Source organism: Dromiciops gliroides, chromosome 6, assembly GCF_019393635.1.
Source record: "Dromiciops gliroides isolate mDroGli1 chromosome 6, mDroGli1.pri, whole genome shotgun sequence".
In the NCBI taxonomy this organism is placed as follows: Eukaryota; Metazoa; Chordata; class Mammalia; order Microbiotheria; family Microbiotheriidae; genus Dromiciops; species Dromiciops gliroides.
The window spans coordinates 2,667,090-2,806,536 of record NC_057866.1 but is presented as its reverse complement, the minus strand read 5'-3'; the positions used below and the strand labels follow the sequence as shown (position 1 = coordinate 2,806,536).

Below are 139,447 nucleotides of genomic sequence, written 5' to 3'. Positions count from 1 at the left end.
CGTGCTTTCTATCACCAGGATCACCGTAAGGCCTTGGCCCGGCAAGAGAAGCCTCCTCCTGTCGGGACTCTGTGGAGCCTCTCGCTATCTGAACCACATCTCAGTCTCCCCGTCTCTAAAATGGGTAAGACCATGGGGTCGGGCCTAACATCCTAGCAGCCAAACTTCCCAAGGCGCTGAACTTGGAATGAAGATGTTGGAAAGGAAGCCTCCCTCCCTCCCTCATCTGTCCAACAAGAAGCCCAGCCTGAGCTCCCACAATGCAGGCAGAACCCAGCATGTGCAGGACCCTGTGCCAAGCACCGGGGTTGGGGGAGGGTGGGGAAGGGACACAGTAGAAAAACAAAGGGCCGCCGTGATGGGGGGTGGGGGGGGAGGAGGGTGACACCAGAAAGGCGGAGTCCCCTCAGCCCAGCCCCCTTCTGATGTTCCACCAATTCCAACTTCCCCATTTACCCCTCCAAGGTCATGCAGCCACCCTGCCCCCACCCCATGGAGGGGCGGGGGCAGAGAGAACAGCTCAGCTTCCCCCACACACATACATCCCCATTGCCAGAAACCCCAGCCTCCCAGAATGCTCTGGATTCTTTGGAGCGCAACCCCAAAGCCAGGCGACCTTTAACGTGAAAAAGTCCAAATCTCAAAGCTAGGCAAGACCTCAGAGGGACCTGGGGCCATTCATGAAAGTCTCCCGCCTCCAACATTCCTAATCAAAGGGCATCTAGCCTTGGCGCTGCTCTCCCCTCCCCCTCCCCCTTCCTCCCCACTGCCCTATGTTCTTCCTAAAAGCTGGTGTCCAGAACTGAACCAACCTAGGGATGGGGAACAGCCAAGGCAGAGGAGAGCAGGGCTATCAACAAGCAGGTTTCAAGGACTTACTGTGTGCCAGGGCTATGGCCTGGAATGAGCCCCAAGTCACTGGGTGATTCATACCAGAAGCAGCCCCAGGTGAGCCTGAGCCACCTCAGCTGGGCTGTCCCCAGCTGGGCTGGCCCAGGCTAGGCTGGCCAGAGGAAGCCCCAGTGGGCCCTCACCACCATCCTGATGGGGCGGCCTCAAGGTCACTACAAGGAGGACCGGTAAGATGTTAGGCCATGTGGCCTGGGGAGGCTCAAATTAACAGCCCAGCCACTCCCACATCCACTGGGGAGGGTATGCAAAGCTGTGCTACAGACTTGGGGGGGGATGGGTCGATCTGAGAGCCAACTATGGACCCTTTAAGGGGCCTAAGGAGAACAAAATCAGGGCCCTTGGAAATGTCCCAAGGAGTCCTGTTGCTCTCAGCTTTTCTTCTTTATCTGCTTTGGGAATTGCCTCTACCTGAGGGCATCAAAGGGCTTGGTTAAAGGACTGTTTGGGCCCTTGTCCCAGACAAAGGAAAGCAACCTTGACGGCTGGGCTGGGCTGAGCCTGCTGCCTGCCCACAGGGAGCTCCCAGTGAAACCAGAAAGAACGAGCTATGTGTGAGCTACGTACAGAACGAAGGTCAGCCCAGGGCCAAAAGCTCCCCGGCTCTTACCTCCCACCCCAGTGAGCACCAGGCCCCGTCGCACAGTTAGTTCATGTCTGAGTTTGCAGGCCGCTAACGCTTTATGGTGTGCCCTGCTCTTCCCATCTCCATCTCGGTTGGAATCCAAGCATGAGACGTTCCGTTCTATCTTTTCAATTCCATCTCTTTAGAGTTGACCCAACGTCCTCCTGGCCTGTCCAGATTGTTTTAGCTCCAGATTCTAGCTTAAGATTCTACCCCAGATCTGTATCATCAGCAAATCGGAGGAACCTGCCCCTCCTGCCTAGACTCGAGTCACTGGTCAAAACCATTGGCCTCCATGTTGACCGCCCAGATCCCAGGGACCTTTGTCGTTGTCTGAGCTGACAGCAAACAACCAATGACTACAGTAGGAGTCGGCACAGCCCCGGGCTCACATTTCTCCACATTGTCCTTCAGCATGACATGAAAGATTTTACAAAAAGCTAGAGACCCCCTCAACACCGCCCTCATCTCCCACCAAGAGGACCATCCTGAGCAGCCGTTGTGGCCTGGGCTTGATGAAGTCTGGCAGGCTCTCTGAGTCACTACTTCCCTTTCTGTGGGTTTGTGAGCCATCCCCTTAATGGGGTCAGGAATCCAAAGGAAGCTCACTGGCCTCTGCTGTGAAATTCTGTTCTCTTCCCAACATGTGCCTTTCTCCGGGCCCGTGGAGCTTCACTGTCTTTCTCTATAGTCTCCCCAAGTTCTCTCGCCCGGCTCAGGTGATGCCACTGGCCGGCTCTGCTATAGCTCACGCAGACCTGACGCCCTGGACTCCTCCGGGGCAGTATCAGAGGTGCCCTCCTATTATCACCGTGCCCAGAGAACCTGCCAAGGCCCACAAGGCCCACATTCATACCCACTGACCTGGCACTTATGGGCCCCAGAGGAAGCAAACATTGGCTTTCTGATAGCCAAGGCCTGGCCCTGAGCCCTGGGCCTGGGCCTTTGCCCAAATCTGATATTGGAGAGGGGGGAAGGGGGGAGAGTGACTGGTGAAGGTCACTGAGGCCTGAGGGTCTCCCAGAGACGGCCTGAGGCAGGCCCAAGCTGGCTGGTGGAGCCATGTTTGTTGTTTCTACATTGGACTCGTTTCAAGAAATCCTTGACTCTCCATAGGCTCTGCCATTGGGCTGGGAGTGTTTGCAAAAGTTTAAGGAGTGGGGGGGGGGTTGGGGAAAAAGAGGGGGAGTAGAGGCAGAGAAACTGGAGAGGGGAAGGGGAGAGAGAACGAAAGGCAGAGGGAAGCTAAAAAGAAGGGACTAGGAGATCTCTGGAGTCCCTTCAGGCCAGAAGTCCTCTGTGTCACAAACTGAGGCATGAGGCTCACTGGACTGAGAGTTCCCTGGGGCAGGGCCCTCTCTGGCCTCCTTTTGGACCCCTGGCACTTAGCACAAGCCCGCACACAACAGGTGCCCAATAAATGCTTGGAAGTTCATAGACACGTGAGCCATTATTCAGATGGCCTGTGGACCACTACACTGCCAGGCCGGCGACCCTAGGCTCCCCAAGGATGACCATGTCACCCATGGAGCTGGCTCAGGTCCTAGCAGCTGAGGCTCAGACATGTTCAGCTCTCCCCCAGCCCCACTTCATACCAGCCCTGGGGGATGCAATTCGAAGCCACAGAACTCTCCAGGGAGGACCTGGGGGAGGGGGAGGAGTTATCTTGGGCTGCGATCTGTGAGGCTGGAGAGAGGACCCGGCCCAGTAATATTTGAGATACTCGACATGTCACACCTCCTCATCCCGCTCTTGGCTTCCAAAACTCATCTCCCCAAGAGTAAGATTTCCTACTTATCCCCATCACCTGTAATCGCTGGCACAGTGACAGGTAGCAGACAGTGCTGGCTGTCTACCTGTGACATCTGCTGGCCACATGACCTCAGGTAAGTCCCGTCACTTCAGCAGCATGCCAGGGCTACCGTCCAGCTGCTAACTTAAGTGGAGGACATCTGCTCATTGGACGCGCTCTCCACCTTCCCTATAGCCTAATGCTCTTGGATCCTGACTGTCCCACAGGGTGTGAGCCAGCCCTCCTATCTAGACATCAAATGCCAGAGATGATCCTGACACCTATGAAGTCACTGACAAAAGAGGGCATGGCAGGTGCCATTGCAGATCCCTGGGGCCCCCCACTAGAGACCTCCTTTTCACTGGCATGGCACCACTAAGGAAGGCCTCACTGCTCTGAGCTCTGGTTCTGCACAAAGCCCGCACAGGACTTCATCTCCAGAGATGGGAGATACACCTGTGTACACTCAGCTGGCCCGGCGTCAGCCCCTGGAGGAGGGGCACATGCTGGCACATCCCCCGCCAGCTCCACATGCAGTGCCCACTTTGGGGGAACCTTGACAGCATTCCCCACCTGCCCCCTGGGGCAAGCCCCAGGGGAAGGTGGGGTGCTATCCCAGGTGTCCTGGGGCTAGGACCAGGCTTGCTGAAGGCTGGGCCAAGTTCCTGAGTGAGGGGAGCCTGCCCCCCTTGGGCTGCTTTGGGGCCCAGGCAGGCAGGTGCTTAATGACCACAGCCCCAGGGCATTTCAGAGAGGCACAGCCTTGAAAGGCAAGACAAATAAAGCACTTGGGAGGCGTCCTGGCCATTGTGGGCACTCTGATTGATGGTGACAGCTCTGTCCCACCCAGCCAGGCAGAGCAGCTGAAGCCCTGGGAAGGAAGAGAGGCAGCCGGAAGGGGGAGGGAGCCTTGGCTGGCACTCATTTCTAGGTACCCGAGGAACATGCCCACCTTCCCTTCACTCACACGTACCTCCACGTATCCATCTAGAAAATGGGGACAACAGCATCTACCTGAACAGACTGATGATCCCGCAGGTGCCGGGTGCCCACTGCCTGCAAAGCCCCCCAGCAGGTGCTAATGGGGAAAATAGGCTTGGGTCCCTGGTCAGAGAGCGAGGGAGGAAGGGAGGGGTGGGGGGAGAGAGAGAGAAACTCAAGGGAGGAGTCCCAGCCCAGGCAAGCCAGAGGCATGTAGCATGCTGGGAACTGGGCATGTCAGTCATTGCTTCTCCTCTCCCTTCTGTGCTGCCTCGTTGAAACCTGCCTATGACCGAAGGTAGAGGCCCCAGAAATCCGATGCTCTCTTTTTCCAGAGAAGGGAGCTGAGGCCCAGAGCCTGGGCCCACAGGCAGTAAGAGCCAGAACCGAAGTTAGCCCAGGGCCTCAGGCCTTTGGAGCTGCACTGCCTGCCCCGCCTCCACCTCTGCCACACCTTTCTTCAGTCTTAAAGAAAAGAAAAAGAGCTGACTCCCAATAGCTTTCCATCCTTGATGCTGGGACAGATTAATATACTTGGCCAGGGTCACACACCTGCTTCAGGGTTAGTTACAGGGTTCAGACCCAGTCTTTGCCACCCTCCACTGTCCCCACATGGTCTCTCTATTGCCCAATCTTTTCCCACAAGGACCCACAAAGTCTGGCAGTCTCCAAAGGCCCAGGAAGCCATGAAACAGCACCCAAGACCCTGCCCCCCCCCCCAGCTCAGGCCCCAGGGCCCAGGAGAAAAGGAGAAAGCCCCGTGATATTAAACAAACATTGGCTCCTTTGGCCAAGATGATAAGAACCAGGAGCGCTGAAGGGCTCAGTGACTTTGATTCCCAGAAGGAACTGGTGGGGACTGATAAGCTCAGCAGGGGTGTCAGCTTTGAGACCCGTGTTTGTCTACGGTCCAGGCTGTTGACAGGTTACGAATGTGGAAGATTGACGCAGAACCTTACACCGCCCCCAGCCAAGGACACGTGGAGACACCCACTACTTGGCAGATTTCCCCTAGATCCCACAGGTGAGCTGGGGTGCTGGAGAACCTGTTAAAGGATCCTCTGGATTATGGGGGGCCAGCGGTGGGAACTGTTGTTCTTCCCATTTGAAAGCTGAGGAAACTGAGTCCCAGTGACTTGCTTGAGGTCAAACGGTTAAAATTAGGACCTAGGACTCCAACATCCCAGCCCAGCATCCCCACCCTCTCCAGAAAGAGGTCACTGTTTTGTAACTATGGGTAGCCCACACATCTGTTTGCATCTCATCCCCTTCTACAATCAAGTCAGTCAGTCTGCAAGCATTTATTAAGCTACCTTTGTGTGTCTTGCACCATGCTAGGCACAGGGGATTCAAAGAAAGGCAAATGGAGCTCACAGTCTCTTGGGGGAGTCAGTCTCAGATAACCAGGTCCACTGGCTGCTACAGGAGTGACCTGTTTTGATGCCTCCTTCCCCATCTTCACTGGCAGCTCTCTGAGGGAAGGCCCCCAGGTGTGAGTGGGGGGAGACTGTGGGGTCTGAATAAATCCTCACTGGCTGACTCTGGGGAGCTGGCCTCGGCAGGAGGCCAGCAAAGGGGGCTACACAGACCCAAGATAAAGAGCATTTGCTGCCTCGATACAGAGTGAAGAGATATTTTGTTATCTTGCCCCTGCTACTGTTGCACTCAGGGGCTGCTGGGAACAAAGCGCCCTCTGGGCTGCCTGCTGGTAAAAACCTTCAGGTTAGTGCCCAGAAAGGTTAGGCTGCCCCCTTTCCAGGTCACTGCCCACAATCCTCCTCCGGAGGGGCACACCCTCCAGAACATCCCACAGCCAGGACATGGATTCCCACACACACGCACACACACACCCCACACACACGAGCACCAACAGAACTGGAATCACAATCCAAAGGCAGGCTCCAATGTTGGCTGGCTGGGTGACATCAGGCAAAGCCCTCCCTGGCCTTCCTGCACACACACCCCACTTTCCTCCTCTCTAATATGAGGGTCTGACTAAAGTGGTCACTGAGGTTCCCCCTACCTTGAAGTCCTATCACCTCCCAGGGTGACTTGGGACTACTGAGATGGACACACACGGCACGATGGGAGAAGGCATTCAGATCACTCCTCTGTCCCCATCATACTTATCCTTCATTCATTCCGTGTTTACTTTTTACATAATAATAAGCGTATTTATTGAAAGTTCTGAGTTCCAATTTCTATCCCTCCCTCCCCTCCTCCCTCCCTGAGGTGGTAAGCAATTGGACAGAGGTTATATATGTGCAATTATGTAGAACATTACCATATTAGTTATTTTATACAAGAAAACTCAAATAAAAGAAAAAATTCTTCATTCATTCCAAGGCACCCCCCCTCTAAGATGCTCAGGAGCCGGGTCCTTTTCTGGAGTTAGGAAGACCTGAGTTTAAATCCAGCCTCAGACATTTCCTAGGCTGTGTGACCCTAGCAAGTCACTTTACCTGTCCCTGTCTCAGTTTCCTCATCTGTAAAATGGGGGTAATAATAGTACCTATCTCTCAGGGATTGGGGGAGGATCACATCAGATAAGAATTTTAAAGTACTTTGTAATCCATAAAGTATGACACAAATGCAACCATCGTCATCATTGTTATTATACAAGACAGCTACTGACTGGGAGCCTGCCTGACAAGAGCTGTTGCCTCCCAGCAGAACATTAGAAATGACGATAACTAACCCACTGGAGAGAGCAGGAGAGGCTGCTCTACATACACCCTGCACCCCACGGTCCCTATGCCACAGGGTTATGACCTCAGGGGAGGGAGCAGCTTGAGGGGCTGAAGAACATTCATTCATTCATTCATTCATTCATTCATTCATTCATTCATTCACTCACTCATTCACTCATTCATCCATTCACTCACTAACTTTTTCATTCATCCATTCACTCATTCACTCATTCATTCATTCATTCTTTCATTCATTCATGATACCAGGGGCTGTGCAGAACATTCCAAAGCAATGAAGGACCCTGAACAACAATCAGAATTGGACCCACCCGGTCAGGCAGCTCCCTAATTAGAAAGGCTTAGCTCGCAGTCTGGCACACTGTGGGTGCTACATAATGACTTATAGTCTTCCCTCCTCACCAATGGGTGAGAATTCCTGCAGGTACACTGTCAGAACGAGGCCACTTCTCTGGCCTCAGAGGCGACAAGGCAGCATTCAGTCTTCCTCTGACACAGACTGACAAGGTGACCTTGGACCAATCATTTCACCTCTCAATGCCCTAGTGTTTCCCTGAAGCCAGAGAGTAGGTGCATGGGCAGAGGGAGAGGTTTTGCCTGGAGTGCCATTCTGTCGGGGGCGGGGGGGGGGGCGGCAAGGCCATGCTTTACCCTGGTACTGCCCCTTAGCACAAAAGCCTGTCTCCTTGCTGGCAGGCCTCTAGCCCATGATGACACTGTACTTGTGAACCATGAGGTACCCCAACATTGGCTGGGAAGGTTGAGAAATCAGTGTCACAGGCATAAGGCAGAGGAGACACCAAGAGAGCGATTCTTCTGAAAGAGACCTGGGGGTTAGACAGGCTCAATATGCCACATTCATGTGAAGGGAGCAGAGTTTCTGAGGCTAATGGAGAGTGACCCTGGAAGTAAAGGGCTCCTCAGTCCTAGGCAGACCCCAAATCTGGAGAGCTCTGCTCACTTGTGGGGCCACATTTCAGGATGGACCGGAGATCCTGGAGAGAGCCCAGAGGGGGGCAAGTCAGAGCCTGAGGCAATTGTGGGGGGCAGCCGGGAGGAGAGGGACAACCACAGCAGAGCTGTCCCTCAGGGCAGAGATCTGACTTCTTCTTGGCCCCAGAGGGCAAATTGGCAGCAATGCTGGCGACCAAGGGGGCAGCAAAGAGACAATTCAACAGGGCAGGGGCCCTTCCCTACCCAGAGAGATGTCCCAGGGCAGCCTGGGTCACTTTGGGAGGAGTGGGCCCTCCTGGGCCCAGGGGTTCAGGGAGAAGTTAGAGGGCCATGGCCCGGGATGACACAGGGGATTCCATCACAACCTCAGAGGCCTTTCTGGATCCAGGGTTCAGTAAAATGTGGGATAGAAAAAGGAGGCATCAGCTGAGCTTCCAGAGATAGCAGGCAGGCAGCCCAACATGGAAGGCCTAGAAACAGACAAGCAAGTGAGCGGGCAGGCCAGATCCTTTGGCCAGAGAGGATTCCAGGAGGGCACAGGGGAGAGCTGTGCCCATGATGGAGGTGGGGAAGGAGAATGCCCCCCACTGAGGACATCCTGGATACACTGAGGCAGAAGAAAACAGAATGATGGAGGAGGAAGGAATGAGCGTTCAAGGGCAGCCAGAACCTTCTCCCCAGCCACTCTCTGAGGCATCATTACCTGTCTTACAGGTGGGGAAAATGAGGCCCCAGGAGGGTAAGTGGAGGCCCAGGAAGCACTCCCAGCTCCAAGGCCAGCGCTCTTCCCAGGGTGTCACTCAGTCTTGAAGAGAGGGTGGCATGAAGGAGGCCTCTTCAGTGGGCCTCAGAGGATGGGAGAATGCTGTCAGGCAGAGGACAGAGTGGGGAGAAGTTCTCCTAAGAGTGAACCTGCCAGGCAGGCCCAGCCCACATCCCAGGATCCCTTGGGGCAGTCGGTGGGGAAGGGAAAGGGGCAGAATAAGGGGTCACGTTGGAGAGAGTAGAAGAGATCTGACAGAGCCTTGAATGCCAAGCTCCCTAGTCTGTATTCTTTTATCAGTAGGTAGTGGGGAAGGGTGGGAGGATAGAAGCATTTTGTAAGTGAATTAGGTCCCTAGGGCTCAAGAGATAAGGGAAGGGAGTTTGCTGGGGGGAAGGAGAGAGGAGAGGAGAGAGAGAGAGAGAGAGAGGGAGGGAGGGCAGGCAGGCCAAACTCAGGGGAGGACGGGTGCTAGCTGAAGGGGATAAAGCAGAAATGAGGAAAGAGAGCATCTTTGAGCTAGGTTTGGTCAAGCCCGGACCACCCCCAGGAAGTGGGGCTCAAACATCACCAAGGAGGAGAACACCTAGATTAACAGGAAGGGGCGGCCACTGCACGGACCTATCCATCTGTCTGTACAGCCTGAGCCTTCTGGCACCATGCCCACCTGGCATCTCACTACCTACCTGGCATCTCGCTGCACTCAGATGATGCAGCCACAGACTCATGCTGCCTGGCCAGATGGGATGCCCGCGGCCCACACTCCTAGCCCATCAGCCCACTACAGCTTTAGGTAGAAGTACTTGTTGCCCCCTCACATACTCCACCCCATGCATAGCACTCCCTGCCTCCTGAGCCCACTCCCTAGACACTTCATGTGTGGCTGTATCAGGTTCTTCAAGGGCAGGGCCTACCTGGGGTCCCTGGATGGATGAGGACCTTAATAGACACAGGGACCCCACTGCTGGGGGGCTCGGAGCTCATCCAGCACAAATCCCTCATTTTGTAGTGGAAGAAACTGAGGAAACACAGAGTTTCAAAGGGACTGACCCATAGGGACATGGTTAGAAAGGAACAGAATCAAGATTTGAACTCAGGGCCTCTAGTAAAAAGCAGAACAAGTCTTCCTGACTCCAAGTCCAGCCATCCACTATGGCACAAGTTGGCGATGAAAGACAAGCAGCAAAGCCCCAAAGCAGGTAGGAGATCGCGGCATCTCGGGTGCCCAATGAGGGGTCTTTTTTTTCTTTTTTTCAAAATTTATTTAGTATGTTATTTTCCCCAATTGCATGCAAAAACCATTTGTAACATATATTTGTAAAACTTTGAGTTCCGAATCCTCTTCCTTCCTCCCCCCTCACCAACAAGACAAGCAATTCGATATAGGTTATACACGTGTGGTCACACAAAGCATTTACATGTTAGTTGTGAAAGGAAATGGACCAAAAACCTCAAGAAAAATAAAGAAAATAAAAAAGAGTAGGTGTGCACCAGTCTGCACTCAAAACCCACCGGTTCTTTGTCAGGAGATGGAGAGTGTTTTTCATCCTAAGTCTTTCAGAGTTTTCCTGGATCATTGGAGTGCTGAGAATAGCCAAGTCATTCACAGTGATCACCTTACAACATTGCTGTTACTTTGTACATAGTACATTTCACTTTGCATCCGTTCATGTAAGCCTTTCCAGGTTTTTCTGAGAGCATCCTGCTCATCATTTGCAGCACAATAGTATTCCATTACAATCATACACCACAACGTTCAGCCATTCCCCAATTGATGGGAATTTCCAGTTCCTTGTCACCAGAAAAGAACTGCTATCAATATTTTTGTATGTATAGATCCTTTCCCTTTTAGTTTTTTATCTCTTTGGGATATAGACTTGGTAGTGGTATTGCTGGGTCAAAGGGGATGCATGGTTTTATAGCCCTTTCTGCATAGTTCCAAATTGCTCTACAGCAAAGCTTCTTAAAGTGTGGGTCACAACCCCATAAGGGGTCATGTAACTGAATGTGAGGGTCAAGAAAAATTCGCAACAGTAAAAGGTTATGTATACCTATTTTATATACCTACAGACCCAGAGCTGAGTAAAAATTTCTTGTGTGAATAAAGGTTGAGAACACAAAAGTTTAAGAAGCCCTGCTCTGCAGAACGGTTGAATCAGCTTACAACTCCACCAACAGTGCATCTATGTCCAATGACTGGTCTTTTTAAAGGCAGCCAATGAACTGAGTGGTGTCCAGCTGCACCCAGCCCATGGGCAGGAAAAGCAGAAACCAGGGCACTTTCTCCATCCCCTCCAGTGGCAGTGGGTATGGGGGGGATGAGGAGGTTGCACCCGGAGGCTGACCTGTCAGCTGCTCACCCACTGAGCAGGAGGGCAGAGAAGCTAAACTCCAGGAGAGTCCAGTCCAGCCCAGCCCATGGAGATGCATGGTTGGGGCTCTGTTGGAGCCCCCTTCCCTTTCTGCTGAGTGGTTCCCAAGGTTTTCAAGGAAAAAACAAGCCCTAGTCCAGTCATTAAGTGTCCTGTGAAATTGGTCAAGCCCCTTCCTCTCTTTGGGCCTTAGGAAACCAGATGACCCCTAAGGTCTCACCCAATGCTACATCCTGGGTCTTAACACATCTATGATGAAAGATGAAGAAAGGCAGCATGCATAAAATGCCCTGAAAAGTGGGAGGGTCTTTCAGGGATGTCAGGAAGGAGGAGACTTCAGCTTTGTGAGCCTCTCCTCCCTGTCACTATGCCTCAGTTTCCCCCTCTGTAAATCTAGCAGCGCCTGCCCTACCTCTCTCTGGTGCCTGCTGTAAGCGCCAAAAGAAGCAGCTGTCAAAGTTCTGAGTACAACTGTCTTGGAAGGTGGATCCAAGATGGTGGAGAAGCAAGAAGAAGCACTGCCTCCCTCCTCCCCTTCCCTCCTCCACAAAAATGGAGAAAATGCACCTGACCGAGCCCTGCCAGGGACACCTAAGACAAAACCACAGTGAGCCCATTTCCAGGCCAGGTCAGCAAAGGGAGACCAACAGAGGGGGCTGTGGACACTGGGGCTGGCCAGACACAGCAGCACAGGGAAGCGCTGGGCACCAGGGCCAGAAGAGGTCTTCTATCCAGCAGAGTGGCCTAAAGGCACAGTGTGAGGATAAAGGCCAACTGTGGCTCTGTCACTCACTACCTCATTCTAGGTCACAGATTCAGGGCCAACTAAGGATGGGACCTGTACCAGGGGAGGGATTCCAGGACAACAGGAGGTGCTGAGCCCTTGTCTGGTTACCAATCAAGGAACAAACTTAGAAGGGAGCAGCCATTGATTGGTCCTGACTCTAGAAACAGAGCAGGGTCTCAGTTCTAGTTTCTAGCCCGGTCTAAAGACTACAGAGAAATGACCAGGGCAGGAATCCCAGACCAAAGGGAAGTCCACATTTCTATCTCTCTAAACCCACAGAGCTTCTCTGTTAGTTTCCTCAACCATAAAATGAGTTAGTAACAGCACTTCCTTTGCAGAGTTGCTGTGAGGATCAAATGAGAGAAATTTATAGAGTAATTAACATAGTCACTGACACATAGTAGGTACCATATGAATGCTTCTTTTTTTTACCATTCCCCTCCAAAAGTGCTCAGAGCCTGACTGAACATAAATTTTGACATCAGGAATTAGGTTGGAAGAATAAGCAAACAAAACAAAAGAACATCACCATTAAAAGCTCTTAGGGTGGGGCAGTTAGGTGGCGCAGTGGATAGAGCACCGGCCCTGGATTCAGGAGGACCCGAGTTCAAATCCAGCCTCAGACACTTAACACTTACTAACTGTGTGACCCTGGGCAAGTCACTTAACCCCAATTGCCTCACCAAAAAAAAAAAAAAAAAAAGCTCTTAGGGTGCCAGGGATGCTCAAGGCAAAACCCAGAAGAAGAGAGTGGATCCAAAACATCTACAAGCAAAGCCTCAGAGAAAAACACAGCTTGGGAACAAACTTAACTAGAATTCCTGGGAGAAATGAACCAAGAGTTTATAAAAAGAGTTTAAAATGTTTTTGTAGGGGCAGCTAAAGTGGCGCAGTGGATTAAGCGCCAGCCCTGGATTCAGGAGGACCTGAGTTCAAATCTGGCCTCAGACACTTGACACTTACTAGCTGTGTGACCCTGGGCAAGTCACTTAACCCTCATTTCCCTGTTTTTGTAAATGAACCGAGACCTATGGAAGAAAGGATTATAAAAGGAATTATCAGCTTGGTATAAGATATACAGAACTCCTGATTGAAAGAAAAAAACAAACAGACACTGCAAGCAAGCATAAAGAAAGAATTTATCTACTGAAGAGCCACAGGGAAGATCACACATGATTTAACAGTCACCACTATAAAGGTGCAGAGAGCTTGGAATGCAATTTCCAGAAGGCAAAAAATATGGGCTTGTGACCAAGAATAACTCACCTAGACAAACTGAACATAATTCTATAGGGGAAAATATACCTTTAATGAAATAGCAAAACACATTCATGTCTCTTTTTGCAATGGCAAAGAATTGAAGACTGAAGTTAAAGTGATGACACGTTACCCACCTCGTCACAGAGAGGAGATGGATTCAGGGCTCAGAATGAGGCACAATGCTTTGGACATGGCCAGTGTGGAAATTTGTTTTGCTTAACTCTACATATTTGTAACAGGGGGGTTGTTTTTGTTTCTCTCTCAAGGGGGTGAGGAGTTGGGAGGGAGAAAAGCTGGGGTTTGGGCTGTTGTTTATTTTTTTAAATAAAATTGTATTTTTTAAAAAGGGCTCTGTTCTCTGGTGCCCATCCATGCCAGCGTCAGTGCTGTCACCAGAGACATTGACATCCTTGGCTGAGGCTGCTGCTCCTCTGCCGGTGGGGACCATGTGAGAGTGAAGTCACTTGATCCTGTGCACGGTGGGCCCCTCCCTCAGGAATGTGGCTGGATAAGGCTATCTGAGAAGGCATGGATGACATACCAGTGCCAGGCTGACCAGGGGTGTAGCAGAAAGAATCCGAGGTGGTCTCAAGACCGGCATCCAGGGACTGGTTCTGCCATGTGTCATTTGAAATACTGGTGGGAGCCTGTCTCTATCCTAAGTTACTGGGCAACTTAGCTGGGGTTTCTAAGCTATTGCTACTTATAAATTAGAGGCTCTTGCACCAGTGTGGGCAGTAACCATTTATTATTAATTTGGCCGCATGTATACCCAGCATAGGGTCCCAGGGAGGGGGAGGGGCTGGAGAGAGCCAGCCCCAGGGTAAGAGAAGCAGTAAGTGAGTCTCAGGGGTGGGGAGGCAAGAGAGAGCGACCCCCCCCCCCCCCGCAAGAGATTGTTATCTTCTCAGGCAGAGGCGGGTCACCGCACATTGATCCGAGCCAAGTGGTTATTGCCATCCAGTCCCATTGATCGACATGACTGGGGTAGCCAAGGGGAGTTACCTTCCTCTAGGAAGTCAGTGAAGTCCATCTGCACTCCCTTTGTTAAGCCACAGGCTCTTCCCAGGCTAGGGAGGGGGAGAGCGGCTTCGGGACTTGTCCCAGATATCCATTCTGAATAATGATTTTCTCCCAGCCGCTGGCTCTCCTGGGACTTTGGGCAAGGCCTTCCCCTCCCTGGGTCTCCATCAATTATGGACAAAGGACTAATCGTGGTCAAGGTCCCTCCCAGGCCCAATGTTCTCTGCTCTCAGGCGCCTCCTGGCCCGGACATTCCCTGTCCTGTTCTCCCCTTGACAAGCTTCTAGTCTGGCAGGCCCAGAGAGAAGACTCACTCTAACACATGATAGATAGAAGAGAAAAGGCGGGATAAGCCCACTGGAGGATGGGTGTGGGAGGGGCTGCCCAGGCTGCTGGGAAAGGGGGGCAGGGAAGGCTTCCCAAAGGACACCTCTGAGCTGGCCCTTGGAGGCCACAGGCAGAGGAGTTTATGGGAGAGGGCCAGTGCCCATGACTGGGCCCTCGCTGGAGTCTCAGAGGACCCCACAGGGCAGGCCCAATTGACCCAGTGTAGCTACCCTCTCTCCTGGGGCATTGCCGAGTGCCTCATCAGCAGGTCAGGGGCCTTCTGATGGGTCCTGAGGCAGGACACTCTCACTTGGAAACCTCCAACTCACAGAATATCTGGGGGTGAGGGAAAGATGGGATCCAAATACCAAAAGGTGATTTACTCACTTCTTAGAATAGTGCCTTCAGTGGGCACCCACAGGAGCAGAAAATAGGTAGAAGGCATGAATTCTGGGCAGGCCTCAGCCCCAGATTGATCTCGGGGCTATTCCTTCATAGGCCAGGCCTGGAGTTGGTCACCAGGGGGGAAGGAGGCAGGAGGGTGACCAGCAGTCAACAAAGGGGCCTAGGACAGGGCCAGAGTAGGGGCTCATACCCCACAAAGCCCCCACATCACAGGCTTCGGAGCAGGATCACAGGGAATGAGGCCACACAGGACTCTGCAAACATCATTGTCGTTAGCACCTGGCGTGATCCCCAAAACTGCCCCCAAATTGATCGATCCACTTGCCATGGGCCAAGCACCGAGAACACAAAGATGCAGCGGCCCCACATCTCGAGGGACTTGCACTGTGTCATTAGGGGGCAGCCGGCCCCTCTTTAATCAATACAAAATTACCCAAGGGGGTTTGTGTGCTATCAGCCATGCAGCTGAAGAGGCCAGGAACAGCCTTGTGTGCCAGGTGGTTCTGAGCTGACCTTGAAAGGAAATGAGAGGTTACAAGAGGAAGGGAGGGGGTATTCCAGGCAAAGGCACAGAGACAGGAGCCAGGGCATGGGCTGGGAGAGCCAGCAAGCAGCACAGTGAAGCATGGAGTGTGTGAAGGGGACGAGTTACAGTAATGTTGGAAATAGAGGTGGGAGGCAGGTTGTGAAGGGCTTTCAAGGCCTGAATCTGTATTTAGGGAAACTTAGGGGCAATAGGGAGCCACTACGGTTTATGGAGCAAGAGGGTGACACAATCAGAACTGTTCTTTAGGAGACATCTCTGCTAACAGAGACATTCGTCATTCTTCAAGGCCCAGCGTAGGTCACATCACCTCCACGTCTGGCCCGATTCCAGCCACTCTGATCAGACCTCTTCCTTTTTGCTGTATATTAGAACTAGATGGACAGATACAGACATGGATATGTCTGTGTACACACACACACACACACACACACACACACACACATGTTGTCATTGTTTAATTGTCTTCAATCACGTCCAATTCTTTGTGACCCCATTCGGGGATTTTTTGGCAAAGATCCTGGAGCAGTTTGCCATTTCCTTCTCCATTTTATTTTACAGATAAGGAAACTGAGGTACAAGTTAGGTGACTTGCCCAAGGTCACACAGCTAGCATCAGATTTGAACTCTGGAAGATGAGTCTTCCTAACTCTAAGCTAGCGTGCTACCCACTGCGCTACCTAGCTGCCGCGTGTGTGCATGTGTGTGAATGTGTGTGTGCGTTCATGTGCATGTATATGTCTTGGCCTAGGGAGATGATCTAGATGCCTTTGAGATCCATTCCAGTTCCATGAAGGCAGGCATTTTTATACCCCCACTATGGAACAAGAGGTCTAGCACATGGCAGAGGCTACATAAACATTTATTGAAATGAATATAGATAACAATTCTACTACTGGAAAGCACTTTCTATGATCACCATAATTAATTATATTAAAAAACAAAAAGATTATCCCAAAGGGATCACAAAAAAGGGAAAAGGACCTACATGTACAAAAATATTTCTTGTGCTTTTTTTGTGGTGGCAAAGAATTGGAAATTGAGGGAGATGCCCATCAACTGGGGAATGGTTGAACAAGTTGTAGTATATGAATGTAATGGAATACTATTGTGGTGTAAGAAATGATGTGCAGGCAAATTTCAGAGAAACCTGGAAAGACTTAAGTGGACTGATGCTGAGTGAAGTGAGCAGAACCAGGAGAACATTGTACACAGGAACAGCAACATGGTGTGATGATCAACTGTGATAGACTTGGCTTTTCTCAGCAGTGCAATGATCCAAGACAATTCCCAAAGACTCATGAAGGAAAATATTTTCCACATACAGAAAAAGAACCATGAACTCTGAATGCAGATTGAAGCAGACTATTTTCACTTTTGTCATTGTAAGGTTTTTGTTTGTTTCTTCTTTCTTGTGCTTTTTCCCTTTTGTTCTGATTCATCTCTCACAACATGACTAATGTGGAAATATGTTTAACATGATAGAAATGTCTAACGTATATCAGATTGCTAATCTTCGGGAGTGGGGAGGTAAGGGAAGGAGGGAGAAAAATTTGGAAATGAATGTTGAAAACTATCTTTATGTGTAATTAGAAAAAATACTATTTGAAAAAAGATCTCAAACCCCATGATCCTCTAAATAGATGTAGAAAAGACTTTGACAAAGTATAATACTTATTCATGCTAAAACAACCCTACAAAGCACATAGAAGCATAGAGGCTCCTTTTTAATTTGTGGAGGGAACCTTTTTAATATCATAAGAAGTATGTATCTAAAACCCCAAAGCAAGCATTATATGCAATGGGAATACACCAGAAACTTTTAAAGTCAGTACACTCACTCTCCTCAGCCTTTATTGATATAGTTCTGGAAAAGCTAGCAAAGAGATGCTAGTAAGAGAAGAGAAAAAAAATTAAAGGCATAAAAGTAGGTAAAGAGGAGATAAAACCATTCCTATGTGTTAATTATATGATAAAATTCTTAGTAAACCCTAAAGAATAAGCAAAAATGCTAATTGAAACAATTAATAGCTTTGGCACAGTCGCAGACTACAAAATAAGCCCTCAAATATCAGTAGCATTTTTATATAATGGTAACAAGATCTAAGGAGCAATAGTAGGAAGGGAAATCCCATTCTGAATAACTACAAAATGCATTAAAAAGTACCTGGGGGGCAGCTAGGTGGCGCAGTGGATAAAGCACCAGCCCTGGATTTAGGAGGACCTGAGTTCAAACCTGGCCTCAGACACTTGACACTTACTAGCTGTGTGACCCTGGGCAAGTCACTTAACCCTCATTGCTCCACCAAAAATAAAAATAAAGTACCTGGGAGTCAGCCTACCAAAGTACACAAAATACTTGCCAAGATTCAATTACAAAGGGCTCCTTAAAAAAGTAAATTAACGCTAGAGAAATGGTGCTCATGGCTGGACTGTGCTAATATGACCAAAGTGACAAGACTAACAAAGTTAATTTACGCTTTTAACGCGACAGCAATCAAATTATCAAAGGTACGTTCATAGAACAACTTTCATGTGGAAGAACATTTCACAGATGAGGATGCTGAAGTAGAGCATTGGGGGTGGGGGTGGGGGGAAGGGTCAGAAGTCCAGGCCACAAGCCCTAGTTCTGACACTCAGCAGGCTGCTGTAGCTGTGGCATGGAGAGGCCTGGATCTGATTCCTCCTATGACACGGACATGCTCAGCCTCAGTTTTCTCATCTGTAAAAGAGCATAATGACAGCATGCGCTGCCTAGGGTTCTTTAGAGGAAAGAAAGCACAAAGCAGAGGAGAGACCTCAGACTGCGGATTACACACTCTCTCCGCAACATCACACGGCCTCTCGTTATAACTCAAACAGGAAACCCGGGAGCCAAGGATCTCCAGTTATAATGAGCAAGAGCCAAGGGGTTCATGAGCCACAGGAGAAATCTGGTTTTTCAGGACCAGGGGCAGAGCCCAAAGCCTGCCCAGATTACAGATGGCAGCAGACGGATCACCCCCTTAGTTACAATCAACAGAACAGACAGGAAGCGGGGAAGGAGATGTCCTCCGTTCTCACCAACCAGGGACCATCTGGGGGGATGGTGGGTCATAGAAGGACATTTGAAAGGTCACAGGTTGTCCCTTTTGAAATTTGGGATGGACAGAGAGTGGCCCACCATGACTCACAAAGTGGGTAGACACCAACTCCCTTGGAATTCACGTGTAGTCCCAAAATGTGCCTTGGCCAAGCGTGTCAGCCCTGACCTGCCTCTGCTGTGAGACATCTCATGCACGGATGAATGGGTGCATGCATGAACCTTGGCACACTAGACACAAAAGCAGGGGTGGTGCCCAGCGCTGCAGCAGAGACAGCTCACGTCCCATCTAAGAGCTTTGAAGCTGGCTCAGGAGCCCGGGGGGAACTGAAACTGGGAAGGAATTTTCTGGGCAGCCCAAAGTACCGTAGATGTGTCCTTAAAATAACTATGGCCAACTGTCTCTGGGAGCAGGCAGGCCTGGCTTCAAGGACTGGGCATCTGGGGCTCAGGATTCACAAGGAGTCAGGAGCTGCCAGGGAAGGGCTAGTTCTGTCTCCTCAGAGAAGGGAACTGAGACTCCCCAAGCACCTATCATGCAAGTGTTTGGGTTCGCTGGGTACCACACTCTCTTTAGTCTTACTCAGGCCCAAGACCTGGACAGAATGTCAGAGATGGAGAGACAAAGTCCAGTCCAGGCTGAGGAAGCGACCCCAGGAACGTCTCCTTTACCCATTTGCTCAGCACGCCAGGGAGCTCCCACTGTTTCCCCTGACTTTGGGGGCTCCCCGACCATGAGATCTGAAGGACTGTTATCACCTCACTATGATAGGGTGAGCTCTGGTCCTGGGGGGCAGGGCGCCATCCAAACAACCACAGATCTGTAAGAAGCTCTGGTCTTGTCATTCTGGACTAACCACCTACCTGTGCTGCCTCAGTTTCTCCATCTGCAAAATGAACTGGCTGTGTCTGATTAGTGCGCTCAGGTCACCCAGCAGCGCAAACTTCCTCTACTTGGAGCCAGTGAGCCAACAGACAAGCACCTCATGCAAAGCCAGTTGCTTAAATAATGCCCGGCCTTCTTTCCCTGCATCTTATCAGCTCCCTAAAACCAGCTCCTGTGGCAGGTTGCTCACTTCTGTCTGGGGCAAATCACATTTCCTACATAAGTTTCATGGTTCCCCATGGCCAAAGAATCCATCATGGCGGGTCTCCTAGTGACGAGTCTCCTGCCTTGCCTAGGGTGGCTGGCAGGGGCAGGGGAGGGGGGGAAGGGGGTGGCGCACTCAAAGCCCCTCAGAGCTCCCACTGCACTGATTTCACCTCCTAGAGGCGGGGGATGCCCCCACTGGCGTCAGGCACGACTCCCTTCTGTTCCCGCCACATGCCACCCTTTAACTACCCCAACTGCACCACCCAGCTGGGCACACTCAGAAAAAGGAACTTCTCAGCTTTTGCATTGGCTTGAACTAAACGTCCAGGGAGAGAGGAACCTCAGCGAAAATGAAACCAGAGTAGCTGTGCCCGCCAAAGCCAAATCCAGACTGCTTGGGGATAGACAGTCACCACTCCCCCCAACCGCCCACAGAAACCCAGGGCAGATTCTCCAGGACGAGACAAGCATCCATCACTGCCCGCCACCATCCAGCTCGCAACAGGCACATGGGAAGGGGCGTTTGAGCCAGTCCCGATTGGCAGGGCCTAGAGCACAGAGCTGGCCTTGGGGCTATGAAGGCTGGTGGGGGGAGAGGGGGAGAGGGGGAGGGAGGGAAGGGGAGAGAGAAGAGAGAGGGGGAAAGGGAGGGAGGGAGGGAGTGGGGAAAGAACAGAGAGTTTATCTATGTCTTTAAACTGTGGCTTCAGTCCTCCAGACTGTGTCCGTTGAGAACAGAGTCCAGGGGAACTCATGCCTCCCCATTCTGGGAAGCTCCCCCTCCCCCCTACTCCTATAGTGCCCCAAGATCCCATCAGCTAACGTGACTGACATCCCACAGCTGACTCATGGAGTTTCTGGTCTACTCAGACCCCAGACCTTCAGAACACCTTTGCCGATTCACACCTTCCTCATCTTACACTTGTAGAGTTGATTTTTTTGTGCCCAAGTGCCAACAGATTCAGTCTAGTGCTCTGGCCAGCCTGTCAAGACCCTTTGGGAGCCTGACTCTGACATGACATCCACGACCGACCGTGTTAGCCACCCCAGCTCCACCCCTCAGCTTGACTTCATCTGCAGACAACGCACATCATCTCAAAATCTGGAGCAGCATAAAGCTGAGCACAGAGCCCTGTGGTCTTTCGGTGGAGACCTCCCGCCATGCTGACACTGAACCATTAACACGCACTCCCTCAGGCTGAGTCACTGTGGTTAGATTATCTTCCCCAGAAGAATAGTGATGAAGACTTTCTTCTCCACAGTGGCTAAAGCCTGGGTCAATTATCTCCTTATCTCCACATCTCCGGGTGAGTGATCCTGCCTGCAAAGGAACAGTGTCCAGGGCTGGCGCCTCATTGTCCAAGTGGTCACTGACCATCCCTCTGATGCTCCACCCTGGGGTTCTCCCAGGAATCTCAGCCAAGATCACTGGCCTCAGCACGTGCCACAGTCAGGTTCATCCTTCCTTTGAAGCCCCTGAGGGCGTCTGCTCACATCCTCAACTTCTCAGGGGAACAACTCTCAGTCAGTCATTTTTGCTGGGCCATCTCTGTGATTAAGGCCGTTTTAGAGAGCTGGCCTTGGGGCCATGACAGATTGGGGGGAGGGGGGCCCGGCACGTGGCAGACAGTGAGTAAGTGACTTCCCCAGGGTCATACAGCCAATAAGTATGAGGTCACACTTGAACTCAGGTCTCCTTGACTCTAGGCCCAGCTCTCTAACCAGTGAGCCATCAAGTGGATGGATCTATTAAAGGAGAGACAGGGACCAGAGGCCACCTTCCCCACTTTGTTGAGCCCCAGAGCTACCAGGGCCCATGCAGAGAGAGAAGAGCCTGCCGTCATGGAGCACCACAAGCCCCAGTCCTGCCCAGCCTCCTGGTGCCTCACCACTGGCTCCCCTCCCGGGAGGCTCCGCCAAAGCAAGAGAGCTGAGGCCAGCCCCAGGAGAGGAGCAAAACAAGCCCACAGTCAGTCATTTGTCTTCCAAGCATGTTTGTGTTGACAATAAACTCTGGGAGGGCCAAGAGCCAGGCCAAGGAAGGGGGTAGGGCAGGCTTGAGAGCCCAGTCAATGATTAATCCGACCTCCCTCACCCCCCCCCTTGCTGTATCCCCCCCCAGCCCCCAAGGAGGCGCTGGGGTCATTACGGCTACCTTCAACACACCTGAGCCAGGAAGGGCAGACTCAGGACTGGGAAGGGGGGGCACATACAGGGGCTGGGGGAAAGGCGGGGAGGGGAAGCCCCCTCTGCAGAATGCTGCCCTCACTGCTGTCCTCATGGCTCTGCCGGGAAAGGAGCCCCCTTCTCCCTTCCTTAGGGGCAGCTCTGTGGGTCCCAGGGCCAGCATCTGTCTGGCTGAAGGACTCTCACAGCCACAGGCTAGGGAAGAGACATCTTCCAATCTACAAGGAAGGAAGAATGTGACTCATTACTCTGCCCATTTTACATAGAGGGAAACTAAGGCAGAACACAGGAAAGGTGGGATAAACAGTAGCACCTGAACATTTCAGGGACTGGGAAGCAGGTTGTTCTCTTATTAGCAGGGAAAATTCAGACAGATTCCTGGGTGCCTCTGGCTTGATGCCCCACCCTCTGCTCTGGCCTGTCTGCTAACCTGGGGAGCCACTCAAAGGAGCCCCGGATAGCGGGGGCAGGTGCAGGATCCCATCCTCACTGGGCTGCTGGCTCCTCAGGTGCCTTCTCCCTTCTGGGCCTCAGAGGAGGGGGTAGACTAGGTCAGTCAGTCAATAAGCATTTATTAAACACCCACTGTGTACCAGGTACTGTTCTAAGCACCGGGGATACAAAGAGAGGCAAAACGCCAGCCCTGCCCTCAAGAAGCTTACAATCTAAAGACGACAACAGGCAAACAAATATGTATAAGCAAGTTCTAGACAGGATAGAGAGGAGACAAGGACTAGAGGGAAGGCCCTGGAATTCCGGGGCTGGGGAAATGGGGAAGGCTCCCTGTAGGAGGGGGAATTGTGGCTGGCACTTGAAGGAAGCTGGGGTAGTCAGTAGTGGGAGGGGAGGAGGGAGAAAGGCCAGAGAGAAGGGTGAGAGCCGAGAGCCGAGAGAGGGACAGCCAAGAGGCCCTGGCCTGGGAGGGAGGAGCTGGCTGTAAGAGGCCCGAAGAGGTCAGGAAGGAACTCCAATCCTAGGCGATAGGGAGCCACTGGGGTTTAAGGAGGAGGGCAGGACATGGTTAGACCTGTTTCCCTCTTCCTTCCTACATTGTCTCTCCAAGATCCTGTGTAATTCTGACACTCCAGGATCCCGTCTTTGGTGAGGGACAGAACCTAGATGGCAGAAATGCACATGGGCATGAGCGCACGCGCGCGCACACACACACACACACACACACACACACACACACACACACACACACACACACACACACACACACACACCCTTCCCCGACTCCTTCAGGACATCACCAGGGACCTACAGACCTGAACAGCAAAAACTCCTCAGGGCCCCAGTCCCTGCTGCTAACTGGTGACCTTGAGCAAGTCTTCTCACTCTGCTTCCTTGACTGCAGAAGGACAGTGCCCAGAGACCCCTTTCCGGGGTTTTCTATGGCCTGTGAAACCTGGGGGGAGACGGGGCCTGCTTGGGTGGTCGATATGCCCAAGGCCCCGGCCCAAGAAAACAAGGGATTGTCCTCAGGAAGAGCCTCTGATCTCTCTGGGGGCTGCTGGAGGGACCTGGCACTTCAGGGGACAGGATATCCTCCCTGGGAATGTTTGGGTTAACTCCATAGCCTCATCCGATGCCACTGACAAAATGTTTATGGAAGGCCGGCTGGGGGCCTTGGCGCAGTGTGAGGGCACCCGGGGGCCAGCAGGGGAGGGGGGTCATCAGGAAAGGGTCAGGGCCGGACATCAAGCTGTCCCTGCTGCCCCACTCTGGCCAAGACTGCCCTGTGGCCAGCGATCCTTCCTCAGCTCAACTTCGCTCCAGGCTGACCCTGTGCCCGTCCCTCAGAGGGATGCAGCCCAGTGGCCTCCTGCCACCCGGCTGCCAGGCACCCAGACCAGGAGGGCTGCCCGCCCCCAGAGCCTCCCTAGCCTTTCTCAGCTCAAAGCTAAGGACATCTGAAGGACTAGGCCTACATGGCCTTTGAAGGGGCCTTCTGGAGACAGGCTCGCACCCCAAAGGGGTGACTGTGAGTGGGAGGGGCGCCAGCCATGTTCTGAGCATGTGCACCGAGCTCTGTGGTCACCTTCCTGTTCTGCCTACGTGAAGGGCCAGAGCCTGGGGGACACAAGGACTGTCTCCTCACTGCCAAATCCTTCCCTGCCTCAGTGCTCAGCCTCCCTCTTTGGAGGACGACTTGGCCAAAGCTCAGAAGGACCTTCCAATACCCTTATTTGACAGATGGGGAAAGGAGACCCAAGGGCAGACACTGGCCTAAGGTCTCACAGCCGCAGGCCTTGAATTCCAGCCCCTGTGGAAGAATCCAGGCTGGGCTCTTCCTGCCTCCCGGGAGCCCAGGCTCACCTCCCCCAGCAGCCCAAGGCAGCCCCCAGGGTTGCTGCCCTCACCACCCTCAGGCCAGAAATGCTCCTGGTAAGAGATTTCCCAGAGCAAAAACAATTGAAATCAGGAAGAAGCGCACATGTAAAGCCTGCTTCCTGTGGGCGGGCAGAGGAGGCCCTGACCCAGCAGGCTTGCCAGAGCGCCCAACCTCTGCACCCGCTCAGTCTGGGCCCAGGCCTCCCAGCACCAGCAAGGGTAGACCCTGGAGCCCAGCTCACCCTCCCCTGGGGCCCTCACAGTCATGTGCACCAAAGAAGAAACTGAGGTTCAAAGAAGCTCCTCCCTCCAAGGCCCCACCTGGCCCCTAGTCCAGTTGTCCTCCCAGTGAGCATTTATGCATTGCCTACAGTATACCCAGCTCTGGACTAGGAATCCTCTCCTGGGGAGGGAGGGGGCATTTCTGCAGGAAGTATCCAGGCAGCCCAGGGCCTGCTGGCTGTGACTGGCCAAAGCTGCTCAGCCCAGGGGCTTCTGGGTAAACTTTGCAATGCTCCGGCCCCTCAGTGGACACTCCTGCCATAGGGAGTTGGGAGCAATTGGAGCCAGTGCCTGCATCCGACAGTCAGCTCCCAACCGCACTAACCAAGAACGGGTCTGTCCCCTCAGTGCACGGTAGACAAGCCGGAGACCCAGAGGCAGTCCTCAGGTGTTGGGGGTGGGCTGGGGAAAGGCCTTGCCCAGGAGCCCACAACTAACGGTCTTCAGCCAAGGAATGTGTGCCTACCTAGAGTCCTGTGGGCCAGGCACAGTCCTGGACACGGAGTGGGGATGCAGGGAGAAGGTATTTGCCTTCTAAAGGAGGGGGTGGTACCAGGTAGGCCAAGCCAGGGTCATGTGGGCCCCTGCACTTCTCACCTGCTGCTGGCCAGGTTGCTCTGCCCCCGCCTCCTCCCCAAGCATCCCCTAACTCTGTGCAGACCCTGGAGGCCACATGACAAAAAGAAAGAGCCTGGAGTGAGAGAGAGGAGTGGGGTTCCCACCCCTGCTGGCTCTGGCTCCCTGGGCTATCTTCTAACCTGTCTGGACTCGATGGGGTCTCCCCAAGCTATGGGCAACACACTCAAGTCCTTTAATATTCCATGACTACAGAGGAAAGACCCGGAGGCCGGCCTGGGCAGAGGTGAGGGGTGGTGGGGACCAGACCAAGCTGGGTCACGCAACAGCAAGTCCCTCTCCTCTCAGCCTCAGTGTTCCTCTCTAAAATGGAGAGATTTGACTCTAAACATTCAGCCCCCTGAAATCACCTCCTCCTTGAGCTAAAACAGGGCAGGAGGGAGAGTGGTGAGGCCTCAGCTGTGGTCAGTGGTGGGGGACACCACACTCCTTCTCTCCATATGCACGTGCTGCTCTCTTAGAGGCAGGGGCTTCTGGCAACGTGGCCCGAAGCTCACCCTGTCCAGGAAGTCCCAGGAGGAGCCCTGGGGCAAGGCTCGGCATCCTGGTCCTGCCATTGACTCACTGACAGAGTGACCTTGGGTGAGTCCCTTGCCCTTTCTGGGCAGTGATATCCTAAACTGTAAAGTAAGCTGCTTGGTCTTTGATCTGGGGACCCCACTAGAGGGCAGGAACCCCAAGGAGACCAAAGGCAGGGGGGAAAGGACCATTCACATGGAAATATCCATCCTAGAACTTCTGAGTACAGCAGCAAAATCCACTGGGAAAGGGCTGTCCACAGCATGGAAGAGAAAGTCACAGGAATCACTTACAGGTCAAGGAAAGGAGGAAAAGACAAGGCAGAACTAAGGTAGAGAAGCCAGCTACTACAATAATGTAAAGAAAAACAACATGGCAGGAGTCAGCATTCCGATGAATGGAGTCACCAATCCCCAAAGCCCAAAGGTCAAGTATACTGCTTTCTACCCCATAGGGAAGTGGTGGACTAGGGACTCGGAATGGTGCATCCACTGTCAGATAAGGGAAATGCATCCATTTAATGAACTGTCCTTGCTCCAGCTGGTTCTAGACACTGGAGGATTATTGAGAAGCAATAATGATGCAAACAGACACAATCAATAAACTATTTTAAAATACAAGAAGATGCAGGGGGAGGCTACCATTCCCAGGTCTATTCAAGCTCCGACACCAACTCAGGAGACATACCAAACAAGGGGCAGAGAGCCCAGAACATCCTTCCCTGCTCACGTCCTCCTAAGGAAAGCACCCCCGCAGAGCCCTAGACACATCTATCTTTTGGGGTCAGGAAGCTGAGGCTAAGGGACTGTCCCCTGAAAACCCTAAGCACCTGGGCAGGTGGCTTACACAAGGCTCGAGTTCCCCACCTGGGAAATAGAGCAGCTCCTAACTCCCAGCCTCTGGCTTCCTTGGCTCTCATCCACTCAGCTCCCGCAGTCCCCACAGCACAACCCCAGCCTCTGCCTGACTCAGGCATCGTGGGCCCAGCCCCTCCCCCCACCAAGGAGCATTCCCTCACCTTCTCTCACTGGAATTTTTGCTTCCTGCACCAGCACAGTCTGCTTTGCAGCACACTTGGATGTGGCCTCGATTTCAGGGCCCACCTTTCCTATCCCTCGGACTATAAGCCTCCTGAGAGCAGGGACTGTGCTTTATTATACTGCTTTGTGTCCTTAGCCATAGACCGCCCCCCCCCAATAAAGGACTGTAAGCCCCCTTCAGGAAGGGCATCTAGTCTCTTTTACTTCTCAGAATGGGATTATCATGTTGACCTTGGAGTCTGGAGGGTATGAGTTCAAATCTGCCTTTGACACCTGGCTGGATGGCTCTGGGCAGCCCCTCAAACTTTCTGGGCCTCAGTTTTCTCATCTCTCCAATGAGAATAAGAGCATCTGTCTCTCAGCGTTCTTTGTGACATTCCACCCAATGCTTTGCTAGCCTAGAGGAGGCAGCCACACTGTCCACGAGTCTCTCTTGTGGGGTCTTCGTCCGGGTCACTCCCACTAGCCCTGGGTGTCCCTGCAGGATCTGTCCTGGACCCTCCCCCTTTGCTGGGTCCCATCTCACGTGGCTGGGCTCATCGGGTCTCGGGAAATCGAGGATTCCCGACTCCCAGACCAAAGACCACAGACTGTGTCTCTCTCTCCCTGTTTCCTCATCACCCACTGCCCCTGGGACATCTCCATCTCAGAATCGACATGATCTCCTCTCCGCAAATTTCCCCATCCATCCTCCCAGTCAGCCACACTCACAGCCTCAGTGTCATTGCTGACTCTTCTCTCTCACCCCCCCATCCACTCGGCTCACAAATCTTGCAGACTCCTGCTCCCCAGTATCTCTCACGTCCATCCCCTTCTGTCCACTCACAGGGCTACCTCATGCCCTCTCACCTGGACTGTAGCAACCAACGGCCTTCCAATGAGTGGCCTTCCCTTCAGGCAGCCCCTCCCCTCTCAAACACAACTATCAATGGGATAATCCCAAAGCACAGACCTGGCCACGTCTGTGAAGGGCCTCCAAAACCCCCAGTGGCTCCCTGTTTCCTCTAAAATCAATATAAAATGCTCTTTTTGGCATTCAAAGCCGTTTACAACCTGGCCCCTTCCTACCTTCCCAGTCTTCTGACATCCTGACCCCTTCCCCACACCTGACAAGACAGACTGGCCCTTTACTGGCCCTGGGATGTCCCCATAACTGTAGTGGGCTCCCTCCTGGCTCTGCCTCCCAGAATCCCCGGCTTCCTTTGAGCTGCCGCCTAAGCCCCTCCTCCTGCTAGGGCCATTGCTTCTCCAGTGACCCTCCATCTCCCCCAGGCTCCAGTGTCTCCCCAATGGAGGATAAGCTCTCTGGTGTTAGGAGAGCCTGGGAGACAGCAGGTGCTTCAGAAGTGCTTATGGATTGATGCTGATCATGCCCTCTCCTGCCTCTATCCCCCTGGAGCTGCTCAGTCCACCTCCCATGTGCCTGGGCCAGGGCTTTGTACCCAGTTGGAACTTAGTAAACATCTGCTGAATGGAAACACCTGAAGAACGATTATGCAAGTGCAGTGTACACTCACTCAGGCGTGGGCTTCTCTCCCGCCCACCCCCTTCTCTCCTCCCCCTCCCTCTCTCCTCTCTCCTCCCCCCAGCTTTTCTTCTCTCTCTCTCTCTCTCTCTCTCTCTCTCTCTCTCTCTCTCTCTCTCTCTCTCTCTCTCTCTCTCTCTCACACACACACACACACACACACACACACACTGTGAAAGGGACCCCTCTGGGAACATGGAATAACTTCTCATTGTATCCCATCTCACACCCAGCACCCTGGGACACCCAGGGTAAGGGGCAATGCTGGAAGCCTCCTAGCCACATGTGCCCCAGAGCAGGGCTCTTCCCTTCTCTGGGCATCAGTTTCCTCTTCTGGAAAATGTGAAGGTTGGCTTAGATGGGGGTTAAGGGCCCTTCTAAACCTTGTGACCAAGGACCTTAATTTTGTGTCAATCCATGCTTTGGTGTCATGGGCCCAGCTCAAGCCAGGGCCCTGCACTGCCTCTGAGGAGCCCCATAGGCGAAGTCAGCACTGGGCCCTCCCTAGACCTGTATTTGAACTGGAAGCTGGTGTTCCTGGGGCCCTCACTCATGCACAGAGAGCTAGGAGAGCCCAAGACACTGTCCACCCCCTGAGAGGGCCAGGAGGAAGAGGGGGGAGGAGAGAGAAGAAAGGAAGGAGGAGGAAGCTTCCGGGTCAGTGTTATCTCCATTTTACAGATTAAGAAACTGAGGCTGAGAAGATAGGTGGTTTGCCCAGGTTCACACTGCTAGCAAGTATCTGGTGAGAGATTTCGACCCCTGACTTGTTGATTCTAAGTCCTGCATCCTGGTCGCTCCACCTCTTCCCAAAGTGGCCAAACCCAACCTGACGCCAGGTCATGTCACCCCATCCAAATTACCGCATCATGGCTGTCCAGTGCCTTGACTGGAAACATGATTCCTTTCTCATCAGAAACCATTCTATCCCCAGCTTTCTTTTCTTAGGGACCCCCCCCCAAGAGCCACTGGGAATAATCTCCCAGAGAATGGACCTTGGGCAATTCCAATGGGAACTTTCTTTTCTCCCTGGTGAGCAGGAGTCTCTGGGTTTGGGGCTTTTCACCTACGTTTAGACTATCCCCACAGTCCCAAAAAACACACAGAGAAAGAGAAAAAACAATTGCTCAGGCTAGCAAAGGGCCAGTGTGGTCACCACCACCACCAGGAGAAATGGATAGATGCATGGATGGGTAGACAGATGGATAGGTGGATGGATGGGTAGAAGGATGGACAGATGGACGGACGGACAGATGGATGGATGGATGGATGGATGGATGGATGGATGGATGGATGGATGGATGGATGGATGGATGGATGGATGGATGGATGGATGGATGGATGGATGGATGGATGGATAGATGACTGGATGGATGGATAGATGGGTAGATGGATGGATGGATGAGTGGGTGGGTGGAGAATTGGCAGCTCATTCCTTGCACTTTCAAATGAAACGAGGTCCAGTTCCCTCCCTCCCTTCCTTAGTCAAGACCAAGGCTGCTTTTTTGTGATGTTTCTAGGAGGCTGAATGAAATGGAGAAAAGCCCAAGACCCCAAATAGGGTTAGGAGACAGCACCAGTCCCATCAGAACCCTTCGTCTTGTTCAGTCCCTCCCCCCACCCCTTCAAGAACCACTATGCCCTAGCCGTTTGTAAAGGCACCATGCGCAGACTGGCTCCTGGGAAGCAGGCACCAGCACAACAGAGAGAGCCCACCGGGCTGGGACTCCCACAGCACGGGAGAAGGGGCGGCTTGAGCGCCCTCCACCAGGAGGTTGGTAGTCTAGTGGCCTGGGGCAGGTGTTGAGCCCTCAAGAGCTGGGCACCCTTGCCCCCTAGGTGGGGGGAGAGGTGCTGTTGGCCAAAGACAGCCACGAAGGGCCCGTAACCCAGCTCCCAGAGTCCCACGCTGCCCAGCAGCCCTCCCCATCCCGCCCAACAGCGGCCCCTTGGCAGGAGAGCAGGGACGGCCCCGGGTCTACTTCGGGGCGCAGAGAGAGGGGACGATGCAGACACTTACACCGTGAAGTGGTAGAGGAAGCATTTCCAGCCCGTGGGTCTCTCGAGGAAGTTGTAGACGCGGCCCTGGACGTGGGTGCGGGTGAGCAGCGGGCGCCGCACGCTGTAGATGGACATGCGTGGGTCCAGGCTCACAGTGGGCGGCGGCGATGGGGACGGCGACGGCGACGGTGGGGCCGGAGTCCCCCGGGCCCCCGGCGCCGTGGCAGCGGGAGGCCCGGGCCCCGGCGCGGGGATGGGCGCATAGAGCGCTCCCGCCACCGGGTTCACCTCGGCCAGCTCCGAAGGGAAGGAAGCCTTGGGGCTGGCCCGACGACCCCAGCCCCAGCGCCGCCGCTCCGCCTGCGGGGGGGACCCGGCCGAGGACGCCATGGGACGGGCTAGGAGCGAAGGGCGGCAGCAGCCAGCCGCGGGACACTGGACGGCGGCGGCCCGGAGGAGACGGGACGCGGCTGGACGGGCCTGGAGGGAGGAAGGAAGGAGGGCGGCGCTCCCCGCTCCCGCTTTGAGCGCTGCTGCGGCCGCCGCTGCCCTGGAGACTGGGCTCCTACTCCCGAGGGGAGGCACCGACCGAGCCGGGGAGGCGGGAGCTGCCCGTGCCCGCCGCCCGGGGCGGAGCTCGGCCTGCCTCCCCCGCCCCTCCTCCCTGGAGAGCCGACGGCCGCTACACCCCCGGGCTCCCTGCCCCGCCCCTCCCCGTGCCCGGAGTGGGGGACCGGAGCTGTAGTCCGAGGGCGCCCCCTGGAACGCTGGGGTCCGGCCCCCGCGCCCCGCGAGTACCCTTAATTCCCGTCCTCAGCCCCTTCTCCCTCCCCGCACCCTGCGCGCACGTACGCACACAGACGGCCACACCTGCCTCGTGGGACCCTGGTCTCCTTGCCCTCACCTATCTACGATCCCCACTGAGAGCCCCTCCGAGGGGCCTCGAGAAGCCTGGCCCCCGAGCTGCTGACAGGTCACGGCAGCAGGTGCGAAGCATCTACAGGGACCCGGAGACAAACCAAGGGAGCCCGCCTCTCTCTCCAGCCTGGAAGCTGTCGGGACCCTTGCGGGGCAGAGCCTTCCCCAGCAGGAGACAGCCCCGGACTGTGTCTCTTCCCATTCGCCACCCCCAGTTTCCTGGGTTGCAGCCGCAGCCGCTCCTCAAGCCCTCCCAGCCCGGGTCCCTTTCCCTCCGGAACTCGGACTCTGTTCCCACTTTACAAATGAGGAAACTGGGACCCCGGGAGAAGCGATTTGCCCACAATCACACAGGTAGTAAGTATCCAAGGTGGGATTTGAACCCAAGTCCTCTCCCTCCAAAATCAGTGCCCTGAAAGGGACTTTTCACACCCCTCTTTTATTCAGTAGATGGGGAGGCAATGGAGCCTCAGAGCAGGGATTTACCACGTGTTCTCTCCTGGATCCCCATAAGTGGCTAGAGGACCCCTTGAGGCAGGTGAGCCGCTCTGCTCCGCCCTCCCCTCCTCTTGGCTCCCTTCTGCCCACAGACTCCCAAGGTCCCCTGAGGAGGGCCTGCCTTCCCACTCAGGTTTGAAGGAGGCCTTCTTGGGCTCCGAAGTTCTCTGGTGGCACCTGTCCTGGGGTGCACTTGTCCCAATGGACTACCTCTGGGGGCTTAGTACTAGGTTAACTTCCTGAGCAGGCCTCCTGCGGTCCCCCCCAAATGACAAGCCCCCCTTCCCCTGTAAGGTAGGGGCTCAGACCCCTCTTTGTGCCCTTGGCCCTCTGGCACAGTGAGTTGGCGCCACAAATATTTGTGGGGGAGGGAAGTTTCCAGAGTTGCTCTTCTCTGAGACCTTGGCATTTTGCCATTCACATGCCTGGCTTCAGACTCGGGAGGTGCCTGAGCATGGAGCTGTAGGAGCTGGGGGTAAGAGCGCCTTTGGAGAGTGGGTGGACCTCACCAAAGCCCTGGACTTACATGGGAAAGGTGGACCCTGAGGGAGTGGGGGTGGCCTGCCTCCACACGAGCCCGGAATCCACAGAAGAAAAGGCTCTCTGTGGGTCGTGGACTCATATGTGGAGGCAGAACTTACATTAAGCTAAATGCCCTTGTTTTACAGAGGGGGAAACCGAGGTTCAGGGAAATCAAATGACTTGCCCAAAGTCACTAAGGACATAAGTATCCCAGGTGGGATTTGAACCCAGGTCCTATAAAAAATTGTGGGGAGGGGGCAACTTTGAACCTATTTATCTTTCAAAAAATATTGGATACAAGAGAAGGCTTGTTGTGTAGGAGTATGGGAAGAGATACATTCAGAAATAGATGAGATATACACAAAGGCATCAATCAGAATAAGAGAAAGACGTTTCAAAAGAACAAACAGAATCCCTCCCTTCACTCCAAGTTCAGCCTGGGTCCCACCTTCCTCTGATTCCTCAGTCCAACGTGTGGGTCAGTCAGCCCAACCAGGGGAGGGCTGTGGGGAAAGAGCATAAGGTCGGTTTTGGACATGTTGAGTTGATCAAGATGACCAAGAGGCAGTTGGAGATGGAGGATGGGTCAGGAAGGAGGCTAGATAAGTCCATTTGAGAGTGGTCATGGGAGCGGAGAAGATTGCCCAGTGACAGGGAGGAGAGAAGAGGGCCCTGGACAAAGGTGTGGGGGCACCTGTGGTTAGAGAGCACGATCCCAAGGAGAGGTTGGAATCATGGCAGCTGGAGGCTTAGAATCACTGGGATAGGGCAGCCATTGTTATCTTTGCATCCCTCTTTCCCAGGGATGACCAGGAGGAGGTTTGTGGATCTTTGAGGAAATGTGGGTACTTTACCTTCTGGACATCAGTTTCCACCTTTGTAAAGTGAAGACAATACCACCACCACCCCCTAATGAAGATGTGTTCTAGGAAACAAATAGAACATCTTGGAACCCAGGAACAGCAGGAGGGTTCAGTGGGCTGACCAGATCAGAAGCTACCCTTCCCCTGAAAGGGCCAAAGTTGTTCTTCCTGGAAGGACCCTCACCTGAAGGATAGGCACATGGGCAAAGAGCTCTCCAAGGTCCCTCCCAGCTATGACATTCTGCATTCTAGGTTCTAGGACCCCTTTCTGTTTAATCTGTGACTCATCACCTGAGTCAAGTGTGACTTTTACCTACAAACTGCAAACTCTTAAGTCCTATCCCCAAGCTGAGAAGTTTCCCAGCTCCCTTGGGCCTTGGCCTGAGGCTAGGGAGGGTGCAGATCCCAGAGATGTTCAGCAACTTGCCTGGGAAGCGGGTGATCGGAAAGGAAGCTTGATTAATGAGAAGGCTTGGAACAAGGAGTAACCCCCCAGGTGGCCTTTCCTTCTTAGCTCCGCTCACAGGCTGGCAGCTGTGCTTGGGACTCCCTCTGGAGGGACAGACCCTTCATGCTCAGGAGTCTCAGGTCAAAGGGTGCCCTCTGAGAGCCTGGCCTGTTAAGACTTGACTTGTAACTCTCTCTGCCCTAGCCTGCATCGGCCTGGTTCCATCATCCTCCAGGTGCTCACTCACCCGGTGCTCAAGGACTGAATGAGGGGAATGCCTGAGCTGCACAGGAGTGCCCAGAAGGCCTGAAGAATTCTGACTCTGCTGGTGGAACAGATTGAGTGGGCAAGAGTCTCACCCACAGTCATACTAGGAAGGAAGGGTCAGACCAAATCCTGATGGGGAAATCTAAGACAAAGTCATAGGGAGCCACTTGTCCAGAGCAGACTGGCACTGGGGGACAGAGGTCCTTGGGCACGAGGGGCCAGGTCTGGCCAAAAGCAATCACAGAGAACCCAGAAGCACAAGGAGAAGCTATGCAAGAGGCAGCCCCAGACCCATTCTGAGACCCTGAGCTGGGAAGAGGTGCCAGCTGGAAGCTTGTCACACTCAGCTTTCCAGGTCTCAGGTCTAGGAGGAGACCTGAACCCAGAGGCATCACTCTACTCTAGGCTAGGGAGATGTGCTAGGCCCTAGGAAGTGGACTGAGAGACAAGCCAGAGTGTGGACCTGACTCTAGGGCAAGAGGGGAAGTCTCAGTGCCAGCTTGTAGCCCAATCTACAAAGGAATAGCCAGGGCAGGAATCCCGGGCCAAAGGGAATCTTCCATTATCACTGAACCAGCAGAGCTCCCCGGCTGGCCCAGAGGAGCTGAGCCCAGCAGCAGCTACTGGTGCTTAGACCCCAACCCAGGCCTTGGACTTGAAGAGCTTGGACTAGGGGGTAACAATCAGTGTAATAAACAAGCCTGGATCACACCACTCCAGGAGCACTGAAAGCTCACAGGTTCCCAACTTGTCCCTGAGATCCCAGAGTAACAACACTCAGTACCCCAACAGAGCAATAACAGGATCAGCCCAGACGTTCCCTCCAGCGACGCCACAGAGCCATGCCCTAACATAAAATCCAGACATCAGGAAGTAGGCTGGAAGAATGAGCAAACAAAAAAGAACCCCACCATAAAAACCTATCATGGTGACAAAGGCACTCGAGACACAAACTTAGAAGAAGAGAATAATTCCAAAACATCTACAAGCAAAGCCTCAGAGGAAAACCCTGTTTGGGCACAAATTCAGCTAGAAGTCCTGAAAGAGGTGAGGCACAAGTTTTAAAAGCACAGAAAACATTTTTATAAGTGAAATGAGAAGGCTGAAGGAAAATATTGAAAAAGAAATGAGAGTACAGGAGAAAGAATTGGATAGAGAATTGAGATTTTGGCACCAGAAATACAAAACTTTGCCCAAACAACAAACTCCCTAAAAATATTATGAAACACATAGAAGGCATTGATTCCACAAGGCAATAAGAAATGTTAAAACAGAGTCCAAAGACTAAAAAAATTTGAAGAAAATGTAAAGTATCTCATAGCAAAAACAGTTGACCTTGAAAACGGTTCTAGGAGAGATCATTTAAGAATCACTAGATTACCTAAAAGTCATGACACATGCACAAAAAGATCCTGGATGCAATATTTCAAGAAATCATAAAAGAAAATTGCCCAGATCTCTTAGAACCAGGTGGCAAAGTGGAAATAGAAAGAATCTACTGGTCATTTTCTGAAAGAAAATTCCTTTCAGGAATAGCATGGCCAAAATCCAGAGCTTCTATTCCAAATGAAAAGGTGTTGCAAGCAGCCAGAAAGAATGAATTCAAGGACTGAACAGCCATAATCAGGACCCTCATGATTTAGCAGCCACCACTATAATAGAGCAGAGAGCTTGGAATATAACATTCCAGAAGGAAAGAACATTGGTATACCACCAAGAATAATAACTTACCCAGTAAAACTGGTATAATCCTGCAGGGAGGAAAAAATTGATCTTTAATGATATAAAGGACTTCCAAACATTCCTGATGAAAAGACCAGAGCCAAGGAGAAACTTTGAACTTCAAACACAGATGTAAAAAGGAACATAAAAAGGTAAACATGAATGAATATTGATAAAGACTAAATAATGATCAACTAAACTACTTCATTCTAATTTTAGGAGGTGATCCGAGTCCCCTCTGAACCCGATTATCATCAAGTGTCATAGAGAGAGTTGAAATAGAGAAGGCCTGGGAGTGGTTCTATTATGTTTTGATGATCTTAAGGAAAAGAATGGGGAAAAAGGAGAAAGGTAATAAGGTGGGCAGAGAAGGGAAGAAGAAGGGAAAAGAAGATTAGGAAAAATTATCTCACATAATTAAGCTGCACAAGTAGACATCTATAGAAACAAGGAAGAGGGGATGAGGGGAGGGGCTGAAATTTGAACCTCCCTCTCATCTGAACTGGTCAAAGGAAGAACAAATATATACATATACACACACACCATGGGGTGCAGAAATACATTTAAAAAATAGTAATAATAAATAGCACTAATTAATGTGCCAGGCACTGTGCTAAGTGCTTCACAAATATAATTTCATTTGATCTTCACAACAGCCCTGGGAGGTAGGTGCTATTAATTATACCCATTTTACAGATGAGGAAACTGGAAAAGAGAGGTTAAGGGACATGCCTAGGGTCACTCAACTACTAAGTGCCTGAGGACATATATGAACTCAGGTCTTCCTGAGCCTAGGCCCAGGACTCTATCCACTGTGCCATCGCCATGTCCTGCTTGGTGTCAGTCTCCATGTTAGGCACTGGAACTACAAAAGCAAAATTCAAAACAGGCTCTTCCCTCAGAAAACTTCCATTCTCCAGGTGAGCAGCAAGGAAAAGAAGAAATTTCAAGTTGAAAAATCAGCACCTCCCCTCCCTTCTCCTGCCCTTGGCTTTGAACCCCTATGGTCACACCCAGAACTGAGAACAAGGCCCATTCTGGGCCAGATTGGTGCTAACATCCAGGGATCTAGTGTACCCAGCACAGGGAGAGAGTCACACACACACACATACACAACACACACACAACACACACATACACACATACACAACACACACATACATAACACACACAACACACATACACACACAACATACACACAACACACACAACACATACACACACAACACATACACACACAACACACATACACACAACACACACAACACACACATACACGCACCACATACACGCACACACAACACACATACACACACACACACACACACAGTGCCGGGGCCTGCTCGAACCTGTTCCAGAGAGACAATTGTTAAGTTTTAGGGTTAGAATTTACACCTCAGAAATGGAGAAATGCTACAGAGCCTGGCTTGATTTTTGTTTTGTTGACTGCCTAGACGTAAGGATGTGATGCAGACTAATTTAAAAGTAAGCCCTATATACATTCTTTCAGAGGCTAGTTTTTAAACATTTATTTACCAGCATACTCTCTGATTTAGTGCTTTCACAGCACATGCCCATTTATTGTGATTATGGGAGACAAATCAATCCACAAATATTTATTAAGTACCTACTATGTACCAAGCACTGAACTAGGCTCTAAGGATACAAATTCAAAGACTGAAACATCCTAGGGGACTGCTTCCCCCTGGTCCAAAGACTAGACACGGAGCATGCTCAAACCTCAGTGCTGGTAGAGACCTTAGGACATAGAATACAGAATGTCAGAGCTGGGAAGGACCTTAGAACGTAGAACATGGAATGTTAGAGCTGGGAAGGACCTTAGAACAAAGAACAAGGAATGTCAGAGCTGGGAAGGACCTTAGAACAAAGAATATGGCAAGTCAAAGCTAGAAGGGAACTCAGAAATCTTCTAACCCAGCCCCCCCCCCATTTTACAGAGGAGAAAACTGGGGCCTAGAAGAAGGCAGAGATTCATCCAGCTTTCCATAGCCCTCATGGAAGCGAGGAGCCAGAGGTCTGTGTTCCTCATCCGAGGTTTTGAAGAGGCCTCAAATAAGGGCTTTGGGAGACAGAGGAGCAGGCAAGGCTGAGCTGTTGGAAGAGAACTGAAGCCTGGCTGCAGATGGCGAGGGGACTAGACACCAGACTGCAGAGCATCGCTTGAACACAGTGGGAGAAAGGAAAGGGGTGGGGGGGTGATGTTCGGGGTGGGCATGGGAGCGTCTTCAATATCTGCAGGACCAGCCTGTGTAGATGAGACATTGGCCCTGTCCTGTTTGGCCCCGGAGGGCAGGGCGAGGACCACAAAGGGACAGGATGAAAAGAAGAAACATCACTTGGTCCATGTTAGGGTTAGGCAAACTTTCCCGACCAGGAGCGGGGGAAGGGCTGCGGGGGGGCAGGAGGGGTGGGGGTGGGGGTGGGGGGCAGGGCTCCCCTCCTCAGAGGGCTTTTGGCAGAGACTGAAGGACCTCTTGTCAGGACTGCTATTAGGGGGAGGCAGAGGGGAGACCAGGTGCCCCTGAGGTCCCTAACAACTCTGAGGATGCTTCAATTCTACTCTGCTCCTGGGGCACCCCCCAGTGGCCAAGCCATAGTGGTGCCGGGCAGGGCAGGAGTTCCCCTGGGAAGGCCCAAGCTTCACCCTCTGGCCTGGGATGGAGGCAGTCTGCACTGTTGTCACCTTTCCTGAGAAAAGGGAGGCCGAGAGGAGAAGAGAAGGGCCTGTAGGGTGGCATGAGTCACTTCCTTTATCTGAATCCCAATTTCCTCACTCATAAGATAGAAACAATAACTCTTTCATGCTCTAACTCACCAAGTTATCAAAAGAACTGCCTTTTGTCACCCTCAGAATATTAAGTAAGTGTAAGAGAGCAGGGAGAATGTAGCCCTGCCCCGAGCATGATGCCTTCTGAATTCAGAAGGAGCCGAGGCAGCCAGGTGGCGCAGTGGATAAAGCACCAGCTCTGGATTCAGGATGACCTGAGTTCAAATCTGGCCCCAGACACTTGACACTTACTAGCTGTGTGACCCTGGGCAAGTCACTTAACCCTCATTGCCCCACAAAAACAAAAACAAAACAAAACCTAATTCAGAAGGAGCCACCAGAGCCTTCAAGCTAGATCAAGCTGGGCATGAACTCCTCCCCTTCTAAGAAAAAGTCCCACAGATCACCCAGCACCAAAGAGAACATTGCTCATGTTTGTGAATTCTCACAAGACTGAAAGGGGCAGTGGGGCTTCCTGGACCCCTGGAGTGTCCATTCTGGATGTGGGAATGACATTGGCAAAGATCCAGCCCTCACCTCCAGTCTTACATCACCAGCTAACTTAAGGATTTCACAAATCGGATGAACCAGAAGCATCTCAAACTCAACATGTCCAAAATTGAGCTCATCACCTCCCCCTGCTCACCAAAAAAACAGAAACAAAACCAAAAAACTCATCTCTCAACCTCTTACCTTCCCTCTTCTCCTGGTCCCCCTGGCTCACAACCTAGGATTCATCCTGGATTCCTTATTCTTCCCCCACCACATCCAATATGGTACTGAACCCTATCCATTTCACCTCTGCAGCATCTCTCAGCTATGTGCCCTTCTCTCCTCTGACCCTGCCCCCAGGTGCATGCCCTCATCTCCTCCCACCTGGACTACTGCAATGTCCTGCTGGGGAGTCTTCCTGACTCAGGTCTCTCCCCACTCCAATCCATCCTCCATTCAGCCACCAAAGCACAGGTCTGACTACCCCATTCCCCTCTGTAATCAGTTCCAGTGGCTCCCTTCCTATCCATGTCCTCTCACCTCACATTCTGCAGCTGAGCTACCCTGGCCTCCTCACTGTTCCTTGTACAAGATGCTCTGTCTCCTGACAATCTCCCTTTGCACTGGCTGTGCCCTATGCCTGGCATGCTCTTCCTCCTTGTCTCTGCTTCCTTGGCTTTCTCCAAGACTCAGTTCAAATCCTACCTGCTGCAGGAATTTTCTTTGATTCCCCCCACCCTTTACGTCGGCACCCTCCCTCTGACTATACTTTCTACTTACCCTGTCTATAACGCGTTTGCACACTTGGTTGATCTAGCAGTAAATGTTGTTTAAGCAGTTGCTATGTGATAAGCACTAAGGGTACAGAAAGAGCCAAGAGCTCTGCCCTCAGGGAGCTTACAAGCTAAAGGGGGAGGACCTGGTTGTTTTCTCTCCCACTAGACTGTGAGCTCTTCCAGGATAAGGCTTTTACATTTGTTTGTATCCCCTGGGGTTTTCTTGGCAGAGATCCTGGAGCGGGTGGCCATTTCCTTCTCCAGCTCATTTTACAGATGAGGAAACTGAGGCAAAGAGGGTGAAGTGACTTGCCCAAGGTCACACAACTAATAAGAGTTTGAGGCCAGATTGGAGCTCCAGACTCAGTGCTCTATCCACTGCACCACCTAGCTGCCCCCTTCTTTACTACCAAGAGGTGTAGCTATCATTCTTCCACCAATGTTATGCTTAGTAACCTCACTGTCCTCGGAGTGACCTCTCCTCTATTTATTTTGTACTGCGCTAAGAGACTGCTAGCTCCTCGAGTACCAGGATTGTTTCATGTTGTCTTTATAGCCCCAGCACATCCTGGGCACACAGGAGGTACTTAAGCTATGTCCTTGTTGACTGACTGACTGACTGACTGACTGTGCTCTTTTTGGGTTTGGGTTTTTTGTTTTGCTTTGTTTTGTTTTTTTGTTTTTGGTGGGGCAATGAGGGTTAAGTGACTTGCCCAGGGTCACACAGCTAGTAAGTGTCAAGTGTCTGGGGCCAGATTTGAACTCAGGTCATCCTGAATCCAGGGCCAGTGCTCTATCCACTACTCCACCTAGCTGCTCATGCCTGTGTTCTTTTTTTTTTTTTTAGTGAGGCAATTGGGGTTAAGTGACTTGCCCAGGGTCACACAGCTAGTAAGTGTTAAGTGTCTGGGGCCAGATTTGAACTCAGGTACTCCTGACTCCAGGGCTGGTGCTCTATCCACTGCGCCACCAAGCTGCTCCTTGCCTGTGTTCTTTTAAGGGCATAGCTGGGGGAGATTACAGGCTCTGGGCCTAGCAGGCTTCCTGAGGTGGCGGTTGGGGGTCTCCCTGTGGCAGGGGATAGCCCATCACAGGGTGGGTAGACAACATGAATTTGTTGTCACAAACCATTCTGGATGGCTTCCTCCTGAGGCGGAGGGGCAGAGGACCTCAAACGACAGTATCCCAGAGTCTCAAAGAATGGATGTCTGGAGGCTGGACCTGAGGGTGGTCAGGAGCCACTGGTGCCCCTCACAGGGCACGGGCCCGAGTGTGATTTGTATAGGATTTGTTTACTGCCCCTGCCCCCTCCTGGAAGGCAGGCCCAGGTGGCGTGGGGGGAGAGTCCCTCCTCCTTTCTTTTGATCATTTCAATAGAGAGGCTGGCCTGTTTGGACTCGGCGCTCTCCACAAAGAGACCGAGCCCCTGAATCGGCTTTTTCTGCTGGGAACAGCCTGGGGTACTGAGCTGCCTTGCCCTCCTACATCATGTCAGCCTCCAGAGATGTCAAACAGGTAAGGGCAACCCTGGCCTTGTCCAGAGCCCCTCAGCCCAGGCGAGGCCAAGGCAGGCTGTGCCAAGATGAGCCCTGGGGCCTCTGGTCAGGGAGCCAGGAGCAAAGGGAGTTGATGCCATTCTGTGTTTTGCTGGACAGAGGGTTAGGGATGGCATCAAGATGAGAGAAAAGAAGTGGGGAGCACGCTCCTGGCCCTGGTCAGAAGCTCATGACTGACCATGACTTGGCTGCATGCCCTGTGTGTCCCCGCTTAGGCCTCAGTTGTGAGGATAAAATCCCCTGCCTTTCCCTACCTCACAGGTGCCAGTGGAAAGGCAGGAAAAAATGCGCTGCTTCATGGAAGAGGATGGGCACATTCTTTTTGACTTTTCCCTTGCTCAGTTCTGGGCTGGGCTGGGCTGGCCAGGGAAAATTCCCTTGAATGCAGGTCATTGCAGGGGAACCTCTGAGTTTGTTCTGAGGCCCAATAGCGCTTACAGGCCATTGGACCGGAAAATATTGGAGACAGGAGGAGGGCGCATGGGCCGTGTTGTGGGCAGGGGCACCTCTGAGCATGGCGCGGGGCCTCGTGGTGGGCAGGGCCGACACAGTGTGGGGGCAGTGAGAGAGCTGAGGCTCTCTAGTCAGAAACTGCCACGGGGTTCTACCCTCCTCAGAAAATAGAGGCAGGACTGGAAGGGGCCCTAGGGACCGCCCAGTCCAAAGTCCTCTTTTTATGGAGGAGGAGACAAAGGACTTGACCAAACGCACACAGCCAGTGACTAGAAGAGCCAGGGCCTTGGCCCCCTCCAAGCCCAGGAGTCTTTCCTCTTCTTCTCAAGTCCCAGGGGCAGCCACAGGGCCCAGTGGCTTCCCTAAGCCCTCCCTCCCCTATAGCTCCCGTAAGGTCATTTCTGGGCCAGACCTACACCTGTCCCTCTCAGAGGCAGAGAAGTCTATGGAATTCAGCAAATGCTTCTGGAGAGGAGACTCCCTGAGCTGCTGTCTCAAGCTTTCCCAGAATGTGCTTAGGACATCCTCTGTCCAGCCTTGCTCTGTATGTGTGTGCTAGAGCCATTCTCCTTGGACACATCTCCCCTGCCTGCTCCCACCTCCCACTGTGAGCTCTGGGGAGGGTGGTGGCTGGGACGCTGGCATTCCTGAGGTTTGGTTTGGAGGCCTCCTGCACCTGCAGCATGCAAAGGGAGCCTTCCTTTGCATATGGCTCCCTTGGAGCTGCTGCCCAGGGTATTTGCATAGCTTTCCCAGCCAGGGCACAAGCACAGGCCCCACCCTGTGGGCATTGGTGCCCCAGGCCTCTCCTTCCACCAACACCCTGCCCCAGCCACCTTCTCAGGGAAGGAGGGCTTCTGGTGCCCGCTGGAAAGAGATCAAAGGACCACAAGACAAAAGCCAGAAATCCAGGAGAGAAAGAAGGGTTCTGATCAAAGGTGGCCCCAAAGGGAGGGGCAGCAGGTCCCAATGAGGGAGGGGGAGGTCAGAGGATCGGGTTCATGAAGGCCAGCTCTTCTGCTCACAAGCTTTGGGACCATGGGCAAGTCCCTTTGAGTTTGGGGATAAGAAGGACCCTCACTGGGGAGCAAGGGCAGATGTTCTTGTTCCCAAACCCAGTGGAACTCTCCCTCACTCCCCACTACCAGGAGTTGTGAGGAAAGCGCTTAGGCAACCATATCGTGCCACAGAACTGAAAGTGATTGTCCACCAGTGAAGGAGAATAGGGTCAGATGGTTCCTTCCCCTCCAAATCCTATGATTTCATGGTGCTGAGATCATCCAACTCAACTCTCTGATTGTATAGATGAGGCAGCAAGGCGCAGAGAAGGCTGGAGATTTGGCCAAGGTCACACAGCAATGTGCACCCCTTCCCTAGTGCAACTGGACAGAGGAAGGAAGGAAGGGAGGGAGGGAGGGAGGAAGGAAGAAAGGAAGGAAGGAAGGGAGGGAGGGAGGGAGGGAGGAAGGAAGGAAGGAAGGAAGGAAGGAAGGAAGGAAGGAAGGAAGGAAGGAAGGAAGGAAGGAAGGAAGGAAGGAAGGGAGGGAGGGAGGGAGGGAGGAAAGAAGGAAGGAAGGAAGGGAGGGAGGAAGGAAGGGAGGGAGGAAGGAAGGGAGGAAGGAAGGAAGGGAGGAAGGAAGGGAGGAAGGAAGGAAGGGAGGAAGGAAGCAAGCAAGGAAGGAAGCGAGGAAGGAAGGGAGGGAGGGAGGGAGGAAGGAAGAGAGGAAGGAAGGAAGGGAGGGAGGAAGGGAGGGAGGAAGGGAGGGAGGGAGGGAAGGAGGAAGGAAGGGAGGGAGGAAGGAAGGAAGGAAGGAAGGAAGCAAGCAAGCAAGCAAGGAAGGAAGCAAGGAAGGAAGTGAGGGAGGGAGGAAGGAAGGGAGGGAGGAAGGGAGGGAGGAAGGAAGGAAGGGAGGGAGGAAGGGAGGGAGGGAGGGAGGAAGGGAGGGAGGGAAGGAGGAAGGAAGGAAGGGAGGGAGGAAGGGAGGGAGGGAGGGAGGAAGGGAGGAAAGAAGGAAGGGATGAAGGAAGGAAGGAAGGAAGGAAGGAAGGAAGGAAGGAAGGAAGGAAGGAAGGAAGGAAGGAAGGAAGGGGAGGGAGGGAGGAAGGAAGGGAGGAAGGAAGGAAGGGAGGGAGGAAGGGAGGGAGGGAGGGAGGGAGGAAGGGAGGGAGGGAGGGAGGGAGGGAGGAAGGGAGGGAGGAAGGGAGGGAGGGAGGAAAGAAGGAAGGAAGGAAGGAAGGAAGGAAGGAAGGAAGGAAGGAAGGAAGGAAGGAAGCAAGCAAGCAAGCAAGCAAGGAAGGAAGCAAGGAAGGAAGGGAGGGAGGGAGGAAGGAAGGGAGGGAGGAAGGGAGGGAGGGAAGGAGGAAGGGAGGGAGGAAGGGAGGGAGGGAGGGAGGAAGGGAGGGAGGGAAGGAGGAAGGGAGGAAGGGAGGGAGGGAGGAAGGGAGGAAAGAAGGAAGGAAGGGAGGGAGGAAGGAAGGAAGGAAGGAAGGAAGGAAGGAAGGAAGGAAGGAAGGAAGGAAGGAAGGAAGGAAGGAAGGGAGGGAGGGAGGGAGGAAGGAAGGAAGGAAGGGAGGGAGGGAGGAAGGAAGGGAGGAAGGAAGGAAGGGAGGAAGGAAGCAAGGAAGGAAGCGAGGAAGGAAGGGAGGGAGGGAGGGAGGGAGGAAGGGAGGGAGGGAGGAAGGGAGGGAGGAAGGGAGGGAGGGAGGAAGGAAGGGAGGGAGGAAGGGAGGGAGGGAGGGAGGGAGGGAGGGAAGGAGGGAGGAAAGAAGGAAGGAAGGAAGGAAGGAAGGAAGGAAGGAAGGAAGGAAGGAAGGAAGGAAGGAAGGAAGGAAGGAAGCAAGCAAGGAAGGAAGCAAGGAAGGAAGGGAGGGAGGGAGGAAGGAAGGGAGGGAGGAAGGGAGGGAGGGAGGAAGGAAGGGAGGGAGGAAGGGAGGGAGGGAGGGAGGGAGGGAGGGAGGGAGGAAGGAAGGAAGGGATGAAGGAAGGAAGGAAGGAAGGAAGGAAGGAAGGAAGGAAGGAAGGAAGGAAGGAAGGAAGGAAGGAAGGAAGGAAGGAAGGAAGCAGGGAAGGAAGGAAGGAAGGGAAAGAAATACTGGCATTAGGAGAGAGCTGTGGGGTCTGAGATCCAGAGAAAGCCAAGATGCTGGGACCTTGGGCAAAGGCCTCCATCTGGGACCCCTTCCCATTGGGAGGAGGCTCAGGAAAGAAAGGTAAGAGGGGGATCAAGGCCACAGTGGAGATGAAGAGAGGTCACTGTAAGGCAATACAGTGAATGGGGTCCACCTTTCTCCTTCAGGAAGCCTTCTCTGAGTGCCCAAGCTCTAGGGAGCCCCACTGTGCTCTGAGTTCCTTTGGAACCATTGTCTCTACCACCAACGAGTTCAGAAGACACAAGACCATCAGGGAGACCACGAGAAGAGAGCTCGTTTTCTTTCTTTGTCTCTGTCTTATCTGCTGCCAGATTCTCCGTTTTTGTGGGCAGGGTTAAGCAGGATGGACCGGCCAGGGTAATGTCATGGCCCTTGCTCCTCCAGGCCTTCAACAAAGGCACACACCTCTTTCTTCATTCTTCTCTTTTCCTCTCCCTCCATCTTTGTCTTGAAAAGATTTTCAGTTCCTCCAGCCTGCATCTGTCCTCTTCCTGCTTGTCTTCCCGCTTCCCCCTCTTTTCCTTCTCCCTCTTTGCTCCTTTCCTGCCTCAGCTTTGTCCTTACCAGGGACCCCCAGAAGCCTTCATAAGGGCTCCTGTGTCTGTGGCTATCCTTGAGTTACAAAGTGTTATCCTCACAACAAACCTGGGACAGAGGAAATAGCATTTTTGCAGGGCAATGAGGGTTAAGTGACATGCCCAGGGTCACACAGCTAGTAAGTGTCAAGTGTCCGAGGCTAGATTTGAACTCAGGTCCTCCTGAATCCAGGGCCAGTGCTTTATCCACTGCGCCACCTAGCTGCCCCGAGGAAATAGCATTTTGCAGATGACACTGAGGCTTAGTCTCTGTCCAAGGTCATTAATTTCTCCACTGGCTGAAGCTGGAACTTGATCTCAGATCCCCTGACTCTCTGAGTTCAGAGCTCTGTCCAACCCACCACTCTTTTCCTGTGGTAAGGGGCAGGTGGCACATCCCAGCCCATTCTAGCTTTGACACCTTAACTAGGTGAGAACTATCTCAATCAGTCAATCACAGCCCTTTGGCCAACTGCTAGAGAGCCTGTGAATCTAAAGAATGTTGTACAAAAATTCTGTATGGCAGAGGAAGCTTGAGCCACACCTTAGGGACTGTATAAATTATCCAGCTGAGACATTGGAGCAAGCATGGCTTTCCAGCCCATCCCTAAAGCAGCAGAGTTGTGGCACTGAGTTGTGGCAGAGAAGGGAGTGATGGAGGACAACGATATGCTTTCTAGTCAACTTTGGGCAAAAGCTGGGCTAAGGAAAACCCCAAAGAACCGCCAGCTCTCGCTCCAACTTCCCCTCGCAGTACCCAGCTATCCACAGACACTCTAATATCCTACACTGTTTCTCCCCAAACATTTATAGTAAACAGAATTGTGCCTCAGCTATAAAGAGGTCCCGGATTAACTAGAGGTAGATAAAAATGTACAGTTAGCTAGGGATCCCATCCCTAACTGGAGACGCAGAGCAGTAGTGGATGAACTCATAACTTTTCATCTAAAAGTAACTGAAGGGGCAGCTAGGTGGCGCAGTGGATAGAGCGCCTGCCCTGGATTCAGGAGGACCTGAGTTCAAATCCGGCCTCAGACACTTAATACTTACTACCTGTGTGCCCTTGGGAAAGTCACTTAACCCTCATTGCCCAACCCCCCCGCCCAAAATAACCCCAAAACAAATAAAAGTAACTGAAGAAGAAAGAGCCACATGGATCTTAGGAGCCCTCCAGGGGATGTTTGAGCTAATTATTGGACTTGGGTCACCATCTCCGAGTATCTTCCCTCATATCATCTCTATGAAACAGCACAGAGAGAATGCTGTTGTCCATACTCTAGATGGTGAAAGCAAGGATCAAAGATAGCCCCTGACCATGTTTACACAGAGCAGGTTCTTGTATGTGTGTATATATTGATAGATGGATGGATGGATGGATGGATGGATGGATGCATGGATAGATGCATGGATGCATGGATGGATGCATGGATGGGTAGGTGGGCAGTTGGGTGGGTAGATGGATGGTTGGGTAGGTGGATGGATGATGGAATGGGTGGGTGGGTGGGTGGATTTCAGCACCAGGAGAGCTAGTTAGGGAAAACTGGTCATCTGTCACTTTTCAGAAGCTCAAATAAAAGCAAGATGGGGCTCTGGTCCCGGGTGTCAGAGTTGGGAGGGGCCTCAGAGACCTCTGGTTTACTCCATCCCTACCTGACCAAGCATCATGCCTACAACATCCTTGTAGATTGGTTGTTGTCATCCAAGACCTGCCTGAAGACTTCCCAAGAGGGCGTGCCTTCTATCCCCCTGCCCCCTGCCCTGTCACCTCCTCCCAATCAGTCATTTCTTTCCCCTCCCCTTTAGACTATAAGCTTCTTGAGGGCAGGCACTATGTTTTGATAATTGTATCACCAGGGGCAGCTAGGGGGCGCAGTGGATAAAGCACCAGCCCTGGATTCAGGAGGACCTGAGTTCAAATGTGGCCTCAGACACTTGACACTTACTAGCTGTGTGACCCTGGGCAAGTCACTTAACCCTCATTGTCCCGCAAAACAACGACAAAAACAATAATTGTATCGCCACCACTCAGCACAGTGCCTGCTACAGAGGAGGTGCTTTAAAAACGTGGATGGGAATGGATTGGATCCCCTCCCATATCCTGTTTAGACAGAGCTAATTGTTAGGAAGTTTTTCTCACATCAAATGAGAATTTGCCTCTTTGCAATGAGCCATCTGTCCTTGTTCTGCCCACTTGGGCCATACAGAATTAATTTAACCAGTCCCTCTTCAGCTTTTCAAACACTTGAAGACACCCTCATGTCCTGCCTGAGACCTTTCCTCCAGCCTAAGCATCTTACTTCTGTCACATATTCCCATATGATACAGATTCTAGGCCCCTCACCACTCCTAGTCGCCCCTCTCTGAACATTCCCCAGCTTATCCATGGCCCTCCTAAACTGTGGCATCCAGAACTGACCACGATCCTCCCGGCCGGTCTGATGCGGTCCTTCTACTAACTTAAATCTAACAAAACCATCAAAGTCCATTCCCAGCACTGCCACCTCCTCCAGGAAGCCCTCCCTGACCACCTCAGGCCACACCAAACTCTTGGGTCCTTGAGTGTCCAATCTTAGGGTTTGCACACACACTCTGAATAAAATGCTGTTGGGACGGGACAGCTAGGTGGTGCAGTGGATAAAGCACCGGCCCTGGATTCAGGAGTACCCGGGTTCAAATCCGGCCTCAGACACTTGACACTTACTAGCTGTGTGACCCTGGGCAAGTCACTTAACCCCCATTGCCCCGCCAAAAAAAAAAATGCTGTTGGGACACCAAGGAGGCTGCCCCAGAAAGGGATCCTTTGGTGGCCCCCAGAGAATGGGCTCCTCTGGGTGTGGCCCAAAGGTGAGGAGGGGATCCTCCTATTTTAAAAAAGTAGCTTTGCTAAGCCCATTTGGTTCTAGTTACTAAAGTACACAAGTGGTATCTTCTAAATTTTGGTGCCCTGGGACAAAGATCTGTTGGCCCCACCCTAGTCCTAGAGAAATAACTTCTATCGTTTCTTTGAGGTTTATACTTTGATGTGTATACTTTGTATCTGCTCACATGCACCTGTCTCTCCCTGCCCCACCCCCACCCCGCCCTCAACCAAGGATGATTCCTATTTGTTGTCTCCCTAGAGCCTAGCCCAATGCCTGGCACACAGTAGAAGCACACTGAATGCTAGATGATTTATTGGTAGGGGAGATGATGAATGCCTGTAGGGATTTCTAAGGCCCCTTCTAGCTCAGACATCCCCCACTCTGTCTTTGTGCCCCCATTGTTCTGTTCTGCCCTGACAGACATAATCAGGGCTTGGCGGATGGGACTGAATGGCGTGCTCAGTGAGCCTCCCTATCTGGAGCAGGCCTCAGTCCTCTCCGGCAGGGTGCCCATAGACCCCTGACTGACTGACCTCTGAGCCCACCATGAAATTGCCACTTTTACCAGTTACAGCAGAGAAACACAGAGCTTTCTCTTCATGCTCAAGGGTGAATTTGGTCCGCTTTGGTTCTCTTGCCAGAGACAGGGGTGGAGGCTGGGTGCATCTGGGCCTTCGGTCCTCTGGGGGGAGCAAGGAGCCCCTCAGGTGTTCTTGGCCAAGACCCTTCTTGTTCTTTCCAGAGCCTGGGCCTGAAAAATGTCCGATGGAAAAGAGTCAGCACCAAAGACAAGCTGGATGTGTCCGCTCCAAGGTAAGCACTGTTGCTTTTCAGGGAGGGATGGGAGGGGGTCACTTATTGGGCCTACCACAGGCCTAAGTGACACAGGAGACTGAACTCAGGCCTGGAAGCTGGGAGGCTGTACCGACCCCTAGCACTGGGCTCTAAAGGAAGGGTGAGGCCCCGGGAGCGACTCTCCTCCGGGTCCCTCTGCCCCTGCCCCCTCCCCTTTCCTCCCTTCTCAGTGGTCCATCCCCACAGAGAAAGAGAGCCAGCTGGTGTCATCCGGGGGCCCTGCCCCACATACCTCCCAACAGTCTGTGCTGGTAGCAAGAAGGAGGCTGGAGGCTGGAGAGACTGGCATTACCACCAGGGAGAGATCAGCTTTATCGGGTCTGGGAAGAAACATGCAAAGGTACAGAACTGGGATCTGGCCCAAAGCCCAGGGAGCCACTATGTTGGCTCCTTGGTAGAACCTTTCCCTGTATCAAGGGTGGCAAACATTCTTAGTGAAGGAACTCCTTAGTACAGGTTCTTGGGAGCAGGGTTTTGATCACTCACTCACTCACTCACTCACTCACTCATTCATTCATTCTATACATCTTGGCTGAGAGGGCTCTCTCTCTCTCTCTCTCCCTGCTCCCATGGGTGCTGGAGCCCCTGGGAATAGACATCCAGGACAATACTATCTAAGAGGATCAGAGATTCCCAGGTCCAGCAAGGGTACCCCAGAGGTTAACTAGTCTAGCCCACCACAGTACTCCCAGTGCCAGAGGCCCAGACCAATCTGGTCTCAGACTCAACATCCATGTGTGGAAAGTTCTATAAGTGCCCAAAGAGTTTGGAGGACACCTTTGGACTAAACCAGTCCCAGAAGGCTTCTCGGAGGAGGTGTCAGCTGGGCCCAGAAGAATTTTAAAAGCCAGCGAGAAGAGTAGGAAGATCACTGGGGCTGGGAGGAATAGGGTGAGCGAAACAGAATTCGGGGAAAAGACAGAAACCCCATGGAAAGTGAGGCAGAGGGGGAAGCTAGGTTATGCAGTGGGTAAAGCACCAGCCCTGGATTCAGGAAGATCTGAGTTTAAATCCAGCCTCAGACACTTGACATTTAGTAGCTGTGTGACCCTGGGCAAGTCACTTAACCCTCATTGCCCCACCAAAAAGAAAGAAAGAAAGAAAGAAAGAAAGAAAGAAAGAAAGAAAGAAAGAAAGAAAGGAAGGAAGGAAGGAAGGAAGGAAGGAAGGAAGGAAGGAAGGAAGGAAGGAAGGAAGGAAGGAAGGAAGGAAGGAGGAAGGAAGGAAGGAAGGAAGGAAGGAAGGAAGGAAGGAAGGAAGGAAGGAAGGAAGGAAGGAAGGAAGGAAGGAAGGAAGGAAGGAAGGAAGGAAGGAAGGAAGGAAGGAAGGAAAGAAAGAAAGAAGAAAGAGAGAAAGAAAGTGAGGCAAAACTAATGAGTGAATGGGGCACAAGAGGTTCCTGGAAGCCCTGCCCAATCTAATGAAGCTTGGTCTGCTACTTGCAGACCCAACTGAGTGAGGCACTAATGGGGATTTTGGGAGCCCTACTGGTAGGTGAGCATTGGACAGGAGGGGCCTTGTGGGTGCTCCTGGTAAAGCTGCTAGAGTCACCCCCCAACAGAAATAGAGGGGGCACCCCCCCCAGCTGCAGACCTGCCTCAGGGCTCCACTCTCCTCCAGACTTCACCCTTTCTTTGCACTCAATTGTGCTTTTAAAAATGAAAAGAATAAAAAGGGATGTGGTGGCATCTGGGGACAAGACCTCAGGAGCTGTGAGGAAGGAGAAGCACCTGGGCACTACCCTTTACAAATGCCAGACTAGAACAGGGACCCAGAACACAAGGCTCTGGGTCAGACAGCCCTAGCAAAGGAGTTCCCTGGATGCTGAAAAGCAGAGCTGGGCAGGGCCGGGCCGGGCTGGGCAGAGCTGGGCCGGGCAGAGCTGAGCTGGGCAGAGCTGGGCTGGGCCGGGCTGGGCTGGGCAGAGCTGGGCTGGGCAGAGTTGGGCAGGGCCGGGCCAGGCTTGGCAGAGCTGGACAAATCCCAGAGCCTCAGGCTTTGTCTAAGGAAGAACTCCCCTGACAGTGGGAGCTGTCCCAGTGTGGAAAGGATTGCCTCAGGAAAGAGAGCCCCCCACCAGAGGGCTTGAAGCAGAGATCATCTAGCCCCTTGGCAGACATGCTGTAGGGGACTCTTGTCTGGGTGTGGTTGGCTTAGCTGCCACTGAGGTCTGCTCTGAGGCCTCCATTGACTGCTCCTCCTCCACCCTTACCCCACCCCCAAACCTCTTCATGCCATTACTCTTTTATTCAAGTATTTTCTAGCAGAGCCCACCTTATCGGCTGGTTTCCAGCTTCCCCCTCCCCTACCTGCTTACACACACACACACACACACACACACACACACACACACACACACACACACACACACACACACCTTCTAAGGCCCCTAATCTCTGCTTTTCACAAAGAACAGTGCACAGACACACAGATACACACATATGCACACACAAACACACACCTAGCTTATGACCTTCCTAAGAACAAGGTCATGTCTGCCCTCCCCCATTTCCCCCAGCCTGGGCATGCCCTGAGGACAGGGCCAGCCCCCGCACTCAGCCACCAGCCCTGGATTTTCGCTAGCAAGAACAATCACAGAATTAACTGAAGGTTCTGAAATGCTTCCTGAGCATCTTGCACTTCTATGGGCCAATCCCTGGGTCTCTTTTGCCCTCTGCAGTTCCTAAGAGTGCCCAGCATGCTGCCCCCCAGCATCCTCTTCGAGTTCATGGTCAGCGAGTGGCACCTGCCCACGCCCAACCTCGTCATCTCGCTGGTGAGCGAGGAGCAGAACTTTCCCATGAAGCCGTGGCTCCGGGACATCTTGCGGAAGGGGCTGGTGAAGGCCATGCAGAGCACAGGTCAGTCTTCCTTGCCTGGGACTGGCCTTCACTGGGAGACGTGTCCTTGGCGTTCGCTCTCATGACCCATGTGCACACTGTGCCTACACGCACACATGTGTGCGTACACAATACACTACACACATGCACACACACTCGAGTGCACACACACACACATGCAGGGTCCTTATGGGCTGATCCCAGACCACACTTCCCAGACGTCCCCACTCCTGCCCTTGGGGATTTGGGGGAGGGAGGAGGCAGAGAGGATTTCCTCTGGCCGGAGACAGGCCTTGGGGATGGAACTTCCTGCCGAGATCCCTTCTTAGGCATGACCATTGAGATTCCCTCGGGTTGGCCAGGAACTTCCCCCTCCCCCAAAGGGCTCACTTGTAGGGACAAATGAAGACAATTTGCCCCTTCTTTAGTGGCCATGGCCTCTGGTGCATTCTAACAGACTGGGCTCCTGCTAACAAAGATGAGGAAAACACCTACTATGTGCCACGCAATCATTACCATTATTATCTCATGCAATACTCACAACCCCGCTGGGAGGTCAGTGTTATTATTACCCCCATTTTACAGATGGGAGAATTGAAGCCAAGACAGGTGATAGGACTTGTCCAGAGTCACTCGAGGCCCACTGCAATAGCTGCCGTGTCACATCAAAACAGAGGTAATAGTACGGTGGACAGAGAGCTGGGCTTGGAGTCAGGAAGACCCAAATTCAAATCTTGCCTCAAATGCCTAACTGTGTGACCCTGGACAAGTCACTTAACCTCTGTCTACCTCAGTTTCCTCAGCTACAAAATGAGGCTAATAATAGTACCCACCTTGCAGTGTTGTCCTGGGGGCCAAAAGAGATGATGTTTATAAAGCCCATAGTAGGCACTGAGTAATTGCATATTTCTACCCCCTGTGTAGCATCTGAGGCACTGTCTCTGGGGCCTTCTCAGTCTCTGCCTCCTCTGAGGAGGGACTACCACAGAGGGAGACAATGGCCAAGTGCTAGGAGCAGTGGGCCCCCCACCTTCCTCCCTTCCTTCCTTCCTCCCTTCTTTCTTTCTTTCTTTCTTCCTCCCTTCTTTTCTTTCTTTCTTTCCTTCCTTCCTTCTTTCCTTCCTTCCTTCTTTTCTTTCTTTCTTTCCTTCCTTCCTTCTTTTCTTTCTTTCTTTCTTTCCTTCCTTCCTTCCTTCCTTCCTTCCTTCCTTCCTTCCTTCCTTCTTTTCTTTCTTTCTTGCTTCCTTGCTTCCTTCCTTCTTTTCTTTCTTTCTTTCTTTCTTTCTTTCTTTCTTTCTTTCTTTCTTTCTTTCTTTCTTTCTTTCTTTCTTTCTTTCTTTCCTTCCTTCCTTCTTTTCTTTCTTTCCTTCTTTCTTTCCTTCTTGCTTCCTTGATTCCTTCCTTCTTTTCTTTCTTTCTTTCTTTTTTGCGGGGCAATGAGGGTTAAGTCATTTGCCCAGGGTCACACAATTAGTAAGTGTCAAGTATCTGAGGCCAGATTTGAACTTAGGTCCTCCTGAATCCAGGACTGGTGCTTTATCCACTGTGCCACCTAGCTGCCCCCAGTCCCCTGCCTTTCACTGGCACTTGCAGGTGCAGGGGGGCAGCAGCCTGCCCAAGAGCAGGGCTGGGACAAGGAAAAGCACTTTCCTAACAGCAAACCTGAGAGCAAGGTCAACATGGAAAGCTCCCCAAGATTGGAGCCACAGGAAGTGGGTTCAAATCCTGACTCTGGCCCTTCTGGCCCCTCCAAGCATGGCTACTGTGAGGGCTGTGGTCCTGCCTCCCCCTCGCCAGTGCTGCTCAGCCCCCCCACTCCTCCACCCTACCCCGGGCTCCCCAGGGCCCACATCATCTCCATCCCCAAGCAGTCTTCCCAGGCCACCTCGCCCAGGCTGTACTCCTAGGATTTTTGCTCCTGTCTCTCCTGCCAGCTTTGTGGCTTCCAAAGCACTATGCTGGCAAGTCTGATGAGTGGAAGAGGGAGGGCAGAGGGCAAGACCGCTCCCCAGAGCTAGAGCTGGAAGGGTCCTCAGGGCATCTAATCCAACTCAGCCTGGATGGAGAATCCCTTGTCCAAGATAAGAAAGCAAACAGGGCAACGTGTGGTTTGAGTAGCTGATCCAGAATTCTCTCCCTCATCCTTTGGTGCCAAGGTCAGCCCTCCAAGCCACCAGTCTCTTCACTGCCTCATGCTCCTTTTTGTACGACCTCGGTTGGGTTTCTCCCCACCTCTCGTCTTGGCCTCAGTTTCCTCCTCTGTAAAATGAGGTGCCCCTTGCAGCTCCAGACTTCTGATCTTGTGCCTTGAGCAGAGTCTGAGTCCGCCACTGCGGAAAGCAGGGCAGACCCATTTCACTCTCCCTGGGCTCTCCTCTGGCAGGAGCATGGATATTCACTGGTGCCCTGCGGGTGGGCCTGGCCAGACATGTCGGGCAGGCAGTTCGAGACCATTCCCTGGCCAGCACATCCACCAAAGTAAGGGTGATCACCATTGGGATCGCATCACTGCCCAGGGTCCTGCACAAGGAGGTTTTGGACAGCTCTCAGGTATGTGGATCTAAGGCCTGAGAGGCTGGGGAGCAGTGGCCTGCCCAGGAGCAGGACTGGGACAAAGAAAAACAGGCACGGGTTGCTTCTTCACACGTAGAGCTGCCTCAGATGCAATGGAATGGGCTACCTTGGGAAGTAGTAAGCTCCCCATCGGCAGAAGGATTCAGGGAGGAGCTGCACAATCCTGGTCAGAAGGGCAGGAGACTGGATTACTGGACCCCTAAGGTTCCTTCCAGCTCCAGAGATTCAATGCCTCCCATGCCTCTCCTATGCTAAGCCATGGAGGGGAGCACTCTGGAAGTGAGGGGAGGATCGAGGGAAAGTCTCACAGAAGGGTGGTTACAGCCCCCAGGAATACCTGCCACAGCTGCCAGGCATTTGGATACAAAGACGGAGACAACTTAGTCCTTGCCCCTGAGAAAGCTCACAATCTACTCAGGGAAAACAGTGTGTACAGCAGAAATAAAAATAGGTGCAGAGTAAACACAAAGTGATTTCTGAAAGGGAGGAAGGCACAGACAAAACCATCAGGAAAGACTTCCTGGAGGAGGCGGTATTGGAGCTGAGCCTTGAGGGCTGCCTTGAGCCAGAGGTGAGGAGGGACGACTGCATTGCAGACAAGGAGGAGAGCCTGGGCCAACCGTGAAGCTGGGAGATGGATTTTCCTATTGAGGAGCAGAGAAAAGTCCAGTCGAGCTAGCCCAAAGAACTCCTGAAGGAGAGGAATGAGCTCTGGACCTGGAATTATAACCTGGAAGCAACCTGTAAAGAGCTTCAAGTGCCAGACAGGAAGTGGCATTCAATTCTATCCATAATAGGGAGCCCCCAGAGCTCATAGAACGTAGTCAGACCTGTGCTTTAGGGCAGTCACTTTGGTGTCTGTGAATTAGAAAAGGGAGAGATATGGAGGCAGCTAGGTGGAGCTGCAGTGGATAGAGCACGGGCCCTGGAGTCAGGAGGACCTGAGTTCAAATCTGGCCTCAGACACTTAACACTTACTAGCTGTGTGACCCGGGGTAAGTCACTTAACCCCAACTGCCTCATAAAACAAAACAAAACAAAACCAGAAAAGGTAGAGACTTGAGGCAGAGAGACCAACTAGGAGGCCTGAGCTAGGGCGCTCACCTGGTGAGTAGAAAGAAGGGGAGGTACCAGAGAGATGCTGGGGAATAGAACTGGCAAGACTCAGCAGCTGATTCTATGTAGGAAGGGGGAGTGCGACTGAGTTTCAGCATGATGACTAGGTTACAAACTTGGGTGACTGGAAGGATGTTGGTAGCTTCACCCAAAATAGGAAGATAGGCAGAAGGAAGGGTTTGAGGGGGGGAAAGGTGCACCTTGGCATACACTGATGTCTCATGCCAGGACACAAGTCCTGTAAAATGAACAGTTAGACCAGTGCATCTCTCAGGTCCTGTCTAGCATTGTGAAGCCCTACAAGACATTTTATAAGTCTTTGAAGGGACCAACAGGCTTCTATGTGGTACATTAGAGAGTAGTGAACCTGAGAGTCTAGAGACCTGTGTCCCGGATCTGCCGTTCATTTGCCATGTGGCCTTGTTTTGGGCTTCGTCATCCCGATCTGGATCCAGTCACTTTCTTCTCCTCTGGGACTCCACCAGCCTCCTGCCCTGAGAATCCTGGCAGCTGCTCAGTTCCTGTAATTAGTCTTAAGAAGGCGAGCTTCCTCTAGGAGAAAAGTGGGGCTCTCTGAAGGGCCTTGAGCCTCTGGACACGAGGCTTTGGCCTTGGTCTGGCCTCCCAGGGCAAGCATGGGCTAGCTTGGAGGAGCAGGGAGAGGAGGGACGTCCCCATCTGGATGTGGGGGAAAGGCTATAGCATCCTTTCCTTCCCTGGGTGGGGCCCAAGGGCCCCTCCAGCCCCTGTGCTGTGTTCTTCTCAGCCCATGGCCAGCTCAGGGGTTCTATGGATTGTCCCGGGTGTTGGGAGACACATCCAGCAGGTGGCAGTGCTCTCCAGAAAAAAACCTGGCCAGGGCCCAAGCCCTTAGCTGGGCATCTCAGAAAGGGTGTGGCCAGTAGAGAGGGGGAGGGACGGCTGCTGAGCAGAGCCCTGGGGAGGAGGCCCCGCCAGCACCCCCTGTGTGTCCTCATCTCTAGGTGCCCTCCCCCGACCTTGGGCAGGGCTGATCCCAGTGCTCCCTCCACCCCACCCCCATCTCTCTTGGACAAGAACTGACCCTCTCTGGGCCTCAGTCTCCCCATCTGTACAATCAGAGGGTTCCCTCCGGCTCTATGAGACCATGACTCTGTCTCTCCTGAGCCCCCCCTTGGCTAGCCTGTGCTCAGTCACAGGGTAGGAATAGGGGGCTCACTGAGTGCAAGGATTCAAATCGCTTCAGCTGGAGGGAGCCGAGAGCTTTTGGGGACCAGTCAAGAGCATGCCCACTAGCTCAGAGTCCCGTCCCCCAGGGCCGATGCCGCCTTCTCCCCAGGACAGTGCCCGCAGTGAACTTTCCATCCAATGCCCCAGGCAGAGAACCATCCCCCAGAGCTGAGAGGAGAGGGAGGGGAGTCTGGGAGGTCGGGGAGGGTGCCTCCCCAAGATGTCTTCTGTTTCCTGAGTCTAGAACGAGAACCCAATCCTCTATAAGTCAGATGACTGCGGCCAAGGTGCCCTCTACTCCCTGGACAGCAACCACTCCCACTTCATCCTGGTGGACCCGCTGCTGGACAGAGCCCCAGCCCCTGGGCATGGCGACCCGAGCATCAGGCTCAGGCTCCTGCTGGAGAAGCACATCTCTGAGCAGCGGACGGGCTATGGTGGTGAGTGAGCTCCCCCTGCTCCCCAGGAGCCAAGCCCGGGCTCTCTCCTGACCCCCCTTCCAGGCAATGGCCGCCTTGGGTAGAAAGAGAAGCCTCTCAGATGCTGGCTTCCTGGGGATGGCTGGGCTTCCTAGTCTAAGCCCCGAGGGCCTGCATGGGAGGACAAAGCTCCCCGCTGGCGCTGGCGTTCAGAGCCTTTCAGAAGGTTGGGACATCAGTGTAGATGACAGTGACTTGATGTGGTGGAGAGAGGGCTAGACACGGGCTTAGGGGGTCTGCCTCCTCCACTCCCGGGCTTCATGACCCGAGCAAATTATGTCTCATTCGCTGGAACTTGAAGGGCTGGGGTGATGTCCCCTCCCTCTCCAGCCTGTGAGCTTAGGGGGATTTCTGTTGGGACCTAGGTGCCAGCAGATGCCCTGAGGCCCTTCCCCAGCCCAGGTGAGAATTATTCACGGGTTCTGTCATGGAGAGCCACTTGTGGCCTTTCTGCTAAGTCCAGTGAACTGTGGTAATTCTTTAAGGAAAAGAGGCAGCTTGATCCCGGGACTTACTAAAGGACCTGGGCCATATTGGGTCCTCTCTCTGGGCCTCTCAGGCAGGGCCCAATCCTGTGAAAAAAAATGAGCTGGACCAGGAGAGGCAGCAGGGACATCGAGTGCTCTTCCCTTCTCCTGCTAAAATGAAGGGATGGCCTGGCTGGCTTCTGCGGGCCTTCGGAAGCTGCCCTGCATCCCCAGTGCCACTGGACTGTGTATACTTTCTAAAAGGTGCCAACGGGGCAGCTAGGTGGCACAGTAGATAAAGCACCAGCCCTGGATTCAAGAGGATCTGAATTCAAATCCGACTCAGACACTTGATACTTACTAACTGTGTGACCCTGGGCAAGTCACTTAACCCTCATTGCCCTTAAAAAAAACAAGTACTGTGGAATTCAAGCAGGATTTAGAGAAATCAGCACCAGGCTCTCCTCCTGAGCTGCCCACCCCCTGACTCCTGTATCAATCATTACTGTACCCAGTCTCTGCTTGATTCCCCAGTGGCAGGGCGGGGGGGTGCTGCTCTTCCTCATGAAATGGCCTTATTTGTAATCACAATCCTTCAAGTGGGGAGCCCGGGGCTTTGGGCCAGCTCGACATCAAAAGCTCCTCCCTCCATTTTTCTAAGATGTTTTGGCTGTGGCTCTTCTCTGCCTTAAGCTTGAGTGCATGGTGTGATCTTCTTGCTGGACTGGTCATTAACTGAAGGGATGAGTTCATTGTGTCTTCTGACCATCTTTATTTAAAACATTAGCTGAGAGAGATGGAAAGGAGCGGAGAGAGAGGAGGGGGGAGGGAGAGGGAGATGGAGGGGGGAGACAGAGACAGAGACAGAGACAGAGAGAGACACACACACAGAGAGAAACAGAGACAGAGACAGACTGAGACAGAGAGAGTGACAGAGAGAGAGACAGAAACAGAGACAGACTGATACAGAGAGAGAGTCCATCCTTGAGCATACAGAAAACTCCCTCAGTTCCCAACTTCACAAGTGGCCTCTGATGTCCCAGCCTTAGCCTTAGCAGCGCTGGCTCCCTCCGAGGCTCTCTGGAAACAAGCCTCCTTGAACAGCAGATGATTTCTGGGGCCCAAGCTTACCTCCAGGGGTTTCAGGACAGAGTCCCTCACCCCAACCCTGGACCCAAGACTTACTGTCCTCTCCCTTTCCAGGTAAAGGTAGCATTGAGATCCCCGTACTTTGTTTACTGGTCAATGGGGGCCCTGGAACCCTTGAGGTAAGAAGTGGATCCCCCGGACCGTAAGACTTCCCCTTGCTGGGCATGGCCCAGGGGCTCTCTAAAGGTCCCTCTACTCCCCTCCTCCCCGCCATTCATTTTCCGTCCCCACCACCTCTCCTGACCTTCCCCTGACGTGAGTGGAGGGCGCTCAGAGCCCTCTAAGGCTCTCTGGCCAAGGTTGGAGGGGGGAGGGGGCTCTTCAGCCATTTCACTCTTAGCTTTATTTAGCACCTTTCTCCCCAGCCTCCCCCCCCCCCCGCCCCGCCCCAGCTGACTAGGTCCTTTGGTCTGGGTGGGGTAGCGGATTTTCCAGGCAGTGGAGAACTCTGCCCCTTGGCTGATCCTGGCGGGATCTGGCGGCATGGCAGACATCATCGCTGCCCTGATGAACCAGCCCCACCTCATCGTGCCCCAAGTGATGGAGAAACATTTTAAGGAAAAATTCCCCACTGAGAACTTCTCCTGGGAGGACGTTCTCCACTGGACAGAGCTGGTAGGTTGGCAGCTTCCCTCCGTGGAGAGCGGCGGGGGCACGAGGGAGGAGGCCTCGGGATGAGTCCTCAGCCTGCCTGGCGAGAGGCTGCCAATCTAAGTGTGATCACAGGAACCCTGACACGTGGGGGCGTAGGTGACTCACAGACCTAGTGAGGAGGCAGTGAGGGCATGGTCATCCCCATTTCCCAGACCAGAGGCCCAAGCCTGTGGCCACATGTGGACAGGATGTGAATTCCCCCAAGCCCGGGGCTGACAGGTCCCTCCTCCGACTTAGCCTAGCCCCGAACCCTAACACAAGGTCTTCTATTTCTGAGGCTTCCTCCTCCGGGCCTCAGTTCCCCCATTTGTGCAATAAGGGAGCTGGACGAGGCCGACTCTAGGGTCCCCTGCAGCACCAAAAAAGTCAGAGGAGGATCCCTCAGAGGGCCCCCATTATTCAGATAAGGAAACTGAGGCTGAGAAGCCAAGGGGTTTGGCTGATGTCACACAGACAGATCCTATCAATGTAGTGAGAAATGAGTACAAAGCCTTTGTATCGGCACAACCCTATTTATGTGACCCTCCCCCACACTCTAGAGCCCCAATTCTCTGACCCTCCCCCACACTCCAGAACCCTGGTTATGTTCTCCTCCCCCACACTCTAGAGCCCCAGTTCTGTTCCCCTCTCCCACCCACCTACCCTCCCCCACACTCCAGAACCCTGGTTATGTTCTCCTCCCCCACACTCTAGAACCCCAGTTCTGTTCCCCTCTCCCACCCACCTACATGTGCTATGCCGTGTGATTGTCACCCCCAGCTAATCCCAATCATGTCCCTGGTCTCTCCTTTCCAAGACCTCATAGGCCTATAGTCAGAAAATTCTTCCTCGGGTCCCTCCCACTGTGGTGCAAGGGGATGTTTTTCTTGCTTTGGTCCCTTTAGTGGAGAGAATTGTCAGTCCTTAGGCTCTCTAAGGGTCTGTGCTCAGAGACATGAACTGCTGGCCCACCCCCACCCCCATGGGCACTGAGGTTCTCGAGCCAGATTCTGGCCGCCCCTCCCCCCAGCAGCCCATTCACTCAGCCTCCTGAGGGATGCTGCCCGCGTGGCCCCCCTCCTGGCACCCCATCTGCAGCAGGGGCCAAGCCCAGGGCCTGCCCCACCCCTGCCTCTGCCCCGGACAGCTCCAGGCGATCACTGCCCAGCAGCACCTCCTCACCATCCATGACTTCGAGCAGGAAGGTTCTGAGGAGCTGGACACAGTCATCTTGAAGGCACTAGTGAAGGGTAAGAACGGAGCTGGCCTGGGGAAGGCGGGAGGGCAGCCTCGCTTGTGCCAGGTAACCCCGGCCTGGTGTTTGGGGGAGCACAGTGCATCCTACTGAGAGCCAGGCGGCCGGTCGGACACATCCCCTTTAGGGCCACTCTTTCTTTTCAGTGACCTTGGGATCAGTTTCCCAGGGAGCCCGACCGGCTGCTTGTTAGGGCCAAGAAAAGGACAAAAATGACTGAAGGGAATGCCTGTGGGAACCCTCGGGAGGCCCTGAGCTTGTGTACCCCGACTTCCCAGTCTGTAAGGCTGCAGGTTTCAGAGTGCACCCTTCCCCTCCTCCTCAGGCCTCTTAAAAAGGAGGGGCTGAGCCCCGGCCCCTGCCCACCGCCCGCCCCCCCCCCTCCAGTTTGAAAGCCTACGGTCTTGTGTTCCAGACAATCTGGGTCTAGAATGCTTGGTTTCAAGAGTGTGGAATAGTGAGTCAGGACAGAGAACCCCTCAAGTGAGGCCCCTAGGGGCTCCTGCTCACCTCCATTGTGAAAGAAGCTCAGCTTTTTTGTTGAATGTGTGTGAGGGGCTGCCTCAGGCCCAAGACATCGTAAATGGAAGACCCGGATGTGTTTAAGATCAGACGCAGGCTGACAGCTGGAGAAGGCAGCGGGGCCAGAGATGAGGTTCAAGCTGGACCCTCAAAACACCTCACAAGGGGTGCAAGGGCTTGGATCCTCGAGGGCTGCTCTGGGGCTACAGCGAGGAGCTGGCCAGGACTCAGCTTCTCTCTGCTCCCAGTGCTGGAGAGCACCCTGAGCCAGCACTCCCTTCCCTAGCCCAGCTCCCACACCCGACCTCAGCCCTGATGTCCGTGCCTCCTGTCATCCTCTCCTTCCCTGCAGCCTGTAAGAGCCACAGTCAGGAGGCCCAGGAGTACCTGGACGAGCTGAAGCTGGCCGTGGCCTGGAACCGCATCGACATTGCCAAGAGCGAAATATTCAGCGGAGATGTGGAGTGGAAGGTAGCCTGTGGTGGGCTGGCCTCCCCGGCTCCGGCTCCATCCTTCTCATGTTCTGTCTCTTCCCCTCCCGGCCACCTTCCCACGCTCTGCTCCTGAAGCTCAGGGCTCACTGAGCTGGCCCCAAACGAGAGGCCATTGCTGGGGGCAGAGGGGAAGAGCAGCCCCTGGATGAGTCCTTGGCCCAGAACCCCGTGAGGCAAAGGGCCAGTGAGCCTGATGGGCATAGCCTCCAGCCTGCCTGCTGTGGTGCCCACGAGCCTGCCCACCAGGGCAGTCTCCCAGGCCAAGGCTCACCATGCAGTCCTGGGGGTGAGCCCTGCAGAGTCATCACCCAGGGGCTTGTTCCTTCCTCTCTGGCCACAGCCCTCCGACTCCCATCCTTTTCCTGTGACTACCCCTTCTCTGATGGACAGAGCAGCCTGGCACTGGGCCACCTCCTCTTGGCTCCCGGCTGACTTCCTCTCTTCTGCCCAACAGGGCAATGGATCCATAGGATTAGGAAGCTTTCTCCCAGCTCAGGCCCTTTCCATCTCCTCTCCTAGCCTGGGGTGGGGCCCAAGTCCTTTCCTCACCTCCACCCTTCCTAGGGTTGGTCTGGTCCGGTTTAATACATCCTTATCCCCCCAGAACCACACCCCATGGTGCTGGAGACCCTGACTCCAAGCCTCGCCTCTTCTCTATCAGGGTCCACGGTCATCATTTCTGACTGAGGAGATCCCATCTTCTCAGTCCGTTCTCAACACCCCCCAAACCACCAAGCCCTGTTCCCACCCCTGAAATGCCCTTCCCTCCCTGCCCAGAGCTATACCTGCCCCTCCCACAGGTTCATTGACTCTTTATGGATAGCTAATCATTCCCTGTGTCTCTGTCATCCCAATGTCACCTCCTGGAGAGCAGGGACACACACTTCTTGTTGACTGGCTGGAAAGGGGGAAGTGGAAGGAGTCACTGACCACTGAGCCTTTGGAAGAAGCTGGTGGGGGTGGGGGTGGGGGCGTCCCCCCAACCTGCCTGAGTCCAACTCAGCCTCTCCTTGACCACCCCTCCCTCTCCCTTTTCTCTAAGCTTCCTTCTTCATCCTCTGCCTCTCCCTCCTTCTCTTCCCCTCTCCCTCCTTTTCTGTTCCCTGTCCTTCCCCCTCCTCCCCCTCCCTCCTCCTCCCTTCTCCCTCCCTCCTCCTCTCTCTCCTCCCTCCTCTTCCCCCTCCCCCCTCCCCTCTTTCTTCCCTCCTCCTCCCCCCTCCTCCCTCTTCCCTCCTCCCCCTCCTCCTTCCCCTCCCTCCCCAGAGCCCTAGAGCTGCTGTGGCTCCCCTGACCCCTCACTCTGGGCCTGGTGATCTCCTGCAGTCTGGTGACCTGGAGGAGGTGATGATGGACGCTCTGGTGAACGACAAGCCGGAGTTCGTGCGGCTCTTCGTGGACAACGGCGCCAGCATGCACGACTTTCTGACATACGGGCGGCTGCAGGAGCTGTATCGGGCCATCCCCCAGAAGAGCCTGCTCTTCCACCTGCTCCTCAGGAAGCATGAGGAGAGCAGACTCACACTGGCGGGACTGGGGTACGGGCAGCCGGGCAAGGAGCCGCCAGGGGGAGGGCCCTCGTTCTCCCTCCATGATGTGGCCCGGGTGCTCAAGGACTTTCTCCATGATGCCTGCCGGGGCTTCTACCAGGACAGCAAGCTGGCTGGCCGGAGGAGGGCAGTGAGTTGGGGTGGGGGGGCTCCCCAGGTCTGTCCCCTACCAATGCCCATGTCCAGGGTCAGGCTTGGAATTTGCCTCATTTTCTAGGCGATACCTAACAGTGAGCTGGGCAAACCAGGGGTGTGGGGGTGAGGGCCCAAGAGGTTGGGTTAGACCAGATGTGCCATCCACCTCCTCACTACGAGAGCTGTCCCAGTGTGGAATAGGTGGCCCCGGAGGATGATGGGCTCCTCCTCTCTGCAGGAAGGTCATGATGGGCACCCCTCTTGGCACGGGATGGACCGGGTGGCCCCTGAGGTCCCTGCTGGTCCATTAGGGAATCGGGTCCAAACTGTGGCCTCTGCCCTTACGGCAAAGACGATGACCGCTGGCCCAGGGGGGCAGCCAATGGTTCTGTGGGGACTGAGGGGACCTGCCTGTGGTCACTGAGCCCTGCCCTTCCCTCCAGGACAAAGTCACTGCCAAGCGCCTCGGTGGGCCAAAGTGGGCTCTGGACCTGACCCAGAGGAGCACAGCGCCCTGGAGGGACTTGTTCTTGTGGGCTGTACTCCAGAATCGGCATGAGATGGCCAACTACTTCTGGGCCATGGTGGGTAAGCTAGCCCAGGGCTGGCGGGGGGGGGGGGTTAGGCCAGGGCAGACACCCCCATCGGAAGAGCCCCGGGACAGGGAACAATGGGGGGCTTCCAGGGTGATGAACCCATTTGACAGAGGAGAACAGTGAGGCTGAAGGAGAGACAAACAGGCTTGGTCACACAGTGAGGCACAGGCGGGGCCTGAATCCCAACCTAGGACTCCTGAGGGGGCCAGGCCTGGCCTGGGGAGATGTAAAGGGGTGTGTCTGCTCCTCCTTTCCCTCAGGGATCCTGCACCCTACTGGGGAGGTCATAGAATTAGACATCCCGGTCCCCAGCTAACAATTCTAGAAGGAGCACGGGAAGGGCATTGAAGGTGCCTGGGGAGGAGGTTGGGCGGGAGGTCCAAGGGACAGGTCGCATCCAGCCAGGGGCCCAGGGGTTCAGTGCTCCTTCTGGTTGACCCCCTCCTCCCTCTGGGGAAGGGAAGCTTCCAGTTCAGGTTCTGCAAAGGGGAGCAGAGGAAAGGGAGCCAAGATGCCCTAGGGGAAGGCTTCCCAATGGGCAGAGTGGGGGACTGGACAGAATCGAGGCTGACCGAGGGTGCAAACCTGTGTGAGGGCAGGTGGAGGAGGAGCCACAGAGCATGGAGCACCAAGCTTGGAGTCAAGATGACCAGGGTTAAGATCTAGCCTGAGATACTGACTAGCTGTGTGACCCTGGGCAAGTCACTGAATCTCTGTCTGCCTCAGTTTCCCCAACTGTCAAATGAGCAAAATAATAGCACCTAGGTCCCAGGGTTGTTGTTAGGATCTAGCACAGTGCCTAGGATATAGCAGGTGCTTGATAAATGCTTGTTCCTTTCCTCCCTCTCTTGGGGGGCGGGGAGGCTTCAGGGAGGGGGTGAAGGAGGTGGATTGGGTATACACACACTAGGCCTCCAGGGATATGCAGTCTGACTGCCCCACCCCCCAGGGGCAGGAGGGTGTGGCTGCTGCCTTGGCTGCTTGCAAGATCCTCAAAGAAATGTCCCACCTGGAGACTGAGGCAGAGGTGGCCCGAAGCATGAAGGAAGCCAATTATGAGCATCTGGCTTTGGGTGAGTCCCCCTGAATCCCCCATTGACGGCTGCCCCAGGACGTCTGTGCTTAGGGCCCTCAAGGGGCATGCAGTCTCCTAGAGCCCAGCATCTGGGAGTAGAGCTAGGGCCCAGGCTGAAGCTGGGAGTCAGACCCCGGGGCAGGGCCTGGCTCTGCCACTTACTACCTGGGTGACTCTGGGCCAGGGCCACCAGGGCAAAATGGGGAGAGCAACGTCAGCAAGAGTGGTGGGACCATCCCGTGATGCTCACAAGTGTTTGAAGGTCTTTGTGCCCACATCTTCCTGCAGTCCTGGGGAAGGGCACCCCAACTTGATGTACACTAGGGCACCTGCCCCGCTCCCCATTAAGGACGCTCCCTGGGCAGAGAGGAGATGGGAGGATGACATGCCCCCTGAGGCTGACAAAGGGTTCTGAGCCAGGTGAGGCTCACACAGGCGAAAGGGCTTACCAGAGTCACAGAGACTCGGTGGTAGAGCTTTGCTTGAACCCAAGCCCTCGGATCCCCCTCCCTCTTGTCCTTTCCCAAACATCAGCCCCCGAGAACAAGGTTATGTTCACTAGCCTTCTTGAGAGTACGCGGCTGCTCCACAGAAACATGTTGGGGGTCAGAGTGGGCCTCCAGCTCCTGTGATTTCCCAGAGCTCTGAAACCCCTGGATCTTCCAAGGATGTAGATGACCCGTGCCCAGCTCCAGATTGTGCTGCACAACACCTGCGTCTCCAGAACACCAGCCCAGGAGAGGGAGCACCCCCTGGGAGGGTGGGGGAGGAACCTGCCCACCTGGCCATGGGCTTCAGGCAGATCCACCTGGTGCTCACGTTTTAGCTGAGTTGTGCCAGGGAGGGCAGCAACAAAGTCCTAGGGCATTCATCCTCTAATAACCACCCAATTACTCTCATTACACAATGGCTCGAGCCTGAGGAGCCATAGAGGGACCAGGCAGGGAGGGGTGCAGGCACATGCTGCTCTTTGGGGAGGAGAGATCAGAGATGCCAACCCCCACCCCCTTGGCAGCCCTGGGCATCGGGTGAAGCTAAGCAGAGAAAAGTCACATGATAGCAGTGCCCATAACACCTTAGCCCACTGGGGAGCCATGGGAGCCTCTGGGGTAGACCTAGGGATGCAGAGGGGTGAAGGGGGCCCTTCACCTTACAAGTGGGGAGACTGAAGCCCAGAGAAGCAAAGCAAGGGGGGAAGGAGAGGAGCAAGACTTGAACCCAGGGCCCCTCTGGGCTCCTGTGACCCAACCCTGCCCTCTTTCGTGTTGCCTATTTACCCCTTGGGGAGAGGAGTGTCCAGTAATAAGTTAGGTCATATCCTCAGAAATATAAGACTGAAGAGGCATGACCAGGCTGCTGGGTGAAAGAGAGGGGGGTGGGGGCCATGGGGCAGGGGACTGGGATGACAGCCTGAAACCCCAATGCAATTTGAAGCTCCGGAGAGGGACAGGTCCAGGACAAGGGACGTGGCCACCCCCTGGGCCTTCCCTGTCAGGCCATGCCTGGACTCCTGTGGCCAGTTCTGAGACCATTGCTCACCTGCAGAGTCCAAAGGAAGGTGGTCATGAGGCTGCTGTGTTAGAATGAGTGGATGGGCCTGGAAAAGGGGGGTGGAGTGGCATGGAGGAGTTTCTGAAAGGCCGCCTGTGGAGGGTGGATTGGACTTGGTCTGCTTGGAGCTGGCAGCGTGTGTGTGTGTGTGTGTGTGTGTGTGCGTGCGCGCATGTGTGTGTGCGCGTGCGTGTGTGTGCATGTGTGTGTGCATGCATGTGTGCTGTATGTATGTAGAGTATCTATGTGTGTGCATGCATATGTGGAGTGTATGCGCATGCACATGTATACAACACACGTGGATCATTTTGTGTGCACCTACATGTGTGGACCATGTGTGTGCACATGGGACTTGTCTGTATGCACACACAGGGGAGTGTGTCTTGCATGTGCATGTGTAGAGCATTGTGTGTATGCATGTGCGCATGGAACATGTGTCTGTGTGCATGTGTGTGCATAGGGGAGCGTGTCTGTCTGTGTGTGTACACAGGGGAGTGTGTCTGTGTGCTTGCTCATGGACCGTGTCTGTGCATGCACGTGTGGAGTGCCGTGAATGGGCCCACATGTCCGTGTGCACACAGAGCATTGTGGGAGGGCAGCGGGCAGACTCCGAAGCCCTGTCCCTCACGTGTCCGGCCAGAGCTCTTCAGCGAGTGCTACAACAACAGTGAGGACCGGGCTTTTGCCCTGCTCGTGAGAAAGAACCAGGACTGGAGTAAGACCACTTGTCTGCACTTGGCCACTGAAGCCGACACCAAGGCCTTCTTTGCCCACGATGGGGTCCAGGTGACTCTGCCTTCCCCTGTCCCAACCTCCCAGCTTGAGGAGGGGGGAGAAGGGAGGGGAAGGGAGGAGAAGAGGGGGGATAGAGGGAGGGGGGAGGGAGGAGAAGGTGGGGATGGGGTAAGAAGGCAGAAGGAAGGGAGGACCAGAATGTGAGGGGAGTTATCAGGGAAGGCTTCTGGGAGGAGGATGGAGAGGAGAGGCACGCTGGAACAGAAAGGGTGTGACAGGTAGGCGGGGTCAAATGGTAGAAGGCCTTGAATGCCGGGGAAAGGACTCTGGGTTTTATGAAATTAAATCAACAGCCCTTCAGCCTTGAGATCAGTCAGGACCAAAAGGGACACAGAGAGGAGTCAGCACCACGTAGCTGTACCTCAGTTTCTTCGTCTGTAAAAAGGGGTGCCCACGTGGAATCTCTGAGTGTTAGGATCACAGAGTTAGAGTGAGCAGGGCCGGAGGTGGCCAGGCCAGCCCAGCCCCCACACTTTATACCTGAGGAAACTGAGTCCTAAGCAGGGGAATGGACTTGTCACAGGTCACACGGGTCAAGTGTAACAGAACCAGGGCCGCTGACTCCATACCTGGACCCGTGAAGAACACCCTGCTTTTGGATCAGGAACCCCGGCAGGCTGGAGGGCAGGAGGCCCTCGGGGCATCACAGAGTTTGGGGACAAAGGCCTTGGCCCCGGAGCACCCCATTGACAAACGTGTCACCCTCCCTGCTTTCCCTCTGACTTAGGCCTTTTTGACCAAAATCTGGTGGGGAGACATGGCCACTGGCACCCCGATCCTGAGGCTGATCTGCGCCTTCTGCTGCCCTGTCCTCATCTACACCAACCTGATCACCTTCAGGTAGGGGAGAGCCAAAGGCATGAAGGGCTTGCAGAGCCCCACGGCAGGCCGGGAAGGCACACTCGCTGGGAGACCTGCCCCTCTTTCTTTGGGGGGGGGGAGGTCAGGGATCGAGGGCGAGCAGAAGTCTCAGAAGGCCCCGATGATCATAGGCCTGTTCCTGCCTTCTCCTGCCTGGTGACCTAATGGGCTTGGGCCCTGAGTCATGACCCGGGTGAGATGGCTGGGGCTTCCCATTAGATCAAACACTGACTGGCTTGTCTCTTGGTGTGCACACAGTAAGGGCTTAATAAATGCTTCCTCCCTCCCTCCCTTCCTTCCTCCATTTCTCTCTCCTGGCCCCAAGGGCTCCAATGCCTCTCACTTCCCCCAGGAATCCTTCCCGTCTCCTTCCCCCCAGGTCTCCACTCTGCCCCCCAGCTTGGGGGGGGGGGGCTGGCTGATGCCCACATCTTATCCCTCCTCTTGGCCTCCTGGGCAGTGGAGCCCTTGCCCCTCTCGCCCCGCCAGTGCCTGGCACAGTGCTTTCTTTCCAGTGGTGGGTGCGTCATGAATTGCCCCCTTGCACACCCCGCCCCTGGGATGCTCTCAGGGAAGCAGGTTCGAGGGCCCCCAAGGCCCTGGGCCCTTTGTCCCCTGCTCTGTGTCTCTTGCAGTGAGGAGCTTCCTCTGAGGAGTGACCTGGAGACCTTCAGAGAGCTGGACAGCCTGGACACAGAGAGGATGCTACTTTTCCCCTCCCCCAGCATCAGGTGAGGGGTCGGGGAGGAGCCTTGGGGGGACCAAAGAGCCTAGCTTGGGGGGAAGCAGGGAGAATGGACCCCTCCCCTCCAAGGCCACAAGGCTCCTGAGGGAGCCAGACCTCAGCTCCCAGGCTTCCAAACTGCAGCCCAATCCCCAGGACACAGAACCTTTGACCCCATAACAGCTCTCCTGGGAAGGCTTGTGCCAGGGGAGACAAAGTCCTGCCCTCCAGGGGCTGCCCCTCTCTTGGGAGCTTAGCACAGAGGTCACACAGGCTGGTGGGAAGGAGGCTGACCTAGTCATGCAAGGATCAGATCAGCTCTCACCAGCGGAGTGACCTCGGGCAAGTCACGGCATGTCCCTGGACCTCAGTTTCCAAACCTGTAAGATGAGAGCGCAAGGCCGTGATATTCCTTCAGTTCCAGCTTCTCGCCCCTCCCCCTCCCCTCCTCATCGCCCCTCCCCCATGCACATCAGGCCCTTCTTGGGGCCTGGGGGTGTGGCCAGGGCAGAGCCCCCGGCTGGGAGCTCCTGCCGCCAGCCTAAGGGTCACTGTCTGTCCTGCAGGAGGGAGGAAGCGTCTGAGGGGAGGAGGCCCCGGACCTGGGCCGTGGCCAGCCCCTTCCTGCTCTCCCGATGGAAGAAGTTCTGGGGGGCCCCCGTGACCGTGTTTCTGGGGAACACCGTTATGTACTTTGCCTTTCTCTTCCTGTTCACCTACGTGCTCCTGGTGGACTTCCCGCCCCCTCCGGCCGGCCCGGGGGGGCCTGAGCTGATCCTCTACTTCTGGGTGCTCACCTTGGTGCTGGAGGAGGTTCGGCAGGTCAGTCATGAGCGGCCTGAGATGACCCGACAGGGACAGACTCGTCCCACCTCCGCCAGCCCCCGATCGTGTGAGCTCGGCCGGGATACGGCCGAGCTCCGTGCCTCAGTGTCTCCAGCTGTCAAACGAGGGGATTGGATGAGAGGGTCTAGGATCGCTCAGTCAGTCAGTGTGCCAGGCACTGCATTAAGTGCTATGGGAGCAAAGACCAGCCGAAGATAGGCCCTGCTCTCCAAAGGGGAGATGACTGCCAGGGGGCGGCAGCGGCACCAAGGGGGATCGGGGAAAGCTTCCTGTAGGAGGTGGGCAGAGGGAGGACAGCCAGGGGAAAGGGCCAGTAGGTTTGCAGTCCTGGGAGCTTCTGAGTGAAGGACGAGGGAGGGGGCTTGTGCCCTCAACACCAGGACTTGGGTCTTACCTCGGACAAATCCAGGTCGTGTGACCCTGGGCAAGTCGCCATACCTGGAATCTGATCCCAGGCTGGGCTCTGATCCTGACCCTGACCTCAGGCTGGGCCCTGACTCTGACCCTGACCCTAGGCTGGGATCTGACCCGGACCCCAGGCTGGGCCCTGACCCAGGCTGCGGAGTGGCCCTTGGTGGGCCCCCTGCCCCTAGTGGGATGGCTTGCCTCTGCCAGTGTGCCTTGGAATCAAGGCAGCTCCTAAAAGCAGAGACCCCGAGACCGGCAGCCGTGGCTGATCAGTGTCTGCTCCCACCCCAGGGTTTCTTCACTGATGAAGACACAAATCTCCTGAAGAAATTCAAGGTCTACGTGGAGGACAACTGGAATAAGTGTGACATGGTGGCCATCTTCCTCTTCATTGTTGGCGTCACCTGCAGGTGTGTCTCCCCTCCCCTGCCCCGCCCCTCGGAGCTCAACCAGCAGCACCGAGGGAGCCCAAGAGCCTCCTCCTCCTCCCCCCGCCCCTCTGCGGGCTCCTTAGGGTGCTGAGCTCCACGTTCGAGGCCGGCCGGACCGTGCTGGCCGTGGACTTCATGGTGTTCACCCTGAGGCTCATCCATATCTTTGCCATCCACAAGCAGCTGGGACCCAAGATCATCATTGTGGAGAGGATGGTGAGTGCTCCCCGTGGGCCTGGGGGCCTCCCCTTGGCCGTGTGTCTGACAATGAAAGGGAGGTCAGTACCCACAGCGGCCAGATGGCCGCCATCGCTAGAGGTGCAGAGATCGGCAAAGGCTCTAGTCTGAGCTGGGTACAAGAGGGGAGGGGGCTGCTGGGGGTGGGAGGGGGGTAGTGAGCCCCCCGTCACTGCCGGGCTTCCAATAGAGGCAGGATGGCCACTTACCATCACCCTGCTGGGCTGGGGACCCTGTTAGCTCGGGGTAGGGGGTGGGGGCCTGTGATTCTGCGATCTGAAGCTGTTTCCTGTAAAAGGCTTCCCTACTTCCTAGCTAATGGAGGGAGGCCACTGACAATTAATTGCTCTTCTCTGAGGTTTAGCCCACAGCTCCCTGGCCACCAGCCAGGGTGGTAATGGAGAGTAAGAGATTAGAGTTCTCCTCTTAGAGGCCTTGGTAGTGACAAGGCAGGGGAGAGATAGCACCTCCTTAACCTCATGAGACACTGTGAGTCAGTCAGGGACTGGGAGGCAGGAAAACAGCTTGGGGGAAACTGAGGCATGACTCACAGAGACCCTCAGGTAGAGCAGGACCCAAACCGACTGCAAGGATTCAACCAGACAGTTCATCCTGCAACCACGCTCACTGCCCACTCTCCATGGGCAAGGAAAGTGTTCCCAGGAACCCTGGTCTCTTCACCTTCCTTCTCTGCCAGGGTGAGAGTCACCCTCATGCAGTTGGTCTCCAAGACCCCTTTAGGTGCCCAATCCAATGAAGACCCTCCACACCCTGCCCCCTCTTCCTTTCCTGCCTTCACATCTTCATCCTCATCACTGCTGCCAGCTTCTTCTGTCCCGACCGAAGCCCCTTTCTTTCTTTCTTTCTTTCTTTCTTTCTTTCTTTCTTTCTTTCTTTCTTTCTTTCTTTCTTTCTTTCTTTCTTTCTTTCTTTCTTTCTTTCTTTCTTTCTTTCTTCCTTCCTTCCTTCCTTCCTTCCTTCCTTCCTTCCTTCCTTCCTTCCTTCCTTCCTTCCTTCCTTCCTTCCGATGGGGCAATGAGGGTTAAGTGACTTTCCCAGGGTCACATAGCTAGTAAGTGTCAAGTGTCTGAGGATGGATTTGAACTCAGGTCCTCCTGAACCCAAGGCCAGTGCTTTATCCACTGTGCCACCTAGCTGCCTCCCCGAAGCCCCACTTTCTGCAAGAAGTCGGTGCCTCTAAACTGTCCTCTCTATAGCTTCTCGTTTCTCCCTCCCTTGTAAACCCAGGGCCCAGTACACAGCAGGTGTTTAATCAGTGCTTATTGACCTGATTTAAGGCCAAAGCCTTCCTCCTCTGCCTACACCCCTGGGAGCTCCCTTGCTGAGGTCCAACATACAGGAAGTGGGAAGAATGGAGACGGAGAAACCCTGCTCCATGACCGCAGACGAGGCCCTTCCCCTCATTCCTGGCTCTCTCCCTTCCTCTTCCCCTGCAGAAAGGGGAGCCCGAGAAAGGAGTCGGTGCCCCTGGCGTGAGCAGTGTTTCACACCCATAGACCCCCACCTCCCCCCCAGTTGTTTCCATTTTGGTTTGAGCTCTTCCTGTGTTCCTGCCATTTAAATGCTTGTCGCTTGTCATTTCCACTGGCTTCCTGCTCCCATTCACTTTACTCCGCATCTGGGTCCTTCTAGAGCTCCTGGGAGCTGGAGGACAGTCTGTCCCTCCACGGTCAAAGGTGTGGGATGAGGGGCCCCCTCAGGCCTGCCCCGCCCCAGGGGCCCTGCCCCGCCCCTCCAACCCCCTTCTCTCTCCTGCTAGATGAAGGACGTCTTCTTCTTTCTCTTTTTCCTGACCGTGTGGCTCACTGCCTATGGGGTCACAACGCAAGCCCTGCTCCACCCCAGAGACAGCCGTGTGGAGTGGATCTTCCGGAGGGTCCTCTACAGGCCCTACCTGCAAATCTTCGGGCAGATCCCCCTGGACGAGATTGATGGTGAGGGCCCTCCCTCGTTTCCATCCCCAGGTGCCCGTCGGCTGCCCACTCTCATGTTGTTCACTTGTGTCCGGCTCTGTCACAGGAGAGGTTTGCCATTTCCTCCTTTAGTCCATTTTGTAGATGAGGAAACTGAGGCAAACGGGGTCAACTGATTTGCCTAGGGTCACACAGTTAGGAAGAGTCTGAGGTTGAATTTGAACTCAAGTCTTCCTGATTCCAGGCCCAGGGCTCTGTCTACTGCAGTGCCACCAGCTCCTTGAGAGGCTGCTGAGCCTGGACAGGAGCGGGCAGTGCTTGGGGTGAGTGCCCGGGCACCAAGCTTCTGAGACAGCTAAGCCTCCCCTCTCAGCTGAGAGTCCCCAGGGACCACTGAGGCAGTCATCAGTCACGAAGGGAAGCGCTTCCTGCTACCTTGGCCTCAGACCCCGAATTTATGAGAAGCCAGATTTATAGCTTCACAAATCCGTCTCTTGCTCTCCTCTGAGGGGCCAGGGTGAAGAGGGGTGGGTCATGAATCCGTTCTGCCAGAGACCATCTGTGCTCCAGAGGGTGGCTGACCCCACACTGGGAGGGGCGGAGGGGGGCTCGGAGGAAGGGTCCCCCTTGCCCTTCCCTCATCTCGTCTGTACAACCTGGGCCTGTCTCCGACCCCTTCCTGCTCAGCCATTTCTGCGTCTGGTAAAGCCCCACCTGGAGGGAAAGTTTCAAGGTCCCTTGAAGGAGGAAGCCCCCCCCGATTTGGGGTACCTTGGCCTGGTTTGCCAGCTGGGAGGAAGTGTGGCTCCGGGGCAGAGAGCACTGGGGATCTAAGCTTGGACTCCACCTCAGACCCTCGTTGGCTGTGACTGGATGAATCAGCCAATCTCTCTGAGACTCAGTTTCCCCCACCGTAAAATGTGGATGAGCCCCTACCTCCCAAGGCCAGCCTAACACATTGCCCAGGAAAACATCAGGGGCCATTACTTAAATGGCTCAGACCCAGGCTTGGGTGGAGGAAGGCTCCTAGGGGCCCGGCCCGAGGCTTCCCTGCCGGCAGGCTATGCCGTGGATGGTGGACGGTGGGTGCTGGGTGCTGGGTACCCACCCACCCCACACTTTGTCCTGTGGGGCCCACCCACCTGCACTCAAGGCCGGGGACCTGGTTTCCTCCAATGGGGAGGACTGAGAATTCCCCATCCTTGGTGCTGACGAGGAAAAGGCAGAGCATGAGGAGGCTGGTGGGCAGTTGGGGGCCGGGGGGAGGAGCGGCAGTGGCAGCAGTGAGGGGCTAGCCGGACCCCTGTGCTTGTTTCAGAGGCCCGGGTGAACTGCTCGGCCCACCCCCTTCTGCTAGAGAACTCCCCGTCATGCCCCAACCTCTACGCTAACTGGCTGGTCATCCTGCTCTTGGTTACCTTTCTGCTGGTCACCAATGTGCTCCTCATGAACCTGCTGATCGCTATGTTCAGGTGAGTGAGGCCTTCAGGGCCCAGCCTCTTCCTGGCCTCCCTCACTCTGCTTTATTTCTACCAATGAGAATGGCCGGGCCTGATAGCACCCCCCAACACCCCCGCTCAATGCTCTCCTCCTATCACCCCTCCAAGCAGAGAAGAGCCCTGGACCCTGCCCACACGGGGAGGGTGCATGTGGGGGAGGGGCTTCCGGAGGCACCAGGGAGCTGGCCACCAAGGCACCAAGACCGTCTGCTAAAACACCAAGGGAGAATGGCGACCTTGAGATCGGTGTCAATGTGGCCGCACCTACCCTTGGAGGCTGGCAGTGCATTGGGAAGGAAGCGGAGGGGGCTTGCCCGGGGTCACAGGGTCAGTCTGTGGCAGAGCTGGGACCCACAGAAGCCCAGCTCTCCCAGGCCCTCCTCCCCGAGTCTGTAAAACATGGGAGCCTTTGTTACACATGAGGAAATGGAGGTACTTCTGCCTCTGTGCTATGAGCTCCCCCCAGATCTGCTGATGTGACCTTTGAGCTGTGGCTTCCCCAACAGCCCCTGTTCATGCTCCCCCTACCCCCCTCTGCCCTTTGCCCCATCCATCTGCTAAAGACTTTGCTGAGGAGTTCCCTCAGCCCCGACCTTAACTTCCCCTTGCTCCCAAGGGTCAGTGGGGTCTGGGCCATGTCAGTGCCTGTGCAGCAACCTGGGCCCCTCGGCTACTTCCTTTCTCCTGACCCAGGAGACTCCATTCTCCCTCCTCCTCTCTTTCTTTCTTCCTTTCTTTCTTTCTTTCTTTCTTTCTTTCTTTCTTTCTTTCTTTCTTTCTTTCTTTCTTTCTTTCTTTCTTCCTTTCTTTCTTCCTTTCTTTCTGTCTGTCTGTCTGTCTGTCTGTCTGTCTGTCTTTCTTTCTTTCTGTCTGTCTGTCTGTCTGTCTGTCTGTCTTTCTTTCTGTCTGTCTGTCTTTCTTTCTTTCTTTCTTTCTTCCTTTCTTTCTTCCTTTCTGTCTTTCTTCCTTTCTGTCTTCCTTTCTTTCTTTCTTTCTTTCTTTCTTTCTTTCTTTCTTTCTTTCTTTCTTTCTTTCTTTCTTTCTTTCTTTCTTTCTTTCTTCCTTTCTGTCTTCCTTCCTTCCTTTCTTTCTTTCTTTCTTTCTTTCTTTCTTTCTTTCTTTCTTTCTTTCTTTCTTTCTTTCTTTCTTTCTGTCTTTCTTTCTTTCTGTCTTTCTTTCTGTCTGTCTTTCCTTCTGTCTTTCTTTCTGTCTCTCTCTGTCTCTGTCTCTCTCTGTCTCTGTCTCTCTCTGTCTCTGTCTGTCTCTCTCTGTCTCTGTCTCTCTCTGTCTCTGTCTGTCTGTCTCTCTCTCCATCTCTATCTACACAGGCAGAATGTGACTCAGGTATTTGGCCAACTTTGAAGCCCCTATAAATGTTCTCTGTAGCTGAATGAGCACCAGGAGGCTTGGGCGGGGCCATGTGCCAGCCGACCAGCAGGCTCTCTGCTTCCAGCCTCAGTTTTCTCATATGTAGGTGGAACTAGAAATGCTTGCGCTGAGGAGGCTGTTGTAGGGACACCCTGTAAAAGCTCCCCCTCCCTGAGCCATCCAGCCTTATTCTCGGGGGTGGGGGACAGCCCTGGGCAAGGCGTCGGAGAAGCTGGAGGAAAACCAAGCCCCCAGTCTGGAAAGGGGGTGGGGCTGCCTGTAGCTTAGAGTGGGCCTGGGCAGCAGAGGGGAAATGGGAAGTCAGGGATGGTCAGGGCCTCTGGGAGCCACTGAACACTCCAGAGCCTTGGAACAGGGAGGCAGGGGCCAGAAAGGGGGTGAGCCGCTGCCTTCTCACTAACGATCACATCTTGTGGCATCCGCCTAAGCTACACCTTCCAAGTGGTCCAGGGCAACGCAGATATCTTCTGGAAATTCCAACGCTACAACCTCATTGTGGAGTACCATGAGCGCCCCGCCCTGGCTCCGCCCTTCATCCTACTCAGCCATCTCAGCCTCATCCTCAAAAAGGCTTTTAAACAGGAAGAGCATAAGAAGGAACATCTGGGTGAGCAGCAGCAGGGGGTGGGGCTGGGCCAGCCGGCCAGGGGAGCCAGGGGAGCCAGGGGAGCCAGGGGAGCCAGGCTGGGTCGGGCTGGGCCCGGGAGGGTCAAGGCCTGCCTTGTGGGGGAAGAATCCACAGACCTTGGGCTTTGTGAGGTCCCTTACCTGGGATAGGGAGTGGGGAGGGCCAGCAGACAGAGCCCCTTTCCCCCTTCCAATCTGGCCAAGGCCTAGCCATTAGGGGAGAGCAAAAAGCTTCCTGGAGGAGGCGGAGATGAGCCGGGAGCCAGAAGGCCGATGGGCTTCCAGAGAAGGAGATGGCTGGGGGGGAGCACCCCTCCTCCCTGTGTCCTGTTGGCCCTCCCAGGTTCCCCAGGTGCTCTCCCTCCTACCATTGGCGGGGGGGAGGGGACACATCATCAGCAAGGGTGGGGTGGTGAGCCCCCATAGGAAGACAAACTCTACCAGCTGTAGCACCACCCAGTCCTGAGCCACACATCCATGCTGGGCACAGACTGAGCCTGGCTGGGGCTACATGTGGGGTGTGTCCATGAAGCTAAGAGACAGAGAGAGACAGAGAAAGAGGAGAGAGACAGAGACACAGAGAAAAACACAGCAGGGGAGAGACAGAGAGAGAATGTGCATATAGGTGTCTGTGCACAGGTAACTCAGCTCTGAGGCGGGTTGGGTCAGCAGACCTGGGGGCCCTTCTCTCCATCAGAGTCTTCTGCTACCATTGCTCTCGGCACCAGGGCGGCTCCAGGATCTTCCTCCCATTTTGCTGTGCCCCCCTCCCCTGGATGCCAGTGCCTCCCTACATCCTTGCTTACTTTCCAGTCCCCAAGTCTACCTTCTTCTGAAAAACTCACCCTAATCTTCCCACCTAGAGAGGGACTTGCCTGACACCTTGGACCAGAAAATTGTCACCTGGGAAACAGTTCAGAAGGAGAACTTTCTGGCCAATCTGGAGAAAAGGAGGAAAGAAAGTACCAAGGAAACATTAAAAAAAACATTGCACAGGTGAGCGTCTCCTCCCCCATCTTTCTCGAGCCTCAGGACTCCCCAAGAGGGCTTCTGGGCCCCTTCTTTCCTTTTCGCTGTCCCTAAGGTTGACCTCTGCCCCCCAAAAACCACAGGGTCAGCCTGAACAGCAGTCAGAGAGCTGCCCTGGGCTTGGTTTAAGTGGCCCCTGGAGTGTTGCCAGGCTGGCCTTCCAATGGTCTGGAACGGGACCGAAGCGCCCACTTGTGCCAAGGGTGACCGTCCTGCTGAATGTGGCCCTCGAGGGTCTGCGGTCTCCTCAGGGTGGACGTGTCCACCATAGAGACAGGGCCCAGCTCCTCTGGGACTTTGCTGGTGATGAGCCTCTTGCCAGCCGTTCTATCCTAAGTGGAGCTGCTAGTGCTTGCACTGGGCGGCGCCACCTCCTAGACCCAAGGAGGCTCTGGGGAGGACTTCTTAGCCACATCTGTGAGTTCATAAGATCCTAGATTTGACACCAGAAGGGGCCTTCGAGGCCCTGAAATCCACCCTCTCATTTTACTGGTGGAGCTGAATCAGTGAGCCCTTCTTAGGCAGCTGCCATGGGCCAGGCCCTGCATTCAGCACCAAGGAACCCCTCTCCACCTGTCTAGTAGGGAAGGCAGTGTGTTAACAAGGCTAGGGGCAGGATCCACCAGAGAGAAGCCAGGGAGGGCACAAGCAGGAGGGGGACTGGCAAGGCTTCTTACTTAGATGACTTTTCCAGGGTCACACCCACAAAGTGTCTGAGGCAGATCCCAGGCCTGCCAGACTTCCAGGATAATGCTCTACCTACTGCACCACACTGCCCCTTTCCCAGAGGGGTCCCTGGCATTGTCCCCATCCCTCTCATTCGAAGGCCCCAAACTTTAAGGGGCATAAAACCCCCTCTTCTCAAGAGCCCCTTGATGGAAGCAGTGCAGAGATTATCACCCTATTTTATAGATGAAGAAACCGAGGTTCAGAGAAGGCCAGTGACCCACTGTCATGGGGATGGCTCTGGAATTGTAGTTAGAAGGCTTGGGTCTGAATTCCCCTCTGGCACCTGGGCAACCTCGAGGGAATCCCTTCCCCCTGCTGGGCCTCAGTTTCCCCATCTGTCAGGTTTCAGGATTTGGTCTCTGGTAGTATGCTTGTGCCCCTCTGGGGACCTGGCCAGATTGGGGGCCTGAGAGAGCCCTCCCTGAGCCTCAGTTTCCCTGCCTGTAATATGAGTCATCATATCAGAGGATCTCCCTCCTGGACCCTTGCAACTCCCCTCACTGGCCTGGCAGGGGCCCCTCAAGGGAAGGGCCTCCCACCTTGGCTCCCAGAAATGGGTCTTTTTGTGTTTGTCCATAGGGTGGATTTCATCTGTCAGCACATGGCAGGCCTGAGGGAACAAGAGAAACGCGTCCGGGCTCTGGAGTCACAAGTAAAGATCTGGTTCTGGCGTCTGGCTTCCTCCTCTCCCTTCTGTGGGCGGTGGAGGGAGGGCAAGCGGTCAGCACGGGGCAGTGAGGGCTCAGGACAGGGAAGGGCTTCCAGTCAGCACTAGGGACGGAGCCACAATTCTGTCTTTCAGATTGATTACTGCACAGTTGTCCTGTCCACTCTGGCGGACACGCTGACCCAGGCCGGCTCCATGGAGTGTCAGCCGCCACCAAACTATGCAAGTAAGGCTGAGGAGGTAGGGCCCTGCCTGCTACTGACTTGCTGTGTGACCTTGGGAAAGTCTTCTCCCCTCCAGGCCTCAGTTACTTCCGCATGTTGAGCCTGCCCACTCTGTTCATAGACCGAGAATGGCAGCAAGAGACAGGGCTGTGGCCGGTGAGCAAAGGCCTAGAGAGTTTTCTCCTAAGCTAAGAGATTCTGAGCCTATGCCCACACGGCAAGAAGGGGAGTTAGGAAATACGAGCTTCGGTCCTGCTTCTGATACCAACTTGCCAAGTGACCTTGGAGAGGGAAAGCCCCTTCTTCCTCCTTGGTGGCTGTTGTTTGGTCATTTCAGTTGTGTCCATGATCCCATTTGGGATTTTCTTGGCAAAGATGCTGATGTGGTTTGCCATTTCCTTCTTCAGCTCATTTGACAGATGAAGAAACTGAGTCAAACAGGGTCAAGGGACTTGCCCAGGGTCATGCCACTAGGAAGGCTCTGAGGCTAAATTTGAACTCAGGCCTTCCTGACTCCAGGTCTGGCACTCTGTACACTATGGTGCCATGTAACTGGCCCTTGATACCATGAGGCACCTGGGCATGAGATGGCTCTTTGAGGTCATCAGCTCTGGGATCTTCACCCCCTTCCCCTGTCTGGGTCTCAGTTTCTCCCTCCGTAAAAAGAGGACTAGAAGTTCTCAGTTGTGCTGTTTTAGGATTCTCTGCTGTCTTGGCTAGAGCTTGGTCTTCCCAATGCCCTCAGCTCAGTCCAGAGAGGCCCTTGGACCTTCTCTCTTACCGGAGGGAGGGATCAGCTATAGACCCCAGGAGGCTTTGTGCTCATCAAGGTCAGGTGAGATAGCCACCAGGGGCTCCAGGCCAGAAGTGCTGGTCACACTGCCCCCCGACTAGGGGCAGAGGCAGGTGGGCTAGGTCTCTGCTTCTGTTCTGGGCCCACAACCACGCAACCCCTTGGGGGACATGAGAACTCAGGTTGCAGTGAGAGAGAAGCTGCCCCTCAGAGAGCCTCAGCCTGGCTAGGCTCTTTGAAGGTCATATCACCTGACCCCTGCTCCCACCATCTCCACCTCCAATTTCTGCAATGCCCTTTCAACCAGCCTGGGAGTGAGTATCATTACCCCCCCTTTTACAAATAAGGAAACTGAGGACCAGGGAAGTTAGGGGAGTCACCCAATCAATGATGAACAACCTGTACCACTGACCAGGGGCACACAGCTACTGACCCCATGTCCTCACGCTCCACGCTGCACCCCCGCACCAGGTAACTGCGTTGGAGGCGGAGGGCGAATTCCTGTCCAGAAAGAGGCTCCCAGCCCTTGACGTTCCTGCGACAGCGGCTGCCACATTTTCTGGGTCTGAGGATGGCCATTTCTCCAGCCGTCTAGGTCTTCGCTTGTGAGTAGAGTCGGTGATCACGCAGTTCCAAACCAGGAACCAGGGACACGAGAGGGGACGGCTCCCACACACATAGTCCGTCGGAACCCCGAAGCACCCTGTCACTCCTTGGCTTTTAGCATTTGCTGTCGAATTTACCGGCATCTTTCTTCTTTTCCGTTTTTAAAATTAACTTGCTTTGTCCTAAGAACATCATCACACAAGAGCATTTCAGCATTCAAAGAGCAGGAGGGGATTATATCTGAACACCCCCCCCATCTTCCGAGGCACAGATGTTTAAAATGTATATTAAATTTAAAAGGGAAATAGCAAAACGGTCTGGCTGGTTTCGCTCCTGAGTGTTGTTTTCTTCTGTTAACAATGAATCTTTGTGAGCCCTGGCTGTGCAGCCCACCTTTGTCAGGGTGTTCTTGTCACCCGCCCCCCCGCCAGGACATGTACCCCTTTGTTGACCCCTTTCTGCTCAAGACCTTGAAGTATCAGCCTCTGTGGCTCTGGCCCCACATCTGCATTCTAGCTTAGTCTTCCCACAAGCAGGATCTGAGACCTCGGGTCTTAGCCCTTGCTACCCCTACAGCCTGCTTCTCTGGGGAGCCCGGGCTCTCTTCTGGTCCTCCTCCAGCCCCAGCAATTGTATGTGACTGAAGGTCTGACAGAGGCTTCAAAAGAGACACCGTAGTTGGCCTTGGGTAGCCGAAGGCCTGTTCTGTGCAAGAGGAGAGTTGTCCCAAGTTAACACTGGGCCACCTAAGAGATGGAAGACTTTCCCTCATTTCAAGTCTTCAAACAGAGGCTAAATGACTGCTTGTCAAGTCAGGCCAAGCCAAGCAATATTTATTAAACAGGTACTGTGTGTGAGGCACCTGCGAAGCATTAGGGATACAGAGGTGTCCCTGCCCTGAAGGAGTTTATAATCTAATGGGGGGGGGGGGCGGAGAGAGACAGAAAAAGAGACACATACACAGAGAACATGCAAACAACTATGTACAAAGAAGTTACAGACCTAAAGATGAAATGGAGATCATTACTAGAGAGAAGACACTAACATTAAGGGGGGGGGGAGGTCTGGGAAAGCTTCCTGTAGAAGATGGGATGTTAGTTAAGACCAGAGTAATGCCAAAAATGTCAGGAGTCAGAAGTGCCTGATTTCCACTCATGAATCCTGGTGAGCAAAGAAAGCTAATTTCAGTTCCAGCCACGGGGGACAGCCCATGAAAATGACTGGAGGTGGGGGAACAGCCAAGAGGCTGGTCTTGCTGGATTGAAAGGTACACGTTAGAAAGCAAGGTAGAAGGAGGCTGGAAAAAAGGAGGAGGGGGTGGATTATGAAGGGTTTTGAAGGCCAGAGCATTTTGTGTTTGATCCTGGGGATAACAGGGAGCTACTGGAGTTTACTGAATAGGAGAGTGACATGGTCAGACCTGGGCTTTAGGAAAATCATTTTAGTGGCTGAACACAAGGATGGACTGGAAAGGGGAGAGACTTGATGCAGGCAGAGCCCTCAGCAGCTATTGCAACAGTCCAAGGATGAGGTGATGAGGGTCTGCACCAGGGAAAGGCAAGTGTCAGAGGAGAAAAGGGGGTGTGCTCCAGAGGTGAAACTGACCAGAGATGCTGCAGAGGTGAAACTGACCAGAGATACTGTAGAGGTGAAACTAACCAGAGATACTGCAGAGGTGAAACTGACCAGAGATACTGTAGAGGTGAAATCAACAAGAGATCTGGCAGAGGTGAAATCGACAGGCCTTGGAACATACTGGACATGGTGGGGGGAGGGAGAGTGAGGAGTGCAGGGTGGCCCCTAGGTTAGGAATTTGAGGGATGGAAGGGTGGTGTTGCCCTCCACAGTAATAGAGAAGGTGGACATTCCCTCTAACTCACTGATGGGTCGGAGGCCTGGTGGTTTAGCCTGTTGGCTGAGATGTTTTCACCGGGGTGTAGCCACTGTGCACACGATAGCTTCTTGGAGCCACAGGTGAGAGTTGAGTGAAAGGAGCGGCCCTCACACCAGAGATGCTAGTCCTCCCCTAACATCCCATACGCTCCAAGCATGTGAAGCCCTCTCCAGTTGTCCCGATCTATGTCTTGTCCCTGGACCCAGAGGGCTCTGGAGGAGACGGTGAAGTCGGCGACCTTGCAATAGCCCTCCCTCACTTAAATCCAATTCACTGCAAGTATGATATCACCCCAATGTCATGGTCCTCTTTGAGAGCAAAGGACAGAGGGGCAGCTAGGTGGCCCAGTGGATAAAGCACCGCCACTGGATTCAGGAGTACCTGAGTTGAAATCTGGCCTCAGATACTTGACACCTAACAAGCTGTGTGACCCTGGGCAAGTCAACTTAACCCCCACTGCCCCATTTGAAAAAAGAGAGAACGAAGGACAAACAACAAGAAGATAGTTATGGGACTTCTATTTGGAGATGTCCAGTTGACAGTTGGAGATTTGAAGCAAGAGGTCTGCAGAGGGATAGACAAAGAGAGCTCAGCTGGTATGTTATAGTTGGGATTGTCTTGGGATACAAGCCATACTCCATGGCCCCTGAGGCTCCTCCAAACTCCCCAAATTTTATTATTCTGTGAACCTCCTCTCCTTGGCCTGAAAGACAGAACTGACAACAAAGAAATCCCAGGGAAGGTTTTGATGGAGGAGGCTGGGGGTAAGGAGCTCCCCTCAGACTCTCTGGCAAAGGCTGGACAGCCACTGGTCATTCAAAATGTAGCAGGGTCCTGACGAATCAGGGGATATGAAGGGACCCATACAACTAACCATTTCTGGCAACCTGAGGGCCAGAATGCTCAGTGGTGGGAACCACTTTTGCCTCTCACTTCTCAGTCCTAATGCTCCCCAGCCCTCGGCCCCTCTGACTGCAAAGACACCCAGAGCAGTCTTTCTTTTTGGGTGGAAGGGCCACCCAAAGTCCACTCAGCTGATGGTAACTAGAAAACATTTTTGGTCCGGTCATTGAATCGGACAAAGTCCAAGAACACCGAATATGTGCTGGGTCTGCCTCTCTGAATCTGGCTTCCACTTCCAAGGCAAAGCCCACTGATTCCCCACCAGGGCAGACTCAGGCATTCAGAACCTGGGGGCCTGCACCCCAGAATTCCCAGAAAACTGAAATGTGCCAACTGCTGCCTCCGCCTTTGGTCCTTGCCGTGGTTTCTTCTACTTGGCATTCAAGATGGCCTACAGAGCTTCCCCCTAGCCCCCGCCTTCCTTCCAGAGCCTTAAACCTCCTTAGGTTCACTTGCCCACCTCCCTGTACAACAAAGATCTTGCTGGCTCTAGGGGAAATAGGGCAAATCATAGTGTTAAGATCAAACTAGCTGTTTATAAAGGGTCACAAAATTCTGAAACTGCAACAAAGCCGCTAAGCTCCCTAAGGGTAGGGTTCATACGACTTCTCCTGTACCCCCAGAGTGTGCTGTACACTGTGGGTGCTGGCCGCAGGAGTGATTTCATTCTCTCCTGGAAGACAAGTTCAGGCCAGACTCCCCAGCCCCCTCCAACATACACCCTATCCTGAGAAGTGAGGGTCTGAGTCCTGCAGAGGCTGGCAGCCCCACTCCCCACACTGCCCCTCCCTGACAGCCTTTGGATTGATGCCCCTTGATTAAATGGAATTTCTGGGAAATCCGCCCCCCAGCCCCTGCTCCTGATTGGCTGGAGCCCCCCCAGCAGAAGGCTCAGTGCCAGGAAGGCAATTGGCAAAGCTGACTCACGTCCATGCTTAGCACCCCCCCCCCCACCTTCTGCCTCCAGCTCCTGGGAGAACCTGCACTAATGGGATTACAAACCTTTAGGATGTTCATTAATAATGGAATTAGCTGTGCCCAGGCCCCTCTTAAGTGAGCCATGGCCCTGGGCCTAGCAGAGTGCTTGCTCTGGCCAGCCTGACCACACTCACAAGCCCACACCTGGAGCCAGGAGGTGCTCAGGCCCAGTCAGCTGCCGGGCCCACAGCCCTTCCCCCGGGAATGTTTCCTCTTCTATAAGATGTAGTCTTCTCTGGCACTCCATGAAGACTGGGAAACTTTAAGAAAAGGGTGGGTACCCAATTGCCAGGTGATCCTTGGTCAGGATGGGTTGGCCTCCTTGGCCTGTTCAGCTTCCAGATAGCAGGAACACAGGTAGCAGAAGGTCAGGCCAGGCCAATGCAAGGCAGCAGATACTGGGGCCGGAGAAAACCAGGCCTTTGCTGCCTGCTCTCCCATCCCCCTGTGGTCTCCCTTCCTTCCCTCTCCTGCCTGGCTGGAGCCCCTGACTGCCCAGAGTTGGGGACACAGCAGGGTTGTGGGTAACCAAGTGCCAGGAAATCCTGGCCCCATGAATGGGGGTCTCACTTAGAGAACTTAGCCACCTCTCTGTGGCTGAGGACCTTGGAAGGGGAGCGGGGTGAGGGAACAACACCTGGGAGGCCAATGAGGAGCACCATGACCTGTCCCCCACCCCACCCCAGTCCTATCCCAGCTCTGCCCCTTCCTAGCTAGGTGAACTTGGCAAGGTGTCATGTCCCTCCCTGCACTGGATTTCCCTCCTCTGTAGAAGACAATAGCTTCTAAGGCCAGTGTCCCACCCCCCAGCCCCAGACACCTGCCTGGGGCCACCCTCATGGGGTCAATGTCATTCTGGGTATAAAACCGATATATGTGGATAAGGATGGTGGCTGCACCTCCTGTGTGATGCCCACCGACAGTGCTGAGGGCCTCCTCTGTCCCTGCCGCCATGCACCCAAGCCAGACCCCAGTGTAAGCCTGTGAGCTCACTCCTGCCAGTGGGCATGAAGGCAAATGCCCCAGACATTAGGGAAGCAGGAAAGGGGGACTGTACTGGGCGGGTCAGTAGGCAGGACCTGTGGGAGTCCGTGGAGCCCCAGGGGAAGTTGATTGGGCAGGAAGACACCAATGAGGCCCAGGCTTGTGGAAACCTTTTATTGTCTTCAGAGGACAAACCAAGCCAGAGGGGTCGGAGGGGCTGACAGAGGGAAGATGGAGAGGAGAGGAAGGTGATAAGGGCCCTCACTGCAGCCTGACAGTGAGTGGAGGCCACCCCCCCACCCTAAGGAGCATCCTCCCTTCTCCCGTACATACCCCTTCCCCAACAAGAGAGGGGCCACTGGGGGAGGGGAAGTCAAGGAGGCCACTTTCAGAGCAGCACGAGGTTGGGGAGAGTCAGGGCTGTCCAGTGTGGGCTGGGCCGGTCCCCTGGGCCCAGGGTACTCAGGCTTCCTCGCTCTCCTCCTCTGCGGGCCCCTTGGGCCGAAGGTGCTCTCTGCTCCTCTTTTTGCTGCCGTGGAAGCCCACGGGGGCAGCCCTGGCGGGGTCTGGGGGGGATGCCGCCTCCTCCCGCATGTCGGTGTCCTCGGGGCCCGCCTGGCCCCTCGGGGGCTCCTCTGCCTCCCCCTCTCCATAGGAGGCCCCAGCCGAGCCCAGATGGCCCAGCGCCACCAGCTCCTCCCCGGGCTCCCTGAGGTCCACGGGCTGGGGGCCCCGTGGGGGCCGCTTGCGCTCAGGCCTGGCCTCGCTGCCCTTGGCAGGTCTGGTGAAGACGATCCTGCCAGCCCCGCGGCTCGTGGGGTCCTGGTTGAAGGACGGGGTGCAGCTCTCTCGGGGGCCGGGGCTCTGTCCCCCCGCCCTCTTCCTCAGGTCCCCCAGAAACTCGAGCGCCACGGCCCGGTTGCTGCGGTCGCTGCCGTCGGGCACGTCCTCCAGGCTGTACCTGGTCCAGCGCTCGGGGTGGGTCACATAGTCGGGCACCGGGGGCCTCCGCGGGGGCCTGGGGGGCGGCGGGGGCTGTTTGAAGGTCCCGGCGGCGGAGGCCGCGGGAGGCCGGGCCGCCCCCTCCAGGCCGTCAAAGATGCTGTGGCTGCGCAGAGAGAAGGTGGGGCTCGTGCCCCGCAGGTGGAAGGGGCGCACAGAGCTCCCGGGGGCCTCCGGGGGCTCCTCCGGGCCCGAGTCCTCTGAGTCCTCCGAGGCCGAGGCTGCCGCCTCCAGGCAGGGCGGCTCCCCCGTGTACAGCGTGGCCACTTGCCCGGCGTCATCCGAGTCCGAGTCGCTGAGCGAGCCCGTGTCCGACGGCATGGCCTCGTAGTCGGGCAGCAGCCCCACCGAGGCATCGCCGCCCCCTCGGTCGGCCATCGCCCGCGGGGGGAGGCCTGGCAGCGTGCCCGGGGCCCGACCTCAGTTTCCCCAGCTGTAAGCCCGGCGCCCTGGGCCCTAGCGGGGGTCCGCGGGCGGGAGGCCTCGTCTTGGCTCCGGCCTCTGTTGGCTAACGGCGCTTGGCTGGGGTGGTGCCGGGGGAGAGGGCGCAGCCTGTGCAGATGGGGAAACTGAGGCTGAGAGCAGACCCTGACCAGAATCAGTCACAAGTGGGGAAACAGGCGCGGGGTCACGACTCCCCCCCCCCCCCGCAGGCCACGAGCTTAGGGTCCCTGCTCCCGGCCCCACCTCTCACAGATGGGGAAACGGAGGCACGGCTGCTCCGGGCAGGACCCAAGCCCTCAGACCTGCCTCGGATAAAGAAAACTTCCGCACAACGACAGCCACCATCTTGGGCTGCGAAGACGAGACGGCTCCGCCCCCCCCCCATCCGCATGGCTTTCTGGGAAGTCGAGTCTCCGCACTCCCAGGACACCATCACTGCCTGAGGTTCATCCAAAGAAAAACAACAACCCCCACAATGCAGTGCGAATGACACACAGCCAGGGATCCGAACGTCGGAAAAACCTCCGCACGTGACTTTGTGAGAAAGAGGCCCGAGTCTTGCGCATGCGCCTTGGTCTTCCGGAAGATCAGTCCTCACGTGGTCTCCCACACACAGCTTTTCAGCGTGGGGTGAAAACGAGGGGGCGGGATGAGCGGAAGACGCCCACAATGCCTCGCGGCGCGGGGGCGAGGGGGAGGGGTGCGGGGCGTGGCGGAGCTGCCCGGGGAGTGGAACGCAACAGCGCCGCCTGCCGGAGTCTTCCAGCGCCGTATGCTCCCTGCAGCGCGGGGGGCGGGGAAGGCGGTCTCCTCCTCCAGGCAGCCCTCTGGGAGGGAGCCTCTCTTCAGGTCCCCGGGCGAGCGGCTTGCCCCAGTTGGGGAGGCGGGGCGAACATGGGGGGCGGCTCCGTCTTTCTCCCTCCCCCTCCCTGGGGAGCCGCCCGACCATGGATAGGGCTGATTGATTCCCGATGCCCTCATTTTCAAACGAGGAGGATGGGGGGGGGGGGAAGAAGGGAGAGGGAGGGGAGAAGGGAAGTGGAGGACGGGAGGGGCCGGGAGCAGGGGGAGGAGCTATCCTGGGCCTGGGATATTTCTCCTTTGTGCTCCCACCCTTCGGGAGCTGAAGTCACCCGCCATTTGAGCGCCTGGAGGGGGGCCTGCGTGAGCACCTACCCTGCGGCCCGGCCCGGGCTTGGGCGGGGAGGAGAGGATCCTGAAGTCACTTAATGCAACCCCCTCCTCCGATATGGGGGGGAAACTGAGTGGGGCCTCGGCGCCCTTTGGCCGCCGTCCAGCCATCCTCTCCCCTGGCCCCTTGGGTCCTGGCCTAGTTTTTATTGTTGGCGGCGTCACCCCTTCAGCAAACTGCGTTGGCTCCCTATGGCCTCCGGGATCACGCTCGCTCCAGCGTTCAAGGCCCCCTCCAGCCCGTGACCCCAGGCTCCCCGCATGCTCTCCGGCTGTCCCCCTCTCGTAGGAGACTCCCCTCTGATGGTTAAGCCTTTGTTTATACACACTTGCTGCCTGTCCCTAGGACTGCCTCTTGTGCCACCCCAGGCAGACAGTTGGCGCTTAATGGATGCCAGCAGCTCGGCTCCTTCACCGCTCCTCTTCCCTCCCCTCCTATCCCCCGCCCAGGCTGCTGCGGGCCTGGGGTCGTAGAAAGCAGCGGCTGCTGGGATAGGTCCCTTTGCGGGAGAAGGCGGATCTCAGCGAGGCTCCCATCGCCCCATTGGCCCTCGGCCCCGCTTTGCTACATTGTTACTTCATTTTTCCATCCCCCCCCCACATTCCCAGGAGCATGCGCGGGGAGGGGGGGGCGTCCGCCCCCCCCCCCCAAGTGGTACAGGGAAAGGACCTGCCCACCCAACGGCACCCCAGACTCAGTCTCTTGTCTTGTAGTGGCATAGTGCAGACCTACTGTATGCCAGGCCCCGTATCCTGGGGGCCAAGGAGCATGTGCTCCTAAAATGAGGTGGCTGTAAGTGAATGGAGCTCTCCAGGGCGGGGGTGAGGGTGGGGGGGCTGAGACTATCCCTGGTTTGCTGGAAGCCATCTAATCCTGGCATTCAATGCCTTCACAGCACTCGGGCACTGACCCACCTACCTTCTAGCCCTATCTCTCACTACTAGTGCCTGTTCCTTTCTTCTCCATTCCCCAGGCCTTGGATGAGCATCCTCTACAAAATCCCTGCCTCTCCATGTGGCCCCTTCCCATGGCTCCCCTCCCTCGACATTCTTGTGTGTCCTCACCCGCTGGTGTGCCCGCCGGGCAGCAGGGCCCAGAGCCTCATGTCCTTAGGCTCCCTTTCCCCAAGGCTCTCCCCAGCGACCTAACCCATCGTCCTTGGCCGGGGAGGCTGGAGCCTGCCCTGTGTGCTGAGGAACACGGGTGAGGGAAGGACAAAGCTAGAAACACGTAGATGACCCCCTTGGTCAGAAAACTGCAGGGTGACCTCACCGGGCCTCAGTTTGCCCGCCTGTAAAATGAGATCTGAGGTCTTTGCTTTTCAGTCACGTCTGACTCCTGCCTGGCAGAGATCCTGGAGGGGTTTATCATTCCCTTCTCCAGCCCATTTTAGAAATGAGGAAACTGAGGCAAACAGGGTTCAGTGACTTACCCAGAGTCACACAGCTAGGCAGTGTCTTGAGTGTGGAAGATGGGTCTTCCGTCTCTATCCACTTTGCCACCTGGCTGCCCAGGTCCTTTCTAGGGCCCACCTTAACAGGTGTTCAGTGAGGGCCAGCATCTCAATCTTCTGGTTGGAAGGACTGAACTCCACCTCCCCCCCCCCCACACCCCCAAGAAAGAGCAGCACATTCACCAAGGAGAGCACTTGCTTTATTGAATACATGTGGGGTAAACAGGCAGACAGCAAGAAGAGGAGCAAAGGGGGCGGGGACTCTCAAGCCATGCTGTCCCCCTCCCCCAGATGGGGCAGGGCCCAGAGGCCCGGGGCAAAGCTTGGAGGTGGTTGGGCTCAAGGGTTATCAAGGTTCCCCATCCTCTCCGCCCCCCCCATTCTCTGTCCATCACAGACACCCCCTCCCCACCTCCCAGGGGCAGAGGCAACAGTGATGGGAACAGGGAACAAACTGTTCCTGTCACTCCCTCCTGCCTGGAGGGGCCAGGGGGCTCTTCCCCTACCTGGGCTGGGCAGGCTGAGTGGGCTGGGACACCCTGGCCCTTACCCTACAGACCTAGTCTGACAGGGCCACCCGGGGACAGTCTGAGCCCAGCAAGTCAAGGGAGGACAGCTATGGGGCAGTCATCACTGAAGGCCAGTGTGAAGCACACACACAGAGCTGGAGTCTGGACAGAGCCAACCTTGGGACTCGGGGGAGCTAGAGGGCCAAGCTTTCTGAGGGCCAGAGGACCCTTCTCCTGCCTCCCTGCCTGGGCACCAGGCTCCTGTGCCCTCTTGCAAGAGGCCTGAGGGCTCTGGCTGGGGGGGGGGCGGGTTCTTGTCCTGCCTGGAGGAGCCCAGGACCGAGGAAGGCATCAGGACTGCTATCTGCCCACTGGGGCCCAGGCCAGGTCTCTGCTAGGCCATCCAGGAGCCTGGCCTCGGGAGCTGGGCAAATACTCAGGAGGAGACAAGGAGAGAGAAGGCTGAAATGCAGAGATCCAAGGCCTCTCCTCTACCCTGTCCCGTTTGACCCCTCTTGGCCCAGCCCTGCCCCCTTCCACAGCTCCCCACAGAACATAAACACGGAACCTGGAGGCCCAGCCGCTGCCCACAGACCCCCTATATCAAGGCTGGGAAAGACAGGGCCCAGAACACGCTGAGTACACACAACATCTATATAAACACACATATGGTAGACATGCATGCTTAGTGCAGGACAGGAGACGCAGGGAGCACCTGCCAGGAGGCAGGCCTGGGGGGCTCTGCCCCCTCCCCCCAAAAGGAGGATGTTCTGGGCAGTGTTCCGTTAAGGCTTTCCAGGGCTGCTCACCCTGCCGGGGCCTCCCCTCTGCACATCCCAGGGCAGTGGGGGAAGCCCTGGGCAGGAGAGCTGGTTGTGGGGCGAGAAGGATGGGTCAAAGTGGGCTTCTGGGGCCGTAGGCCACCTTGGCCATTGGCAGTGCAAACTGCTAGGGAGGGAGGGAGGACCCTCACTGCAGCCCCATTTCTGGGGGCAGGGAGGTATCACTCCTTCCTGAGGCTGGGGCTGCCTCCCTCCCTGGGCGGGGCCCCCACAGGCAGCCCAGGCCTCTCTCCCACACCCGCCCAGCCCCAGGGGGCCGCCTGCCAAGCAGAGCTCCCAGGGAAGTGTTCACGCCACTCCTACTTTTCTTTCCTTTTATTGAAATGAGCTGGTTTGGGCCTGTCTTGGACAGCCTAGTTACAGTCTAAGGGGCCAGAGTCAGACACACAAGGCCAGAAAGTGTGGGAACGGCAGGAATGTTGCTCAAGAAAGTAGATATGGGAAAAAATAATGCAGATTGGTTAAAACAAAAGGCGGCGGCTGCTGGGTGCTTGGGGCCAGGGTCCTGCATGCAGCCTGGGGCTCTCTCCTTCCCCCTCCTGCCATGCCAAGGAAGTGGAGACCCTGAGCTGGGGCCTCCCTCCAGACGCCTCCGCCAGCCTGGAGAGCCCTCCTGGGTCCTGGCTCCATAAGACCCCCATGTAGCCAGAGGCCAGAAAGGCTTCCGGCAGCCCCTTTATTTCAAAAATACCACCCCCAACCCTCCAAAGTAAAAATGCTAATAAGTACTGTGCGGTAATATCAGAAACATTTCTATACATAATTCTCTGGATTTCTCTTCAGCCAGCTCCTGGCACGTCTGGGGGCTCCCCCTCCTCTCCTGCCTGCCCACACCTCAGGCCACGGCCTCAGTACACGGAGCTATTCCGAATGCCGCAGCACAGGACCATGCTGAGAATCATCTCAAAAATCTGCAAGGGGAAGGGGGGGACACTGAAGAGGGGGCCACGCACTCCCCATCTCCTGTGCCCTAGTCCTAGATGCATTCTGGTCACCCCCTCTTCTGGACCTGCTATACCATAGCACTGTCCTTCCTCAGTGTGGCCCTCAGAAATGACCACTGTCCTCTGGGTGAGGTCTGACTGGGGCCAAGCACAGAGGGACAATCACCTCCCTCCCCGGACCTACTTTTTTTTTTTTAGTGAGGCAATTGTGGTTAAGTGACTTGCCCAGGGTCACACAGCTAGTAAGTGTTAGTGTCTGAGGCTGAATTTAAACTAAGGTACTCCTGACTCCAGGGCCGGTGCTCTATCCACTGCGCCACCTAGCTAACCCCAGGCCTACTCTTAATGCAGCCCCAGACCCAATGAGCTACTTTGGCCACCACAGGGTACTACTGATGCCTGTGGAGCTTGTGGCCCACTTAGACCCCCACATCTCAGAATAACTGCAGCCTAACTGTGGAGTTGCTTGTTGGGTCCTAAGTGCCAGACTTCCCATTTGTCCCTATTGGACTTCATCTCGGTGATTCTTCCCAGTGTTTTGGGCTGCCCAGCTTGGTGTCATCTGTCCCTATCTGTGACCTTTGGGGGACAGGAGGTATGGTCCCCAGGGGGTGGTGTGGGGGACAGACACAGTCAAGGCTGCCAAAACCCCAGCTCATCTGCGGCACTGCCCTGCCCCTGGAGCTGGGCCCGCATGCCCTCCCAGGTGGGCCTGCTCCCTTGTGGCTCCCTCCAAGACTCACCATGATGACGGCCACCACAATGGCAGCAATGCCGATCAGATAGAGCTTCCCCGAGAAGAGATCATCGATCTTCTGGTGACAGTCGGCCTGCGGGGGAGAGCAAGAGGGGCCCGTGACCAGAGGGGACGACTGTCCGCCCACCTGAGAAAGGGCTGGGCGCTGTAGACAAGGGGGAAAGACAGAGCCCCGTAGAGAGCAGGGAGAGCCCTGGATGGGGAGGAGATGCACAGGCACACACACACACACACACACACACACACACACACACACACACACACACACACACACACACACACACACACACGAGGAAGGGAGAGGAGCCGGAGAGGCAGGTGGAGGTGGCTGGGCTGGCAGCGGGGTCGCAAATCTACACACTGACCCTGCCCAGCAGTGACTCCCAGCTCAGGCCCGGCTCCTGCCCGGCTAGCCAGCACCCGCCTGCCCATGGACCTCACCTTAAAGGGGGTGATAAGGATGTTGCTTCCGCTAGGGCACAGCTCACTTCTGGAGGCGGCCGTAATGAAGGTGGTTAACACATTGGAGCCACAGCAGCCCAGCTGTGGAGAGAAGGCTTGCGATGGCCCCAGCCCTCGGCAGCCAGCGCTTCTGCCGCAGGAGAGCCACCCGCAGAGCCCTGCCCCGCAGAGCCCTGCCCCTCACTCCTGCACAGGGAGCCCGGGGCCAGGGTGGGCAGAGCCTGGGCGGCCCCTCCCTGCCCTCTCTCCCCCACACCCCGCCTCTCACCGTCTCATGGAAAGACTTCACCACAGTCTTGGCATTGCTGGCGTTGTCTTCCAGGACGGACTTCTGCAGAGCCTGGTCATAGAACTGCTTCACGTCCTTGGCGATCTGAGGAGAGGAGAGGGTGGCATCGCGGCTGTGGTGGCTGCCGGCACTCCTCCCCCTGGGCCTGGGACAGCCACAGAGCCCTAACACTCAGATCACCGATTCTGCATTGTTTTGAAATCGAGCCTATTTTTGGTCCCTCATGAGGCCCTGGGTCTGCACTCAGTGGGCCTGGCATGGCGGAGGTTAGCCGTGTGGGTCCCCTGCTCATCTCTGTCCTCCCCCGGGGGCAGTGGGCCACCAAGGCTGGGCTGAGTTCTCTGTGCCCCCAGCCACCCTTTCCAACCAATGGTATTGACTTGGCCTCTTACAATGGTGAGCTCTTCCCCACCTGGCCAGCTCTGGCCTGTGCTCTCTTGTCCTTGCCACAGGGCTGCTCACCCTGCCGGGGCCTCCCCTCTGCACATCCCAGGGCAGTGGGGGAAGCCCTGGGCAGGAGAGCTGGTTGTGGGGCGAGAAGGATGGGTCAAAGTGGGCTTCTGGGGGAGGCTGGGGAGCCCCACCTCAGGGGTTGGGGTGATTGAGAGGCCAGCCTGACTACTCAAGTGATCCTGCAGTGCCAAAGGGGAAATGTGGCCCAGAGAGGGGAAGGGATTTGCCCAAGGTCACACAGCTACCAAACCTGCAGGCTCTGGCGGCACAAGGAGTGGGGCCACAGCAGCAGGTACAGCGTTTGGGAGAAGGGCTGGGTAAGGATTCCCAAGGGGACCCGGCCTCCCATTTCAGGGCCTCCGGTGGCCCATACAGTCATTCCCTTCCTTCCTCAGCTCCCAGTTCCCCAGAGCAGCCCAGCCCTGCCCTGCCTTGCCATGCCATGCCAGCACCCACCCAGGACTCCTTGGGAGGACTTAGGCTCTGTGGCTAAGCCCTGGCCCAGCAGCAGGTCCCAGCACCCGGCCGGCCCAAGCTTCCACTCTGCTCAAGCAGGTTTGCCACAGTAGCTAGATTTCAGCCGACATTTTGAACCTCCCCTGGCTGGGGGTGGGGAGGAGAAAAGAACAAGTGCCCCATTTGCAAGCCTGTGTCCCACCTGGTGCAGGCCAGATAGAGGCTGACCACCCTGAGGAGCACTGAGGACATGCACACTCTCGCTGGCCTTTATCATCCTAATGGGGCTGCCCAGGCTGGCCTCCATCTCCTCACGCGGTTCTCGGCCCCATTTCCCAGGACGGAAGGGCGTGAGCGGCCAGAGCCGGCTCTCCAGGCCTCTGAGCTGCAAGGGGCCTCACTGGCCCAGGGCACCCTGGGAAGGCAGGAGGAGGGCTGCGTCTCCCCAGCTTACCTGGTCCCGGTTGACAAAGCCCCAGATGCCAGCAGCCACCTCACAGGCAAACAGGATCACCAGGCAGGTGAAGAACTGTCAAAAGCAAAAGTGAGACATCATCGGTGACCTGCTGTGGGCAAGGGCAGAGGCCCCCGGGCATCAGGTGGGAGGACATGGCGGGGACTGGGGCTGGACACTGGTGTCCCCTCCCCGTGCTCCAAAGGAAAGGATGGGGCTGCACTGGCTGACCTATAGGGTCAGCACTACTTCTGTCACCTTAGGGGGTGTGGGGCTGGCATGAGGACGTTGGTGTCCCCAGCATGAGGCCCACGAGGGGGCAGCCAGCATTTGCTCAGAGACTTCGGGGGGGGGGGAGCCCACCTGTCTGCCATCCAGCCTAAACTGGCCCCAAGGGTACCAGGCCAGCTCCCCTTCCACAAAAGGGGAGGGATTCGAGAATCCTTTGAGAAACGTCACTAGCCCATGGTCATGTCACAGGCACTGAGGGCGGGCGGGCCTGGGACCCTCACAGACCACGGTGGCACAATGTCACCCCTGGCTTGGGGCGGGCTTCAGGACATGGAAAGTCTGGGGGCTGGGCCTCCAGCCATGAGACGGCCTGGGGAACACAGAAGCCATCGGGGGTAGGAAGGCCTTTGGTGGGAGGCCCTAAGAGACCGCCTGTGGTGACTTGATCCCAGCCAGCAATCATGGAGCCAATCGACTTGGACCACGACACCAACAGACAAGGAAACTGAAGTCGAGATCCCCCAGAGGTCAGGTCCGCAGCAGGGAGCAAGCTGCAGGGCCTCCCAACAAGCCCAGCTCCGCAGGCTTACAGGGGATAAGCTGGGCCTGGGGTCAGGAAGTCCCGAGCTCAACTCTGCTATGTGATCCTGCCTCAGCTTCTTCATGTGTAAAGCACCTCCCTCCCTGGGTTGTTGTGAGGATGCAATGGGATGTCTGTAAAGTGCCTGGCACACTGTGGGTCCTGGGGAATGGCTGTTCCCTTCCCTTTGCCCTGCTTGGTCTTGGCCTTGAGGACTGGCTGACCCCACCTCTCCTTCCCCAACCCCCACAGGTCCCAAGCCAAGCCTAACCTGGAAATTCAAATCCCTGAGCCCCTTCTCCCTGTGGTCAGATGGCTGGCTCACTGCTTCCTGCCCCCACCTCCCATCAGTCGTCCCCCAAAAACCTCGGAGTCAAGGCCCCCTCCAGCCTGAACCTGTGATTCTAGGATGGGATGACCTTTCAACCAGCATGGAGGGTGATGGGGTCCCTGGGCGCCCCTGCCTGTTGTGGAGGGAGCCCCTCCTCGGCCCTCCCCGCCTCCCCTGGGGCCTGCATACCTTGCTCCTTTTCCCTCAAGGCCTGGCCAGACAGGGTGGAATCCCCCCAAACCATCCATATCCATCTGGGGCCTCGCCCTAGGACAGGCCCCTCCCAGCCCTGGCTCTGCAGCCAATCAGCATCTCCCACAGTGGCCCACAGAGCTCCCTCCAGCAGTCGAGGGGAGGATTCTGGGTAGCCTGAATAGCCGGGGGCGGGCTCGGTGGGGGGGGGGGGATCCTTGCAGGGGGGCTGGCCCCTTACCGTCCCCAGCAGGCACTGGGACTCCTGGATGGCTCCGTAGCAGCCGAGGAAGCCCACGAACATCATCACGGCACCTACGGCGATCAGGATGTAGATGCCTGGGAGGGAAGCAGACACCCCAGACCCAGTGAGCCCCACCGGAAATCCCTCCAGAGCTGGGTGCCCAGACAGCCTGGGCCCTCTGCCACGGGACGCCCTGCCTCCTTGTGTCCCCTCCATGCCCCGGCTGCCCCCTCCCATGTGTGTAGCCGCTGTCTCCTTATCTCTGTAGGCCTAGCACAGGGTTTGGTAAACCCCTAATCAGCCAGACAGCAGGGAGCCACCGAAGGTGGGAGTGGGAGTGAGAACCTGCCTCAGCACAGGTGAAGGATGGGCTTCTGCCCTCCTCGACACCGTCATCTTCAGCCTCTCCACCCTGGCCCACATCCATCCCCAGGAGGTCCTGCCCTCCCTGACCTGAGGACTCTGACCCTAATGCCTCTTTCTGGCAGAGCCAGGGATCAGCCACAGAAGACGCTGGGATCTTGGGCTGCTGGGGGGGGGGGGGGGGGAGTGGGCAGAGAGGATGACAACAGACAGGCCACCATATGTCCAGGCCAGGGACAATGGCTGGAAGTTGCAAAGAGGCCATACTTCCTGATCCTCAGAGCTAGGTAGTGAGCTCCCTGCCCCTCCAGCAGAGTCCTCTGTGGGCAGGAGCTGATTGTGTGATCCCACCTCCCCTTGCTCTGCGGGGGGGGAGGCAGAAGCCCCCCCCCCCACCTCCTGAGGCAGCTCACACAGCACCTCCCAGCGTCCCCCACCCCCATCCACCCCATGGGTGGGGACGAGGCTGAAGCCCAGTGGTAGAGAGCAGGACCAGAGAGGGGATAGGTGTGCACTGGGAGGAGCACAGCCCAGGGAAGCCAGACCTGCTGGGGCTCCCAGGAAGGCATGCCAAGAGGCCCCACCGAGGCAGACAAAGAAAGAAGAGGCTTAGGCCTCCCCCGGGGGCTTGACTGGGGGAGCGTCTGGGCATGGTCACAGTTAAGACTTGGACCTAGGGCTCTCCAGAGGCCAAGCAGGACAGGACTAGGAGGGGCAGTGGGTGGAACAGGGACTAAGAAAGATCTGAGTTCCAATCTTGCCTCAGATACCTCCTGACTGTATGACCCTGAGCAAGTCACTTCACTCGTCTGACTCAGTTTCCTCATCTGTAAAATGGGGATCATGGTAGCACCCACTTCCTGGGGTTGAGAGGCTTGAACAAGGCCCACAACAGGCGCCTGACTCCCAGGCCCTGGCCTGAGGCCGCCTCGCTTGGGCGCCAGAACCTGCCCCTTCCCCCGTGCTCTCAGAGCCCCTGCAGCTGCACCAGGCATTGGTGACAGGGTGAGAAGGAGGGGCAGGGGACCGTGCAGCCACCGAGGCGGCCCCGCCGCCCCCACATCTCCCTGTCTTTGGAGCTGAACTGGCTGCTGAGTCCCTGGGTCGCCATGACAACGCCCCCAACCCACAGCACTGAACTCTTCCAGATGCCCAGAGCACCCCCGTACCCCTCCACACAAGCCCTCCCCGAACAGGGTAGTTCTTGCCCCCTGGGGTGCCTTCTGGTCATTCACCAGAAGCAAGATGAACCCCAATAGCCTCAGGCCCCAATGCTGGGAGGGGCATGAAGGATGAACCCCTCCCCCCAGCACCCCAGGAAGGGTCCGGGACTGGCTTCCAGCCCTAGATCTTTGAGTCTCTGCCCTTTGTTCATAGGGGGAGCGGCCCGCCAGCCGCTCAGAAGTGGTCAACTCCATCCAGCCCCCCACCCCCACTTCTCTGGGGCCCAACTCGAGAGCCCCGAGGGGGCACTGTCTCTGGAAGCTTCAGGGCCAGAGAAAAAACCTAGCAGGATAATCACCCCCCACACACACCAAGAAATCTCAGCCTTCAAAGGGCTAGAAGGATCATGGGGAAGGGAGAGGACCAGATGGGAAAACTGAGGCTGGGTGGGAGCAAAGGACAGCTGCTGAGGGCTGAAATGGAGGTGGGGGGAGAGTCCTGGAAGAGGCAGCATCTGGGCTAGTTTTTTTTTTTTTTAGTGAGGCAATTGGGGTTAAGTGACTTGCCCAGGGTCACACAGCTAGTAAGTGTTAAGTGTCTGAGGCCGGATTTGAACTCAGGTCCTCCTGACTCCAGGGCCGGTGCTCTATCCACTGCGCCACCTAGCTGCCCCCTGCGCTAGTTTTTTTAAAGAGTGTAGGGATAGAGCGGGAAAAGTCAGAGGGAGAGGGGACACCAAGGGGGGGCACACTCAGAGGTCAGTGGTTCTTCTTGAAAGCTGGAGAGTGTAGAGACAGACAGAGGGAGATGGTGGAGACGAGGTTTGGAGCCAGAAGGCCCGAGTTTTAATCCTTCCTCAAAACTCACTGCATGACCCTAAGCAAGTCACTTGACCTCTGTCTGTTTCCTCATCTGTAAAAGGAGGTTGGACTTGGTCTCTAAGGGCCCTCTAAGTCTTGAGGGAGCATCCCAGGGATGGGGGGGGCATTCTGTCCCCCCCTTCTCCCAGAACCAGGAGCCATCACCATGGCATTCCCTAGGGGACCAGGCTGAAGTCCTGGCCACCCATAGGCTCTCCAGGCCGCACAATAAGCCCATTGTCCTCTCTCAGAGGCGGGCCTTTGGCACCGAGGCCTCCATTCCCAGCTGTGAGAGGAGTGTGCCCCCAGCTGGCCAGCCTCACTGTCCTGTGGGCTTGGCTCAGCCCCAAGCAGGAGGACACACTGAAGGCCCGGCTGCAGCACCCCCAGCCCACCCGGGACGTACTCAGTAAGTACCTCCTTCCTGGCCCTCAGAGGGCCCCTCTGGACAGACACACCAAAGGGCCGGCCTGCTCGGGGCTGCAGGGAGCGGGGAGTCCCATTGAGGCCCAGAGCCCCAGCACAGGCCTGTTGGAGGGGTCCCCCGGTCACAGCAAGGCTTGGGGAGAGGTACAGGCCCTTGGGCACTGTGGCTCCTCGGGTGTGGGGAGCCATCTGTCCCCGCCAGGTGCCAACAGGAGCTGGGGACCCGGCAAGCCACCTCCAAGGTCCCCTCCCACATCGAGGGGCCGAAGCACGGCTCTCGTCCCACTGCCCACGGGTGGCTGATGGAAGGACGTCCTAAGCGCGGAAAAAGGTGCTGGTGGTTCTTCCCACTGGGGCGGCAGCCCCCACCCTGCCAGGGCTCCCTGCCTGGGGCTTCTACAGACTCCACAGCACCCTTAACCACACCAGGGTTATTGGGGAAGAGGCCTTGGCACAGCCAAAACCACAGAGAAGCACAGGTGAGGAAAAGCCTCATCCCAGAGGTGGCCGGGACACAGGGCTGGCCCACAGCAGCTGTCACCTGCTGCCAAGGGAAGAGCCTCACCCTTGGGAGCCTCCATGGGACTTCCCCCAACCAGCCCCAGCCCCAGCCCTGGCTTCTGCTCAGAGGGCCACCCCGGGACTCCTGAGGACCCCATGAAACCAAGAGCTCCCTCCACATCCCCTGCTCCGGCACAGGAGGGGCAGGGCATCTCCCCTCCCCCACCCCTCTGCCCCAATGTGCCAGGCTCAGGGGCATCTCCCCTCTCCCACCCCTCTGCCCCAGCGTGCCAGGCTCAGGGGCATCTCCCCTCCCCCACCCCTCTGCCCCAGCGTGCCAGGCTCAGGGGCATCTCCCCTCCCCCACCCCTCTGCCCCAGCATGCCAGGCTCACGGGCATCTCCCCTCCCCCACCCCTCTGCCCCAGTGTGCCAGGCTCAGGGACATCACAGGTCTAGGCAGGCGTGTCCAGACCCTGAGCTCTCAAAGGGCCCTGTCTATGCCATGCACAGAGTAGGTGCTTCATAAATGTCTGCTGACTGCCCGAGCAAGATGTGGCCTCCATCCCCACTGTGGCAGCCTCAGTCTGGCCTTTGACTTCCTCAGGGGTCACTCTGGGACGTCCCCTGACTCAGGCCATGGGAGCCTTTCAGTGCCGGGAAGGAAGGAATCCCTCCTCCCTGAGATAAATGGGGGGGGGGGAGGGGAGTGAGGGGGCCCAATGCCGTCTGAGAGGAAGTGGGGAGCAGGGCCTCCCCTGGGCCTTGGCCCCTCTGCAGGTACCCCTTTCCACTCAGGACCTCGCTCTGCTCCCTGGGGCCCAGGGCTGCCTCTGCGGGGGGCTGGGCTGGGTTGGAGGCTGGGGCTGGCGCCAGCCCCTCCCAGAACCCAGGGCCTCTGCTCAGGGCAGCCAGGCAGCAGCTGCCTTCCCCTTCCCAAGGCTATATAAGGAGAAAACGGAGAGCTGAGAGCTGAGGGACCCAGGGCCAGGGGCCCAAGGGAAAAGCACCGGTAGCCTGGACTCAGCTGTGGCCTCGGGCCTCAGCTCTGATGGCACAGGCATCCAGAGGGCTCGGAGATCCTAATATGACTGACAGGGGAGGACAATGGGGTGCAGGACAGACTTGCCTGAGGCCACACGGCTAGCAAGCATTAATAGGATTTGAACTCAGGTCCCTGGCCTCCTTCATTCCAGGGACCTCCAGCAAAAGGTAGAGGTGAGTGGAGAAACTTCCCCCACTGCCTCCCTTCCAGACCTGGCCACAGGCCAGAGGGGCTCCCCCGCCCCCCAGCAGCTGCCAAATAAGGCATCGGGAAAGGGATGGTGACGGATTAACCCCGGGGGCTGTTGGGTGGGATTGAGCCCTGGCCCCTCCCAGGGTTCCCTGCCCCCACCCCCAGCTCCAGAGCCTGACATACACATGTCCCTGCTTGGGCACTGCCCTGCCAGGGTGGGATGGGTGCCCCTCCTCGCCAAGATGCTCCCCTGCAAGCCTTAGAAATGGGGCTGGGGCAAGAGGCTGGCGACTCTTGGCTCCGGGACCAGGACCACCGTCCCACCCCAGAGGAGCCAAGGGAAAGAGCCATAGGGAGAAAGACAACTACCCTGGGAGTGATGGGGGCAGGAGGCATCCTCCCAGCACCTGGGGGGATAATGGGGGGGATCCAAGCCTGCTCCTCCTGACTCCCTGAGGGCAGAGCTTGGGGGGCTGTGAGGACCCCACAAGCTATCTTATCAAGTCCAAATGCCTAACCATACAGATGGGGAAACTGAGGTACTGACAGTGAGTCTGACAAGTGGAGGTCTGGACTTCGGGTCTCTTGACTGGCCCCGGCATGGAGAGAGGCCAAAGGGGGCTCCCTAGCCCTCCCCCCATGCTCCAGCCTGGGCCCCACTCACCCACGTAGAAGGTGCTGGGAGCTGGTTTGTCATCAAGATTCAGGTAGAGGATGCTGGTGGTCTGCGAGTCATGGCGGAGCCAAAGAGCCACCCCGAGGATCACGCCTCCTGCCAGCTGGGGTGAGGGGAAGAGAGCGTGTGAGTAATCCCAAGCTTCCAAGAAAAATATGAATTGGTCTCAAGCCATGGAAGTGCTCAAAAGGGACTTTGAAGAGAAAGTAGGAGAGAGAGAAGAAAGATTTAGAGAGGTGGAGGGAAGAATGGAAAGAGAAATGAGAGCAATGCAGGAGAGTCATGAGAAAAAAAAAGTTAACAGCTTGAAAAACCAAATGAAAAAGGAGATAAAAAAGACCTCAGAAGAAAATGATTGCCTAAGAATTAGAATTGAACAAATGGAAGCTAGTGACTTTATGAGAAATCAAGACACAGAAAAGCAAATCCAAATGAATTTTCTTTTTTTTTAAAAGAGGGCAATATGAAATATCTCTTTGGAAAAACAGCTGACCTGTAAAATAAATCCAGGAGAGATAATTTGAAAACCATTGAACTACCTGAAAACCATGACCAAAATAAGAGTTAAGACAGCATCTTGTCGCTAAAGAAACTTTTGATAGTTTTCAACTTTCTTTGCTTGCTCATCTTGCCGTCTTTTACTTGAGTTTTAACTCCCTCTTACAGTGGGGCCCTACTTCCAAGCTACAGAGAGTCCCAGGTGTTTTGGTTTGGGGGGGGCAGGTTTTTCTCTCACCTGGCCTGTTCTCTTCCCCCCCCCCCCAGCAGCTGCTCAGCCTGCTCACCCAATCATCAGCTTAGCTCCAGAAGATGCTGGTGCTGCAGCTGATTCAGAGACTCGGGGGTAAGTTCCTCTGGTGTGGTGTGCCTGGGGTCTCATAACTTCAGCTTAGGTCATAGACCTGCTGCCCCCCAAGCCCCAAGCGAAGGATGCCCCCCCCCACACCCAAGCCCGTGGGAAATGGCCCAGGGACAAGCCCCAAGCAGACCCAGCTCCAGGAATCTGGCAGCCACTCCCACTTCCAGGCCAGCTGTGGTTTCCTTATCCACATAGGCCCGGCCTGTGGTATAGACATTGGCTTTGGAGGCCAGCCAATGGAGGGAGCCTGGCTGTGCCCTGTGCCAAGGATGTAACCACAGGGTTTCTGGGCTGCTGAATAGGAAGACTCGGTTTCCCCTGGAGGTCACCATGCAGCCTGTGTTCCTCCTCGGGTCAGGGCTCAGAGCAGGGACTTGTCTCAGGCCTCAGGCCCTGGTCACTGGACCCAAATGGAACAGACACTCAGAGCAAAGAGCATTAGATCATAAAGTGTGGAAGCTCAGAGCCAGCAGGGCCTTGGAACAAAGAATTGGGCAGGTCGCCGGGAAGGCCCTTAGGTCAAAGAATGAGGGGCATCAGATCTTGGAGAAGGGGAAACTGAGGCCCAGCAGAAGCAGGTGTGGGACTAGAACCCCAGCCTCCCTGGCTTCTCCCATCCCTTCTGGAGGCCGCCTCAATCCTCTTCTCCCTCTAGGGCACAGGTGAGAAGCTATTCATTGCCATGACTACCATCACCAAGAACAGAATGTCCCGGAGGGGCTGCTGGAGGCCCTGGGCTCCCTCAGGAGCTCTCACTCCCCAGCACAGTGACGCCAGAGCCAGGCCTCAAAGGGCATGCCAAGCAAGGGGAGCACCAGAGGAGAGATCGAGCACCTACTGTGTGCGGAGCCTGGGCAGCGCTATCTTTTGCCTTTCTCTGTATTCCCAGGGTTTAGGCCTGGCATACAGCAGGTGCTTAATCAGTGCTTAATCATTGCCTGGGTTTTGTAAAGAACATTTTCCTCCTTCCATATTAATTTTATTTTATCCTATTCTATGAGGTGTCAGTTTGGTCATTCGATTGGCACAGTCTAAGCATGCCCAATGATCCTGCTCACTCCTTTAAGTCAGCCTTTCCCATCTTGTGCCTATGCTCTGTGTAGAGGCCTCCCCAGCGTCTCCTTACTCTGGGTTCTATGTATGATCCTGCGGTCCTGGAGGCCCAATCCTTCCCAACAGGCCACCCCCTGCTTGGGAACCGCAGAACTGGGCCTCGCTTGCTGCCCAGACTCTGGAAAAGGTGAGGGAACAAAGTATCAGTCACTGCCTTTGGTGTTACTTTCAATGGAATTTCTCTCTCTCTCTCTCCCCTCCCTCCCCCCTCCTCTCCTTCCTTTCCAGTTTCTGTCTGAGAAATGGCCTCCTTTGAATATTCAAAGACCCCCCCCTCTAGTCTCCTGGCTCCTTCAGCTAATGATGCTGGGATAGCTGGGTCTCCAATCCTCTCTCTGCCTGCCCAGGCAGCTAAGACAGAAGCCCTGAATGCCATGGCCGGGGGTCAGAGGGCATCCCATACCCCGGCTTTGCTCCCGTGACACAGCCCCGTAATGGCAGTACCTGGAAAGGAATAAACAGGAGGCTTTCCTGGGCAGGCCGACTTCCCTTTGGGACTCATCTGCTGGCATCAAGGGCCCTGCTTTCTTTGCTGAATGTTTTGTTTGGAGACGAGGTGCACCCCCGAGTTCTCTCTATGGAAATCTAAGCCTCTGGTTCTCTTGGAGTACAGCCGGGCTGAGCCTGCCCCTCAGGGGCCAGGGAAGGGACTGCCAAGGTTACCCAGTTATCTGGCCCCCCCCACAAGTGGCCATCCAGCCTCCTCTCCCCACGGAGCTCACTGCTACTGACACTCAGCTACATGTCAGCCCAGTCCCTCCTTTTACAGAGGAGAAAGCTGATGGGGACAGGCGGGGAGGGACCAAGGGGCCAAGGGGCCACTCCAAAGCAGAGGCGGTGGTGGGCTCCAACTCATCTTCCCTGGGAGTGCTGAGGCTCACTTAGCACAGGCTTTCCTCACAAGGTCACAGCCTTGCTTCTTACTCCAAAGGTCCCACTTTCCTGAGGGGGAAGCCAAGGTTCTGAGACAGGCAGGGCCCTGCTGAGGTCACCCCAGGAGGCTCAGGGGCTGTTTCCAGGCAGGTTCTGACCAGAGAAAGGCAACAGGTGGGAAACCGGAGGAGCCAACGGCACCTCTTCACAGGAGCAGCACAAGCAGGCTCAGCCAGGAGCCCAGGCCGGGCCAGCCACCCCTGGGCCAGGGTGGGGTATACATGGGGGAGTGTGTGTGTCTGCATGTATGTGGGGAATGGCTGTGTGTGTACATGGGTGTGCATCATGTGGGGGTGGCTGTGTACACACGTGTGGGGTATTCATGGGGGAATGTGTGTGTCCATGTGCGTGCATCATGTGGGGGCGGGTGTGCGCACGGGTGTGTCTGCATGTATGTGGGGGGTGGCTGTGTGTGTACTTGTATGGGGTACACATGTGTGAGACCTCCAAGAAGCCTGCCCTCTATTCATTATCTGTCCTGTCTAGAGCCTCTGGGCACATACTGGTTTGCACGCTGTCTCCCTATTAGATCGTGAGCTCCTTGAGGGCAGGGCCTGTCTCTTGTATCCCCAGTCCCTAACATGGCCCCAGAGGGTGCTTAATGTTTCTTGACTGACTAATAGATTGGGGGGAGGACATAGAACATGGACTGTGAGAAGTGGGCGGGGCAGAGACCAAATCCCATTTTCCAGACAGGAAAGCAGTGCCACACAGAGAAGAAGAGGCATTGTCAGCAGGCCTGTGAGAAGCAGAAGTCGCGCCAGAACCCCAGGCTCCCGAACCTCAGTCCCCAGCACCGTGACTAGCCAGCTGGAGAGGAGACCATGTGACCACTGAAGTCAGGGCAGCCCAGAGAGGTGGGGTGACAACTTGGGAATCGTTCGATCTCTCCAAACCTCAGTTTCCTCACCCTTAGAATGGGCACCATTCCTGCAGGCCCGCAGGGAGGCTCGAGAGGTAACGGATGCCACTGTCCAGCACCTACAGACATCCTGCCCAGACAAGGAACTTGAGCTGGGGAGGCGGCGCCTTTCTTATCTGCCTGAGTGATCATTTCACCCTTCAGAAGGTAGAGGAAAGACCCCGTGTTACTGGGTGTGTCTCACTAACAGAGGTCGGGGGGGGGGGGGGGCAAACGATGGGAGTCTGTGAGGGGAAGTGACCCCTTTCCCCAGAGCAGCTGATGGATGGGGAGAGGGCCAGTTTTACAGGATCCAGAGGAAGAAGAGGTGGCCCCCACACACAGTGAAACTCTATTCCTCAGCAGGGGCCAGCAAACCACAGCCTGTGAACTCAGAATGATTTGCGCATCTTTATTTATGAAGCAAGAACAGCTCTTTGCTGCCCCCTCCCCGCCCTACGGAGGCAGGGGATTCGGCCTGGGGTGGGGGGGGCTGTTTGGTGACCCCTGTCTATGGGACAGTCAGTCCGTGTGGAGGGAGGGGGAAAGTCTAGAGGCATATATGAGATGTTTCCAGTGAGAAGGGAAAGCAGGAACCGTGTGAAGAGACTAATGTGGCTACACAGGGAGCTCCCAAGCCAATTTTTGAACGACTGGGATGAAGGACAGAGGCAAGGGCCAAGAGCAGAGGATGACTGTCCCAGGGTGGAGTGGTCCCCAACACACAGAACCAAGCGTGCTACATACAGCTCACAAAGAGCTGAGGCCAATGAGGAGAGCTCAGGACCATAAGAGGGGTCTGGGCAGGGTGAGCCCACCTGGGGATGGGAGAAGAGTAAGGGATGGATGGATGAATGGAAAGCTGGGACCGGCCCCCCCGCCAGCAGAGCTCCCTCATCAGGTTCTCTGCATTCCAAAGAATGGACAAAAGTGACCAGCAGAGAGTTGACTCCCCAAGGGGAGCTGACAGCCCCTCGCTGACCTCAGACAACCTCCTTGAGCCCTCAAAGAGTGACAGGCACAGACGGCTGGGCCCTCATGGGTGACATAGGAAAATGGAAGCATTCCCTCCCCACCCCCCCAGGCCAGGGAAGAACAAATGCCATCCCATCATTCCAAAAAGGAAAGAATGGGTTCTACCAACGCTGGCTCCAGACAGGTGACCAACAGCAGGCAAAGGAAGCAGCGTCATCAAAGGAAGCCAAGCCAGTCCGGCTTTGTCACGGGCGGGCGCCAGTCTCACCTCCTCTTCTGAGGGGGCCCCTCAGCCAACAGATGAGGGCAAGGCTGTGGACAGAGGACGAAGGCAAATAGGCCTGGCAGTGGCCTCCACCAATCCAGCTGCACAGACGGCTTGAGACTCAAAGAACATTGCCAATGGTCCGATGCAGCGACCGCCCCGGGGAGGGCAGGTGCCTCCCAGATCCTGAAATTGGGAGGTGACCACTCTGAGCCTGAATCGAAGTCAGCTTATGAAGGAGAGTGACAAGCCAGAGAGTGTCCAGAAAGGCCAAGCAGGAGTACAAAGGCCTGTGGGGATGGAGAGGAGCCAGAGATGTTCCCTGGGACAAGGGGACATGGCATTTGTGTCCAGCGTCTGAAAGGCCATCCTGTGGAAGAGGGATGGAGACCATTCTGCTTGACCCTCCAGGATAGAAGGGGAAGCAGTGGGGAGGTCCAAGGAGGCTGACAGAGGCTTGGATAACCAAGAATCAGCCTCCAGAAAGTGGGGCAAGCCCCTGGGGGAGGGAGGGCGGGTCCTGGGCCTCCACCCTTCCAGGTCTTCAAACAGAGGCTGGAAGACCCCTCAGGGCACGGGAAGTCCTGCCAAATCTCCAGTCTGTGATTGTGACCCAAGTCCGTTCCCACTCCCAAGTGTGTGACTCCCTAGACAAGCCACGCGTCTTGTGGCCTCCCTGGGGCCTTCCCCGGCCTGTGGGTGGGCAGAGCACTACAAAGCCCACTGGCCCCAGCCCTGAGGGCACATGATGGCCTGGCAGGCTCAGCCCTCAGACAGCATGCACTCTAACTGCAGGGGCAGTAGCTACCAGGAAACAGAGTCTGGGTCCCCAGGGGAAAGATGTGGTGGGAGGAGTCCCAGGGCAGTCAGCCAGCGGAAGAAATGAAGAAACGAAAGCCAAGTGCTGATTTCCTTCTACTGAAGTTTCTAGAACCCAGGGAGGGGGCTGGGTGGGCTCAGTTGCTTGAGGGAAGCTTCTGTGAGTTACTGAGGTGAGGGCAGTGAGCCCCAACAGAGAAAGCCAACCTGACTGCAAGCCCCTGCGCCCACTCCTCCCCTGCCTTCTCCCCCAACGCCCCCAGGTCCTCATTGGCACAGAAGGGGGCCTGGATGGGAAGTGGGGGAGGCTGGGCATGTGGGCAGTGAGGGGCCCGCTGGAGCTACAAAGATAGCTGGGGATCGTGGTCCCTTCATGCTCAGAATTTCCTGCCCACCCTACTCAACTCCCCAGGGCTATAATGAAGACAAAGTGAAGTCTTCCATGCCAGTGGGGCCCAGGATTTTAATGAGCAATGCAGTAAGGCAGAACACCTGACGAGAGAACCTACAACAAGCCCGCTCCCCAGGGGCCCCTCCCTCCTGGGCTGGTGGGGAGGGGCAGAGGGAGCAAGGGGAGGCCCTCAGAGGGTTAGGGCACAGTTGTGGGCAGGATGGGCAACCAGGGCATCTGGAGTCCCTGCTAGACAGATGCCAACCTTGTCCCCCCTCCAAACCATGGCCTTCCTCTTCTAGTGCCAGAAGATCCCTGCTCCTGTCAGTAACAGCACAAGTGAGGGAAGTATCCCACCCCTCCCCAAAGCAGAAATGGCAAGAAAGGACCTCAGGGTTATCCCCCAAACAAACCCAAGCAAGAGGAGCGGGGGAGGGTCACAAAGGCAAAATGAGAAGCGGAGCCTCCTGGTCCACAATCCAGCTCCTGCCTCCCACACACACCCGGGACTCGCAGCATGCAGGCCAAGCAGCCTCCCGAGGACCACTGAGGTGGGTCAGGTGAGCCCTATCACTGGGCGGCTAACTCTGGTAGACAAGACTCAGAGAGGACTAGACTAGCCCCTGACAAGACCAAAAGCCATTCCCCAATGGATAAAAGGTAAAGCAAGCCCACTCCTAATCATTCGGAGAATGACCCAGAGGACTCATGTCTCACGCAGCAGGTTGGCAGAGATAGATGGAGGAGGAGTGTGTGGGGGGGGGGAGCGGCCAGAGAAAACTCCCAGGGATAGGAGAGAACGCCCTCCCTCCTATGGCTGGCCAGCTGTTCTTAGTATGAGGAGGAGTCAGACCTGACCCTGGGCTTAAAAAGAGCAAGGCATGAGTGCTAGGCTGAGGAGGGCAGGCTCAGGGGCCTGTTCCGCCTCCAGAATCAAATCTCCCTTAGGCCTATTGACCTGCTCGTAAGTCGATATCGCTAGGTATGCACTGAGTACTTAATTAATGCTTCTTGGTTGGCTGCAGGCCCAGTGACTCAGTGGTAGAACACGGCTGCCCACAAGCTGCAGTAAGATGAAGTGCCGAGGCCCATCCTGGGCATCTTTGTTTGCTGGGGGGCACATCCAGAGGGGGCGGGGCGGCCAGGATGGGCCTCAAGATCCCGCCACACAGATGGGTGGAAGGGCATGGCTATGGCACCCTGCAGAGAGGAAGCCTCGGGAGGGGGCCCTCGCACACAGGAGGCAAAGGGGATGTGGCGGGCAGGCGCCACAGGCTGGACACCAGCCCAAGGCGAGGGGATAAGCTTCCCCCTCCCTGGAGGTCTGCAAGCAGAGCCGAGTGAGCTCTTCTCACTCAGGATGCTGGCCAGAAGCCAGTGGCCCAGCTCTCTTCCTGGGCTGAGTTTCTAGGGAGCCCAGGGGTTCCCCTTTCAATTACAGACACCTGGGAGAAACAGTACCCAGCCCACCTGGAGGCCTTGTGTCACCTGAGGACTGGCAGAGGCCCCCGGGGGCGGCTCCCCTGCCTGGGCTCTCACAAACACCAGAGGCCTTCCCAGGCAGGTCCCATCCCTCCTGCCTTCTGAAAACAGAGCACCAAGGAAGAGAGGGGCAGCAGCCCCAGGATGCCTCCCCAGGGGACTCTGGCCCATCTCTTTACCCTCTCTGGGCCTCAGCCCCCCTCTCCCTTGTGTGGTGACAGAGGGGCCTGTAGAAAGGCCTGAACAGAGAGGGGAGGAAGGAGCCTGGGGATGCCCTTTGGCCTGAGGCACCGAGGATGCCCTGGCTGTGACTGCTGAGGAAGGTGGCGATCCTTGGGTCGTTGCCATGGAAACCCCGGCTGGGGAGGGGGGGGTTGTGGGAGCCCAGCCTAGGGCCGGCCCACCAAGGGCTGAGGCAGAGGGATCCAGAGAGCCCAGAACCAGAGCATGCAAGGCAGATGTGATAGGCCGGCCCGCACTGGGCCCAGACACAGGCCCCTCCCCAATCCCTCCTTCAACGGCAAAATGTTCCCCTCCATTCTCAATTCGTAAGAATATGGCACCCCCATCTCTGGGGGCCCCTCTGGTTTCCTGCATCCACCCAGCCGGCGACAGCATGTCCCCCAGGGACCTCTACCACTGCCTGATAGCAGCCTCTCACCTGGCCCCGGCGGGGCCCATGGCTGCCCTGAACCAGGTCATCGTCACTGACCACCCAGGCCAGGCTCTGCAAGGGGAGACCTGGCTGGGGGAGGACCCTTGGAGGGCTCTACACCCCCGAGAGGGGGTCCTCCTTCTGCCCGGGCACTCGGCCAAACCTCCAGGCCCCAGATTGAAGCAGGGTTCATCCTGTTTCATCAGGGAGGGCCCTCAGGGCCAGGCTGGACCCTGGACAGGAGTGGTCACTTTGTAAGAGAAGGGGAAGCACTGTGTACACTGTTGGGAGTCCACGTGTGTGAGTGCATGCATGTGTGCAGTGTGTGTGTGCGCGTGCGTGTGCTGGAGCAGGGCGACAGCCTTGAAGGGGCCTTAGGAAGAAGAGTCTGCAGGCCCCAAGGCCTCCATTCCCTTTTTCCAGCCTCTCTGGCCAAAGACCTGATTGCTTCCAGGCCCAGGATCCCAGCAGCTCGGGGCTCCTGGTGGGGCTTCCCGTCCCCCAGACTCTGCTCAGGGCCCTGCTAGGAGGGTCAGGCACCCCATCATCCCAGGGCAAGCCCTTCAACTTCAAGGTAGTCCCGGCCTTCTCCCCACCCACAGTCGGAGCGGTAGGGGTGAGGAGGCTGAGCAACACTGCAGAAGGGGGCGCTTGTCCCATGCTTCAAGGTCCACTGAAAACACTGCCTTCTCCACAAAGCTCTCTCGGGGAGCACAGAACGACCCTGCCCGGGTTCAAATCCTGCCTCAGACCCTCACTCACGGTGTCCTGGACAAGTCACTCCATCCTCTCGGGGTCGGCCGCTATAAAACAAGGGGACTGCGCCGAGTGGTCTCTGAGGCCCCGCTCTGACTCCTGCACTTTGTGGGGCATGTTTTAAGATGCTTTCCAAGGCGGCCCCTCCGCCCTCCTCCATGAAAGGCTGTTCTCCTGGCTGGGTATTTTTAGCTCCTGCACATTCACGTGAGGGAGGCGAGAACAAATACCTACAAGGAGCCCCTGGATTTGGCTGCCGATTCTCCACTCGCTAAGCCTGGTCCTTCGGTGTTAAGGGCCTACTATGTGCAGAGGAGACAGACAGAGAACAAGAAAAGGCCTGGGCGCTGCTGACAGCACAGATAAATCCATTCACTGAAGCATCTGGCGGTCTGGGCTCCCTTTCTTCAGTCCCCTCCTCTCCCGGCCTCAGTTTCTCCAGATGTAAAACAAGGTGTCTTTCATTATCTTGTTGGGAAGAAGGCAGAGCGATGGGGGAGGGGAGGAAGGCAGAGGAAGGTGATAATACAATTAGATGAAAACAGGGCACGTTGCAGGCTGAGCCCAAATAAGAATGAGTCAACGGCCACTTGGGAAGCCGCCTCCAGTGGAGTGCCCGAAGGTCTCTGACTGGCCCCCTGGCTCGTAAACACCCATCAGTACCTTAGGGAAAAGCATCCTATGCGCAGATGACAGGAAGTCAGGTAAAAAACTGCCCTTCGATGAAAGTCAGGACATGGGAAGATCTGGCCCTAGGACATGGGGAGCCCTGACCTCATCTACAGGGACCAGCTGCATCACCAAAAAGAGAAGGGACAGTCAAGGCCACAGAAACTCACACCCACGCCATTCAGATGGGAAAACTAAGGGAAGGGTAAGGCACTTGCCCAAGGTCACTCCATCAGAAGCAGGGCTGAGGTGTGAACCGAGGGTTCTGAGGCCCAGGCTGGGTGGGCTCTTTTATTCTGCACCAACTGGCTCCTGTCCTAAGCAGTTTCTGCTTATCTCCCCATCTGGGAAAGAGGGAGAGTTTCCAAGGTTGGGCTGCGGCAATTAAAGTGAGTCCACCAGCAAGGCCCCCACCATTGGAGGGCCCTGTTAAGGACAAGGCTAGGAAGGAGAACTTAACTGTGAGAGGCAGAAGCGGACCCTTTTTCTGTGTCCTGGACTCCCTTTGGCTGTCTGGCCAAGCCTAGACACTCCTTCTCAGAATCAGGTTTTTAAATGCATAAAATAGATGACCAAGGAAATCAATTATATTCAAACACAGTCATAAAAACATGGCAGAAACCAGTTGCCTGGCCCAGGTGAAGGACCTGCCTTCCATTTTCAGAGACGAGTCAGAGGCCTCATAGGAACAAATATAAGGCCCAGCAAACACCTGGGAAAGACCCAAGAAGCGGGATCACCTCGGCAGTCCACGGCCATCGGCAGGAAGCCACTGCCCACTTCCTGTCACAAACCGGGGAGGGACACAGGCTGCCAGCCACCACACACATGGTTTTTGGACATGGCCAGGGAGTGAATCTGGGTTTTCTGACTATACATCCTGGTTATAAGGGCTTTGGGGTTTCTCCCCTAGTGAAGTAGGGAGAGAAAAGTCCATTTTTGTTCACTGAAAAAACCAGAACGTGCTTTTTAAAAAATGCAGGGCCTGTCTTGCACCATGTTCTGGATCGCACAGTCTCCCCGTCACCAAGGCTCTCTGTCCTCTCTGCCCAAAGGTGCCCAATACCAGGGGACCTACCACCCCTGGCACCTCCATCTGGAATGTCTGACGCTCCCAGGCAGCAGGCTGCCCCTGCCCCATCCTCCTAACCCTGCCAGCTCCTCCCAGGGAGAACCCAGGGCCTCTAGCAAGACCACACACTACGAGGGTCCCCTCCTCTCCACTGGGCTCCATCCAGACCCAAGGGTGGGCATGGAAAGCCCCATGGCCACTCCTGACCAGCCCCCATGCACTGGCTGAGTAAGACATGGAAATCCTTCCCCATGCAGGGGCTGGTAAGGGTCGGCCTTAGCCTCAGGCCTACAATGCGGTCTAATTAACTATCATCCTGGAGACCAGGCGGTTGGCTTCAGGCCTGGCCCACTGCCACCCAACAGACAGCTCCTTCCCAGGGCAATGGAAGCCGATCTCTGATGGGCATGCGGGGCCCTTAAAGGGCTCCTCAGCTAATGCCAGGGGCCAGCATCCGGAAACTAAACCCAGGCTTCCAGCAGCCAACTCTAACCGGCCTTTCACCAAGAGGCAGAGGAAAGATGACCCCTCCCCCCACCCCCACCCCCCACCGTTCCCAAGTGAGGCCCTGAACAAGGTCTTGAGATGGGGTGGGGCACAAAGAGATGAGTCAGGAAGTGCCCACCTCTGACCTTCGCTGTGTGATGCTGGGTAGATCACCACCCCTCTCTGGGCATCTAAAAAATTGGACTGGACAACCTCTGAGCTGCCTGCCTCCCAGTTCTGGCTGGATCTCTCCTCTGAGGACACACAACCCCTCTATAAGATGGGAATGCTGTTGGCATTTACCTCTCCCCGCCCTCACCCCCTCATGATTCTGTGGAGGGAAGGTGTTGGGGGGATAGGCTTTTAAAAGCAAAATCCTGACAACTACAAGCAGGACAAAAGGAGAAGAGAACAAAGTTGAGGTTGAACGTGTGCTTGTTATCTGGGAAGCCACCTGCCCTTCCTGAGGTTTGCCCTAACTGCCACAACCCTAGCAGAGAGCCACTGCCTGCTTCTGGTGACCTGGGCTGCCCAGGGGTTCCCCAACCACGAGTCTGCTCCTGTGGCGCACCCGTCTGCTCCCTTCCTCCTGCGGTTCACCAATCGAATCCCCTCTTTACCTACCAAACCTCAGAGCTCCACCAAGAAGCTACCAGACCCGGGCCCAGTTGCCCTGCCTCCGAGAGATCCAACACGTGCATGGCCGGCATCCCCCTTTCTGGGTTCTCCCCTTGGCGTCCATTAACCATAGGCATGAGAATATGAGCTTAATGCGTTACTGTTAATCGATTAATACAGACCAGAAGGTGGTCAGTGTGAGCCCAGGCAGGACCCACTCTCTCTCTCTCTCTCTCTGGTCCTGTTTCCCCCCTCAGTTGCCCCTGCAGAATGAGGGGCTAGAGAGGAGCAGAACCCCAGGTCTCTCTCAACTCTGGCTCCCCCAATCCTCACAAAAGGATCTAATGTACCTGGTGTTCTCTAAGGTGTCTATTTAAAAGAGGGGGAAACTGAGGCTGACGTCTACATGTCATCTCCAGTGTCTCATCAAACCCACAGAGATGCCCAGAGACAGGCAAAAAGGGGGATAACTGGTTGGAGCCACTGGCTCCCACCGTGCCCGGGACCAGCCTATTCTGCCATCCTGGGCTCCCCAGGCCAGAAAGCCCCAACACCTCATGGGGAGAGCCCCGAGTTTCTACAGCCCTGCGGGTCTTCCCATCAGCTTCCGCTGCGCCTCAGTGGATAGGGGATGAGAACATGCAAAGGGTCTCAAGGAGCCACTCAGTCCCCACCCCCCTACTTCCTCCCCAGCTTGGCTGCCCGGTGCCATTATCCTGGGCCCAGGCAGTGCCAATCCTTCCGCAAGCTGGACCCTCCCTGGCTAGCCCCAGGCGGGGAGCCAAGCCCGGCTTCACCTTCATGTGGCAGCTAGAAACAGCCTCAAGAGAGGGAAGTGACATGGAGGTGGTAGAGAACTCAACTCACCGTACAGATGGGGAAACTGAGAGCGGAAAGGGGCAGAGCCTCTTTGGGCTCACAGGGGACAAGTGGCAAAGTTCACATCCCGCCTCAGGACCTGTGCCTGCCTCCCTTCCCTGGCACTGACCCCAAGGTCACCAGCCAGTTATCTCCAGCATCAGGGCTGGACTCCAGCTCTCCTGACGACACGGGCTGGAGACAACGCCAGCCCTGCTCCTTACCGCCCGGGGGTCCTCAGGCAGAGCCCTGCCCCTGTCTGACAAACGGGGGCTCTGCCACTGGCCCTCCTATGGGGCACTAGGGTTCACCAGCAGGGCCCCTGGGCCAGAGAGGGCTCCCTCCCCGGGACTTCTATCTCCAGCCCAGACCCCTCTGCCTGCACCAGCCGACCGTCCTGCTCAGCTCAGACCCCCGACCCCAAGCTGCCACTTGAAAGGGGCAAAAAAGGGGAGTCTGGCTGGTGCAGGCTGGGGGGGCTGCCTGGGAAGCAAACCGAGGGACTCCCGGGGCGAGATTCCAGCTTCCCCCCAGGACATGAAGAGCAGCAGGGAGGTAAGAGGCTGGCCCAAAGGCTGCTCATACATCCTTCTGTTCCTGGCCTCTCATACCTTCCTCTCCCCTCACTCTAAAATTAAGCAACAGAACTTGAGAATGACAGGAAACCGAAACAAAACCACCCACCCCCACCTCGGGAACAGAGGTCAACAGAAAACAAAACCTAGCACCAGGAAGAGAGTGGGGCCCACGTTCTCCTCACCCCCACAGCAACAGAAAACACCCCCCTCCCACCCCTCGCAGAGATGAGGAGAGGCAGGTTCAGCGACAGAGCCAGAGCCCTCCCACTTAGATGGAGGACACACAGAGGGCTAAGTGGAGGTGGGAGACGTGGGTTCAGATCCCACCAGTGACACTAGCTTAATGACCTTAATCAAGTCATTTCATTTCTGTGTGCCTCAGTTTGCTCATTCATAAAATATGAGGACTACAGGTGGTAATCTTTCCCTCCCAAAGAAATGAGAACAGACAGATCCTAGACTCTGTACACCTTAGGGAACTCCAGAATGATAGAGAGCCAGCACTGGCAGCCTGGATGTTGTCAACCCTGAGTATGTGTATGTACACGCTCACACACACACATGCTTACACATACTCAACTCTCATGCTTGAGATCTCTCTCTCTCTCTCTCTTCCAACTCCCCCCCCCCCCCCAGGCCAGGCCAGGCTCTTCCCTGGGCCCTTCACCCTTGGGGAAAGACCCAAAGACAACACACAAGTACATGGGAGCTAGGATTCCAGCAGGCAGGCCTGGGCCGAAGGAGGGAAGGGTCCTGCATGCCCAGGATGGGCAGGCCTACTTGTTTGCTTACCCTTAGGAACCCCTGCCCCCCAGTCACCTACATTGGGCATCCGGCAACCTGACCCACCTTAGAGGGAAGGCATTTTGGGGGGTGGGGGCTGTCAGGTCTCTCAGACTCCCCTTCCCCTCCTCCCTTATGGCTCACCCCGCCCGTCCCCATGTATGCATGAGTGTAAGAGAAGGCACCTCTGGGCCCTGGGGTGAGCCCACCAACAGCCACTCAGTGAAGGTGCCCAGCCCCACCCCCACCCCAGGCTAACAGGCTCCTTTCAGGGCCCAGGTCTCAGGGCCACCTCCTCAAATGGGACTTGTCCAGTGCCCAGCGCATGCCCACTCCCCTCCTTGGGAGGCGGCACCAGCCTAGTCCTGGAGCCACAACTGCCTCCTGCCTCGTTCCCCAAGCCCGTGGGGGGGAGGGGGGAGAGACATGGTGGGCCTGGGCCTGGGCTCTCAAGGAAACTCCCTTGGGAATAGAGGGAGCAGGAACTCTGCTTGTAGGCTCCACTGGGCCGGGGGAGGGGGAGTATTCAAGGTCGTGGTCGTCGTCCCCCCCCCCCCCCCCGCCGGGTCTGAGGGCGAGCTGAGAGTCCGCTATCTGATGGGAAGTCCCTTCCTCGGCTTCCTGGTCCCGAAGCTCTGTCGCCCACTCACAAGCACACACCAGGGCCTCCTCCAGTGGCCCCCAGCGTATCTGCCCACAGTGAGCCAAGCCTGGGAGAGGAGAAGGTCCCCCCCAACTGTCCACACCCCAAAGCCCCTGTGGAGAAAGCAGCTGGATTCAGACTCCCCGCAACAGCTGCGTACGCTGACCAATGTGGGGCCTCCCCGCCCAGACTGCCCCCCACCCCCGCGCCTCAAAACAGCCACAGAAGCCTGGATAGACTGGTGGACAGACGGACGGACTGACCGACGCTCACAGGTGGTTGGACAACTTCACCTCGGGCCGCAGCCTCAACCCCCCTCCTCAGCTCCCATTCCTCATGGACGCCCCTCCCTGAGGCTGAGCTAGGGAGGGGGAGGGGGGCTGCCCTTCCCAGGCAAACCACCCCCGCCCGAGGAAGCAGCTCCATTGTCTGTGTCCCCCCCCCCAGTCCCCATGTACGTGCCCACGCACACCCTGCGCACACACACGCACACACACGCGCGCGCACACACACACAGGCACACACACACGCGCACACACACACGCACACACACAGGCACACACACACACAGGCACACACACACACGCGCACACACACACACACGTCCGCGGCGGCGGGAGCAGGCCAGGGACCCTCCCCATGGCCAAGGGCCTGGCCCGTTCGGCCTCCCGGCAGGGCGCACGCTCTCCCCCAGCCGTCCTGATGGCGGCCCCTCACTCACCCAGAAGACGAAATTGAAGACGAAGAGCAGGTATTTGATGCACTTGGTGCAGCCCTCCACCCCCATGGCTGCTGCTGCGGCGGCGGGGACTGTGTCGGGGCGGGCCGGACTGGCTGGGCTCGCTGGGCGCGGCGCGGCCGGACGCACGGGCGGACACTGGAGGCGAGGGGCTCGGGGGCGCTCGGGGGGCTCGGGGGGCTCGGGCTCGGGCCGGGGCTGGCTGCTCGGCCTCGCTCGCGTCCAGAAGCTCCGCAGATCCCGCCGCCACCGCCGCGCTAGCTGAGCTCACCGCTCTGGCTCTTCTCTGCCCGGCGCTCAGTGGCCACCCTCCTCCCCCGCCCCCCGCCCCGCCCTCCCGGGACAGGCCCCGCCCCGCCCCGCCCCCCAGCTCCCGGCGCCCCTCCCCCTGGCCCGCCTGCGGGGGCAGGGCGCGCCGGGGGCCGAGGGGCGCCGAGAGCCGGACCTGGGCCTTCCTTCCCCTGCCGGTGCCGGCCCGGGCCCAGGCGGCCCAGGCGGCCCGGGCGGCCCAGGCGGCCCAGGCGGCCCAGGCGATGGAGGCTGGAGAAGAAGGCGCCCCGCGAGGCGCTGTCCAGCCCGGCCTGGGGCCGAGCGCCCTGGCCGAGATAAGGCCGCGGAAACCCTGCGGCTTCTTCTATGGCCCTGCGGCTTCCGTTGCGGGGGCGGGGGGCGGCTCCCCGGAGAGGCCTTGGAGCACTCGCCTGGGGGGCTAACAGAGACACACGCACACGCACACTGAACCCTGACCACCAGCTCTTGGGGAGTGCAGACCCCTGAGGTCCAGTGCTGACGCTGTGCCTCCCTACGGGGTGACTGTGGACATGGCCCTACATCTCCAGGATCCTCAGTTTACTCATCTGTAAACTGAAGGAGGGGGGCCCGTAATTCTCTTCCCCTAAGGCTCCGCATGCGGGAAAGCGCAACGGAAATGCATTCACTAGTCCAGTTTGTAATCCGGGAGCTCCGGCCGGGAGCCCAGAGGCCGCTTTTGGATCATATGCTAGACATTGGAAATACAAAGATGAAACCCAAACTGCAGGGGGGAGGGCGCCTCCACCCCTCCCCCGCCCCCCATTCTATTAGGAAGCGGGAGGGACCGCAAGGGACCACCTGGTGGTCTCATCAGCATCCATGGATTTAACCACCACCCCAATGCTGGTTTTTTCCCAGATCTATTTATCCAGCCCTAACTTCTCTCTTAACGTCCTGACTTGCATCTCCACTGCCCACGTGGAGAGATACACGTGTCAGAATGGGTGTCCCATTAAACTCCTATGACCAGCCCAAAGCCCAAGTGTCCTCCTCAAGTCCTCTCTATCTCTCAGCCAGCCCCTTCATCCAATCTGTGGCAAAGGTCGTGAATGCAATGATTATTTCTCTCCTCTATGAATAGCCAACTACTGAATTAGGACTAAGGTTTTCCCCTTCTGTAGGCCAGGCCTTGCCTTTGCAGTCGAGGGCTGATAAAGAGATGAAGTATTAGGCCGGACACACCCAAGTGGGAAAGTTAGATGGGATGGAGAGGGAAGGATGGTTCAGTTGGAGGTGAATTGGTGTATTCCAGCCCATTGTTTTAGTCAGACAGGTCTAGTCTAGATCAAAGCTTCTTAAACTCTGAGGCCCCATATGGGGTCGTGTAACTGAACAAAATTGGCAACAGTAAAAGGTTCTGTATACCTATTTGATATCCCTACATGCCTGGGGTCACAGAAAACTTTCTCGGGAAAAAATGGGTCCTGACCCACAGTATTAGCCTAGAGAAGGGGTCTCTTTGATTGACTGAGTCCCTCAGAGCCTCAGAATAAGCCGACCCCTCATTACAAGGGTCATTCTATTTTTTTTTTAAGTGAGGCAACTGGGGTTAAGTGACTTGCCCAGGGTCACACAGCTAGTGTTAAGTGTCTGAGGCCAGATTTGAACTCAGGTACTCCTGACTCCAGGGCCGGTGCTCTATCCACTGCACCACCTAGCTGCCCCAACAAGGGTCATTCTCTCCTTACTTGTTAACCAATCAGAGATGGTTTTCACCCTCAGGTGCACCCCCTTTCCAAAGGCTTTATAAGTATTGAAGGGTCCACAGGTAAGGCCTCTTCACCCAGAGGAACATATGAGTTCATTTTATTGATTAGATGTAATTAATAAAAATCAATTACAATTTACCCAGAAACTGGCTCTGGGAAATGTTCATTCTTGACAGCCTCTACATTTTAACTTGATAACAACTCTCAATTCTGCTCCCCTTCTGGTTCGAGCCAGGCAGTGCTCCTTGGGCCTGGACCATTGGAAGGGAGCTGCCGAGGAGGGGGTGGGGGTGGGCATGGGCAGGGCAGGGTAGAGGGCTGGGGCTCGGCCTGCCTCAAGTGTCTCCTGCCTCCAGCCCATTCTACACTCAGCAGTCGGTCCAACCATATCATCCCCTATTCAATAAGCTCTAGTGACTCCCCATCATAGCCAGGATGTAAAATAAAATTCCATGCCAGCTCTTAATGAGCAGCCCCTGCCCCCTTCAAGTCTTCTTCCACCTTCTGCCCCTCCCCCCCCCCACTGGGATGGCCAACACTAAGCTCTATCTTCAGATTCCAGGCATTTTAACTGTCTGCTGCCTCCTCCAGCCCTTCCGAATTCCTTCAAGTACCAGATAAAATCCCACCTTCTCTGAGTCTGAAGCCCAGGTTCCAGCCCTTAGCTCCTGCTCCTCCCTCTCCCTGGACTGCCTAAATCTCTCCTCCCGTATGTGAGGGATGAGGGTCCAGGAGATAAGATGGGGGAAAGGGAGGTTGGGGAGTGAAAAGGAGCTGTTATCCTGTGATGCTTCTGGTTATTAAAGGCCAGCTGACCACCCCTGAGACCTAGGCCTGTGGACTTGGGCCTGGACAAGGCCTGAGCTCAGCCGGTCTTAGGATTGTACCCTCAAAGCAGAAAGGGACCCCCGTCATTTTACAGAGGCCCAGGGAAGTGACACCCAAGGAATGTCTGGTACATGTGTTTAAGCTCCAAGAGAGGAGCCTCTTCATCTTTACCTGAAGGGTGTGGGCCCAGGACATGCCCAGGTCATCACTGAACATTGTGAAGAAATGCAGCCAGTGGGCCTGTGAGTGGGATATGGTGGACTGGAGTCAGTTTAGACTCTGAAGCTTACTACCAGATCATTCTGTCCATATGCCATCCCGTTGCTAGAACACACCTCTCCCCACCTTGCTCTGTGGTCAGGCAGGAGAGCTGTCTCCTGTTAGCGCAGACCCACCCTGGTACTACCTCTCCCTTCTCGAATTCCTACACCCCAGCTCCTGGTACTATCTCTCCCTTCTTCCCCCTTGCCCCCTCCTTACATGGGTGGAGTGGTTTCACCCTTTCCCCCTCCCCTTCCCCCCAGCTCTCAAACCCAGCTGAGCATGCCTCCATACCATGATCACAAGCTGAACAGGCATACTGGGTGAGACAGGATTGGATGTTAGATTGTGAGCTCACCCTGTGCACGAGGGGACGGCCCCCTCAAAACTTCCATAAAAACCCAACTCATGAGCTCATCAGAGTGCTCCTCATCTCTTGCATGGGGTTGCTCATTCTCATGAGAATGAAATAAATCTGTCTCTGCTTGACTTGGTGGTCTCCTCAAATTATTTGGGTAAACTGAGGCAATTGTCCCAGACAGCCTGGATTCTTACTGCTCAGCCCTGACAGCAGAGAAGGAAAAGCTAGAGCAGATTGATGGAAGACTTTTCACTGCTGCTGACAGACGGACGGATGGACAGACAGACAGATGGACAGACTGGCCTGGGGCAAGAATCAGAACGAATTGGAAAAGGGGGCTGAAGTCTGCAATGTCGCTTTTCTTGTCATTGGCCATGACACACAGTGACCTTATTCTGAGAGCAGCAAAGATGGGTGGCCCACCAAAATATTCCTAATGCTTCCAAGTTGAGTGCTTTCAGCCATTGTGGTTGGCAGGCCACGGAATTTATACCCTTCCAAAAGACATGGGAAAACATGGTTCAACAAGAAACAAATCAAAACACTCAGCCATGAGACCTGCTTGCAGGTATAGACAAAAAAAAAAAAAAAAAAGCAAAGATGTAATATGACTGTTGTGAAATGACTGAGGAATAAGGAAAGGTTCACCAAAAAATGATACAAAAATAAAAAATTGAAAAAGATGGAACTAAGCCCACTCCTCCTTCCCCCTCTTCCTCTTCCTCCTCCCCCTCCTCTTCTTTTGTGTTTCTGAAGCCCGTTTCTTCTTCCTTGGGTGATGGGATGGCTTTGGAAATGAAGGCGATTAAAAGGATGTATTTACATTTTATAATATATGTATATGTACCTATTAATACGGATCCCCTAGAGTTTTGAGAATGGAATTTTTAAATTTTATTTTATTTTATTTTTTAGTTCAAAGGGTTCAATGGGAAGATTAGTGGGATCTCCTCAACTGTATTTGATTCCACAACAGGATAAGGCCACTGATTGTATCTTCCTTATCTAGCAGATTTCCTGGCCCACCAGATTCTTCTAAAGAGATTAACTACAGAGGAAACAAAGGAACAGATGTGATCTTTGGTGACTCCTGAGGCCCCGAGGTTAACACATTCTCCCAAGTCAACTGACATCCTTTTCCATATTCAACCTCCACAATAAAGTGGTGGGCCAGTGGGTAGAGCATCAGACCTGGGGTCAGGAAGACCTGAGTTCAAATCCAGCCCCAGACACTTCCTAGTGGTGTGACCCTGGACAAATCTGTTTTCCTCAGTTTCCTCATTTGTAAAATGGGGGTGGCTAATACTACTACACACCTCCCCGAGTTGTTGAGGGAGATAAGAATTATAGAGCAGCATATGTGAATGTAAACTATTGTTAGTGTTTGATGCCCCCCGCCCAAGGCTGTGTGAGTATCTCCCTTTTCCTGTACTTGCCCCCAACTGGTTGTATGAGGAAAGGGGAGGAATTATTCTCTGGGAGGCTCTTGGGACCCAGCAATACAAAGGGAAATGTGGGTAGCCCAGACAAGCCGCTTAGGAGGAGGAAAACCCAAAAGAAATTCAAAATGGTGCCCAGCGTGGTGCTAAGGGGCCAATCAAGGCAGCTGCTGGAGTAAGGAAGACGAGGGGGCTTCTTCGTTGCTTTTCCCATGACAGAATCAAACACAAATTGATCAGGTGTAATGAAGTTCTTCCTCAGTACAGAAGGATGAATTCAGAGGATGGCACAACAGAAACATGCTGGGATTGGCTCACAGAATCAGACACAGCCCTAGGTCTAGGCCTAAACAAAGCAGTGAGTGCTCCGATGGTCTCCAGGTACAGAAAATGAGGCTTCTGCAGAGAGAGTAGCAAGGGGCAGGGGGAGTGACCCCAAAGGAATGGCAGCCCCTACCCCACAACACCCATCATGTGATCAGAAAGACCGGACACAAATACAGCCAGGGGCAGAGCTAGTGTCACAAACATTGGAAAACACGCACCAACATAGATGCAGAGAGACCCCCACAGCAGCTTCAAGGAGGGCGACGGACCCTCAGAGCCCAGCAGAGAGCTGTAACTGAGCAGTGCAAGGAAAGGACTTGTGGTCACCAAGAGTTGTGCATTTCTCCCCGCACAGGGGCCTCCTTAAGCATTCTATTTTAAGTTTGGGTCCACTCCCCACTATCCCTGTGTGTGCAGGGGGAGGGTATACCCCTGATTTGTATCAACTGTTTGTGCTGTTGCATTGTACCATTGTAAAGTCATTCAACATCTTTGCTAAAAGCTCACTGAGGCTACTGGCTGATAAGTGTGTGGAAGCACAGCAGTAGGGACTCGCGAGGGACAGTGCTAGGAATCCCAGCCCCGAGGGGCTGCCCCAAGAACACCAGAAGCCGAAGGTTCACCAGTGTAAGCAGCCCAAGGGGCTCGGCCACGCTGAGGAAGAGAGGAGAATCCAGGGAAAGGGAAGCCCTTCTGCTCTGGTTGGAACAGAAAAAAGACAGAGCTGCTCACCTTGGCTTACTTCAGGTCCCCCCCCACCCCAAGGAGACTGATCTATGGCCTGTAAAGAAAAGGACAATAGAAGCTAGTAGACAGTTGATCCCTAAGATAAGGAGACATCAGAGGTATATCCTCTTGGACCCAGGTCCCCAAAGAAAAGGCCAGCGATTGAGGAGCCATGGTCTGGCAGGACGTTTGAAGGATCAGGGGGACCAGGAAGGGGACTGCAGACTGCAGAAGGGCATGTGTCCCAATGGGCCCAACAGGGAAAAAAGTGAATGGAGCCGACAAGCCGGGAGCCCATGAACTGGACTCTTATTCCTGGCAACGTGCCCAGCCTCGCCACAGCATGGCCTCCTCTAGGCTGGAACAGCCCACACTCAGACACGCGGGGACAGGGTGGCAAGGCCTTCAGACCGGGGGAGGGCACTGAAGGCCGTGTGGTTCAGCCTCCCACGGGAGAAAGATTAGGAGACCCTGGAGCACACAGTAAGATGTATTTGGCCCTGGCTGAATGGCTGGCCCCACACAATCTCCACCAATGCTGCCATGTCACTTCTCCAACAAACACTTATTAACAGCCTACTGTATACCAGGCACCTTTCTTAGTGAGAGAGATCCAAAGAAAGGCAAAAATACTCCCACCTCTCAGGGAGGTCACAGGCTAATGGGGGAGACAACACATAAGTCAGTGGATGTGTGTGTGTCCTGTTGGCCACCCACCCCCTTACAGTAGTAACAAACAGAAAGAAGAGACCATGGGCTTTCCAAAAATTCAAAACACTGCCTATTCTCTGTCTCTCTGCCTCTGTCTCTGTCTCTGTCTCTGTCTCTGTCTCTGTCTCTGTCTCTGTCTCTGTCTCTGTCTCTGTCTCTTAGAAAGGTTTCCAGAAGAAGGTGGGTCTGAGCTGAGTTTTGAAGAAAGACAGGAAAAGCAGGGTGGAGATGAGGGGACGTGGCCTTCCAGGCATGGGACATGGCAAGGACAAAGGAGATGGGAGATTGAATAAAGAGAGGCAGAACCTCCAGAAATAAGGAGGCACCGATCCCCCATCCTCTGCCCTGCAGGCTCTCTCGAGTTCTGGGCTTACTATGTCATTCATTGCTAAGTGGAGAGTGTCCCAACAATGGGAGGCCCCCCAAGGATTGCTTGAAGAAATGGGGCTGGAGAAGAGAAGGTTGGGGGGTGGCCATGAGGACTGTCTTCAAGCCCTTGAAGGGAAAGAGGGAGCAGACTTGTCCCTCCGGAAGATGAGACTGGGCATGGACACGGGAGGAGGGGCAGAGGGGGGGAGGGGGTGGTCAGGAGAAGCTTCCTAACAATGAGAAAGAGCCATCCCAGTGTGGAAGGGACTTCCCCTGGAGGTGGTGATCAACACGGCCGCCCCGGCGACTTGTTCCATCTGACAGGATGAGGATTGCCCTCTGGCTCAGGCTGACCTAGAACCATCTGAGGGTCCTAGTCTGCTCTCTGACTCTGTGGCTCCTTGGGCACTTGGCAGTCTCTGGGTAGGCACTAAATAGGAGAACTCCAGACCTGGAGTCAGGGAGACCGAAATTCAAATCTGGACCCTGACCCTTCTTAGCTGTAAGAGGTAGAGATGAGAATGCCTCTGCTGCCTCAGTTTCCTCAACTGTAACATGAAGATGATAACACCTACCTCCCAGGCCTGGTTGTTTTGAGGATGAAATGATATCATATTTGTAAAGGGCTTTGCAAACTTTGTTTAGTCATTTCAGTCGTGTCTCCGTGACCCCATTTGGATTTGTTTGGCAGATCCTGGAGGGGTTTGCCAATTCCTTCTCCAGCTCTTTGTACAGATGAGAAAATGGAGGCAAACCGGGTAAGTGACCTGCCCAGGGTCACACAGCTAGGAAGTGTCTGAGGCTGGATTTGAACTCCTCTCTTCCTGACTCCAGACCTGGAGCTCTATTCACTGTGCCACCTCGCTGCCTGTTTGCAAGTTTAGCTCAATATAAATGGTGTTATGCTGTTGTTCTCTCTTGACTCTGGGTGTTTTCTCTGGCTGTGCTGGGGCCCATCCCCAATTCTCTCTCCTCATCTCTGTCTCCTGATTGGGTGACTTCGTTCAAGTCTCAGGTAGGCTCCCTTTCTGCCTTCCCAGACTTCCTCCTTCTTCTGCCCTCAGGAATCACCCCCCTCCATGCCCCATAGCTTGTCCATCCTGAGTGCTCCCCCATTCCACTGCCCTCAGCCTTGAGGGCAGGGCTGGCCTCTGCCTTTCTCTGCATCCCAGGGCTTAGCGCATAATGCACCTAAATGCTTCTGAAGTATTGGTTGACTGGCTGCTGCTCTGGCAGAACAATGCCCTTTGGATACCTAGATCCAGCTGCCACCACCCACCCACCCCAGTCTTCTCTTCCCCAGGGACACTGAGGCTGGGATGCGAGGCCTTCATCAGAGGCCCTTCTGCTCTGGGATTGTGGGAGGGCACATTGACGGGAGCCTTGCTTCCTTCCTCTTCCAAGTTCTGCCTGTTTGAGGACCTCGGAGGATGCTCACTGGACTTCTGGGAAGCCATGCGGCCTTCTGGCTTGTCCCCAGGACCCGCGTGCGTCCTTCTGTCCACCCCTCCCGGGCCTCTGAAGCTGCCGCTCTACTGGTGTAACTGATCTTGGACGGTACTGTGGAGTCTCTTTCTGTGCGTTCATGCTCCTCGGGAGATCAGGTAAGGATGCCAAGGACACCTTTAGAGTCACAGATGGAAATGTCAGACAGCCCGAGGGGGCTGATCCTTGGGGCACTCCACTGGAGACCGACTTAACTGCTTTGCCTCTGTGTCCTTATCGCTCCATCTTATCTCCAGGGAGCCCCGGAGACTTCAAAAGCTTTGCAGAACTCTAGGTGAGCTGCTTCTGCCTCTGGCCCTGAGGGCTGGATGGGCCAGATGAGTTACACTGTGGCCAGCTTGGCCAGGCTCCGTTCTGATGAAACCCCTGCTTCTGGTCCTTCTCTATCACTGTGGCCCCTTCAGAGTTCAGCCGGCCGGGGCTGCAGACCCATCTCCCTGTGTCCTGGCCATCCCCACCCTGTCGGGCATCTTAGTTTCCCGCCTGAAGATGATTCTCCCTCCCCAGAGCAGGCATCTCTGCCTTGGCTCTCTCTGTTGTCGGTCACACTATCACCGGCCTGTCCACCCCAAGCACGGTGCTGTCCCTTCATGGACTTTCCTCTCCTGAAAACAACTAGCAAGAAAAAATGGCCTTCCCATCCCCCGTTGGCAGCCCCGCGCCAGTACCGGCTGGCTGGGCACCTCGGGCACGTGAGAGGAGCTGGTGACATCATGCCCTGGTTAATCTCTTTCTTCCTCTTTTCCTGTCTCTCTTGCTCTTCTCTTCTCTGTGTCTTACCTGCGCCTCCCTGCGCCTCGCTGCTCCTGGGTCCAGCTTTGGTTCCCCGGTCTTCTCTCATACTCACCCTCTCTGACTTGGAGTCACTGCCTCTCTTCTCTTCTGTTTCCATCTTCCCACCCTCCAGGCCAGGTATCCCTGTGGCTCCTGCATCTCCCAGGCTGGCAGGGTCCCATCTCAAGTTAGGGGGGCTCTGAAGCCTTGCCCCAAGGCACGAGGCCTTCCTTAGCCCAGCTGTCATGGGAAACACAGGGGGACAAAGGTAGGAACCGATGAGGAAAGAAGACCCAGAAACACAGAATGTCAGAGAGAGATAGCGACCAAGTTAGGTACAAGTGGGCAGTTAGACAGATGGACACATGGGGCCCACTCTGCTGAGGGGGGTTCACAGGACCCCTTGCCCATGGAGGGTATGCAGGGACCACCCTGATGAGAGGGGGTGCACAGGATTCCCCCTGCTAAAGGGGGGCTGCACAGGGACCCCCCTTGCTGAGAGGGGGTGCACAGGGATGCCCCCTTGCTGAGGGGGTGTGCACAGGGACCCCTTCTCCCACTAATGAAGGGCAGAACACAGGCAGTACCTTAAGACAGCTGCATCCCACTCCCCATGAGGCCCAGCCATGGTGGGGGCCAGGGAGTGCAGAGGAGGAGGGGCCATCAGATTCCCCAATAGTCCACAAGTCTAATGTTGGTCCGTGGTCCGTGGCCGTGGTCCTCTTGGCTCTAGCCAGCTCGCCTTTCTCCTCTGCTGCCTCTGGGAGGGTTGAAATGCCCCCAACACCGGGAGGAAGAAGAGCGGAGGGCCTGGGAGAGTCCCCCCCCAGGTGACCGCAGTGGCCCACGTGTAAGGCCCAGAGGGATTTCTCAGGCCTCCAGAGTGTCCTTTCTCAAACTATATCCTGGCAGCCCCCTCTGCCCCTCCCTCACCCAAACGCTGAGCTAAAGGAATGGCTTCCTGACCGCAGCCTTCCAGCAGCGCCGAGCAGGGGAGAAGGTTTTGTTTCCATTTCCTTCAGAGGCTTTTTTGGTTTGACTTTTTTTTTTTTTTTAAGAAATGGACTTTCCAGAAGTCAATTGGAAAATAGAGAGCAGCAATGCCCCCTGAGGCCCAGTCACGGTGGTGGTTGGAGGGACAAGAGAGGGCCGGGAGCTGCGGCCCCACCGAGCCTGGCAGTGTTTCCGCCAAACCTCTGCGGACCTCGGAGAGAGCCTTCCAGGGAACCGCCCCGCCCCCCACAGGTGGCCGGCACCCAAGAACAGATCTTAGACGGGTCCCTCGCGGTCTGCTGCCGCCGTCACCAGGATCCCCACTCTGAGCGGAGAGCCCACCCACCGAGGCACCCTGCCTGCCTGCCTGCCTGCCTGCCTGCCCAAACACCAGGCTCGGGGGCTGGGGCAGGGCGCTCCCCCAGGGTGCTGCCAGACAGATCCCAAGGGGAGGGGAGGCGGGGCCCGTCCTGTCATGGGATCAGTCAGAGTGTGCCCAGCAGTCCTGGGGAGGAGGGTGGGGAAGTCCAGGTCATCTTCCCCAAACTGAGAGGGGGGAGGGCCGGGAACCGTGGGGTCTGCTGCCTGTTTGCTGGGTGACCTTGGGCACATCCTTTCCCTCTGGACTCTCCCCTGTAAAGTGCAGGGGGAGCAGCTTCCGGCCGAAGCCCAGGATCCAGGCAGAGCCCAGGTCAGAGAGCACAGGACCTGGGGCCGAGCCGACCCCATCCTTCCCAGGCCTCTCGAGGGAGCCCCAGCATCCCTGCCGGCATCCTCCTTTGCGCTCCCCCAGCTGTGCCCAGGGAAGAACAATCTCTGTTTTCAATCAGCAACAAATGGTTTCCGTCTGCTCCGGCCAACACCGGCTTTTGTCGTTGAATTTAAATATTTATATCCACATCCCCATGGTTACTGCTTATGTAAGAGGGAGGCAGAGGAGGAGTGGAGGGAGAGAGGGGACCCATCCCAGGGAAGCTGGGAGCTCTTGGCCCGCTGTAGGGGGTGGGGGGTAGTGACTGTCCCTTGGGGAGATGTTTGGCCGAATGCCAGCTGGCTCCCCAGCGTCCCCTCCATTCCAACATTCTCTGGGCCCTTCTGCCCTAGGCCAGCTCCCTTCTCCTCTTGTCCCACCCCCATCAGAGGACCGAGAGCTGAGCGGGGCCTTGGGGACCCCCTCCCCATTTCATAGATGGAGAAACTGAGGTCCAAGGAGAAAGGGCTTTAACTGAGGGGGGGCCAGACTGTCTGAGCCTGCTTTCTCTGGGGTCAGATGGGTCCTATGATCCATGCCTTGCCTTTCCCGCTTTTATCGGGGCTGTGGGGAGCAAAGGCAGCAGGACGGAGCCCAGAAGCCATTATATGATTTCTTTCACATACATCAAGGTCCTTAAGGCTTGTGGAGGGCTAAAGGCAGGCTTTAGCAGACAATAATAGCCTTTAGGGAGTGATTTAAGGTTTGCAAAATACTTTACAAATAAGATCTCATTTGATCTTCACAACAACCCTGGGATGGAGGAGCCATTATTATCCCGAGGCAGACAGAGGCTAGGTGACTTGCCCAGGGTCACACAGCTGGCAAGTATCTGAGGCAGGATTTGAATTCAGTTCTTCCTGACTCCAAGTCCCATACTCTGTCCACCTGGCTGACTAACTAACTAAATAAAATGGTTATATTCCTCTTGTTTTATTTGTTTGTCCTTTGTTCTCGAAGAGGACCATGACACCAGGGGATGTCATGACTTGCAGTGAATCGGATTTAAGTGAGGGAGGGTTGTGCAAAGTCACCAGCCTCACTCTTCCAGAGATGGCTTCCAGAGGCATTTGGGTCCAGTGGCAAGATATATCAGGACCCCCAGTGTGTTAAGTGACTTGTTCAGGGTCACACAGCTAGTAAGTGTTTGAGCTTAGATTTGAATTCAGATCCTCCCAGCTTCAGGGCCAGTGCTCTATCCATTGCACCACCTAGCTGCCCCTCCCATTTTATAATGGAGGGAAAAAGAAGCCACAGGCAGCCATGGAATTCAGTGAAAAGAAGGTGTGAAATATGTTTAAATGATTAGCCTAAATTTGGGGGGCTTATCTGACTGGGGTACTTAATCTGGGTCTGTTGACTAACTGGCTAATCTGACTGCGTTTAATTTAATGTGGGCCATTTATGAAGTCCCACCACACTGCTCCACTCCCAAATTAAAAGCAAAATATTAAGAAGCCTCTCAACTAAATAATCAAAGCAGAGTTTATTTATGAGATACTATTTCAAATTAGGAATACAGGGAAGTAAAGTATAACCTGACTGCTTTCCTTGAACTTCTTGAATACAATAAGGGCCTTAGCCGCCTCTGCCTCAGGGCACGCTATACTTTCCTTGGTCAGCTATTTTCTTCTAACTCCTCTTAATCTTCACTTTCTGTAACCTGTCCCCTGTGCTGACACTTCTGTGCTCTCCGCTGCCTCCTGGTCAGTCTGTCTTCTGCCGCCTTTGCTCCTAGTCCTGCGTTGCTGTTCGTCTCGTCCCCCGTCTCCTTGTCCGAACCTCTTCTCAGCCTCTCTCGTCCGTCCTTGTCCAACCAAACCACCCTGCTGTCTAACTCCCAGGTCTCTATATACCTTTTCTTCTCTCTACTCAAATCTCAGGGCTTTCTTCACCCCGACAGACCAAGCTAATCCGCTAGCCAGGGCTGCGGCTGGTGGGGGGGGGGGGTTGGTGTGCCTCAGCCTCACGTGCCTCAGCACAGGCTCTCCGGGATCTTTCAGATAGTTCCGCTCAGGTCGGAGGGAGCTGGGGACTTTTTTTTCCCCCCAGCTGTCTGACCTGGCATCTTGTACAGCCCACGGGGCTTTTTGGCTCAGCTGAAGCAGAGGGGGAGGGGAAGAGACCCTGAAGGCCTAAGGCTTTCTAATCTCAGCCTAAAGGTAGGGTCCCCAAATCAAAATGAATTTCCACAAAGGCTAGGCTTCAAACATAACATTCAGCCAGGTCCTTTCCCTGTGTCTAGGTCTCAGCTCTCCTCTATATAATGCAGTGAGCATTTATTAAGTGCCTACTATATGCTCTGGGAATAGACACCGGCAGCTGGGAGGAGATGACTAAGGACCACATCCAATGGAGTTCAGTACACAGGAGCAGCTTGTGCACAGCTGAGATGGGCCTCCAAGCTCTGGAGGAAGAAAAATGAATGAGACGCGGGAACCGACGGGCAGCAGAGACCGCAGTTTTCCGATGTCCTCATTGCGGCAGGAGCTTCGGCTCCCATATCAGACTGCACAGCCACACTGTGGCCTGTGGCTCTTCAAGGCGCTGATCCATGGTCGTCCTCGACTGGTGGGAGCCTACTACTACTATATGCTGGGCACTGTGGGTATAAAAACTCAAACAGTTCCTGCCCTCAAGGCCCTTACACAATAAAGCTGGTGATGGGGGTGGGGGAGGAAGAGGAGGACAGACAGAAAATTAAGCCCAAAAGATACAAAGTAATGCGGCGGCAGGACAGAGATGTGTGCAGGGAAGGACACAGCTCTCATGTGATGAGCACAATAAAGTGGGGAAGGGAAGGCAGAGTGGGACATGTGCGATGCAGGGAAGGGGATGACAGGGTCCATGTGAGGGAGTGGAGAGTGGTGGTCGGGGAAGGGAGCTTTACAGGGATGCTGAGAGGAATCCATGATTGTAGTGTAAAATTCCCTCTTCCAGGGATAATCACCCAACTCTCATTCTCCTCCTGAGTTGGGGTCCCAAATGATTGCTGCCACTGGGCATACAGGTGTCTGTAGAGAGGCGTCTCCCTTCACTACTGCAGCTCACGAGCCCCCACCAAAGTGTCTCCCTTTAACAACCTTCCAAGAGGTGGAGCCAAGATGGCAAAGTGAAGACAGTGACCCAGCCTTATCCTCTCACCTTCCTCTCCAAACCACATTTCAGAGCAGTGGAGCCAACAAAAGGTCAGGTTGAGACATTTTTCTAGACAATTTAGCAACAGGAGAAGGCTGTGACATCAGGTGGGGAGGGTCGAGCCTGAGCACACGCGGCTCCAGTGTTGGCTTTGGAGGCGACTACAACAGCAGCAGTGGCTTCAGGAGCTCTCAACCCAGAGATGGTAAGGGACCCTGAGCTGGCACTGGGCATAGAACTGGGCACTTTTGGCAACTCTATTGCCCATAGTAGTTCTGGGTCACATTTCCAAAGCAGAGTAGAGCAGGAGCCCTTCTGGGTAAAGACCAGAGCAGTCCAGGACAGGAGTGAGCACACCTCTCCCCAGATCACATCACTTTGGAAGCACCAAAAACATTCAGATGCCCATAATGAGCTCTGCAAACAGCAACACAAAAAAGCCTGGAGCATGGGACAGTGCCTCCCAACACTCCCCCTGGGCCCAACTTTAACATAAAGTTCAAAGTCAAGAAATTCACTGAGGAAACAAGCAAACAATGACAACAACAAAAAGAACATGATAAAAAGTCACTATGGTGGCGGAAGAAGACAACAAGGTGAAAACAGCTACAAGCAAAGCCTCTATGGAAAAATTCCTGCAAATTAGATATTAAGCTCATTTCCCTGAATGTATTTGGGGGCGCAGGGCCACCCCTCAGGGGACCACTGCGCCTACCTTCAAGCAGGACAACATGCCTCCCCGCGCTGAAACTTCTTACGACCCCTCATAATAATCAGCCTCTGTAAGTTTGGAACCTGTAGGTAACCAGCCCACGGTGCCCATTCGCCATACATTCGGTAGACTTTGCCCCAGACAGAGCATCACTCGACAGGCGCTTCAGGGACTCCATGCCTAAGGTCTATGCAGGACAGACTTTGCTCACAGTGCTCAAAAAGACATGTATATCCATAGGATACCTCGAATAATCATGGCTAACCCATGAAGCAAGGCGGGCAACAGACCTTTCAGTTGTTGGTCGGTTGGGGCTGACTCTCCATGACCCCATTCAGGGTTTTCTTGGCAGGGATCCTGGAGTACTTTGCCATTTTACAGATGAGGTAACTGAGGCTAAGAGGGTGAAGTGACTTTCTCAGAGTCACCCAGCTAGGAAGTGTCTGAGGCCAGATTGGAACTCATGAAGATGAGTTTTCCTGATTCCAGGCCCGCACCACTGTGCCACCTAGCTGCCCCACTACACCACCTATACATGTGTAATTCTTTCCTCAGGTTCATGGTCAGTTTGGTCTAGTTTCTTTGCTGCTGACTGATCTCTCTCCTCCTCTTGCTGAGCTTACTGTAGATTGTGCTGACTGACCATCATAGACTTCCTTGTCTACACCGGGCTGACAGCAAGGGCTGGTTGGCTCTCAGCATGCTTGTCCTCCCTCGGTGGGTGTGTCTGTGCCCTCAGCATCGGTAACACTTCTGGACAAGAAAGGAGTTTCCCCGGAGTCAGCCACCTGGCTGTGGAGAGCACCCCCAGTCCTGTCTCCTGACACATGGTGTCCAGCAGCCTTGTGCAGGTCACTGTGTCCAACTGAAGGACGGCTTCTTTTGCTCCAGGTTTCCCAAGGCTGACTCTCCCACGGACAATGGGTGGTCTTCAGTGATGAGGCTGAGTGCGCTGGTAGCTCAGGCTCTCAGCAGCCTGGTCTGGTTGAGTCCATGGCTCAGCTCACTGGTGAGTCCCCCAAATGTCAAGGTTTCTCAACAGAGTGCTGTCTCCTTGTGGAAGGTCTGAACACCATATGCTAGTTTCATATTGGCTTTTGCTTCTGCCATATATTTCTGAACTGAAATTGTGGCTGGTTGGTGGGCGTCTTTCAGCATCTCCCTCAACTGAGAGCCATATGGAGGCTGAGTCCCTTCCTTCACCAGCACACAACCTCCAGGCAGCAGAGGGTCTGGTTAAAACACAAGCAAAGATGGACGAAGGCCTTTTGGCCTGGTGTGAATAGACCCAAGATAGCACAGCTTGACCCACTGAACTTTGTGCTGGGGTCTCCAAGTTCTCACCATATTCAGCCAGGGGTGGTGGCAATATTCAGGCTGCGGGTCTCCCTGGGGATGGTGAGCACTAGTCCTAGACTTTTGGATCCCTGCCAAAGCCAGTGTGTCCTTGGGCTGCTGCTGCTGCTGCTGCTGCTGCTGTTCACTCTTCCTTTTTGAAGAGGACCAATGATACCACAGGTTATGGCTTGACTTGTGCGTGAGTTGGATTTAAGTGAGGCTGAGTGGTGCCAAGTCATCAGCCTCACTCTCCCTGAGTCATCAAAGTCCAGTGGCAGGACAAAGTCAGGAGGACTGGCGATGGCCCAGGATGCAGTGGATAATGGGTTTGGTATCTTCCATGTCTGACCGAGCCCTAAGCGCTCCCCAGTGTCTGCTTCATGCCTAGTGGAACAAAGCTCTCATCCACCCACTCTAGCAGGGGAGCTCTTCACACATTTGGGGCAGACACCCCCCAAGTAACTGATGGGTTTGATCCCTGTCAATTACCCTCAACCTGGTTTAGCCCATCTGCCAAGATGACTTAACAGAGTGTGGCTGCTGCCACATGCAGCTTCTTGGAACCCCAGGTGAGAATTGGGTGATCCAGGTAGACACCAAAGGTGGATGAGCAGCCCTCCCAACGGAGCGGTTAGTCCTCCCTCTTGTTCTTGAGTGGTTCACTCTTGAAGTCTTGTCCTTGGTCAAAGCAAGTCCTGGCAGGGAATCTACATGGGAAACATTTGCTCCCACTTTGGCAGGAGTGCACTCTTGCTGGTTTGGGGCTGGTAACATTGGGCCTTTCTGGTGAAAATATCAGCTGTCACCAAGATATGGCCCTTACTTTCACTAGGTCCTCCCAGAGACAGAAAGTCAGTAGGGATGAGCTCTAAAGGCTTCTCAGCACTCATGGCCTCGAAACCCACAGTGGGAGCATTTTCCTTTGTACACGCCTTGAAAACTTCCTCTGCCAGGAAAGGGGCTTCTTACCAGATGGAGGGGCCTTTCTTGGATCTCGCAGCCAAAGTCATCAAGGAAAGACTCCATGGACACTGGTGGTACGGTCCAGGTAGCACCAGCTGCTCCTAGTTCCATGGGTAGAGTCTATTACAATCCAGTCTAGTCTTCTATGGCCAAGCTCCAACACCTGCTATTGTCTCAGCAGTAAGGTGCCTTCTTCCATGGGGAATAAAGGATTTGTGGAGCCCTTCCATGCTTTTTGGTTCTCTCCTCCTACCTGAGTTTACAGGAGAAGGTATAGAAAGACCTTCACAGACTTCTTTGTCTACAAGATGGGCCTTCAGTGTTTGAATTCTTGCCTAGAATTCAAACACCACCCTTGGTCCTCCATTGGCCAGATATCTGTTGTTTTTTTTTTTTAGGTTATCCATTACAATCATGTTAAACATATTTCCACATTAGTCATGTTGTAAGAGAACAATCAGAACAAAAGGAAAAAAATTCAAGAAAGAATGAACAACAACAACAACAGAGCAAGAACAAAAGTGAAAATCATCTGCTTCCATCTGCATTCAGACTCCACAGTTCTTTTTCTGGATGTGGAGAGCATTTTCCATCATGAGTCTTGGATCATTGTATTGCTGAGAAGAGCTAAGACTATCACAGTTGATCATCACACAATATTGTTGATACTATGTACAATGTTCTCTTGGTTCTGCTCATTTCACTCAACATCAATTCATGTCTTTCCAGGTTTTTCTGAAATCCATCTGCTTATAATTTCTTACAGCACAATAGTATTCCATTACATTCATCCACCACAACTTGTTTAGCCATTCACCAATTGAAGGGCATCCCCTTAATTTCCAATTTTTTGCCACCAAGAAAAGAGCAGCTATAAATATTTTTGTATGTATGGGTCCTTTTCCCTTTTTTATGATCTCTTTGGGATATAGACCTAGGAGTGCTACTGCTAGGTCAAAGGGTATGAACAGTTTTATAGTCTTTTGGGCGTAGTTCCAAATTGTTCTCCGGAATGGTTGGATCAGTTCACAGCTCCACCAACAGTGCATTGGTGTTCCAATTTTCCCACATATTCTCCAACATTTATTATTTTCCCTTTTTTGTCATATTAGCCACTCAGAGTAGTTTTAATTTGCATTTCTCTAATCAGTTGTGATTGAGAACATTTTTTTCATCTTAAAACTGCCTATATTGGGGGCAGCTAGGTGGCACAGTGGATAAAGCACCAGCCTTGGATTCAGGAGGATCTGAGTTCAAATCCAGCCTCAGACACTTGCTACTTACTAGCTGTGTGACCTTGGGCAAGTCACTTAACCCCAATGGCACTCACACACACACACACACACACACACACACACACACACACAAATGAAATGAACAAAGGAGGGTTGAATATATCTCCCCCCTTTAAAACTGCCTATTCATATCCTTTGACCATTTCTCAATTGGGGAATGACTTGTGTTCTTATATATTTGATTCTGTTCTCTATATATTTTAGATATGATGGTCATCTGTTCTCATGAACAATTGTGGTGAGGGAGATTGCTGCAGTGATGTGTGTTTGGCTCGCTGTCCTTGGCACAGAAGTCCCAAGCTATCCTTCCACCTGGCTGTTGTCCAGCTACTCGGGTGTCCCTGATGACCCTTACCCTTCCTTCTGATATTGAAGTAGTGGCGGTGTTATATGACATTCTGCACTAGACATTCACCACCCCATTGGTCTTTTGGGTCTGTAGTGTCTGCTGAAATCATAATCAGCTAGTATTGCTCCCATCTCTTCCACGCAGAATCCAACCTGACTCTGGTTGGGAAGTGAGTCGATGGATTGTTGCCAGCCTCCATCTGGCACTTGGCTCCATGTACGTGGTCTTGGACCTTTTCAGGGCTTGCCTACATCAAAGCCAAAAACTCAAGCTCGCAGATGGGCAATGCGACCCCCTGTCAGTCTGCTCACCCATGCAGCTGATCTCCGGCATCCACCACTGTCCCGGTGCAGGATGGCTTCCACACCCTCGAATGCCGGTATCGGTGTGGAAAACAGAAGACTGGCCTGGGAGTAAAACCTCGAAGGCTCTGTCCATTTAGTCCCAAGGTCTCCGGAGGGTGTAAACAATTCTGCCTTTCATGCATTTCGGTGCTGAATCTCTTCAGTCAGACCTCCACAAGGGAGACAATAACCACTAAGCCCCAGAAAAGTTTTGGGGTCTCTGGGATTCTCGGGGGCAGCCATCAGAATTCCTTCTGCCTCTCCTGGGTTGGTGCTCACATCTTGTTGGGAAAGGATGCAACCCAGGTCCTCTGCAGAAATTCTGTAGAACCGGTTCTTGTCTACTGACCACTTGAGACCTGCTTCCTCCAGCCGAGTCAGTACTTTCACACCAGCTTCTCCCCCTGTTCCTCCAGGGTCTTTCCAAAGACCACAATGCCATCAAGGCACACTACCCCTTCCAGGCAGTCCAGGTTAGCTAGTCAGTCAACATCTAGAACTGATTAAGCACCTCCTATGCGCCAGGCATTGTGCCAAGTGATAGAGATAGAAAGGAAGGTAGAAGAAAGCCCTGCCCTTCTAATGGACCAGCCCATAAGCCAATGAGAAGTGACAGGTGCCCCAAGATGCCTGGGGCCATTCGCTCAGACCCACAGAATTCAGCTGGAAGGACAGAAGCAGGCTCCTCTTGGTCTTCATCTGCCACTCTTGTAGTGTCCAATCTGCAGTTCCCTGGCTGCCTCACAGACCACCCTGGGCACCTTGAGCCTGAGGCAGAGTATCCTGAGTGGTTGGCTTGAGTGCTCTCATTCAGATTTGACTCATCCACACACATTCCTGTCTGGGTTTTCCCAGGCACTGCCACCACGGGTGATGATGCGTAGGGGCTGGCCGGTTCTGGGAGGATGCCATGAACCAGTATTTCCTTGAGATGAGTCCAGTGACCTTCCATCATAACCCCAGCGATGCTCCTAGACCTTTCTCCAAAAGGGGATGAATCAGTGGGCTGGCTTCTGTGGGTGACTTCTCACACACTCCCTGGTCTGAGAATGCCCCATCCTCCTGCTGAGTTTCTGCCCTGGCCTGTGTCTCAGCTTGTTGGCTGCTGAGACGTCACCCAGTCAAAAACCCAAGGCTCCAGCTCACATGGTGCAGAGTCAGAATTCCCAGAGTGTTTGCTGGCATCTGTCGCTCTCCTTTTGTAAGCAGCAGGGCCAAGGGGCCCAGGTTTGGAGACTCAGCTCCCGGTGGGCACTTTCCTGCTAGAGTCCAGAAAATGCTAGAATTAGTTCCTTTCAAGGCTGAGTTTCCAGTGATGGGGGACAGGCTGGACACCCCAGAGCCACGGCATCTACTTGCCTGTTGACACCAACACCCTCCTTAGGGCATCTCAAGCTGGACCTTAGATGGGAGTCTGCTCCCTTCTTCGCTTCTGGGGCCCACACTCAGGAAGCAGCTCGGCCAGGGGCTAGAGCCCATGCCACCTCAGGTTGTGCTGACTCAGCAAAGCTGACGTGTGATCTGAGACCGGCCATTGTCATATAATGGACATAATATTGGCTCTATCCTTGACATCTGTTCCTAGCTATGTTACATCCTTCACTTTCTCATAATGGTATGGGGATAATTAGGCAAATGATGCAAAGAGTCGTGAAAGGACAGGAATCTGTTTCTTAGTTAATATCGTAGTTGTCTCAGTCCTGTATTAAAGAAGGGAATATCAACATAGCTTGTGGTCTCTTTTGCAAATGCCTTAAAGAGACACCCATTTTATTTGTTAGGAGTTATTCATTTGGACATGGCTAGATGTTGAAAATGTTTCCATAACTTACCTGATATCCACTGCTGTAAAATTAATTACTTAATATATTTTTGCACATCATCCCTGAACTTTTATTATAACTGTGGTTAATCTGTCAACTTTTGTATGATTTTGGTTTTGTATTGGAGTACACCTTATAGAAAGGAGTCTGTAATTCCCTAGTGGAATCTTATTCTCCAGATGGGAGACTGAATAATACTAAGTATAAAACAAATGGGTTTTAATTTTTGTGTTTGTATCTGAATTTCATATGTAACAATTGGATAACTATCGTTGTACAATCTCTAAAGGGTTCCAAAATTCATTGGCCATGAGGTTTTGAGCTAACTTTCATTATTTGATCAGGCCATTGGCAAAGTAATTTAAAGTCATGTTAAGAGCAGTTTTGTAGAGAGAAAAAAAAAAAAGAAGAGCAGTTTTGTAGATTTTCAGCTGAGGAAGAGGATCTGAAGAGCCTGGGATAGACTGCCATCACACGAGAGACCACACCCAGAATATAGAGCTGCATCACAATGATGCTCCAAGAATCATCTGTAGGAGATGAGACTTTCAGAGACTTAGACGGACATTTCTCTTCTTCTTTCCCTTCCGTAAGACCAACCTCCTAAAGGGAACTGTCCCCTCAAGCTTTGTCAAGGCATCACTCACATTTTTCCCCTTTTTTCTTTCACATTGTTAACTATTATAAGCCCCATAGTTAAGAACGCTTTGTAAAACATTTGTAATATTAGTTTGATTCCTTAAAGAAATGGTAGTTTCTCAACAAATCAGATGGGGGATTGTGAGAAAATAATTCTTAATAATGGATTTCTTGGGGGACCCAGAGATCACTTTCTCAGTCCTTTCTCCTCTGCTCCACCCCCTTCAGAAAGTCCAGTTCTCCTTGAGAAACTTTATCAAATCTCATCTGGGACAAACCCAAGGGAACAAAAGGAATATAGACAGATCCTTTGTTGTGTTGTTGTTTTGATTTTTTTCAGGGCAATGAGGGTTAAGTGACTTGCCCAGGGTCACACAGCTAGTACGTGTCAACTATCTGAGGCCTGATTTGAACTCAGGTCCTCCTGAATCCAGGGCTGTTGCTCTATCTACTGTGCCACCTAGTGCCCCCAAGACAGATCCTTTTGCTAGCTCAGTGAAGGACTGATACTGGACTTCACCTTTGCCCTTCGGGAAGGGTCTTTTCCATTCTTCTTACTGATGTCATCTGTAGAGTTCATTTTCATGTAGACCACTCTCAAGTCATGTCAACTCGCTTTGATCACTGTATAATGATCTGCCTCTATCCAAAGAGATGTCACGAGAGGGTCTTCGGGGTCTTCTAGGTCTTCTGAGCTCTCTTGGGTCTCCCTGAGACCATGTGCTGTCTCTTTTTTAGGACAGCATGAGTCTCCTGGGGGCTTTTGTCCTGCTTGTGCTGGTGGCAGCTGAAGTTCTCTCCCTGCTTTCTCTACTCCTCCACCTGAGACCATGAGAAGTTAGGGCAACACTAGTATAATATTAATCAACTAATACATGCTTACCCCAAACGAGTGTAAATAGCAATAACAGCAGATGCCAGCAGTGATGCAGGCACTGTGCTGGAGTAGGAGCTCAGGGGGCCTCTCTCCCTAAGCCGCACAGTTCAAAGGTGTCTCCTCCAAGGTTTTGTCCTCACCACACCACCAGGA

The 139,447-nt window shown here is 55.0% G+C and overlaps 4 protein-coding genes across 6 annotated transcripts in view; 1 reads left to right on the top strand and 3 right to left on the bottom strand.

The window, feature by feature from the left end:
- Window positions 1-32,625, bottom strand: part of KCNQ1 (potassium voltage-gated channel subfamily Q member 1) — a 333,009-nt gene extending 300,384 nt beyond the window's left edge. The window contains 6 exon segments of the mRNA XM_043972032.1: window positions 30,169-30,550; window positions 30,553-30,656; window positions 30,658-30,888; window positions 31,054-31,146; window positions 31,967-32,034; window positions 32,536-32,625. Coding sequence (XP_043827967.1) covers window positions 30,169-30,550; window positions 30,553-30,656; window positions 30,658-30,888; window positions 31,054-31,146; window positions 31,967-32,034; window positions 32,536-32,625 — 968 coding nt within the window.
- An 8,306-nt stretch (window positions 32,626-40,931) lies between these two features.
- On the top strand, window positions 40,932-82,476 carry TRPM5 (transient receptor potential cation channel subfamily M member 5). Its single transcript, XM_043972031.1, has 30 exons — window positions 40,932-40,958; window positions 48,781-48,851; window positions 49,080-49,233; window positions 51,574-51,754; window positions 54,117-54,283; window positions 56,877-57,072; window positions 58,782-58,846; window positions 59,151-59,342; window positions 60,508-60,610; window positions 61,490-61,608; window positions 62,955-63,308; window positions 63,757-63,897; window positions 64,859-64,982; window positions 65,519-65,532; window positions 65,625-65,803; window positions 67,117-67,321; window positions 68,058-68,170; window positions 68,827-68,922; window positions 69,482-69,737; window positions 70,461-70,579; window positions 70,684-70,816; window positions 72,618-72,792; window positions 74,090-74,243; window positions 76,088-76,266; window positions 77,150-77,282; window positions 78,624-78,696; window positions 78,847-78,951; window positions 80,200-80,333; window positions 82,242-82,308; window positions 82,435-82,476. The coding sequence occupies exons 1-30, from the start codon at window positions 40,932-40,934 to the stop codon at window positions 82,474-82,476; spliced, it is 4,071 nt and encodes a 1,356-aa protein (XP_043827966.1).
- A 2,777-nt stretch (window positions 82,477-85,253) lies between these two features.
- Window positions 85,254-86,916, bottom strand: TSSC4 (tumor suppressing subtransferable candidate 4). The gene has a single exon (XM_043973431.1). It carries the CDS (start codon window positions 86,471-86,473, stop codon window positions 85,556-85,558), a length of 918 nt encoding a protein of 305 aa, XP_043829366.1. The 5' UTR covers window positions 86,474-86,916; the 3' UTR covers window positions 85,254-85,555.
- Window positions 86,917-89,362: 2,446 nt separating this feature from the next.
- CD81 (CD81 molecule) lies at window positions 89,363-117,044 on the bottom strand. Of its 3 annotated transcripts, none has more exons than XM_043971853.1 (8): window positions 116,732-117,044; window positions 101,143-101,257; window positions 95,926-96,023; window positions 94,351-94,425; window positions 92,967-93,071; window positions 92,678-92,779; window positions 92,223-92,309; window positions 89,363-91,446 (listed from the first exon to the last, which is right to left on the bottom strand). In XM_043971853.1, the coding sequence occupies exons 1-8, from the start codon at window positions 116,795-116,797 to the stop codon at window positions 91,384-91,386; spliced, it is 711 nt and encodes a 236-aa protein (XP_043827788.1). In that variant the 5' UTR covers window positions 116,798-117,044; the 3' UTR covers window positions 89,363-91,383. The 3 variants fall into 3 exon arrangements, with proteins under 3 accessions (XP_043827788.1, XP_043827789.1, XP_043827790.1); XM_043971854.1 differs by lacking the exon at window positions 116,732-117,044 and adding an exon at window positions 116,274-116,292; XM_043971855.1 differs by lacking the exon at window positions 101,143-101,257.
- Window positions 117,045-139,447: the final 22,403 nt, after the last annotated feature.

Excerpts from the sequence above, each read along its gene's own strand:
- TRPM5 (XM_043972031.1), top strand. The coding sequence starts at position 40,932 with ATGTCAGCCTCCAGAGATGTCAAACAG. Across the intron at positions 40,959-48,780 it reads CCTCCAGAGATGTCAAACAG|AGCCTGGGCCTGAAAAATGT; the intron begins GTAAGGGCAACC and ends TGTTCTTTCCAG. Across the intron at positions 78,697-78,846 it reads TCCGGGCTCTGGAGTCACAA|ATTGATTACTGCACAGTTGT; the intron begins GTAAAGATCTGG and ends TCTGTCTTTCAG.
- TSSC4 (XM_043973431.1), bottom strand. The coding sequence starts at position 86,473 with ATGGCCGACCGAGGGGGCGGCGATGCCTCGGTGGGGCTGCTGCCCGAC.
- CD81 (XM_043971853.1), bottom strand. The coding sequence starts at position 116,797 with ATGGGGGTGGAGGGCTGCACCAAGTGCATCAAATACCTGCTCTTCGTC. Across the intron at positions 101,258-116,731 it reads TCTTCAATTTCGTCTTCTGG|CTGGCAGGAGGCGTGATCCT; the intron begins GTGAGTGAGGGG and ends CCCTCACCCCAG. Across the intron at positions 92,780-92,966 it reads TGAAGTCTTTCCATGAGACG|CTGGGCTGCTGTGGCTCCAA; the intron begins GTGAGAGGCGGG and ends TTCTCTCCACAG.